The sequence below is a fragment of the Saccostrea echinata genome, unplaced genomic scaffold (assembly GCF_033153115.1).
Source record: "Saccostrea echinata isolate AGI-Se365-2 ecotype Australia unplaced genomic scaffold, CSIRO_AGI_Sech_v1 ptg000008l, whole genome shotgun sequence".
Classification (NCBI taxonomy): Eukaryota; Metazoa; Mollusca; class Bivalvia; order Ostreida; family Ostreidae; genus Saccostrea; species Saccostrea echinata.
The window spans coordinates 8,203,004-8,347,182 of NW_026889757.1; the positions used below are offsets into that span (position 1 = coordinate 8,203,004).

The 144,179-nt window shown below is 32.9% G+C and overlaps 5 protein-coding genes across 6 annotated transcripts; 2 read left to right on the forward strand and 3 right to left on the reverse strand.

Annotated features, from left to right (window-relative positions):
- Positions 1 to 12,599: 12,599 nt before the first annotated feature.
- LOC133181255 (uncharacterized) lies at positions 12,600 to 42,202 on the reverse strand. The gene is made up of 35 exons (XM_061315789.1): positions 42,174 to 42,202; positions 40,443 to 41,541; positions 39,156 to 39,542; positions 38,858 to 38,956; positions 38,601 to 38,702; positions 38,307 to 38,438; positions 38,047 to 38,069; positions 37,484 to 37,617; positions 36,921 to 37,250; positions 36,536 to 36,660; positions 36,414 to 36,444; positions 36,135 to 36,209; positions 35,870 to 36,046; positions 33,144 to 33,306; positions 26,176 to 26,245; positions 25,553 to 25,951; positions 25,254 to 25,352; positions 24,907 to 25,008; positions 24,578 to 24,709; positions 24,308 to 24,330; positions 24,075 to 24,208; positions 23,573 to 23,902; positions 23,407 to 23,466; positions 22,158 to 22,320; positions 18,040 to 19,492; positions 17,813 to 17,911; positions 17,353 to 17,454; positions 16,270 to 16,401; positions 16,127 to 16,149; positions 15,909 to 16,042; positions 15,441 to 15,767; positions 14,781 to 14,881; positions 14,594 to 14,671; positions 13,471 to 13,496; positions 12,600 to 13,231 (listed from the first exon to the last, which is right to left on the reverse strand). Coding segments are annotated over exons 2-35 (6,831 nt in total). The 5' UTR covers positions 41,508 to 41,541; positions 42,174 to 42,202; the 3' UTR covers positions 12,600 to 13,230.
- Positions 42,203 to 45,608: 3,406 nt separating this feature from the next.
- On the forward strand, positions 45,609 to 52,634 carry LOC133181036 (BTB/POZ domain-containing protein KCTD9-like). Its single transcript, XM_061315566.1, has 12 exons — positions 45,609 to 45,744; positions 45,920 to 46,047; positions 46,311 to 46,354; positions 46,495 to 46,669; positions 47,111 to 47,172; positions 47,519 to 47,644; positions 48,288 to 48,355; positions 48,567 to 48,662; positions 49,297 to 49,446; positions 50,130 to 50,235; positions 50,573 to 50,706; positions 52,272 to 52,634. Exons 1-12 carry the CDS (start codon positions 45,697 to 45,699, stop codon positions 52,386 to 52,388), a joined length of 1,254 nt encoding a protein of 417 aa, XP_061171550.1. The 5' UTR covers positions 45,609 to 45,696; the 3' UTR covers positions 52,389 to 52,634.
- LOC133181029 (antiviral innate immune response receptor RIG-I-like) lies at positions 47,085 to 95,422 on the reverse strand. Of its 2 annotated transcripts, XM_061315558.1 has the most exons (16): positions 94,906 to 95,422; positions 94,215 to 94,352; positions 93,677 to 94,018; positions 93,224 to 93,454; positions 92,241 to 92,654; positions 91,551 to 91,759; positions 91,204 to 91,385; positions 89,091 to 89,286; positions 86,939 to 87,101; positions 86,524 to 86,619; positions 86,234 to 86,394; positions 84,256 to 84,394; positions 80,323 to 80,562; positions 78,695 to 78,862; positions 76,878 to 77,507; positions 47,085 to 47,096 (listed from the first exon to the last, which is right to left on the reverse strand). In XM_061315558.1, the coding sequence occupies exons 1-16, from the start codon at positions 95,390 to 95,392 to the stop codon at positions 47,092 to 47,094; spliced, it is 3,801 nt and encodes a 1,266-aa protein (XP_061171542.1). In that variant the 5' UTR covers positions 95,393 to 95,422; the 3' UTR covers positions 47,085 to 47,091. The 2 variants fall into 2 exon arrangements, with proteins under 2 accessions (XP_061171542.1, XP_061171541.1); XM_061315557.1 differs by lacking the exon at positions 47,085 to 47,096 and having other exon boundaries at positions 76,755 to 77,507.
- On the reverse strand, positions 52,614 to 62,409 carry LOC133181034 (uncharacterized). The gene is made up of 7 exons (XM_061315563.1): positions 62,118 to 62,409; positions 60,725 to 60,891; positions 56,838 to 56,970; positions 55,508 to 55,760; positions 54,306 to 54,451; positions 53,375 to 53,477; positions 52,614 to 53,266 (listed from the first exon to the last, which is right to left on the reverse strand). The coding sequence occupies exons 1-7, from the start codon at positions 62,283 to 62,285 to the stop codon at positions 52,908 to 52,910; spliced, it is 1,329 nt and encodes a 442-aa protein (XP_061171547.1). The 5' UTR covers positions 62,286 to 62,409; the 3' UTR covers positions 52,614 to 52,907.
- A 35,732-nt stretch (positions 95,423 to 131,154) lies between the features above and the next one.
- On the forward strand, positions 131,155 to 134,921 carry LOC133181021 (hillarin-like). Its single transcript, XM_061315550.1, has 2 exons — positions 131,155 to 132,095; positions 134,780 to 134,921. Exon 1 carries the CDS (start codon positions 131,254 to 131,256, stop codon positions 131,929 to 131,931), a length of 678 nt encoding a protein of 225 aa, XP_061171534.1. The 5' UTR covers positions 131,155 to 131,253; the 3' UTR covers positions 131,932 to 132,095; positions 134,780 to 134,921.
- The last annotated feature ends 9,258 nt before the right edge of the window (positions 134,922 to 144,179 follow it).

The following is a 144,179-nucleotide window of genomic DNA, read 5'->3' on the forward strand; positions in this document are numbered from 1 at the left end:
AAGGAACAGTTGCTACCTATTTTTTATCGACTTAGGTCAGTCGCGGCCGAGATTCGAACTCACGACCTCCCGATCACGGAGCAAGCGCTCTACCGACTGATCTACCGTAAACGGTAACTGTTTTAAGAAGACAATTGTCTGATTTTACCACATCCCTCTTGCACTTACGCACCATTTTTAAATTTTATGAAATACTTCTGAAATGTTTGAAATGAAAATAAAAATAAGATTTTTATTTACAAGTGTATAGTATTTTGGTGTGATAATATTTTATCAGATAATAATTATAGCAATTAATTATAATTTAAAAAATGATAAAAAATTCAAAAGATTGCACTATGATTAAACTGTTCTTTACAATGCATTATAATTGTTAAGAATGCATGTACTTGTTTGGTTGTTGTTGTCCTTTATTTTATTACATAATAAACAAATACATGTATCAATAAATAAAAATTATTTTGATTGTATTCAATACATTGAATACAATAATGAAATTATAAAAAAAAAAAAAATACAGGAACTTGAAAACATTTACCAGATATCTAAGATGTTGTCATGTATAATCGGTATCATTTTTGCGTCACAAGAACTTTAAATATACATACATGTTTTGCTTTGGCAAAACATAATTAAGAATGATTAAAACGACACACATATTAAAAAAAACCTCAGAGTACCGTATTTACCTTTTTAAGTCTAGGAACATGAAGAAACGCTTGACATATCAGTTATCCATTAAACATTATAGTAAGGCATGATATTCTAATTCTTGTAAGCCGAACCATAAAAAAAATATACATATTTTGTGATTTTAGCAATGGCATCAGATTAAATGAAAATATCCTTTTATTCAAAAGTTGTTATTAATAGTGTTGACTACAGTGATAATTCTAACTTAATCTAGTTGTAGATGTACAGTCGTATAATTTTAGGTATCGTTCAGATAATGTGTATGCAACAGGGAAAAACCTTTCAAATAATATTCAAGCAAAAAGGAACCAGAAAGTATAAGTAAATTTCATCAAATTAAAAGAAGTTATGTAACTTAATTGGCAGTTAATTCGTACTTTTTTTTCCTGTTCTTGATTATTTAGTTAAGGGCGTTCATACCCTTTAGCTAACAAACATTCAGTAGGTGAAACGACACTTGTTTATTAGACATTACATAATGTTTAATTTTGACCTTAAAGAAAGAAATTCTTGCTTATAAATAGATCACTACATACGTTTTAATCATTTGGAATCACCAATGGATCTTCTACGGCTGGCTGACTCTGGTTAAATTACCTTATACATGTAGTCGTACACTAACAAACTTCGAGGAAATCCCTTTTTGTCGATTCTTTCCTATAAATTGAAAAAAAATTACCACGTCCCCCATTTGGATTATAAAAAATGGCCTAACCACTTTACGAGAAAACATGGAAAATAACAACGAATGACATACATGTACTGTGAAATCACCAATTTTCGTGGGGTTGGGTGAGTGTGTGGGTCAATTTCCGTTGATTTCGTGGTATGAAGAGACCTGCGAATTCATTTCCCCGACAAAATCTTTAAAATTCTTTACAACAGTTTCAAGTCAATATATTACCCACGAAATCAAATCCTCTCGAACCAATATTTGTTCTTCAGATCACGAAAAAATTGACCCAACTAAAATAAGTAATTTTACAGTAATAAACATAGTTATCAACAAAACAGAGAAATGATGTGGTACAAGCGTACAGAAGAACAGTTTGAATTTGTTATACAATGCATTCAAAGACAAAAACTGGTAATTTTGACTAAAAGAAATCTTCACATTCCTTATGTTGTTTTATACCTGCTATATTAATATAAGCCTTTGCTTTTCTTTGCATGAATAGTCCTCCTTATTTTATCGCATGCAGAACAAAGCGACACTTACAAATCACTTTACCCGGCGTCTGCCCATCCGTCCGTCTGTCTGTCACACCCTATATCTTGAGAACTGTAAGAGGTATGGATTTGATATTTTGCACATATACATTGTATTGCTTGACAGCTTTACAGTCCACCAGACTCTGGCCTATGACTTACTTTGCAAAATACTCCGAACAGTTGATGTGTCTTGAATTTTTAGAGGCAGGGTTTTGAAAATTAGCATTTATATCACGTTTATCAGCACATGACACTGCACTTTGAAACTGTTTACTATGAAGTTATCAAACAAACTGAAATATAAACTTAGACTTACAATTGCAGTAAAGATATCTTTTGGGGGAATAGATGGATTAATCACGTATTAGTAAAATAAAAATCAAATTCATTTTTCATTTTAACTTTAAGAGTTGGAGAATCATATTTCTATTTGATTGTCAGATTGTATATGATAAATGCTAGTCTGTTGGTATTAATATTCGTGGATGTTTTCTTTTTTTCTGCAGATAATTGTCTGAACTAGAATACTAGTGGCAAATAAATATCTGACCATCTTTAAAGGAACACTTCGTTATAAATGGGGCGCCGTACTATAAGACCAGGGTGAGTTTTAGTCCTTAATTACAAAAAGCTTGTCGATTTCTGTTCCGGTCAATGACTTTAGGCTACATAAATTATTTTCTTTTCTTCAGTATGTAGAGATAGGAGGAACCTTTTCATAGACTATGTAGAATGTCATTGTCAACACATTTTGAGTTTGAAATGAAATTTGATATTTTTCTTTACTTTTCATTGTTTATAATGGTAATGTCTATGGTCTTAATTTTTTTTCTTCACGTGCGTTTATTTTACAACACATTGCCGTGGATATAATTAAAACAAGGCATCAATGAATACAAATAATATAAATGAAATCCAAGGGAGTGGAGATACTGATATGTAGTCCTACTGTTGAAACTTGAGATCTGAATCAGTACATGTATGTATTTCTAAACATATTAAGCTCAGATAATACAAGCACTACGTTTACTGAAATCTGGACTGTTCAACACTGGTTCACTTGTCAACTTACCTTTAAGTTCCTTGTATGCAGTTCCTTGAATGCGGTACGAAGATCATCTGTCCATTTTTCTTTTGTTTGGTGAATTCTTTTCAAGTCTGTGAGTGGTACGGGAAGACTAGAAAAATTAGGAATGAACTTCCTGTAAAATCCAATGAGGCCCATAAATGATCTTACCTTCTTTTTGGTAAGTGGGACTGGAAAGTTTCGAATTGCTTGCACCTTAGACAACAATGGCTTTATCTTACTGTCACCTACCATGTGACCAAGGAAACTGACCTCACCAAACCTCAATTTACACTTTGACGGTCGGGCGGCTAAACTTGCATTCTGTAAAGCCGTAAAAATCCCTCTCACATGTATCAATGAAATATATGGAGATAACGAACAGTATTCAAGCTCAAAAGTCCATTATACAATACAAAATAGGAGCAGAGCAAACACGGACCTCCAAACATCAGAGGTGGGATCAGGTGCCATGGAGGAGTGAGCATCCCCTGCCGACCGGTCACACCCGCCGTGTGCTCCTTGTCATGATCGGGAAATAACGGAAAAATCCGTCGACAATTCAGTGTGTAAATAATGGCCTAACAATTAGTATGAAAAACGTCAGTCAGCATTTGACTCAATGATAAATTGTATTTGCTGACAAGGTCATTGTATCGACCATAGAACTTACGAAGTGATCCTTCCAAGAATCGCTGTAAACGCCAATATCATCTGTAAAAACTTCCGCATAATTTTCATGACCTTCAAGGACTTTCCTTACCAATCTCACAAAGGTTGCGGGTGCATTTACCATCCGAAATATCATCACAGTGAAACTAAAATGACCAAAAGGTGCAACAAATGCACTTTTCTGTTTTGCCTCGTCATCCAGTGGCACTTGCCAATAACCCTTAGTAAGATCTAACTTACTTATATACTTAGCTCTGCTGATTTTGTTCAGACTATCATCAATTCTCTGCATTGGACGAGGATCAAACACAGGTACCTTATTCAGATCCCTATAATCCACGCAGAATCTAAGGTTTCGTCATACCTTCTGATGAGTACGATAGGTGGTTCGTAAGGGCTATCCGTGTCCTCTATGATCCCCATTTCTTTCACCTGTTTGATTTCTGTTTTTACGTTTTCCTGTAGCGCATACGGAATGGAATAAGGTTTCTTTTGGATTGGTTCCTCAGTTGTTGTTTTAATGGTGTGCTGGATGTAGGACGTTTTCTTTGGAACATCTGTAAATACATTTTCAAATTCTTCTACTAACCTTCTGAGTTGTTTTTCCTGTTCTTCCGACAGTTCTGACGATATCTCAACATTGTTTTGACAATTCTGTCTGTTGCAGGATTGACGTTCTAAGGTTAGTATAATATTCCTTATCTGAAAAACTTGACTTTGCATCCACACATGCAAAAACTTCATTGTTGTTTGGAAGCTTCTCTTCCGAATCTCTGCTAAACCACTCTTTCAACATGTTAATATGGTAAACGGGTTCTTTATCCTTTGATATTCTTACCTTGTAATCAACTAGACTAACCTTTTTCACCACTTCATACGGACCTTTCCACTGTGCCATCAACTTAGAGCTGCTGTTTGGGAGTAGTACAAGGACTTTCTGACCTACCTCAAATGTACGCTTTTTGTTTCTTGTTTGCGACTCCCTCTGAATCTTTAACCAGATCTCTAATACTTCGCATTCTCTCCCTCGTCTCCAGAATATACAGTCAAGGGACATAATTATTCGCCACTTCAAAATGACCGCCGTATTTTTTACATCGCACACCTTGATATTTAGGATCTGTTCAACAATTAATAAATGCTTATCTTACCTCAATGTTTAGTTAAATTGCTTTTCATCTTTAATACTCCATTCAGTCTGCCAGGAATTGTCTTATACAGGTCCTCAATATAGGAGGTTGGTACATTTTCCCAGGCAGTCCGAATTTCCGCCATAAGCTGATCTTTTATGTCAATGAATTCGGCACGGGTTTCCAGAGTTTTTTTTTTTTTAATTTTTAACCAAATGTTCTCGATAATATTAGGGTCAGGAGACTGAACAGGCCATGATGTTGTAATTACGTTGTTATTGGCGAAGTATTCTTTTACTAAATTTGCTCTATGAACGGGAGCGTTGTAGTCCATAAATACATACTGGTTATCTGGAAAATGTCTGCTAAAACGGGCCGAAGGTTGGTGTCTAATATCTCAATATATTTTCTTGCTTTTATGTTACCTTCTACATTAGTTAAAGTTCCTATTCCTTTTATACACACACAACCCCAGATCATGATACTCAGATGTCGTCGAGATGGCGGACAAACTAGCTGCGCACTGTACTTTTCCTCGTCTTTTCTCCATATATAAACTTTCTTATTTTTTCCGATTACTATCTGGCTTTCATCACTAAACACCCATTTATTCCATTCACGATCAACAGTCCAATTTCTTCTTTCCTTGCACCACTTGCAGCGAGCTTTTTTCTTGGCCTCGCGAATATCGACTTTTTTCTTGGCAACCCTCCGTTTGTATCCCAGCTCTTGAATTTTTCTGTTGATAGTTCTAGTACAAAATCTATGATTGTTTCCCTCATTTATGATACCTGTTATGTCTTCGTAAGTTCTTCGTCTGTTTTCTTTAACCACGCGTGAAAGTTTGTTTTTATCTCTGTCTGTAAACACTTTCTTCCTTCCCCTTCCTCGTCGATTTTCTACCTGTCCCGTTTCAACAAACTTTTTCACCATACTACGTATTGTAGACCTAGGAATTCCTAATATTCTCTCCAATTCTGATGTATTTCTCTTCTCTTTATACACTTTAACAACCATACTTCTGTCGGATGTTTCTAATTCTTTTCCCTTCCTACCCATGTTGTTTTTACATAAATTTATCGACAAACAATAAAGCAGACGACAAAAATATTGTGTATACGTCATCAATTTTAGTATTACAACACAAAGATAAAACTAGAAAGGGAAAATCTCTTGTCTATTAATAGCACTCAGCCCTACTTTACCGAACATGAGAGAAAACATGACGCGATTTGCGCGGAAGTGGCGAATAATCATGTCCCTTGACTGTAGATCAATTCTGAATCCTGTTCCACTGTAGGTTCCTCCCACTGCTCTTTCAAGATTGCTAAGGACCCCCGAACATGCCTACCATACAGCAATTCAAAGGAAGAAAATCCAGTTGTCTCATTTGGCACCTCTCTGTATGCAAAAACTACGTATTGCAAATGAATATCCCATTTTTGAGGTTCAGAAGAAGCGTATGCCTTAAGCATTTTCTTTAAGGCCCCATTAAATTTTTCCACCAACCAATTTGCTTGGGATGGTAAGGGGTAGTTGTTAATTTTCTTACCTTAAGTAACTTACACAATTCAGTCATCAGTGTAGACATAAAATTGGTACCCTGATCTGATAGAATTTCGTTAAGCACTCCTACCCTGGAAAACAACACTATCAAAGTGTTAGTCACTGTCTCTGCTTCTTGGGTTTTCAAAGGAAATGCTTCCGGATATCGTGCTGAGTAGTCCATATAAAACCAAGATGTAACGGTTTTTCTTCTCCGTCAAGGGAAAAGGGCCAACAAAATCGATGGCTACTCTTGAGAATGGTTCCTCAATGGGTGGAATAGGAATGAGTGGAGCTTTTGGAGTTCGACCTTTCGGTGTACCCTTCTGACAAATAGAACAAGATTTGCAAAATCGAGATATGTCAATATTCATCCCAGGCCAAAAGAAATGTTGCACAATACGTTGCCTAGTTTTCTTGTTACCTAAATGCCCATGTCCTGCTAGTGGAGTGTCATGAGCCAGGGACATTATCTTTGACCTCATTTGCTTTGGTATGACAATCTGGAAAAGTTTCTCACCAACATCTTCCTGAGATATTCTATACAGTAAACCATCGTGTTTCTGAAAGTAAGACTTACCTTCTTGAGTATTATTTTGTGCCATACTCGGTGCGGATTTCAAACTGTCATCTGATTCTTGAAGTTCTACCAACTTCTCCCTGCATCACCATAACTGTTTCAAACCTTCATCTTCTAAATCCTTATTTGTTGCTTTTCTCTGAGAACTACTATCACCTTGTTCCAACTTGGCCTGCAAACGTGTCTGAATTGCAGCACAGGTGTTCTCGTCATCTCCATCCTTCTTGACTTCTTTTCCGTCCTCCATTGGTTTGAATATGCTAACATTATTACCAATAATTACATCAGCAAACGAATTGCTTGATTGATTGATTGTATGTTGTTCTACGTCCCATTCGAGAATTTTTCACTCATATAGAGACGTCACCAAATACCGGTGAAGGGCTTCAAGTTTTGACCTTTACTCGGCACTCAGGGCTATTGAGCAGTGAGGGATTTTTATCGTGCAAACGCCTACCGTGACACGGGGCCTCGGTTTTAAGGTCTCATCTGAAGGACACGCAACTTTCACTTTAAAGTGCCTAGTGCATGGCGAAGGAACAGTTACTACCCATTTTTTTTTTTATCGACTTAGGTCAGTCGCGATCGAGATTCGAACTCACGACCTCCCGATCACGGAGCGAGCGCTCTACCGACAGAGCTACCGTGAACAGTCATCAGCAAACGAAGAATCAAGAACAAGGGCATGTACCTAACCTGATACATAAGGAGTCTTTAGATTCATGACAGTTTCTTTGAGATCCATCTGCTAAACGTCCTGTTTTATCAGAGTCTGAAATAAACTTACTCCTTCCAAAGACAGTAGAGCATCCAGTATCTCCTAAGACTACAACTGGTTGATCATCACCTGGCCTTTTACTAAATCCAAACCCAATGCAGCCGATGTTCAATTACTGGCGACCCGTTGTCAACTCCGGATAATTTGAGAATCACCGTATCCCTTGATGAATCTTGTAATAGATCTACAACTTTAGACTCAGACTTATCTAAAAACAACCCAACATTTTCTGACCTTTTCTCAGGCTTTGTGCCTCTCTGACCTTTACCGTCTAAACCTTTTGACTGAGTTTTCTTAAATAAACAGTTTGCTGCAATATGTCCAACTCTATCGCAATTGAAACACTTTCTGATATCCCCCGTATTAAAGGTGAACTTGAGGTTTGACTTACCATTTTCCAGTCGACTTATTTCCTGTACCACCATTAAATTGGACACTATTGCCACGAAGATAATTACTTTTATGTGCCGCCTGAAATGCATTAGACAACGCTACAACCTCCTCATTAGACTTTGGGTCATGCTCAAGAATCCACAACTGTAAGTCTTTTAGACAGCTTCTAACAACCTGTTCTCTCAAAACCATATCATGCAACTTGCCAAAATCTGAATCTATTTTCTTACGTTCACACCAGTGATTAAGGTACCTTTCTACCCGAACAACAAAATCTTTTAAACGACTCATCATTTGACTGCTTACCCTGAGGAAATTTTTCCCTGTAATCCTCAGAAGTAAGCTGACACATCTTGAGAATAGCAATTTTGATAACCTCATACTTATCACTTTCTGCATCCGACAATCTTGAATACGCTTCCAAAGTCTTACTTGCTAACAAAGGAACTAAGCGAATGGCCCACTGGGATTTGTCCCATTTCTGCAACCCAGCTATCTTTTTATACGACCGTAAAAAGACATCAGGGTCCTGCTCCTCCTCAAACTTGGGTAACCTAACAGTTGGGCATTTAATCTCATGAGGTTGAGACCCCCCAGTTATAGCATGTTCTAGTTCTTTTTCTCTTAAAACTAACTCTCGTAATTTCAGATCTCTTTTTACCTCTAGTTTTGCACTATGGAATATCAGACATTGTAAAAGTTTTTTGAACCTGCAACACAAAAACAAAGTTAATAATAGAAACAAACAAACAAGCAAAATATTTCCTTAATTTACCTAAGCTCAGATGTATCCCACCGCTGCCACCAAATTGTTGAGATGTGAGTTATACACCTTTAGAAACCGAATAAATCAAGGAAACAACAAAAAACGAAATTTTAACAAAATTTAATAAACAAAACAAAAGTAAATTTTTACAACAAAAACAAATAAAAATAATAGAAATGAATTGTCTATCTGCAGACCATCCTGGGAAGTGTCCTGGAAAGTGAATTAAGTGATCACAGCACCTCTGCAGAATTTTGGTGTAGAATTTCCTCTCACGTATTTTCACAAATGAAATTGAATATAAATTCACAAATAACACATTATTCACTGTTTTCTAAACTTTCACAATGCTGTTTGGATTATCTTTGGATTTAATTGATGTATTTTCAGAGAGTTGATTTCTTTCTCCAATATCAATTTAAACACTTAACTTTTAATTGCTGGTCCCGAGTTGTCTGTCAGGACTGAAGTATCTCTCTCTCTCTCTCTCTCTCTCTCTTGTGCTGTTGTAACTGCATAATCAAGACACTCCCTCTCGCCCTGGACTGGCTATTGTATCATAGAAATTCAAGTACCCCGCCCAAGACCTGTGCCATTTAAAAACAAGAGGCCCATGGGCCACATCGCTCACCTGAGTAACTTTGGCCATGCTGTTCTTTACCAGATTTCCCCCCTTTTAATATACCTATTGTGGCCCCGCCCTACCCCCGAGGGTCATGATTTGAACAATTTAGAATCTACACTACCTCAGGATGCTTCCAAATAAGTTTCAGCTTTCTTGGTCCAGTGGTTCATGAAAAGAAGATTTTTAAAGATTTTTCTTATATATTTCAATAAAAAACTTGCATTCCCTATTGTGTCCCGCCCTATCCCTGGGGGTCATGATTTGAACAATGTATGCTTCCACTTAAGTTTCAGCTTTTCTGGCCCAGTGGTTCTTGAGAAGAAGATTTTAAAAGATTTTTCCTGTATATTTCAAAGTAAAACTTGGATTCCCTATTGTGGCTCCGCCTTACCCCCAGGGGTCATAATTTGAACAATTTAGAATTTACACTACCCCAGGATGCTTCCATATAAGTTTCAGCTATTCTGGCCCAGTGGTTCTTGAGAAGAAGATTTTTAAAGATTTTTCTTATATATTTCAATGTAAAACTTGGATTCCCTATTGTGGCCCCGCCCTACCCCCGGGGGTCATGGTTTGAACAATTTAGAATCTACACTACCCCAGGATGCTTCCATATAAGTTTCAGCTTTTCTGGCCCAGTTGTTCTTGAGAAGATTTTTAAAGATTTTTCTTATGTATTTCAATGTAAATCTTGGATTCCCTATTGTGGCCCTGCCCTACCCCCGGAGGTCATGATTTGAACAATGGATGCTTCCACTTAAGTTTCAGCTTTTCTGGCCCAGTGGTTCTTGAGAAGAAGATTTTTAAAGATTTTTCTTATATATTTCAATGTAAAAATTGGATTCCCTATTGTGGCCCCGCCCTACCCCCGGGGGTCATGATTTGTACAATTTAGAATTTACACTATCCCAGGATGCTTCCACATAAGTTTCAGCTTATCTGGCCCAGTGGTTCTTGAGAAGAAGATATTTTAATGACCCCACCCTATTTTTGTCTTTTCTTGATTATCTCCCCTTGTAAGGGAACTTGGCCCTTTATTTTAGCAATTTACACTCCCCTTCACCCAGGGATACTTTGTACCAAGTTTGGTTAAAATTGGCCCAGTGGTTCTTGAGAAGAAGTTGAAAATGTGAAAAGTTTACAGACGGACGGACAACGGGTGATCAGAAAAGCTCTCTTGAGCTTTCAGCACAGGTGAGCTAAAATGGGACGAAAACTCGAGGAAATAGGACCCTGATGTACTTTTGAGCACCCGCCCAGGCTACTTCAGAATAAGTCAAACAGGTCTAATCGTGGCTGTAACTTCCCGAGTACTCTCCGAACACGAGCTCTCAGGTAGATAAAGTTGCTGATCAAGGGGCTCCCAACGGGATAAGGACCAATATTTATTATCACACGATAGGGGTATCAAATGGGATAAATTTAGTTTGTTACAATACATAATTGAAAGAAAATACACAAAACTTTATAAAAAATAAAAAAAAAATTGAATAGGCAAGAAAATAAGAATATAAAAGTGTGGCACCGGGTAGATTCGAACCACGACTCTAGAAAAGTATCCCTATGTTAATATTCAGCTGATATACCAGTTGAGCTATTCTGGCTATGAAAATAGCTGGTATAAATGTAAACCAGGTTGTCAAAAACAGGCTTCCTTATTTTTTGTGAATTTCGACCCTAGGGCAGGGGTGCCCCTAAAAAATCCTATCTTAAGAGCCCTATATACACTGCACACTAAAGAGTAATGATTTTATGGTATTTTATGCATATAGAGTAATCTGCCTTTTGATCAAGAATATAATAAATTGAAATGCATAATTTATTAATTAATTTGTAATTAAATCAAACATTCATAACATTTTAATGGGCCAAGATGAATAGATTAAACACTTCATTTGTAGGTATTTTGTCCACTAAGTAAACAGCAGTGATTTCTGTTCATCAGTACTTCATTGTTTTTAAACATTTTTCCTGGGGGTAACTGCAAGGCACCCTATGTTAAAAATTTGATAGATAAGCTCAATATTTACATCTTTTCACACTATATTTTCTCAATGTCCAAAACATCTTTTCCTCTCGTTTATAGAGGGTCCTTAAATTATTCCTTACATCACAACCTATCAAAATATCATAATTTTGTTTAGGGCAGGCCTGCTCTGAAGGACTTCCAGGCCAAAATTCATGCAAAAATCGGTGCTTTAACGGATAAAACGCTGTTTTGGACAACTTCGGAGGTAAATTATAAAAATGTAATAAAGGATGATGGCACTTAAGGACATGCGAAATTTGCGACAAAATAAACTTTCAAAACAAGCATTTTTCTTTTCATTGCAAGAGTGGTCAACATCCAATCTACAACTTTATGTAATTACGTTTAATAAAAGTGTGTATTTACGAAGTTCGAATCTGTTTTCAAAGGCAGGGGTCATCACAATTTCTTGAATCTCCGTTCGATAATGAGGACGCCCACTTTTTTTACTGACTTCATACATAGTCAGCGCATGTTTGTCTATTGTTCTACTTTTAACAGTAGTTGTATATTTGCATAAATAATAATGCGCTCATGGTTAAAAAGAGAAAAAAGCTGCTTCTTCTTACATTTGCTCTCTGTGTTGTAACCAAGGGTTGTGACATGTTGAATATTATAATTCACCACGTGATTTCTTACATCAGGTAACTTTGTGAATACTAAATTCCGTCACGTGACTTGTAAAGTAGCATGTTTTGTGCTAACTAGGACATTGTGTTCGAACACGTTAAGTCATCTGGCACTGATATAAAATCTGCTTTAATTACATTGACGTGCTCATATTATTAATTTCGTTTTGAATCCTTTGTCAGTATTGTATTTGTGCCATATAGAACGGAGAGGGAGATGGGAAAGAGTGATCACGTTCCTTATTTCAAATATGTCATTGTTATTTATCTAGTCTAATTTTAGACCCATTCTTACAATGTTAGCTCCACCTCTCATGCATATCTAATGTTCAATCAAGGGCAGGTAAGTGTAAATTCTCTATATTTGGAAAGCAGTAAGGACAAAAAACATTAATCATTTCATTGTATCACAGTCTAAAAACATCTTAAGATTTAAAATTTGGTTCCAGATTGACAGGATTCTTTCATAAATATACAGAAGTTTGGTTTGAACATATTTTATTGCAATAAATATATACAATGGGATTGGGCACAAGTTCTAAAAACTTAATTCGCCCTCTCCCTACATGTTATATCACAAAAAATTCAATCAGACGTGTCCAACAGCATGTACAAAGTAAATTAACTCACAACATAGAAACATATACTGCTAAATTATTATCTATACACATTTTTAGAAAAATCAATTAAATCTGCCTGAATGCTGAATATAAGATTGAACAATAGAGAAGAGATATTCATTTTCAGCAATACTGAGTGAAGTATCCCCCCAGAGTAAAGTATGAGTGTCAACAATATGAACTTTATTAAATCTCAAAAACTTATCGAAGAAATCTTTCCTGGCCTCAGTGTATTTAGGACATGAGAAAAAATAATGATGTGTGTCTTCTACCTTACCACAAGAGCATAATGGACTAGATATTATGTTACACCTATAAAGATCAATGTTTAGCACACAATTGTGTCGGAGTCTAGTGTGCAGTATATTGTAGCGTCTTTTTCCAAAACTGAAATAAGGCTGTAGACTGCAAACATACAAATCATCATTTGTACCAACTGTAGTAAACGAGTGGAATTCTTTATCGCTAGACACCAGACTCTCGAGCTCCTTATCTGCTTTTAAAAGTAAAATCACACAAAAAATAACAATAGCCCCGCCTTATTTCACTTAATTTTGACTTAATTAGACAGAAAAAAGCAAAGTAATTAATAACCTTGGAGCATTTTATCACAATTTAATAGAATAATCTATCTTTAATTACAGGAACAACGCATTAACATAGCTCTCACATTGATCATTACAGAGAACAAATCTACATGTTCATATATTTTCCAGAATACTTGTGACTTACCAATATCCGCAAAGAAATCTTCTTTCCTTAAAAAAATATTTTGATATGTTAGCTAATGTCGTGGAACATGGAAAAGAAAAGACAAGAATACAAGATGACAATGCTCAAATCAACTTAATCTCTCTTTAATCACTTCTTTTATACAATTAACAAAAAATAGTCAAAGTTATGACACATCAGTGATACTCTTAAGTTAACATTTAAACGAATATATATAATGGCACAAATACATAAACTGTCAATAGTTAATTATAAAGTTGGTTTCTTTTGGAAAAATCCTTAGTGTAAAAGCAAAATTTTTAAATGATTGAACAGAGGGAAATGAACCGTAAGGCATGATCTACATTTTCCACGGCAATTCTCACATTCCATTAACAATTATAATTACTTCAATTCATATGTCGACTCGATATATCCCAGTGAACCTGAAATAAAAGACACCACAGAGTCTGCCACATCTGTTACATATTTGGATATTTTACTGACTATAGACGATTAAGGTCAACTAACAACTAAATTGTATAACAAACAAGATGACTTCGGTTTTTACATCGTCAACTTTCCTTCATTATGTAGTTATATCCCGCTTTCACCTGCATATGGTGTTTACATCTCCCAACATTCGATACTCAAGAGTGTGCAACGAGTACAATCAATTTTTAAACCGAGGCAGGCTACTGACAGATAAGTTGATGTTACAGGGATTTCAACAATTTCCCTTAAAGTCAACATTTTTAATGCCATGGTCGTTATAATGACTTTGTTAGCAAATATAATCTATCAATGGGTTGTATTTTGGCTGACTTGTTTCATACCAATTGTGAAGCCTTTGTTTTTATACAGAATTCGACCATGGAATGTCCCGTCTACCTGATCAATACATAGGGCTCACGGCGGGTGTAACTGGTCTACAGGGGATGCTTACTCCTTCTAGGCACCTGATCCCACCTCTGGAATCCCCTCCCCCTCCAGGGATCCGTGTTGTTTGCCCTCTTCTTAGATTTGTATTGTTTATAGATTTTTTTTTGAGATCGATCACTGTTCGTTATCTTCACCTTTTTCATCCAAAAAAATATATGTTTCTCCTTTGATATAGTTATATATATCAAAGATGAATATTTACCTCAAAACTCATATGCTCATAATCTATTGGGCTCAATGGATTTTCCAAAGATTGTCCATAAAACGTGAAGAGAGATAGCTTCAAAAATAAAATCTTAAATTTAATGTTATTTACTTCATGACTTTACAAGGAAGAAAATTTATAAGTTAGAAACGTTTTCTTATTTTAAAAAAGCAAAAAAACCCACTTCTATAAGTTTTCTTTCATATAATCCTGGATACTGCAGTCCGATGATGTTTTCCTGGGAATACACTGATTCCATTCTCGTGTCCATTGGTGCATCGTTTCCTACAATGACAACACCAATACTATATAAAACCTTGTATAACATAATCGTAATACAATGCAATTGTCTCACCGGTAAATAAATAGCTGAAGTTAATGAAAAACGATATAGGTATTGTAGCAAAATAAATCTGGCAAACCTTAAGTCTTCTTGGTACAAGTATATGTTATATTAAATAGTTTATACCGAAAACCTAGTTATATACCATTATTAATTCATAAACAAGGTGGAAAGCAAATAGTATTGGAAATTATTTTGCCATATAAATCGTGTTTGATACATGTAGCTCAAAATTAGAAAGAAGATGTCCTAATAAATGCATACTGGAGCTGAAAGTAAGGTCCACTTTTAATTGAATTGTAAGAATATGGTTAATAAATTAACAATTTTTAATGAAAATGAAAAGCTTTGAAACATCACCATACTAATTTCTCAAATTGCACACAGTCTGTTTATGAATAAAAATAAGTAAAAACAATTTAAAATACAGATACGTTTAAGATATATTTTCCTCATTGTTTAAAATAGTTACTTGTTTGTAAAAATTTAACATTCACTGACCTGTTATGAGTAAAATATGGCAAGGTCTGCCTTTGCTCTGTGTTGTTCTGTACTCGGACAACTGTGTTGTCGTTTGAAGAGAAATCTTGACAATGTATCTGCTTTTTGGTTCAAGCATAATTCTGCCCTCAGTATTCACTATGAATTCGTCTGCAGTGCACTCAGATTTCCAGAGGACATTCTTTAGTGGCTTTCGAATCTCAACAAATACTGTCTGGAAGTTGGACAAGGTAGGTCGATGGATTACAACTAATTCCTGAAGACGCAGTGGTCTTATGACGTCATCAAGGTACACATTATGGCTTGGACAGGTTATGGTTAATGAAGCTTTGAATAGATATTTGTGATTTCATTGTTGTGCGTAGTTTTTCAAAATTATTTGACAAAGATTTATTTCACTTATGGCCAAAACACTTATTTCAATATGGGTAATATACATTTAATTTTTATTAACTAAACCATTTTTACCGAAGTTCTTTAGCTGCAATGATTTATCCAGCTCCTTTTTTTCGACATAAAGAGAAAATGGGAAGTCCAACGGTGAAACCAACAATTCGTCTGAGCTTTTCAGGGAATTTAAGTGTTTCTTATGTTGTTCGAATCTAAAATCATTAGTTTTTGTTGAATGCTTGTTTTAAAGATTGATTTTCTGCTAAATGACTCATAAGAATAAAAAAAAATCCTACCTTTCCCATAATTTTGGTACATTCTGAAAATTAAATTTAAAAACATATTGATCATAAAAATCATTTTGCTTTATATGGAATATTTATTATCCTTGATAATCAATTTTCAAGCTTTAAAAATAGATCCAAATATGGTAACTTACGAAATGGAAAATCAATAGAGATTTTTTTCCCAGGGCATGTAAGGACTCGGAAAGTAGTTTATTGTCTTCTGTCATGAAAGACCCATATTCTCTTCGCATCTGTCTTATTCTTTTTAACTGCAAACTGAAATCCTAAATCATCAAACAGACAAGATAATTATGTCGAATCTGATGTTCTAACTCAGAAACGAATGCTTTTAAGAAGTTTCAATAATTGTGATTGGTTTAAATGGGTCTTAAATTGTAAGATGGTTAAGTATTGTGTTGCACTCCAAAGAATCTCGATATTGTTAGAACAATTAACCGTGGAATTTTAAGACATTTCCTTGTTTTAATTTTTGTTTTGATCATGGTTGTGGAAAATTGAAATTCTTTTTTTGGGCTAAGTGCATGTATATTTTTGAGAAAACAAAAATGGTAATACTTCTTTATATTATATATTATTGTTTCAATCAAATCAGCATCGTGATGGTTAACGATTGGAATATTTTCTCTTATTTAAAGATACAAATTTGACATTCATTAAATGCATGTATAAAGGTAAAAATGAAGTACATTCAATATACACTCTGAATTATAATTTTTGCAATATGTGTTTATACATTTATGATTAAAAATCTTTACTATCTGAAGGACTAGATAAAGGGTTTTACATCAAATGCAAAAATCATTACTATACATGAAAATTAGTCAAATAAATAAATACTTAGTCTTGTATTATCACATTCAGGTTTGTAAGGAACTAGAACACATTATATTTATAATTAATCCACATATATTAGAAATACTTTTTTCTCTTTGCACATGTACTAGCATTTACATGTGCAATTTAAAGACTTTTGTTTTGACACAATATGCATTCCTGGAAATGATACATATTTTTAAAAAAATCCTATACTCTGTGGATCCCAACATAAACATGGCATATAATGCATCTTTAATTTTGGGTAACATTGTGGAAGAATAGAAGTTCATTATCAGACAATCTTCAAATAGAAGCATAAATTTCACATTTACTTATGGTTATATCAAAGTGAAGGTGTTTAAGTTTTTTTATGGATTGAAAACGGTGGTGCAGTTAACCTGGTCTAAATCCTCGTACATTTGTTGTTCTCTAACAGTTATCAAATGGCGGAGTGATGCAAGCTCCTGTCTTAAAGATTCCTTCTTCTGAAGAGCATTCATCTAGTAGAAACCAAAATAATAATAATAATAATTCCACGATAATCTATAATGAATTATGTTTTATAAACAAGTAAAGAATTGTTTGGACATTTTCTATGTAAAACTAGTACACATTATATAATATATATGTATATAAATTTCAAATATTTCTAGCAAAAAGTTGTTTGAAGTAATTTTTTTTAAACGAAATATCACGAAAATCAAAAATTTGGCCGAACATTGGATTTGTTTTATATTTATTTCATTTGAAAATGCCGACCGTCTGAATGTGACAACTACAAGTGGAACAATCATGTAAACAGTCTATAAAATTTTGTTGTTTGTCCAGAAGTAGATCTTAAAAGATATTAATATTTACGGTAATGTTCTGCTCAATCATGTCCAATTCTGCAGAAAGCATATTGACTGTATGAGAACTGACATCGGAAAAATTATGGATTGCTTCATCATATTTGTCCTGGTAAAAAATTAAAATTGATTGAGGCTTCTTGCTATAAAGATACATTAAGAAATACATGTATTAATTTTTTTGAATAATGAACATGCAATATATTAAGTATCTTAAATCAAGTTCTCGTTACTAACCTTTTCCTCTGTGATATGTTTCAAAAGTTTTATAATTTTGTGTTCACGACATTTTCCTTTACCAAGGACACATTCCTCGCATCTTAGTGCTTTGCAGACTTGGCAGAAATAACGACCAATTTGCTTGTGCTCAGAACAAGCAAAGGAATGGAAAGGTTTTGATTTACAAATAGTATGACTTCTGGGATGAAATCTTAGAAAGCAATTGTTGCAGAAATATACCATGCAATCTTCGCAAACATTGTAGCTTTCACTTGTCAGGCCACAATAATTACAATAGTGATCAGACAAAGTTCCTAGAGCTTTGGAAGACACTGTCAAGTTTGAAGTATTTGTTTTATGTTCTGTACCTATTTCTTTCTTTGTAACAAATTTTCTTCTGTCATTTGGTGGTAAAAATTTTAAATCAAAAGAAAATGTTTTGTAAAACTCATCAGGCTTTTTACATTGTAGTTTACTGGTAGAGGAAGTCAATGTTTTTTCTACATTCTTTGGGGAATTTTCTCCAACTGAGTGTCTCAATTCTTCTTTTGAAGAAAGTGTATCATTTTTTGAGTTCAAAACACCCCTCAGAGAATCTTTTTGCAAATCAGCACAGAATTCCTTTTGCTGCATTTCATTGCTTGAATTGGATGATCTATTGTCACACATAGCATCCTTTCCATACCCTGTAAGGTTTTTACATGAATCCTGAACATTGATAGTCTGCTCCAATATATTTGTTTTTCTGTAACGATATTTTTCATCCACTGTTTTAATTTCTGGTAAAGCATTTTCGCTTTCACGATTTCTTGTGCATTCAAATTCTTGATCCCAGCTTTTGTGTGTATCTGTATGAAGATATTGTCTACTGTCTCTTTCCTGAATATTCTCTTTTGACTGAATTAAACTTCTGGTAACTTCACTTTTCTCAGAGTTGTCTAAATCTGTATTAGAAAACTTTGCTGGAGGGGCTTCAAAACCTATCATTTTCTCATCAGTAACAACGCTTTTACTGGAAATCCCCTCGACTCTTTCATCTTTAGTGTTTTTAAAATCAGCTTTCGTTTTTGTAATTATTGAATTCAATGCAGTAATTTCACTCTTTTCGTACAATGATTCTTCATTCTCGTTATATTCTTCTTCGTGCCTATCTTTTTCCTTATTTGAATCACTGTCCTCTTCAACCGTTCCTGTTTTCATCAAACGTTCTTCCATTGAAATATGAAGCTCAGTAACTTCTCTGATTTGTTCATCTCGATGTATGGATTCCCTCATCATGCTACTTTTGAGATCATTTTGTTTAACACTATTGACCAAATCACCACCGCTATTTCTGTCGTATGAATTCGCAATCCCCTCATCTGATTCGGACTTCCTTATTTCTTCCTCATGCTCAAGTTTAAGTCTTTCTTCCATATCTGTAATGGTTTCATTTCCCGATTTGTCTCTGTTTTCCATGATTAGATCATACCTAACTTGTATTTGGACCATACATCTCTCTAAAATGAACTCTCATTTATAACATGTGCTTTAAAGTTAGCGATGTGAACTTTAACATAAATCATATAAACACAATACGATATTACTTCCGCAAAATTTAACAAACGCGACGAGATATATATTACTCGATTTATTTAACATGAATGATTTAAGAGCCAAACCAAAAAAAAAAAAAAAAATCAAAAATACCTAGAAAGGTTGGAACAATGATGCATTTTGTGCATGACAACAAAACTCCTATTTTCGTTTTCTTTTAGTGAATTATATACGAGTATATCAAGATCGGGTTGTCAAAATTAAATTGTCATTGCGCAATATCTTGTGCAGAGTTGTCGATCGTCCCTCCCTCAGATCAGACACCTCTTTAAAAGTATAAGAAATTCCAAAGATCCGATCAAATGAGAAAAATACTTCTATATACAGTACTTAGTAAATATTTACCCTTAAGACAAATATAAGTACAAGTATCTTCTGATTATGAATTAAAAACAAATGGACTAATCATGATATTATCGAGCCAGTTAAGGGGTGAATGTATGTGCCGATGGTGAAAGAGTGGTCATTCAGTTGTAAATGTCGGAGTTATAGGCCTAATGTACACTGTACATACTCATACATGATTCTCAATAGTAAATACCTTCAAATAAATTAAAAATTTTGTGTGAATGAAATAAAAGATATAATCATAATATTAAAAATGCAGAAATGAAAATATGCTCGTGTATAACGTTTGCCTTTTGAAAGAGAGATAGGTGTCTAAAGATTACCAGATCTTTCATGTGCTTTATTAGCAAATATTTTATTTACACTTAAGGATAAATAACACAAACTTTTTTCAGAAATCAGCAATATTTCCCATAGATTAATGTTCAAATAGGTAACCTGAATGGTATTTCCCAAGTAAAATGAGAGAATTTTTAAGATTTTGTCACAATGTCAGAAATATGTGCAAATTTTTGTATAGAATTACATAGAAAACATTACAAGCACCAAAGAAAACTTACGATTTCTTTATATTTTAGGGATTGACTCTATGTCATTTCCATTCAAAATCAGTCAAAAAATATATATCAATCCATGCATCAAATTTTTGTTTGTGTTATGTATCCTTAACAAAACTTCTAAGTGTTCACTCTGATAAATGTATTTATTTAAAAATTACATCATGATGATAGAATGGTATGATATTTTCAAATGATCATAACCAATGTGTCTCCTTAACAATTGTCGCAAGAAATTCAAATATTACCAATGAAAATCAATGTCCCGTAACGAAGCTTAAAAACAATAAATCGGTACTTTGCGGCACATGTTTTGTGTAATCGGCTTCTTTTTGTGACCATTATCAATCTTCAACAACTGGTTTAATTAAAAAACACAAAACATGGGCAAAATGACCCTTGAGGAAGGATTCCTTTTAAAAGGAATGTCAAAGCCCTCCCCTCTTTCACTCAGTTTCAACGATTTAGAAAGATCGATACAGCAGGTGTGGCAGCACATAGGTAAGTCTTCTGTTCAGAGGTACATTATGTACATGAAGAAACTATGTCTTGCAGTGACTAAAGCGAGAGGTAGTCTTACTCCATACTGATTATTTTATGTGAATTTTCATTTTGAGGGTACATCATTTCCTTGACACTTTGCTCTAAAGAACGGCGATCATGGCTTAAGTAATGCAAAAAACCTTCTTCTTTTTTTTTAAAGAAGGTATTTTAAACAATATTTTCATAACATTTTCATAAAATTGTGAAGTGGAGTAACAGGTAATATATTAGGTTTAAAAAGTAGATTAGGGGCTAATCTAGTAACAACGCTTGAGCAAATATAAAAAAAAAATTAGAAGAGTTGTATTTTTGGATGGATAGTAAATATACATGTACATGTATATTCATCAACAAGTTATTACTTGTATTCCTTTAAAAACCTTTACAGTAAACATAAATCAAGAATACCTATTATATTGATGACATTAAAGAGGACTTTAAAACATATTACTTGGTCTTTTTTTTAAAAAGTGGAGATTAATCGATTGCATATTGCTTAACACCGAATCAGCTGTATTTCAGCCATATTTCGGCGGTAAATTGGAGAAAAACACATATACATGTACATACAAACAGACACAAACACACACATATAATTATACAAATCCTGGAACAGGGATTAAATAGGTTATTTATTACCTCTATGAACTAATGTGACAGAACCTCTTTCAATTTATATATATTAATGCAATCAATGCATGTATGACATTAAAAGTATATATATATATATATATATATATATATATATATATATATATATATATATATATATATATATATATATATATATATATATATATATAACTTCACATTTACATTATTCTTATCAATCAATAGTCAAAAGTCTGAATAATACAGGATGTAATTGATAACAATCAACCACAATTTGTCCTCAATGTAAAACATCTCTATTTATATACGTATATGTTGAATCTGTTATTTATAAGCAGGTATGTTAACAAAGGATGCCAGTTTCTCTCTAACCTGGGATCATTAGGTGTAATGCTTTAAAAATTGTTTCAAATGTTCATAGTACAGAAGTATTCACTAACCAGCAACCTATAATTTTCCGAATTAGAGCATTTATATCACGATTTACAAAATTTGACTATCCCCCTGGTTATATAATCCTGTAACCTAAGCTCTTCCGGACTATAGTTTTCATACTCTTTCATGGCAGAAATGGATTGAAACCGTGCTTTGCCATCTGTTGGAGGTCTAAACCTTCCTGTTATATGCCCATTCAAAACCTCTCCTGTATAATAATAAAACAATAGAATGATACAGTACAAGGATGATACAATACTACAACATTTTTTTTATATGAAACATAATAATTTCAAAACACATTTAAAAGATAAATTTGCCCTAAAATTCTCTGCAGCATTATTTTGTTTTTATCAACAGGATCAGCTTTTCAAACATTTTTCAAAATGTGATGATCATTTAGCAATTAAAGGAGAATAAATTTAAATAATTTTAATTAAGCATTCTTCTGCTTTCAGCTCTTCTAAACTTTTATTCTCTAAATTAAACTAGAGATATTGTAAGCAAGCTTACAAAATAATACCCCCGCTGCAAGATTTTAAAGTGCCCATTCTCAATTTTGTAAATATGACCTTGCCAAAATGACCTTGGTTTAAAAAATGATTCCTCCCCTGGTCACAAATAATCTTTGAGTGAAAACACTAATCTCAATGACCTTGAATTCGCTGGAATGACCTTAGGTCATAGTCTATACATATCCTCAGAAGATATGCAATATTTGTGATAAGTACGAGCCTCTTATGTTCTCCGTTACAAGATGTATGGTCTAAGCAGGAATTAAACATTTTATTTTGTAAGTGACCTTGAACTTCATCAAATGACTTTAGATTGAGGTCATGATGCACCTTCAGGTCATAAGCAATCTGTGTATGAACTTTGATCTTCAATGATTCTACATTAAGAGGTTGTAGATTGGACAAAAATATATTTTTTTCTGCCAGTGACCTTGAACTTGCCAGAATGACCTTGGATCAAGATAATGAAACACCCTCAGGTCAAAAACTATCCTTGCACAAAGCATGAGCATCCAAAGCTATAGCCTGGACAAAATTGCAAGGACAGTCAGACAGACGGACAAGGTGATTTCTATAAACCCCCAAACTCCATTTGCAGGGAATTAAAAAAGATGTTATATAACTGCATGGTGCTTAGATTTGATATAGCCTTGTTGTTTTACAAAATCTGCTTTTTTGCTATTAATGCATGTCTTATTCAAATGTTTTTTTTTTTTGGTCTTGAATTCTTTGAATTATTAAAAAATCAAAGAACATGTAAAATATATTTGTATTCTTACCTGATTGTAAAGAGGTACCAAACGGTGAACAGTTTGTTCCGACGTCAAGAAAATTTTTACCTTCAAGGAAAATGTGTACATAGGATAATTATTCAACATGTTATTGTCTAAATAGAACAAAATGCAGATGTTCTTACAGATTAAAGAATATTTTACTTTTTTATACCTGTGATCACCAGAACGTTACAAGGACTACTTAAGCTCTTCGTAAATCTCTTGTCAGACATTTGGAATGAAGTTTGTACATGAAATCTGAAAATATATCTGTGTGATGGTTCCAAGGCTGTCAGGTTTCCTGCATTAGCTACGTATTCGTTTAATGAACGATGAACAGAACAGCTGATAACCTTCTTTACAGATGTCAATATTTCTACACAAATCGAGTAGGATTTGGAGAGACTTGGGGTGGGAATGGAAATAAAGTCATCTAAACGAATAGGTGCCTTGACATCCTCAATGTACACTACATGTTGCTGACAGGTTATAGAGCATGGTCCTATTAATTTAAAATCAATATTATATAGCTGGCTATTATTGCTCTAAATTCATCAACTTTAACTAAACATAATTAGTACACAAAACGGGTCGCCGAAACGGATTGGAAAAAGGTGATATTAGCCAACATTTTATTTACTACAGTAATATAAAAATATTAAGTTAACAAATACTTAGATTGTTGAATTGAAGAGACTTGTCCAGCTCTGATTTTTCTACATAGAAAGACATTGGGGAAAGAATCGGAGACTGCAGTAGGGCATCAGGGCTAGGTAGAGATTTCATATTCTTCTTATGCTTATCCAATCTAAACAAAACAGTTAACAGTTGCAATTTTTTATACATAAAAATGTGCATTCTCTTTCATTTTCTTTAAAGATTTAAATTCAAACCCACATTCACACACCTTTTCCATATCTTTTCAGCGTTCTAAAATATAAACAATGAAAAACAAATATACTTTTGTTAGTGCTACTTGGCTATTGTGACAGATTCTTCATACCTACGGAACTTCATCGTGCTATTTTAATTCTAATCATCTTCTCATCAACATTCATGTTAATAAATATGTAAAAATTAAGTAAAGTTTTTCTTATCTTAAATTTTTTAAAAAGATATGCATTATTTTAAAGTTAAATATAATGTTGTTTTAACTACAAGAAGTCTGTGGACCTACAAAGTAAAAATCCGTGAGGGATTCCTTGCCAAGGTAGTGCTCAGATGTCGCTTTTATTTTGGTATTAGCTTGCATGATCGAACCATACCGTCTTTTGTATTCCTGAATACTCTTCATGCAGGACTCATATTCCTAATCAAATGAATAAAAAAAAAGATTTTGAGTAAAGCAAGCTACTAAGCTACTAAAATACTAAAAAATTTGCTTTATCGATTTATATATCTTTATTTTAAAGTTCAAACTTTTCTTCTATATAAAATTTATTGAAATCGAAACAGCTCATTTTCATTGAAATTTAATTTTAAGAATCCAAAATAATTAAATAATACCTTCTCAAAATCCCGATAAATCTCTTGTTCCTGTTCTGTAATAAGGTGACGAAGCGATGCAAATTCTTGTCTCAAAATTTCCTTGTTGAGAATTGCATTAATCTTTTATAGAAAAATAAAATGACAATTTTTAAATTTTGTGTATTTTATGCATGTACAGAAACATATTCTCCTAGTCCAATGCCTCTGAATATGTATACATTACACACACACACACACACAAAACAAATAATGTATTGCTTTAATTTAGCAGTGTTTCAAATAAAAACTAATAATGCAACACCAACCAATTTGTCCCAACTATTCACAAAAAATTATCATCAGACATTATGAAGGATTCTACAAACCGAAAATGTTTCCTCAACTTCCTCTAGTCGATCAGACAGCATTTCAATTGACAGAGACGCTCTGGGGGAAAACAGTTCAGCTGCTTGAATAAACTTGTCCTAGTGAATAAATATAGGTACCATTAGATAAACATCTCCAACTACAGAAGTAATGTTTTAACAAACACTTTTAGAACTTTAAAAGAAAAAGTATCCTTCTATTTGATCAATTCGACATTAAAAGGTTTAGTAAAGAATTCTTTGAAGGCTAAATTTTAATTACATGTATATCTCATTCTTTTTATAAAGGTAAAACTGACCTTTTCCTGTTTTATATGTTCCAGTATTTTGATAAGCCTATCAGCATGTCCAGAGCATTGCTCATTTGTCACAATGCAGTCATCACATCTCATTTCATTGCAAAAATTGCAAAAGAATCGACATATTTGATTGTGCTTAGAACATGCAAAAACCGGGAATGGTACTTGTTTACAAATTGTGTGATCATTAGGATGGTAGCGCACCATACACTGATCACAGAGGTATATCATACAATCTTCACAAATATTGTAATGTTTCAGGGACATCAGACAATACCTACATTGTTCTGATAAAGCACTATCCCTTTTCGAAAACGATTTCAATGTTTGCAGAGAATTCCCGAATGTTGCCTGCATTTCATTGATTATCATCCGCGTTGTGGAGACCCTATTGAAAATCTGTGGGGAAAAGAATACATTCAAGTTTATTCATGGCAAAGAGAATTAAAAAAATACTTTATCATATACAAATTAGAATTTGTAGTTTAATATTAACCTGTCAACCAGTGATTTTCGACTTTTGTACAAAAATTTTTATCACTTACATGCTGATTTGTCGACCTGTATGTTAATCATTAACATGTTGACCTATGAAACTACTGTCCAGTTTACCTGCTAATCACTTTATCAGGTATCCCGATGACCTGTTGACCGATATGCATCTGCAGTCTACCCTTGTCTGTCACATGCCAACTATGAAAAACATATGTTTATTATTATGTATATAATACTGTCGTTATAGAAATCTATTAAATATCTAAATTTTATTCATATACATTGTATTAATAATCCCGCATGAAAGGTCATTAGTATAACATTTAAAGTTCTATGTTGGTTATTCTTTCCTAATAATTTATCAAAAATGTATTCAAGGGATAAATATATTATGTGTTATGTATTTAATATTGATGCGAAATGTTCCATGGGACAATATTCTAACGTAATCTTTACTTTGCCCATATTCTTGTAGTTATATTTATCCTACAGACACTTTGCTAAGCCTTTTCTGATCAAGGTTGCTACAGTTTGTGTAAAAATATTACTTAATTATATTTGATAATGGATGATAATTAATTGTAAATTTCAAAACTACTATACCGTTTATCCGCTGTATATGTATGAGATACATTTTTCAACAATTTATTTACTATTAATTCTATTAATTAAAAAGTTACTTGAAAAAAACATTTCCAACAGCTTAAAAACTTGCTATTTCAATCCAAAATTTCCTTTTAGAACTCAAATCCATCACTCTCAGGCCTATGAGATTTATTTATTTTCTATTCTATCAAGCTATTTTCATATTCTTCTTTTGTGATTAAACCTTCATCATGATCTGTTCATGTCAAAGAACTTTCTGTAGTAGTATTCATGTTCACAGAATGATTAATGTGGCTTTGTTCGTTGTCGTTTTTTTTCAGTAGATGAGTTCAAATTTTCAAAAAAAAGTTCTTCTTCCAAAGGATTTCACTTTTATAGAATATCATTTTATCATTCACTACTAGATATTTGAGATCTAACTTCGATAATTATTGAATAACTCTATTCTATCTTCTGCCGATTTGAAAGAGGCCGTATTAAACTGCAGTGAACCAAACAGTCTAAGGAGTAACAAGCAAATTCAAAGAATTGTGGTCCCCCGCTTTCGGTGTCTTACATGTAGTGGATGGGTTGTCATTATTTATGGCATATTGTAACTTTCTTGTTTGTGTGTCCTGTATTGTAACATGAAGGTCAAAGGGTCAAATATTATAGCATGCTCAGAAACATCTTGTCACATATAATGAACATATCAATTATGAAAGCCCTATCTTTTCTCAATCAGAAATTAAAGGAAAAGATAATTATTTTGAAAAGTAGGTCAAAAAAGGTCAAGCTCACGGGGTCAAAAACCATTATAGTATATTTGGAAAGGTCGTGTCACAGGTAATGTACATATGTCATATTAAAGCTCTATCTTTTCTCATTCAGATTTTATGACAAATTTAAAATAACATTAAGGTTTTTGAAAAGTAGGTCAAACTTTATGGTCAAGGTCAAAGGGTCAAAAACCATAGTATATTTAAAAAGACCTTGTCACAGGTAATGCACAGGTCAAATATGAAAGTCCTATCTCTTCTTAATCAAAAGTTATAAGCAAAGATAACTTTTTGAAAAGTAGGTCAAACTTCAAGGTCAAGATCACAGGGTCAAAAATCATAGCATAGTTAGAAGGGTCACAGGTAATATACATGTCTTTTATGAAAGCCCTACCTTTTCTCTTTCAAAAGTTATGACCAATTAAAAATAATATTAATTTTTTTAAAAGTAGTTCAAACTTAAGGTCAAGGTCATGGGGTCAAAGGTAATAGTACATTTGGTAAGGTCTTGTCACAAGTAATGTACAAGTACCTGTGAAATATCAAAGCTTTATTTCTTCTCATTCAAAAGTTAAGACCAAGGTTAAAGTTTTTGTGACAGATGGACAGACTGACAGACGAATGAGATTTAAATAATGTCCCCTCACTTTCGCGAAAGTGGGGACTATTAAATAATTTTCGGAGCTAGAAATCACCCGACACCTGTAGAAAAAAGTTTAATATCGATTAACCTAATATAAATCCCCAACCCCCACGGAACTCAAGATGGCGATTGTCAACCCTTGTATATTTTATTGTACCTAATTCGATTTTAAGAAAACCGGCTAATTACGATGATTTTTTATTTTTTATTATTAATCAGTGAATTTAGACGGGCATAGATTGTTTTGTTTTGTTTTGTTTGTTTAACGTTTCTCACATATTGAGACGCCACCACTTGTCGGAGGAAGGCTGCAAATTTAGACCTGTACTTGTCACTTGCAGCCTTTGAGCAGAGAGGGATCTTTTTTCGTGCCAGCATGCACCTACTACAACACGGGATCTCGGTTTATACAGTCTCATCCGAAGAACCGCTCTCCACGTCCCCCAGTGGGATTCAAACCCGCGACGTAAGGATCAACTCCTTATTCCGCGACTTTAGAGCAAACGCTCTAATCTCTGCGCCACGCTAGCGACTAGACCATGTAGACATGACATAGTAAAACACAAACATCATCCTGAAACCAAGCTTCTATGTGTTACCAGGTTACTACAGTGACAGTGTAACAAAATAACACACTTCGTTGCAGAACCGTGTATCATGAAAAAAAGCAAAGAAAGGAAAAATGAAAATATTTTCAAAAAAGTTGCTAAATTCAAAACATACCTAGAAAATTCAGTAAATAAAGACTAATTATAAAGTGAACTTGTCAAGCATTCTTCGTAGAAACTTTAATCGGATGTTTACGATAGAGCAATAAATGATAAAAGCCTGTTCAAAGGGCACAAGATTATCCGAATAAAATCCGGGGTATATGTAAACATACACTATCAAAAAAAAAAAAGAATAATGCAGCGTGTAATAAAGCCCCACAATAAACAATTCAATAACTGTTTAATATCCGGGGTATGTGTGTGTGTGGAGGGGGAAGGGGCTTCAATTTGCCATGCAAATATTATATATATACACCATATATATTATATTTATATACCAATACGATATCAAACCGCCGAAAAACTTTGCTGTCATAATAATACAGTCAATAATTAATTATGCACATTCTAAACGATAACAACATTGGAAGAAATAAGAAAAATCACAGCACTGTGTCGGTTTCTCTAAATTTAGAATTGCGTGGCTGATGGGTGTTGCCTAAATGCACTCGAACGTGCATTCGTACCAGTGGAACGCATGATTGCACGAGCGCCGCACGTCCAATCGCATTGGCGCACATTCAATCGTCCGATCACCTGATCACTCGCGCGATCTTATCGCATTATCTTACAACACTCGCTTTCGTTGTATATCAGTCGCATATAGACGCAAGATATATCGCAAGATTCAATGCGTTTGCATCGCACAAATGTCGCTTTAGATCTTGCGAATTTCGTACGAATACTTTTTCATATGCGATTATTTCGGCAACAGTTTACGATCCAAATCAAATTTTTTTGGTCGCACGAATATTTTGTCGCGTCTACTCGTGCGCCAATTGTTTGTTTTTGTTTGTTTGTTGTTTAACGTCCCTCTCGAGAATTTTTCACTCATATGGAGACGCCACCACTTGCCGGTGGAGAGCTGCAAATTTTGTCCTATACTCGGCACTTACGGCCATTGAGCAGTGAGGGGTCTTTTTCGTGCCAACACCTACTGCGACACGGGACCTCGGTTTATACGGTCTCATCCGAAGGACCGGTCTCCACGTCCCACAGTGGGATTCGAACCCGCGACGTAAGGATCAACTCCTTACCTCGCGACTCTAGAGCAGACGCTCTAACCACTGCGCCACGCGGGCGACTGCGCCAATTGTGAAAGGGCCTTTAATAAAAATCTGTGAAGTACAACTCAGCTTAGCACGAGTATGTGGTCGAGAGTTCTGATTTTTCAATAATAAAACAATTTATAAAAGTTCGTAGTACTGCATGCTTGATGTTGAAGTAATCATAACATGTTACAGTTCAATAAAAAGGGGGTTTATGAATACTTACAAGTGCATCATCGACTAATGTGTCAAGGAACAACAATTGTAAGAAGATTTTCCTGAAATTCGAATTAACGTCTGTCGATTTTAGAATAAGTTTTCTTTACAAACTCAAACGATAAATCGATTGCGGTTCGTTTTGGTCTTTTCTAATTCCCTCAAGATTTGGAAATTATTTTGTATCACCTATAAAAATGGAAATCTGAGATCAAACCAAATAAAGAACTACGCTCGCATAACTCCCGATTCGCGCCTACAGTTTATACCAATTTAATTTAATATAAATGGCGATTATATTAAGCAGTGCTATTTTTCGAGAGTTTGTTCTGCTCAAAAGCATACGGGATATCTGTGGTGATGTTGATCTTGCTGGCGTAGGGCAAGATCCTCTTTGTGCCTATTCTCTGATTTTACAAACCTTATTTTGATAATCATTTATTTCCTGCACAGTGTTGGTTATTACTGGATTTTTGAAATAGGATACTGGTTTAGCTTGACATATAGGATTCTTTTCATTTAAACTTTTTGTAGATGACATTCTCAAAGAAACCCCCAAGTATACCTCCTAATCGATTGTATTAGGCCGCTAAAGTTCTTTGTTGACGAGCCAGCGTGAATATTCTGAAATTCTTACATTCATAGAAACTCAACTATAAAATACAATACTTTATGAACCTATGATTTCTGACTAAATGTACGCAGCTTCTTATTTTATTCTTGAACGATACAACTTCTAAAACTAAGAAATACTAGATTATTAATTTTGTTACTTAAAAATGTATTCATACATGTGCTGATACATGATAGATGCAAACTCCAAAGACGTAGAAATCATGAGTATTCACTGTTTATATAAAATTCTTATTTTGCGTAAATAAAATATATGGAGATAACGAACAGTATTCAAGCTCAAAAAACCATTTAAACAATACAAATCAGGAGAAAAGCAAACATGGACCTCTAAAACATAATCGGAGGTGGGATCAGGTGCCATGGAGGAGTGAGCATCCTCTGCCGACCGGTGTCCCTTGTCATGATCGGGAAATAACGGAAAAATCCGGAGACAATCCAGTGTGTAAATAATGGACTAACAATTAGTATGAAAAACGTCTGTCAACATTTTGATTTTATGATAGTGAGGTTGTATTTGCTGACAAGGTCATTGTATCGAAGTGAACATATAAATCACACCATTCGGAGGATATAATATGTACCCCTCATTCACACACACACACACACACACACACCCTCTCACACACCCTCACCCTCACACACACACTTATATATATATATATATATATATATATATATATATATATATATATATATATATATATATATATATATATATATATATATATATATATATATAACTTTAACTATATATATATAACTATACAACTGTACAATTTAAAAAAACATACATATTTGCAATAAAATGTAATACATTTATTTAACTTTCGACTTTATTAAACTGTAATTCTAATTCAGAAATAATGAAAAATGAAGATAACGAACATTAATCAAGCTCAGAAGACATAACGTGATAAATTTTCCAGGAAGAAGGCGGACATTTCGTGACGGCGAACAAAACGTGACTCAACACAGAGCAAACAAGGACCTCTAAGGAGCCCCTTGTCATGATCAGGCGGACGGAAAAATCCGTAGACAATTCAGTGTGTAAATAATGGCCTAACAATTACTATGAAAACATCAGTCAGCATAATGATAGATTGCATTTGCTGACAAGGTCATTGTATCGACCATTAAATTTGTAAAATTATGACTTTAAACGAGACTGTTGATATTATAATTGTATCATTTACTTATTTGTCGATAGCTTGCCCCATTTTAGAAATTGTTCGTACGTAAAATACTCTGTCCTGTTACATGTGGGAATGAAAATTAATACTGTTAATTGATAAAATGTCGTCGATATATTTAAAGTTCGAATTGGAGGCAACAGCGAAAGACTTCTTCTTTTCGTGTAGAAGTGCTTTGAATAAATTTTGCTTCATATGAATACAAAAGTATGTCTTCTAATATCGGGAGGGGGGAGGGGCAATAAGTACCCACTGGAATTTGAACAGATTGCTAGAAGACTTGATCTCCAAAACCTACAATGAAATTGTCACACTCAAAAATGGTAAACCTATGAACACTTATTAAGTCAAATTTAATGTTCTTTATATCAGATCGATATAATTTGAAGACGTTAAAATAATCTTTGGTGATCTGAAATGGCTTTATATTGTGAAATTCTCAAACTTTGATGCAATTTTTAAAAAATAATATATATATATATATCTATATCTATCTATCTATCTATCTATCTATCTATCTATCTATATATATATATATATATATATATATATATATATATATATATATATATATATATATATATATATATATATATATAGTGAAGTTCAGAATAAACAAAGTACAATATGGATATTACTGTATTTATTTTTGAAAAAATAAAATTAAAATCTTGAGTAAAAATAAGTAAAAGTTGAATATCTAATATCATACATGTTGAGCAAATATAAAACGTGCGAAAAGTTCCTATCACATAGTGTACATTAATTAGATACTAATTTTTATTTGTATCCATGGAATGTTAATTGACCAGCAATTTATAACCTGCATTTTAAGAAACAAAGATATCTTTAAAATTTACATTGAGATAGAATCCCTTAAAAGTTATATATTAATGCATTCATAAAATCTGACATCATGTTCAGAAACCGTCGAAATATGGCTGAAATATTGCCGATTCGGCGTAAAACAACAATAATCAATCATGTTCAGAAAAAAATATACATGTAGTAAAAGTGTCATTCCTTTCAATGAAATATAGAGATAACCAATAGTCAGAAGTTAAATTAAATGCAACTAAAAATGACTTATATATATATATATATGCAATTGACTAGCAAGTATTACATTTGAATTCTTTTTAAAGATCAATACAATGTATCCCAGTTCCTCCATGATCTGAGGAGAAAAGGTTTCCCATTAATCTTAATCATTAGAATAATAATTCACAATTTACAAAATTTGATTATCCCGCTGGTTATATAATCCTGTAACCTAAGCTCCTCTGGACTGTAGTTCTCATACTCTGTCATGGCGGAAATAGATTGAAACCGTGTTTCGGCGTCTGTGGGAGGTCTAAACCTTCTTGTTATATGTCCATTCCAACCCAGTCCTGATTAATTAAAAAAATATACAATATACAAATTCTTTTTTTTTAATGATTATATCTTTATACAATGAAATATATGGAGATAACGAACAGTATTCAAGCTCAAAAGTCCATTTAACATTACAAAATAGGTGCAGAGCAAACATGGACCTCCAAAACATCAGAGGTGGGATCAGGTGCCATGGAGGAGTGAGCATCCCCTGCCGATCGGTCACACCCGCCGTGTGCTCCTTGTCATGATCGGGAAATAACGGAAAAATCCGTCGACAATTCAGTGTGTAAATAATAGCCTAAGAATTAGTATGAAAAACGTCAGTCAGCATTTGACTCAATGATAAATTGTATTTGCTGACAAGGTCATTGTATCGACTATAGAACTTACGAAATGATGACTTTAAACGAGACTGCTGATATTCTTGTTTCATCAACTTGTTTGTCAATAATTTACCCCGTTTTAGAAAATGTATATACGTAGAGCATGCTCTTGCGTATCGAATTAACTGAGAGATGTAAACCCCGTATGCAGGCGATGAAGGTATATTGCTGCATAAGTAAGGGAAGTTGACGATTGAAAAGTTAAAGTCATCACGTTCATCAAAAAGCTTGGTTGTTAGATTACCATTAACGTCTTTTTCAAGTAATATATCCAAATATGAAACAGATGTGTCAGACTCTGTAGTATCTTTTATCTCAAACTCACCGGGATATATCGTATCGACATAAGAAAGGAAATAACAATTGTTAATTGACTATACGTGGTCGATATATCTAAATGTCGAGTTGAAGACCACAGCAAGTGTTTTCTTCTTATCACGCAGAAGATTTTGGACAAATTCTGCTTCATATGAATACAAAAATAGGTCTGCTAATAACGGGGCGCAATTGGTACCCATGGGAATTCCAATAGATTGTTGGAAGACCTGGTCTCCAAAAACCACATAGATATTGTCAATCAGAAACTCAAGCATCTTTTTAATGTCAACTTCAGAGTACTTGCGTGTACAATCAGAATGCTTTTTAACAAAATAATTTTGCAAATGACCAATGACAAGGTAAGTAAATCTACGAGTTCCATTATTATTGAAAAAGCAGCTGTCAATGATATCAAAAAGCCTGGATTTTGATTTATCGTGGGGAATGGTTGTGTATAAAGTTAAAAAGTCGTAAGTTTTTAAGCTGTTGATTTTGGTAAAATCTTGTGATTTCAAATTTTCCAAAAGTTCCTTGGAATTTTTAAGTATCAACATCTGAATTACACCACTTCTCGAATATATTGTTGCACAGTACTCTTGAAGTTTCTGCTTCACTACTGTTAATATCTTAGTGAGGAGTAAAAAAAGAGACTTGATTGAACATTTACTGGAACCCGCTATGTATCTTTGTTTGTAAGGATTTTTATGAAGTTTCGGAATCCAATAGAGATATGGTGATTCATATTCATTTTGGTTGTTTGGAATATTAAAAATATTCAAAGAAAGTATTTTTCAAAATAAAGAATAAAAAACAGAAATCCTGTTTTTTCCCCCGTTTTTAGTTCTGTAATATAAAATACCTTTATTACTTTATTTCAAACTATTTTCAAAAGTAGATAATCGTAAAGCTTATTAAGGTAGGATGTCACTCCTGACATTGCTTATATCATTGATATTTTTAGAAGTACATTTTAGTTATTTACTCATATAGAGTAATCCAAAATTGCTAAGAAAAAGGGGGTCCGTGTGAATCTTACTGAGCAATCGTACAATTGACTTTACCTTTTTTCAATAACTTTATCCTCTATTATATTTTATCAGATGCAATCATGGCAAAAAATATAATCCTGTTTTATGCAGGAGAGTTTAAATAACATTCATTATTATCTTTTAAAAAAATACTGGGAATTAACCGATGTGAATTACTGTGTGACCTGTTTTCAGTTAAAAAAAATATACATATTTGGGGTATTTATAATTTAATCAGACAATAAAATATTTCTTATATCAAGCTTTTTTGGGTGATGACCAGTTGAAAACATCGAGCATTTTCAAAAAAAAAAAGAAAAAAGAAAATGAAATAAAAAGTTGGCCCAGGTTGTGTGATTTTTGAAATATGGGTCAAGATTTTCAATTTTCATTAAAAAAAGCCCCTAAATTTTATCGTGGTTTATTCAATACATCTTCAATTTTTGGCAACGAATTTGAAAAAAAAAATGAGTAAATTTTGTGCAAAAAATATCACTTGAAACCTACATGTACATTAAATATTCCTAACATATAACAACGTAAAAATTTCTTTAAGTAAAAATATATATAGGACCAAAATTCCAAGACGTTAAATAAAACAAATGTGCAGATTTTGAGAATTTTTCCGAAATATACTCATCACAAGAAATAGTCCCTTGCGAATCTTTTCTTATCGAGTTTGTAAGCAGTTTTTTAAATTGAATATTGTTTAATTTTAATTGCTTAATTCAAAGTTCAACTGTAATTGATAATTTTGATATACAATGTAAGAGGCTCTGACCAAACTTTTTTCAAAAGCTGACAAGTGACATAACTTAAAGATTGACTAAAATAAAGGTACGTACTTTTAATTAAGTAATCCTCTGCTCGCAATTCTTCTAAACTTTTGTTTTCATAATAAGGCATTGCTGTTATGCATTGGTGTTTGGTGTAGATATAGCCTTCTCGTTGTTCAAAACATTTGCCTTTTCTCGCAACAAATGCTTGTCTTGTTCCAATAGATTTTTGACTAGTTTTAAATTCTTTAAAATAGAAAAAAATAAAATTAAATCCTTCCCTTGATAACCTAAAATATTTTGAACATTTTAAAGAAAAAAATTGTATTCTTACCTGAAAATTGTAATTGAGTACCAAAGAGCGAGAAGTTTGATCCAGTGTCGAGAAAAATTGGTTTTATATTTTCACCTACATGTACAAAGATAATTTTATATAGGCCTACAGCATGTCTGACATTTTCTCTACACAGTATCGTCTAAATAGAATAAATTGCAGTATATCTATACAACCGTAAATTGAAGAATTTTGATTATTTAATTCAACCAATTACGTACTCTTCTGGTATCAGTTTGACTATACTAGTAACCACTATATACATGTATTGTAACATACCTCTGGGCAAGCAACAAAACCCCAATATTTCCTGTGAAATAAAACATTTCTCTATTATATTGCGGAAATGTAAATAAATCTCTGACTTATCGTAAAATGTTGTTCATATATAATAATGAAACCTCATGTTGTTTGCTGTCCTTCAATTTCAGCTTTCCCTCTACTCTGCTGATCAACTTTTTAACGGTATCTCCACACTTGGTGGTGTAAATCTTCGGTTGCTTCTCCTTCTGTACAGGTGCTTTACCTAAATAAACAGAAGGTGCTTTACCTAAATAAGACGAATTAATATGTCAGAGAGAGAGAGAGAGAGAGAGAGAGTAAACCTAAGAAGGGGCATTTTATAGAAAATGTACTGCAGCTGTTAAACTTCCATAGAAATTGAAATTACAAATTTCAATAAAGTGCAAAACATTTTTTTAAGAAGTCAAGTGAATATGAGATCCTCCTGCCCATTTCCCTATTTCGTATTTATTTATTTTGGAAATAAGTAAATATTCTGTATACCTGTGATCACTAGGACGTGACAAGGACTGCTTACGCTCTTCGTAATTCTCTTGTCAGACATTCGGAATGAAGTTTCTACATGAAATCTGAAAATATATCTGTGTAATGGTTCCAAGGCTGTCAGGTTTCCTGCATTAGCTACGTATTCGTCTAACGAACGATGAACAGAACGGCTGATAACCTTCTTTACAGATGTCAATATTTCTAAACAGATCGAGTAAGACTTGGAGAGACTTGGGGTGGGAATGGAAATAAAGTCTTCTACCCGAATAGGTGCCTTGACATCCTCAATGTACATTACATGTCGCTGACAGGTTATAGAGCATGGTCCTTTAAATATTAACCAATAACAAAATAACCAATATCATTTAGGTTGCAATCAGTGGTTTGATCTTCTTCAGTGCTACATTCTCTTTAATTTTATCTTTATTCATAATACAAATTTAGTACATGCAATGGTTTAAACAGGTTCAAACAGATTGGAAAAAGATAACATTTGTCTTTATTTTATTTACTTTGAGAGCTTATATTTAGTAGTATGAAAATAATGCGTCACCAATTACCAATATTCTTGAATTGTAGAGATTTATCCAGCTCTGATTTTTCTACATAAAAAGACATTGGAGAAAGAATCGGAGAATGCAGTAGGGCATCAGGGCTAGGTAGAGATTCCAATTTCTTCTTATGCTTATCCAACCTACATTTAGCACATTATCATAAAACATTTAATTTGTACTCTAGTAATTGCTCTAAAAAAATTAATAGAAATGTTTGTTTGTTTGTTTGTATGTTGTTTAACGTCCCTCTCGAGAATTTTTCATTCATATGGAGACGCCACCACTTGCCGGTGGAGAGCTGCAAATTTTGTCCTATACTCGGCACTTACGGCCATTGAGCAGTGAGGGATCTTTTTCGTGCCAGCACCTACTGCGACACGGGACCTCGGTTTATACGGTCTCATCCGAAGGACCGGTCTCCACGTCCCACAGTGGGATTCGAACCCGCGACGTAAGGATCAACTCCTTACACCGCACTCTAGAGCAAACGCTCTAACCACTGCGCCACGCGGGCGACTAATAGAAATGTAAAATCTTTTTCATTTCATGATGAGAAGAAACACACACACCTTTCCCAGATCTTTTCATTGCTCTAAAACAGAAACAATTAAAAACGGATGTAATATACTTTTATATAACTAGTGTCATAGAAACATGCTAATTAAACATCTCCGTACTATTCGATTTACACGCAATAACTTAATAATCATCGTGTACAATTCCAAATTCATGTAAATGAATTTATAAAAAATAAGCAAACATTTTGTACTTTTTAAAAGATACCTATATATGGTTGTTTTTTTTAAGTAAAAGAAGTATGTGGACCTACAAAGTAAAATTCCATTAAGGATTCCTTGCCAAGATACTGCAAAGATGTCGATATTAGTTCGCTATCAGCTTTCATGATCGAACCATACCGCCTTTTGTATTGCTGGATCCTCTCCATACAGGACGCATATTCCTTAGAAATCGAGTTCAAAAGTAAGCGAGCTTCATGCAAACTTAAGATTTGGAACAGAGAATGTTAAACATTCAACATTTTCTATCCATCTAAAATTTATTCAAATTGAAACCGTTTATATTTTATGAAATATAAAACTTAAAAACAAAAATAGTGTAGTACCTTCTCAAAATTCCGATAAATCCTGTGTTCTCGTTCTGTAATAAGTTGATGAAGCGATGCGAATTCTTGTTTCAAAATTTCCTTGTTCAAAATTCCATTCATCTTTTATTTAAAAAAGAGCGTTAATTTTTTTTTGAATTTTCATACATTTACTGTGGTTCAAGCTTTAATTGAAAGTACTAGAAATAATAAACCAACCAACTGGTCCCAATTGTTCAAACATTTTCTCATTAGAAAATGTAAAGGATTCTACAAACCGAAAATGTTTCCTCGATTTCTTCTAGTCGATCTGACAGCATATTAATGGACTGAGACCCTCTGGAAGAAAACTGTTGTATTGCTTCATCAAATTTGTCCTAGGTGAATAAATTAAATAAAAATTCCTGGATTAAAATGAACTCTTGTAATTTAGAAACATGTTAAACAAATCTTTTTTCGTCAATTCATTAATGCATAATGATTATAAAACGTGTACAGTCGTTGGAATCTTTTGAGAATTTTGAGCATGTCAAAGTTCCCAATTTCATTTCTTTCATCTTTGAAGTTAAAACTCACCTTTTTGTGCTTAATATAGTCCAGTATTTTGACAAGCCTATCAGCATGTCCAGAGCATTGCTCATTTGTCACAATGCAGTCATCACATCTCAAATTATTGCAAGAATGGCAAAAGTAACGACAAATTTGTTTGTGTTTAGAACAAGCAAAAACATGGAATGGTACTTGTTTACAAATTGGGTGGTCATTAGGATGGTGGCGCTCCATACACGCCTCACAGAGGTATATCATACAATCTTCGCAAATGTTGTAACGTTTTTGTGACATCTGACAATACCTACAAAAGTGTTCCGATAAAGTACTTCCCCTTATCGAAGACGATTTCAAACACCGAGTAGAACTCTCTTCTTTAATTATCTTCACTCCTGCAGGGACCTTGTCGGTACTCTAGACAAAAAGTAAAAAAAAAATCATTACTTATACCTAATCTGTTACATTTTGAATAAAAAAATACCCATGTACTAAAAAGCTTAATTTTACTAGGGGCCTACAGATACTTTGTTAAGCTTCGCATAACTGCAAAAGATGAAACTCTGCCATTCCGTCAACTGAATATTCACTGAAAGATCTGGAAAGGTGGCTGAACGGCAGAGCTCTATCATTCAGTCACATTTCAGTAAACTGTCACTTTTCGCTTAACTGAATGGCACAGATTCATCCTGTGCTGATGTATGGAAATGTTTGGGCTAAAATATACCCTGATTTATTAAAATCATGCCTTGAAGTCTCTGCTCAAATTTTGCTGCAATTTTGTCAAAAAAAATTGTACTTTTATAAAATTGTCTTGTTATATAATGAGTTATGAACTTCGAAAAGAAAGCACCTTTAATTGATTGCTGTTTGTACAATAAATCTCAAATCATCAGATCAATACAAGTACGGTAGACAAAAAAGTGAGTTTATAGATCTTCCCAACTCGACTTATATCACAGTCAATGTGAAATATTTTTTTTAAAGTTATTTATACATAGCTACATGTACAATCATAAACTACTTTTAACCCACCAACCAACCCAAAAACATTTCAAGTGCTCATTACATAAGATATCAATGTGCACCATTCATACATTTACTTCATCTTTACCATCTTTTTAAAATTAAAAAAAAAGGCAAACAATTAAAACTTGGGATCGCTTATTCCATTGCAATTATACATGTATCTTAACTCTCTAATGTTATATACTTGGACATATACAACATTTAGGCAAAATCATACGCATAAAATATTTTCTAACATTAAGTCTTTTAGACTAAGAATGTTTTGTATTTTGACCAAACAATACTAACTTCGATTTGATCTGGGTTTCCAAAGATAGCTTTTAATTCATGGTTATGACATCTCCCCAAATTAATACAATCGTCACATCGGCGACTGTTGCAGACAAGACAAAAATATTTAAGGATCTGTATGTGATCGAGGCATCCAAATTCAGAAAATGCTTTGGATCTGATTGTTGTGTGTTCTGGTGTGTGTGGGTAAAACGCTGTACACGAATCACAGAGGAACATCATACAATCTCTACAAACGTTCCAATAGAAGCACCAACTGTTACAACGATTGCACGCCATTTTGGCCTTTTCTCTTTCTCTTCCGGGGAATAGTTTTCGTATCTCCTCTGAAGGGGGCAATTTGAAATCAAGTGACTTAGTTTTGAAATTCTGTGCATTTAAAAAAGTGTCAAACTTTTCAGATTTATTATTTTCTTTCATGGTGCGAGAGGTTCCTGTAAATTTGAATATCCCAGACCTCACCCCCTCCTCTTGTTGATTATTACATGTAGCATTGTTCTGGGTAGTAATAAGTTTTATACTCTCATTGTCTTTAGTTACTTTCATAGAAGCACGGGTACTATTTTCTGAAAGTTTGTTTTTCTCGAAAGTCTTTATCTGCTGTGAAGTTGATTCTACTGACTCAGGACATCTGATAATTCTTAATTCATCCGCCAAAGGGTCTTCTCTTTTCCAATTCTCCGATTTTTTGTCAGAATAATTATTTTCATGACAAACCTTGTTCTGTATATCATTGGTTAATGCTGCGTTTTCGGAAAACGATAAAGGTGTAGACACTGGGGACGAAATGTTATTGCTTGAACTAATTGTTTCATGTATTGATGCCACTTTTCTTTCCCCTAACTGTTTTACCAAACTCTTTTCAATTTCTTCTTTTGCTTTTAAATATGTATTTTCCACATTCTTTGTTTCGTGTTCGTACGGTTTAATTTTTCTTTCTGTAGATGATATTCTCATAGAAAACCCATTGGGTACCTCCCCATGGTCTTCATCAAAGTGACCGGCAGTTTTACTCGTATCATCTTTTATTTTGTTCTCTTTCTCTGTGGAACCACCGTCCATCTCTTGGGACGTTAAGATGCTGTATTAATTATGCCTGTGTAAAAATTAACCAATTCAAAAATTATTATCCTATAAATTTAGACTGAAATTCCCTATGCTTTTTTTTTTTTGATTATATTTGAAATAACCATTAGGTAAAGATGTATATGGATGGTGTACATTCCCATCCCCTTCTGAGAATTTTCGAAGACACGATAATTTTTCTGAAATAAATTTCTATAACGTATTAAAAAATGGAAAATGAAATATAAGATATCAGAATGTAGGTATGATAGGTAGAAATTCGTGTGATGTTGATTATTGTCTTTTAAACTTAAAAAAAAAAAATTCTCAGAAAAGGTGATTTCACCATCCAAGCGTCTCGTGCCCATGGAAATAATTTCACAAGATATGAAAATATTTATAGCAATATTAATTCTTATAGATATATACGTACATTTGGTTTATATGTACAGTCAGGAAACATGGAAATCACGTATAAGGCGATTCTCCATTAGCTGAAAGTGTATAATATGTATGGTGCCGTCCTATTCTCTATTGAGAAGTTGATGGCTCGTTTTGAGGGGGAGTATAACCGAGCCAGCAACTTCTCAATAGAGAATAGGCGCCGTCCATGCAGGGAATATACATTTCATATTATTATTCTTTCTACATCTATATACTTACTTACTTCTAAACGTAGTAGGATACATGTTCAATTATCCTACTTTCGTTTTCTTTTCAACGAATATAAATAGCGGAAACTGTCATACTACGTACTTGTCAAAATTTCCTATTTGTATATTATAGCTTCGGTTTTCATAAAGTCGTTTTAGTCCCCTACCGGTGAAACCGGAGGGGACTATAGATTTCCACTGAGTCTGTCCGTCCGTCCCTCTGTCTGTCTGTTCCATTTATTTTTCCGCATTTTTCTTCTAAATGCTTGCAGAGAGGTGATTTTTGGTATTTGAGTGTATCTTGATGTGTTACAGACCAAGTTTACATTTCGTTCCGCTTCACTGATTTTTGACGGCCTTTTTAATTTTTAAGGATTTTCCACATGTTTTCCAAGAAACGCTTGGAGATGTTGAGCTGATTTTTGGTATGTGAGTTTACCTTGATGAGTTATAGATGAAGTTTGCATTTTGTTCCGCTTCAATGATTTTTGACGGAATTATGGCATTTTCAAGTGTTAATGGGAACTGGATTACACTTGCCGGGACTTACTATTGCTAATGCAATACCCTCAGAATGCTTGTTTAGTTTCATTTCTCGATAAATAAAATAATTCACATAGTCAGTCCTGTAATATATGTTTGCAACAGGATCGAACCATTTTATACATACTGTATATATTGGAATGCCACGACGGATATAAAGTCCGCTTTCTCTTTCTGTCAAAATCGTTTCTTTTTTGATAGAAATAAATGTTTAAATAATATGATTTCATTAAACAATAGATTGACGCAAAATATTGAATTATAAAAAAATATGTCTGAAAAACTTCTATCATAATGAAATGTAACTAAAACAAATGTCATCTGCTGTGTTAGATGACAAAGGGGGGGGGGGGGTGTCGAGAGTACAAATTATACTTGACACAATTTCCCAGAGAAGAGTGTTTCTTTATAGGCTGAAGGAACGACAATACAGAAGAATAAGCTGTTTTCATAAATACAAGAACCGCAAAGAACTATTTCGGAAACTAAGTTGAAGGAAGGGAGCTCGTTATATAGAGGGGATGGCTATATAGTGATTCCTTCCTCCCCCTCCCCCATGGAAAATGGTTATAAAGTGAGACTTCTCTGGGAGAAGGGTCACTATGTAGCCGAACTTCTGGGGAAGGTTCACTTTATAGCCCTCTTCTGGAAAGAAGACTCACTGACTATATAGTAAGTCTCTCACTTGTATATATAGGGAAGTGCCGTTTTTTAAAACAAATTTTGTAAGAAAGATTTTTTAAGGAAGTGTCAAAGGTAAGGAAGTGTCAAAGGTCAACTGTTTCATGGCTCTTCCATGTAACATACGAATCAATAATTGATACAATAGTTTATGTACTTTCGCCCACTTTATATGAATAATTTATAATAATCAGATATATAGGATCTATCATGATTTGTAGTTGGATATGATTTTTATCCAACGAGTTGTGTGTTTTTTATCCCCGAGCCTTGGCGAGGGGATAAAAACATACAACGAGTTGGATAAAAGTCATATCCAACTACAAATCATAGGAGATTCCTCTTATCACATGTTTAATACTTCACAACGAATGTTTTACATTGTTTTATGCAGGACTCCACTTCATTTTACATCATCACTCTAACGCAAAAACCATTGTGACGTCACAACTGCACTTAACTGTGGAATATGAAAAAATTATCCAATGAGTCATATCCACGGGATAAAGGGGTAAACATGGGATAAATAAATTTAAACAATACAACCAGGCAACCCCCAAGATAAGAACACATCCGTGATTCCGTGACCTGTCCGTGTTTTGCAAATGGCGCTTTAATAGAATGAAGCACGGACGAATTTATCATCCTTGCATAAACATTCCATGATTTGAACTATTTTTTTCTATTTGCGTACATCACTGATTTCGTGACCTGTCCGCCGTGTTTACTAAATGGTGCTTCATTTCTTTGAACATTTGCAATCATTGCAGAAAAAACTACAAGTGTCCCTATTTCGCTTACGCGGATGGTGCATTTTTTCTGCAACGTTGCAACCATTCTTTCCCTTATTTCAAAGCGAGACAGTAGACCTACCTGTAGTCACAGATGCTTGGGGACGGGAATTTGAAACCCCCAACCCTCGCTTTCCGTACCCCAGAGGTGGGGATCCCCGTCCCCAAGCAAATGTGATCGAAATTGGACTCATGTAATCCAGTCTTGGATATACATGTATATTTACAACCACTGAAAATTTTCTCCTTTATTTTCCTATTTTTTAAGCTATATATGGCATATTTTTGATAAGTTCAGATAACCAAAATTAAAAAGATATTACTTTATATAAGGTAGGACTTTTCTCAATCGCGAATCAAATTTCCATTTGTGTTGTATAATTTTCCAACTGTATTGTAAAATTTTCTATTTGTATTCTATAATTTTTCATTTGCAATGTAAAATTTTTATATTTTTTCCATTTGTATTGTAATTTTTTTAATTGTATTCTATAAATCTCCATTTGTATTGTATAATATTTTATTTGTATTGTATGATTTTTTACTTGTATGATTTTTATTTGAATTCTATAATCATCCATTTGTATTGTATAATTTTCCATTTGTATTGTATAAATTCTCATTTGTATTGTATAATTTTTCTTTTATATCGTATACTTTTCCATTTGTATTGTTAAATTATACAATCCCAATGGAAAATGACACAATACAAATGGAAAATTATACAATACAAATGGAAAATTATACAATACAAATGAAAAATTATACAATACAAATGAAAAATTATACAATATACAAATGAAAAATTATAGAATATAAATCATCAGTGGAAAATTATAGAATACAAATAAACATTATACAATACAAATGGAAAATTAAACAATGCAAATGGTAAATATAGAATATAAATGGAAAATCATACAATACAAATGGAAAAGATCGAATATTGCAACGTTCAAGCACTAACCGATTTATTTACCAACTCCACAAAAACAATAGAGACGCGTGGCACTATATATATGTAGACAATCAATCGATAACCCTAAACTGTCCCACATGGACATTAAGTAGGCCAAGAATCAACTTTCCGTCACAGTAATTAGTCTATCCCATAGGTGCTTGGGGACGGGAATCCCCCAGCGGTCCGTACCCCAAGGATTCTTCAACTTTTTAAAATAAAATATATTCACAAATCATTACAATTGAAAAATCCAAAATATAAACTAAATCTAACCTTTTGTAAAAGAATTACACTCTCTAATACTAAAAGTTCTCTGGGGTGGGGATGGGGGGTTGGGCGGAGGCTCCTGTCCCCAAGCACCTGTTGTCCAACCTAGCAAAATCTTACAAGATACGAATACTATAGGAACGACTTGTCAATTTCTTTTATACGATACATAAGCGACTATTTCCAAAAATAGAATACTTTGCATTGATCTATTTTTGTCGTTGTTGGTGTGATTTTAAGATACTATTACAAATGCATCCTTTAAGTTTATCTCTGCAGTCAAAGCCGTCATGAAGAGAATTACTGTATTTCAAAATGGCATACCAGCAGACGGGAGGGTAGGGAGGCCGAAAACTTGACCACTGCCACCTAGTCAGCTAGTTGCAGTGGCAAATACTTTAGAATTTCTGGAGAGATTGTATTGAGATTTGAGGTTATGTATTCTGAAAACAATTTATAAAAATATGTTTTGACAGTATTTGAATGTAATCATAAATGTGTTTTTTATCACAGTTGCTGCTTGTGCCACCGACTCAAACACTTAAAGAACTTTTAGAAGAATGTGGCCAAAAATTTGATTGTGATGGCAAAATTTTGTACACAGCCAAAGGGGCAGTGCTAGATGACATCGCTTTTGTCAGGTACTTGTTTGTGTGTTTGTGTGTTTTATTTTAATGATTTAAATGAAGAACAAATGGTTCAAAAGTTTAGGTTTCACTTTCATATATGTTCTTGGAAATTCTTTACAACATGTCAGATAATGAAATCATTTTAAATGCCAGAAAATAATAATACTTGTAGAATTAAATACATACATTCTAGCATTCACAGTCCCTAGATAATAATAACTGCTCTGGTTTTAGAAATTTGCTTTTTAAAGAAGAAATTGATCTTTTCTCAACAGGGATGATGATGTTTATTATCTCTCAGATGGAAAACCTTTCATAAGTAAGTGTTTGCTCTTGCATTCATCTTTTTCTACGAGGTTACTTGACTCATAATCTTACATAAAATATAACCTGTGAACAAGACATTTATAGCAAAAATGAATAATCTTAAACTAATGTTGAATTCCATTTCATCTACAGGTCCGTCCAAGTCAGGAGTTGTGTTTCGTCCACGATCATTTTCCTCTATTAGCCCTAGAAATGATTGCAAGCGACACTCTCGTCTCCCTAATGAAGGGACTACAAATAAGTGTACTTGTAGTAGCTCAGAATGGGTGACTCTCAATGTTGGTGGCAGAATGTTTACCACAACCAGGTAATTAAAAAAATCATAGAATAAAAAAATATATTATGTTTATATCTTTATTATTAGTAGCAAAGCTACAGAGCAGACCTGCACTGAAATAATATTGAGACAAAGGGTTACACAGTCTATACTTTTCCAGTTAAAATGTTGTTGATCTATGCAATGAATGATAATTTAATATTGAAATTAAAGATTTTGTTAAAATTGAGAAAAGAAGATGTCTATATAAAATGTCGATATTTTTGAGGCAGCTCTAGGTAATATTTTTGAACATGTAGCATCTCTGTTGTCAGGTTCATGACCTAAATGGATTCAGATTATCTTCAAGCAATTTCAAATTATCCATGCTTACCCATGTAAAAATAGTGCAGTTCACTAATTTTAGCTTTCAGTATCCTTTTTCACTAGTACATGTATTTCCAGTAACACATTTATGCTTTTCCATAACAGGAGTACCCTTACACAACAAGAACCAGAAAGTATGCTTGCCAGAATGTTTTGTGATGAAGATCGTAAGTCAATTTTAATTGTTCCTTAAACTTTTTTAATTATTTAAACACAAGAGAAATAACTTTTTCCCCATATTTTGAAACATTCTGCAAGATCCAAAGATTTGTTTTTTGTATCTATGAATTCAGATTAAGGTTAAAGAATTGTTGAAGACTGTAAATGCTCAGATCTGCTTATTTAAAACCATGCATACGGTGTATTTCTGAATTTTGTGATAGCCTTTGGTACGTAGTATAAATTCATTTTCCATATAGCAGTTGTTGCTTCTTTTATAGAGAAGTTGAACATAAATTATTTTAAAGTATTCTCAACATTGAAAATCTCTCTTGTATTTTTGGACATGATCAGAGTGGTACAGCAGCGTAGATGTTACTGGAGCTTATTTGATTGACAGAAGTCCCCGATATTTTGAACCAATCCTCAACTACCTCCGACATGGTCAACTTATCCTTGATAAAGACATTAATCCAGAAGGTATCATTAATGGAAAATTGGATGAAGTTATCAACTTTGTAATATTTTTTGGAATGAGTCTTGCATTTATTTGTATTCACTGCCAAAATATGGATTCATTAAAACATGCTGAATTTAAAAGTAGACAATGAGACATAAATTCTTGATTGTGTTAATAAGTCCAAGTGCTACAAAAATACTAAATTTTGAATACTCTGAGATAAATTTAAGATAGGCAACCATGTACAGTATATTGTTTTAGAGCATGTTATGTATTGATCTGAAGGATTAACCTGGCAATCATGTGTGTTACGTTATGATTGTTATGATGTTTTTCTATGAACAGAGCACCATATTAGTATTTGCATAGTTTCTAGCAGTTCACAAATAAAAATTGTTACATGGTTTTGCATGGATGGGATTAAATTGCTATAGTGGGAGGGTGGACTGTTCAACTAAGATCTAAAAATAAAGTACAAAAATTGTACCACTGAACCTTTTTGTTTCTGTTGGTAGTGAAATAGGTCATTCTTTAATGAGTGCGTTACCAATTAATGACAAAAATCTGTGAAAAAAAACATATATCAGAAAGTCATTGCATACTAGAGATATTGGACATAACTTAGTTTATTAAACATTTATTGAAATCATATTCTTCAAAAAGGTGTCCTAGAAGAAGCAAAGTTTTTTGGTCTGACTTCTTTGATGGAAAATCTGGAAGATGTCATTGAGGTAGAGTTTAAATAAAAATGTAAAGATCCATTAAGTTCAATGTATTTATGTTTCTACTTTAAGAAGGATAATATTTATTTGTAAGGATCTATACTGTGAATATCAATTAAGAGATAAAGATTTCTTTGGTCACATATTAGAATTATTAACAAATTAGTGACACATGATATCCCCTTAGACTTGCTTCATATCTATTTATATTTTATATCAGAAAAACCAAGTACCAGATGATAGCACACCGATCACAAGGAGAGAATTTGTTCTGCGACTGTTATCCACCCCCACCAATAAGGAACTTCGATGTCAGGTAAATTCTCAATTCAATGTCATTACACAATTCCTTATTTCAAGTACAGGTCTGTATACTATTATTAGATGGCACCTGATCCAACGTCTGATGTTTTTGAAGGTTCGTGTTTGCTTTGCTCCTGATTTGTATTGTTTTAATGGACTTTGAGCTTGAATACTGTTCGTTATCTTCATATTTCATTTTTTAGTGACTGTCTATGGAAATAAATCAGGTTTATCAATTTCGTAGTTGGGAAGGTGAACAGAAGCTAAGCAGTCTATGAGATTTATCAAACCAATATATTTCGTACTAGGCAGTAACTGACAAATTTGATAGTGATTTCTTTTTACTGGGAACTGTTTGAGATAATATGTCATGTTTAAACCAATAAATATTCGATGTAACATTTTAATCTGAGGGAAAATACATGTAAATGTATATTACTTGACAGTCATTTGCATATATCATTGAAGTTAGCTTTTGTACCAGTTTTGACTTTGTTTTGGTTTTGGGGCTGAAAGTATCGGTTTTATTTATGGGGTAATGTTCTTTTGATTTTTGAAATCAAGATGTAATATCTAACTTTAAAATAGTAAATCAAATTTAGCTATAAAATTGAAAACAAAAATTATAATTTTTTTTCTAAATTCAGGGTATGAATTTTACAAATGCAAATCTTTCCAAACTGGACTTGAGATATATCAACTTCAAGTACGCTGTTCTCAAGAATGCCAATCTGAGTGGAGCAAATTTATCCTACTGTAATTTTGAGAGGGCGGATTTGTGTCATGCTGTTCTTGATGTAAGTCCTTTTTTGAAAACTACTCTTAAGTTTCTGTGTGTGATCAATATTAGATTCATGAGCTAGCTAATTCGTTGTGCCAAAATATTGCACCTATGGTTGGATACTGTTAAGGATGAAAGAGTATGATACACTGTACATGTACCATATTGTACTGTTACTACTGTATTTTTGAAATGATACAGCATTTTTAATGATACCTGAATCTATCAATATACTGCACAATGGTTTGGTATTTGATAGAATAAATGTGGTTTTAGTACATGTACATCTCTTTTAATAACTTTATAATCAAGAAGCTAATTTAGAAAATTAAAGGTAAAATAAATGTAATCTACAATTATAATGCATAATTTGAATAGATTCACAGTTACAATCAAGTTTGACCTTATCCTTTTTATGAGGTTACCAAGGCTACTGTCTATGGTGACATTAAAAGACAAAACTACACAAAGTACAGGAAAAGCTGGAACAGGATGGGTTTTATAGCATTTTAGTACTTGATTAAAGTCTGTAATCGTTAAAACATGTAAAAAAAAAAAAAAAAAAAAAAAAAAGTATGCAATGTCGATGTACACTTTTTAAAATTTATATTAATTGAAAAATTAGGCAACTTCAAAGCCAGGCCCATTCTCTGATAGAAATAAAATGATACATAGTAAATACAGTTTTCATTTCAACAGTCTGCTAACTTGCTGGGAGTGAAAATGCTCTGTGCAAATATGGAAGGCACTTCATTAAAGGGATGCAACTTTGAGGACCCTGCAGGAAGTCGTGCCAACATGGAAGGTAAATTGTTTGTTTTTGTCCAACAATATGATTCCTGGATCACTGGTAATTTATTGTTTATCATTTATTATTCTTTCATTCAGGTTGTAAAATATTACATAGTACAAATGTACTAGCTATTGAAGAAATCTGACCAAGTTTTAATCTAGAATGATTTGGCATGTAACAAATACTAAAATTTTACCAAATGTTAATGAACGGAAAAAAATTAAAATCAGAATATAGTAGTTATTCACTGCAAAAGAAAAGAATGTCTCCCTTCTAAGTATGAGTATTTAGTAATGATAATAAAGAAAACATAACAAACATTTTCAGTGCATGTAACTTAATTGAGCAGGTGCACTAATGAAAAGTGTGAATTTGGAAGGAAGTCACATGGCGGGTGTGAATTTGAGAGTGGCAACATTAAAGAATGCTAACTTACAGAACTGTGATCTCAGAGGGGCTGTATTAGCTGGGGCAGATCTTGAGGTACGCATAAAAATAAGTCAACTTCATACCAAAATTGATTGTTTTGGATTTTATGCCATTTCAGTAAGATACTATTTTTTTATGGTTCATGATATATATATATATATATATATATATATATATATATATATATTGTACATTGAGCACTGATTATGCATGAATTACCATGGCTCTAATGTATCTATAGCCTTTAAAACTCAGAAAACTAAATGTTATGTTTTAAATTTACATTTTGAATATTGGAAATCTTGTGCCAGAATTGTCTCAGACACTATGAACTACTGAATGTAAATGTGTGATGTTACACAGAATAGAGGAGGTGGCCACACACTTGACTTTCATATATAAAGGGGTTTATCACTGTCTTAATGTCAGCATTGGAAAATATGTAGGTAATATTTGGACATATTTTGGTAAAAATGCTTGAAAATAAATAGCAATAAATAAATTCTAAAGTTTAAGTCTCTGTGATAGCAACAATCTCTTTCAACACCACAAAGAGGTCACTTAAAATTTGAAATTCACATGTCAGAATTTATTATTGATACATGTAAGAGTTATGGTAAGAAGTGGTTTTACTTGAAGTTTAATTTCTTGATATAATTGGGTTGATAGAAACACTGAAACAGTGATTTAACTCACCCTAACAATAATATTTCACTGCAACTGTATTGATAGAGAAATGGGAAAAAAAACAAGGATTTACAATTAAAGATGAACATCTCATTACATCTGTATTGGCAAAGATAGGTAAAGGAAATGGTAATAGTTTTGAATGAAAAAAAATACTGTTTTCCAAATATTAAACTTGGAGACTTTTTATCTCTAAAAACTGTAATTTGGAGAAGAAAAGTTAAACACCATGAAGCTGAACACAGTTTGTAAAAGGCAGAGATCTCTGTTTGTCTGCCATTTTACTCTGCATTTTCCTTTACCTGTACGGTCCCTATATAAGCCGTTCACTTGGTCACGGTTCAGTGTAATCTGTTTTCACCGGTGTGGACAGACGTATTCTATATAGCTATTGTAAAACTCTTGGTGGTGACAAAAAGTAACTGTGTCCTTCTTTTATGGCAGAAGAAAAAGTAACCAAAAAAATAACATCAGTTGCACAGGTCAGTGCAGTACAAAAAACAAACAGAAATACACATAAACTGCAATAAAATGTAAACAAAGGTAATGCAAGATAACCAACACGATCATGTGCCGTCCATTCCAAGCAGGTACCTGTGACAAGAAAGCAACCAGGTGTAATGAATGTGAAGGGTATAACCCCCGTGTTAATATCAGAAATTGGAAAACTAATATGGTGTATGCCTATTTACCAAGTTGTGTTCAGCATTTAATTAAATCTTAATTATGTATCAAAAGATGTATCAACAAGTGGAAACAAAAAAAAATTAATTACTGAGTAATGAAGTCATCAGATGGGACCAGAGAAAAAATGAATTGATTGGTTATGTGAAAGAAATGGTAAAAATATAAAGTATGTGCATGTGTTCATGTATATTCATTCTATATTTTATATCATATAACATGTACGTGGTTTTCCTTATCCTTTTCAGAACTGTGATATGTCTGGTTGTGATCTACAAGAAGCAAACCTGCGAGGGGCCAATTTGAAGGGGGCTGCACTCAAGTTGATGTTAAATCCTCTCCATATGGCCCAGGCTGTGAGGTGAAAGGTTAAACAAAAAGCAGGAACTTTAATCACAGTTAATTGGCAAAGAAAGTGGATCCAGTCGTTGATTTAATCATAGATAAGTCAGGAACAGCAAAAATATTTTTTGAATCAAAAAATATTTGGCTATTTATTAAAAGTAAGAAGTGATTTTGTTTATATTTAAATAAAATGAGCTTATTTAAAGAGCATTTTTATGTGAAAATTTAATTTGACCATGTTTTGATCTCAGAAAATTATTAAAAACAATGTGTAGTTGCTATGTATTTTCTAAGGAAAAAAAATATGTATGTTTATAAAGAATGTGTTTATTCATCATTACTACTGTTTGTAGAAATTGATGAATGGAAGTAAATTTATTTATTGATTTGTCCTATGTTTGTGTTATGGTATGAATATTGAAATAGAAAATTTAAGCATTTAATAAACAATTTGATTTACGTTTACTTGTTACTTCGATTCCTTGTCATTGTATACAGAGGCAAAGTAGAAAAGGATAAAAAAGGATTTTATAGAAGTCCTAAATATCAATCGCCATAGGTGTGTGTGATACATGTATGCATGCATCTATTTCATCACCATTCCCATCCTCCATCAATCTTCTAACGTCATCTTCACTTTCTAGTTTGAATTCATTACAGGACCCTATACCATCAAGATAAGTCACGTGAATGTTTTCATCTGTCGGAGAACACAGGCAGCATAGACCACATTTATGACGCATGCCGAAATTCCGTGTTCGCTCCAGAAATGTTTGTGGTAAATCAAATCGAAATTGTGGCACTGGTCGAATGAATGATCTCTTGGACTTCGATTTTGACATTCCTAATTCTTCTAATTTGAGACGCTTTTCAGCACCGCTATATTTCACACATTGATCTAAAGTATAAGAAACAAGAAAATTGTAAATCATTCAACTGCTTCAAGAATAGTTATGCACTCATTATTATAACTTGTATGTATTGAGATGTTATTTTAAGAGCATACTTTCATACAAAAGAAGTTCAAACACATTGTCCTCGGTCTCTTCAATTTCGTAGAAAATAAAAAATCGCTCGTCTGGGTCTTCTATTGAAATCGGTCGTTGAGCCTGAAAGGGATTATAATTCAGTGTTACACTAGGGAGCTAGGAAACTTGGTTTTTAACTTTTTATACGCCCATCCAAGATGGATGTATTACGGTATGTTGTCCATGTCCATCTGTCCGTCCATCCATTTGTTAGCTTATTAGCGTCTGGCTCATAACTTTAATACTGTGAGGCATAGAACAGAGGCATAGGCGTAAAACTTTGTGTTCAAGGTACGAAAATTACCTAACTTAATTAACTCCCTTCATCGCCAGTTGATAATTCGATCAATTGAAAAAGGTTCTAATGGAATGTTAGACATTTTGCTAAAGAAATAAAGGAAAGGAAAGCTTTCATAAAACAGCACAAATAGCAACAAGAAAAACTAAGTGACAAAACAGTAAATAAAAGAATGGTGAACATTTATAATCCTGGAATTTATGCAAGGAGGTTGTGTTGGAGCATCTCTGATCAAGCAAGTGTTAGCATTAAAATGTTTTACTAGGTAATGACATTGTTCAACTTTCATTGTCAACCGAGGCGCAGCTAACTATTTGTTTTCATTTGTAGCTTCAAAGAAATCATTGAAATTTTGTACCAAGATTGACATTATTCTGTTCAATGCAAACTTATCTATTTATGATAAATAAATATCTGACGCGCGTATCATGTGCGTGGTGGTACACTTATTAATAAGTCAGTGTTGTGTTTCTAATTTCTTTATAGTATTGTCTGGGTTTTTTTTAATTTTTGAAATATAAAGAATTTTAATTGGAAAATACACAGAAATATAGAAAGGATATGAACGCCAACTCATTAGGACTGAAAAATGCTATGCAAATTAATTTTACCATTAAAATAAGTTCTTTGTTGTCCAAGTCCCCTATTACGTCATAAGCTTGGTCGTCTGCTCGACAGCTAATGGTGCACACTTCTCTTGTAACTGTTTGTTTAGCCCACTTCACTGTACAGAAGTAAAACTGGAAGCTGAACAAGTCTACAACGAAAACCAAGTTGTAACCTTAAATGAAAACGAGCTTCTCCTTGCAATTGATGTTTTCCTTTTATGGTAAGACATTTTACCAGCAAATGATAAATATAAAAATAAATGACCAAGCTGATTCAATATATTACGGAGCAAAATTTGAGACAATTCACAACTGAGAATAAAAAAAAATTATAAACGATTTTTTTAAAGATACATGTACGTGTATCTCTTTTTAGCGCGAGCCATGCAATCCTTAGGAGTAAGAGAGAGGATGGAAGAACTAAACACGTTAACTCTCGATTCCTGCCTATATTTTACATGCACGTAATTCAACATGTTTGAAAATTTTGCTAATGGATTCGAAATGAAGGCAAAGTAATAATTCAGTACTAGTTTCAATTAATAAAATTCTCTTAATTACAATTTGACAAAGGAGTAAAGCATGTTATCCATTGAAAAAAAAATTTAAAACGTGTCCTGATTTTAAAATAATCTGTGTATGGATAAATGGACACTTTTAAAATATTTAAGAAAATTTTAAATATGTTTTACTTAAGTTAAATTTATGAAATCAGATCAATTTATTTAAAATTTAAACATTTATAGTTGTAGTATCATTTGAACTGGTCACTGATTTCGAATCACGCAGGAGTGTCTTTTTTTTCTTTAACATAGCTTTAAAACATAATTGAAAAATAAATTATTTATTATCAATAAATAATTCAACGAAATAGGGGAATCGAATGTGTAAAAGATGATACTGACAACCAAATTTTTGCAAAAAATATAATTTTTTATGAACTTTCAGAATTCAGAAGTATCTTCAGTTGTCTCAGAGCGGAAGTTTGTCCTTGCCCTGTACGCCTCCACTCTTTACCAAAAATACAGATTTAGCTCTCTTTCTTATCATTGATAATTCAAATTTTCTAAAAATTCTTTAAAATATCTATATCAATTAAAAATAATTCGAATATGATGACTTTTGAAAATTGACCTGTAGGTGGCGAAACAATGGTATCGTTTACAGTCCTTTAGAAACGTGGTTGCAAATGAAGAGATACTTACAATACTTTAGGTCGTCGTCCTTGTTTATCGTTGCACCTATCAAGGTTCCTGTGTGTGGTTGGAATCGTACATAGGTCCCTGATATGGCTTCCACTTGAATTAATTTGTCAATGACTTTTCCGTGCATTCTTAATTTCCCGTGCTTTCTAGTAGGCTGATAAGAAAATGTCGCTTTTGGGACTTGTTTCTTAGTCTTAAAGCTAAGCTGTACGCAAATTTCTGATATATCCTTTCTACTCCAGCGCCACAAAGTCTGAATGAAAGTTTTTGTAAGAAAGATGAATTAATATTTAAGAACTCCAAGAATTTTGTAAATTTACAAAAATACAAATGTATCTTATTAAGTATCATCTATTCAAAACCCAGAGAGACCTAAAAGGTTTTGGGTAATTGATAATAATTTGAATAAAACCATTCAGGTTTTCCACTTTTCTTTAGGTTAGGCAAGAACATGTTCTAAGTGCTACAATTTTCAAACCGAAACAGGCTACTGACTAAGAAGTTGATGTGACAGGGCTTTCCACAATTTAGTTTAAAGTTAGCATTTTGTTAACGTTACAATGGCCTCATTTGCAACTACATCCTATTGTTAGGTCATATTTTGACTAAATGTTTTATACCAACTGTTAGGCCATTTTTAAATACATGGACTAATTTTGATTACTCTATTTATCAACCAGAAGTCTCTGACGAGACTGTAGCTCTACTGGTTGTATTTATAAAGGAAGATAAAATTTAGCACTTTGACTTGAAACTTTGCAACAGCAATAAACAGAATAATGATCCTTGGTTTAGTCTCTTTTGTGGCAAGATTTATTATTATATCAGACTAAAATTTCTATTTTTAGTAACCATGGCAACACTGTTCATCGAAATCCGAAACTGGTACAGAGAATAATGTATCTTAGTGTAGTTTACTTGTGAGCTAAGTAATACTAAAATCAGACCAAAACTGTAGGGGTAGCATTTTGAAGGTATTTCGAGGAAATTTCTATTTTTAGTAACCATGGCAACAATGTTCATCGAAATCAGAAAATCAATATAAAGAATTATGTATCTTAATGTAGTCTACTTGTTTGCCAAGTTATACTGAAATCAGACCAAAACTGTAGGAGGAGTAGCATTTTGAAAAATTGTTTACAGACGGACAGACAGACAGACAGACAGACGGACGGACGACGGACACCTTACTATCGCATAAGCTCTTCTGGTCTCTCACCAGTAGAGCTAAAAACAAAGTGATCACGGCGGGTGTGACCGGTCAACAGGGGGTGCTTACTCCTCCTAGGCACTTGATCCCACCTCTGGTGGGAAAGAAAGTATACACTACCAGTGTCGTCCTGTTCCTATACTTGACACACTTTTTCGGGCTACTCAGCTCTGTTTGGAGGATATCTCTCAAGGCTTGGGGACCAGTGTTCTTGACGTCGTTGCTGTTAATTCGAATGATTCTATCATACCTCCTGAAAAGATTTTTTAAACAATAGATTGTTGGACTGCATGGGGCGTCTTCTTTTCATGCAAAGATTTTTTATTAATTCTGCTTCATTAATATACAAGAACAGGTCTGCTAATAAAGAGGCACATTTAGATCCCTGGATTTCAACAGATTGCTGGTTGTCAATGAGGAATCCAGACACCTTTTTTTTTCTTTTTCTTTTCTTTTTTTTTTTTTTTTAAAAATCAGCTTCAGAGTACATGTACTTGTGTGCTGAATCACAATGGTGTTTGCAGCTTAAGTAAGTTTGTATATGACAATGAGAAGATAGGAAAAACTGCGCGCTCCATCCTTATTAAGAAGCAGTTGTCTATTATGTCAAATAGGTTGGGGGTTTTATTTATCGCAGGGCCTGGATGTATAAAGTGTTGAGAAAGCCAGCTTATCTTAAGTTTATCGTATACTATTCCACTATCACGTGTTTATGTATCCAAACGTATTCGATGTGCGTTGGGGGAAGGTACTGGCAAATAAGTAGATGTTACAGGGATTTCAACAACCTCGTTTAAAGTCAGTATTTCGAAAATTTCATATGGGAGTTATAGTTTGCAAATACAAGCTATCATTTGGTTATATTACAGCTTACATTTTTTCATACTCATTGTTCGGCCATCGTACTTCGTCTACCTGATCAATATATAGTGCTCAACGGGGTGTGACCGATCGACAGGGGATGTTTACTCCTCATAGGCATCTGATTCAATCTCTGGAGTTTCCAGGGGTCGGTTTTTATGTCCTGATCGCAAATTTGTATTGTGTTGAGAATACTGAGATCATTCTCTTTTTGTTATTTTCAGCTTTTTCATTTTGGTTGAAAATTACGTATACCGGAATATTTTGGTAAGAAAATTCAATTTGCTCAACTTATAAACTATAGCGGAAAGGACTACTTCTGCCTTTTCAGTCATTTCATTTCATAGAGAAAAATTACCAAATTACATATCTATAGTATTTTAATCAGACCATATCCCTTTGTCATTATCGATTTCATTTCATATGTTTTGGCAGTCGTATAACGTCAAAAATTTTATTATAATGAATTAATGAAAAATAAATGAGAAAGGGTTGAAATTACTGAATAGCGATACAAAAAAAAAAAAAAATAAAAAATAAAATAAAATAAAAAAATAGGTGTCACGTTTTTAACTGGGGCGTAAAGAAGGTATGGCGTGTTTTAATAATAAGCAAAGGCTACAGATGTTGTATAAAATTAAAGTAACTCTCAATTTTCAAGCTGGATATAGTATTCACTAAGTACGAATAAAAACAAGTACTGAAAATATTTCCCGTTTTGTAGATTGTCCATCAAACGGTATATAAAAATACTAGTATTGCCTGTGGCGAAAAATTGCGATACATTCACTATACATAAGTGAAAAATAGTATAAGATTTCATATTAAAGCTTTCTGTGCACAGTTAAGAAAAGATATAGAACAATCATTCTGAGAGTATTGCATTAGCAATACTAGTCCCCTACCGGAAAGTATAATCTGGTTCCCGTTAAAAATTGAAAATGCCATAAGTCCGTCAAAAATCGGTGAAGCGGAACGAAACGCGAACTTAACTCATCAAGGTAAAGTCACTTGCTAAAATTCAGCTCAATATCTGCAAGCGTTTAGAAAAAATTGCGGAAAACCCTGAAAAATTGAAAAGGTCGTAATTCCATCAAAATCATTGAAGTGGAACGAAATGCAAACTTGATCTGTAACTCATCAAGATACGCTCAAGATATAACAAAAATCAGCTCAATATCTGCAAGCATTTAGAAAAACAAGATGTGTTTGTGAAACACTGATGCCAGGCGCGTAGCCAGAATGGAAATGATGTGTACGCAGAGAACGGCAGGGGGTGGGGTAGGGGGTTTTGAGGCCCCTCAGTGTGTCAAGGGCTCTGGTCAGGCACGTAATATAGTTTCTGCCAGCCAGGAAAAAATTACAACTTTAAAATTTTGAAAAGCAAGGGAGAAAAAAGTTCAAAATTTGAAGTGTTTATTTTGTGTGTGTTTGTTCGGGGGGGGGGGGGGGGGGTCCAACTTTCACGAACCAAAGTTTATTAATACATTACCAAATTACCATGAATTAACAATTTTACAACAAACAGTGGGGGTTCACCCTTTCAATGTACATTTTCAATAGTAAAAGGTTAGGTTTGGAAATAAGTTGGGGTGGAGCCCCCCCCCCCCCCCGATACTACGTGCCTGCTGATGAGGGCCTAGAATTAAGCTGCTGAGTTTTACCAAATATTTCATTCATTTTCTTGCAAAATAAGAATTATGCCATTTAGCTTTTGTTTGGGAAATAAGAGACATGATAGTAAAATAAAAGACATAGTAATATTTATTGTTTTAACAAAGTTAAAACTTCCATGGAAACTTATTGTACATGTAGTTGAGCCTGAGGCTAAAAATATAACCGATATATTGGTATCATATAATTTTTTTAACGTTTAAAAACACGTATGCTAAATTTTAATTATGAACAAAAAATATCGTATTGTAAATCATACTAGTAGATTATAGTATTCAACGATGTGGTTGAAATTTAATTTCTCAAAGATCTTTTAAAAAAATGTCAATGTATGATAGAACAATGACAAAATAGTGAATGATTTATTTGGATTTGGAAGTGATTAAATAAAGAATTTCAAATTTTATCATACAGCCATGATAATTCAAAATTTAAATCGAAACAGTATGACACAGAATAATTTGAAACACGAATATTTGTTCGTGGTACTGAGATTTTTTCTCCGAATAATTCTCTTTTTTTTTTTTTGAAAATGATGTGTACGCACTTGCGTATAGGCAGCTACGCGCCTGGATGCCCCCGTATGACAGCTTATGGCGAAGGTTAAAGTTTCTCAAATGCAAGTCAAAATCCAGGCCTAAAGTTAAAAAATGTTGGTACCCAAAGAAAGGACTTGTCTCGAGGAATATACCTGTGAAATTTGAAAGCCCTAGCTGCAACTGTTCAAAAGTTATGGCGAAGGTTAAAGTCTTTTAAAAGTAAGTAAAACGTCAAGGTCAAGGTCAAAGTGGTATGGCGCCGAAAACCGATTGAAATACACATTTCGCCGTATTTGAATTTCAACTCTAAATTTCTTTTAAAATATCCTTACATGTACAACAACCTTAATTTTATTCAGTATTTTAATAAACAAAGTTGTAGATAATATTTTTCATAATATTACGGATTTTTTAAAAACACAGGACAAGTCCTTTAAAATTGAGGACTTTTTTCAGTTTTCTGAAATTTATAGAGTTGATATTACATCACAAAGATTTATCACGTAGGTATATTTCTTTTGAAGTGTCTGATATTTCGTTAGTATATATACGATATGGTTTTCAAATAGAAAACTATATTGTCATTATCATGCTATTGCATGTTCACTAAAGGATTTTTTTTTTTTTGCACAGGATCGTCATTTTTACTCCAAAGAAGCAGATGCAAGGTACAATTTCGCTCATTCTGCAGGGAGAAATATATATATATATGGCATGTATAATTTATTTTTGTCAGTGTCAATTAATATGTACCGATGGACAGCAATGTGTGACACAAGGTATAAAATGTCGCCTGCGAAAACATGTAAAGAGCAACAAAATGTACTATCACAGGGGATCTGTCCTAAGGCATCTATGACTTTTACAACATGTGTACAATTTAAGAAACTACTGTATAAATAATAAAACTTAATTCAAATAATTTGCACTCACTTTATTTCACTAGTTTCCTCTGTCACGTGACTGACCACATGATAATATTCTCCTCGATGTTTCCGTGGAGGTGGAATGGTTACTATAATAAACAAGGTTCTATCAAGGTCGCACACCTCACAAAGTTGAATGGAACTGTCCGGTTCATCTCCTCCAGATAATGAATGCTGTTGAAAATAAAAACTTCCTTGATTTAGCGACACTTGGGTCATTAGCGAATATCAGTAATTATAGGGAAGGAAATGTAATTTTTTTCAATTTTAAATAATTTATATATGAGCTGACCACACCTATTCAACACACTAAAACATTAAGTGTTTCAAATAGACTCCATGATTATATGATTACCATGTTTTTGTTTGTTTGTTTTTTGGTTTGTTTTTTTAATTTTATTTTTGGTTGTTGTTTTAGACTAGTATGGAGATAAATGAACATATTTTTTCAAGAGTTATGAAGTTTATCATGAATTGACTCACAATTAACTCAAAATAAAGTGCCTAATTTTAGTCAAACAATTCATTGAGAGGTAAAAAGACCTAAAACTGATCGACTTTACCCCACAAGAATTTTCAGACATGACATGGACATATAATTATTTAAATGAACCCCATTTTATCTCTCCCTGTCGTAAAAAACACAAGGGTACAATTACACATATAAAGAAGATAGAGATCTTAGATGTTTCCTCACCACAATGAATATTTCTAGCAAATTCAAAGTAACCCTGTTATGATATAGTTTTTACTCATCTTTAGAACTGTAGATTAATTAGACTCGAGGAAATGCCGATGATAAAAAAAAAAATAATAAACTGATGTCGACAAAATGAGAAAAACCAGGTCCATTACATGTATATATTTTAAATAGAAAAAACTAATAATTATTTTGAATAATTTGATCAAACACGAAACAATATCATCTGCCTTGCACAGTGTAGTTCTGCTTAATTTTGCAAAAACAAATTCATTGTTTTATTCAATTAAAGAAAAGATAAAAACTACTGAAGTTGCATTTACCGGTAAATGAACTTCAACCAAATTTTATTTTTTAAAACAAAACAATGAAAAAAAAATGCTAATGTGAATAACTTTTAAGCCAACCTAAGAAGAGATTAAACGATTGGTATTGCAATTTAATATTTAAAGCTGAATTTTACCTACAGAAAAACTCACCTATTTGAAATAATTTGTATGCTATTCATCTGCCAAGGGTTTGTTTAATATCACAGATTGACCCCCCCCCCCCTTTCAGCGGAACAGATTTTAATCTGATAATGTAATAAAGTTTCAATATTTTTAAACAGTGAATAAACTTTTTCCTAAAAAAAAATGCGTCTTCAAGTGTATAGCTAAAACATCCCTATGACTACCACATAGTAATTTAGCCCTCTTACCTCAGAACTGCCAGAAGATGTTGTCGAGGAAGAAGTAGAGGAGGAGGACTCTCGTCGTTGCTTGTGAAGAAGCCGCTCAGGTGATTTGAGTTTGTTTTTATTTCTAAAGGTAGTTGAGTTAATCAGTTGTATCTCTGTATCTGACTGAAGGGATATTTTTGACGTCATGATTTGACATCTGAACCAGACTGCATTGTTGTAAACATTATGACTGGGTAAATGTCTTCCTCAATCGCTTGTTTCCGATCGCAAATCTCATTTGTGAGTCAAGAGCTCAACAGGTCAAAGTTCACAATGACTGCTTGTATTTCAAGTAAGAGACAAGAAAGTTCATGTAAGAACGATCAAAAGGATAACTATAAAAGTATAAATGTTTTTGAAAAAAAATTACGACTCGAGGCAATCTGGTGGTTACTTCCGTAAAGCTTTTTAGTCAACGCTTTGAGCAGTGGACATCATATATGAAAGTTTAAAGAATTTTTTTTGTCAAGTAAAATCGTATTTTCTTCTTTAATGAATTATTTAATAGCCCTGTATTCATGAAAATCTTTATAAAATGCTATTATTAGCAAACAAATGTCAGTTTATTTTCAACAAAAATGGTTGATATCAAGAAAAAAAAGCATAATAAGAAAAATTTAAAGAGCTTTTATTTACAAACGGTCATATACATGTAGTCTATTTACATGTATATAGATTACATTATACTTTAAAAAAAAACAAAGTATACTTACATACAATTTTCTTGATTATGTTTTGTTTTGTTTTAGTTTTTGTTTTGCAGATGACATGAATATCTAATATTAAAACTAGAACACAAATCATCACACAACTTAAAACAACAGTGCAGAGGGGATAGAAAAATCCAAGAAATAGATGACACCACCTTTTCTATATTAATAATAATGATAAACAAGTATCCGATTAACTGGTATTCACCTATCACTACTATCACCAGGATTTTCTTTCGGCTGTTACCAATTTCCACCATTATACATGCAGTACTCCCATGTCAGGTAAACGTCTCAATAAATATGGAGATATCGAACAGTTATTTAAGCTCAAAGTCTATTAAAAAATACAAATCGGGAGCAGAGCAAACACGGACCTTCAAAAACATCAGAGGTGGGATCAGGTGCCATGGAGGAGTAAGCATCCTCTGCCGACCGGTCACACCCGCCGTGTGCTCCTTGTCATGATCGGGGGAAAATGGAAATTCCGTAGACATTTCATAGTGCAGATAATGGCCTAACAGTTAGTATGAAAAATGTCAGTCAGCAATTGACTTAATGATAGGTTGTATTTGCCGACAAGGTCATTATATCGACCATAAAACTTGCGAAATGATGACTTCAAACGGGACTGTTGATATCCCTGTTTCATCAACTTGTATGTCAATAGCTTGCCTCGTTTTAGATATTGATTATACGTAGAGCGTGCTCTTAATTTCATTACAAAATTCCTTAATTTAAGTACAAATTAGTAAATATACACAAGTATATGTAAAATATTTCTTGCAACTTTGCTTCAATGAACACCAGTATTTACAGAGTAGAATTACGCGTATCGTCCTATTAATGATGAGTATTTTTAGACATAATACTATAAAAATAAACAATACTATAAACAAAATTTATTGTATGTAACTTTAATTTATTGAGCAGGTACCCTATAAAAAAGTGAATTTGAAAGGAAGTCATATAGCAGTGTGAATCTGAGCGTTAATTAACGATATTAACGTAAGCAAACTTACAAAACTGCGATTCAGAGGAGCCGTATCAACTATAGCTGATCCAGGTATAATAAGTACATGTCCATGCATACAGAGACTGTATATATTTTTATATCACGTGCTTCGATCTATTTACATCCTTATCCATTTACATGTTTACACAGTTTAATGGTAATACATGTATTTCACTACAACTACCTTGATAGGGATATGAGAAAAGAATTTATACTGAGAGTTGAGTACCTTACTTTTATCTGTAATTGATATACTAAGCATATGAGGAGAAAAATAGTGGTTCTGTAAGTAAAAACAATCTTTCGTCCAGTGTAAACCTGTAAAAATCCTTATCTCTACTTCGTCCACTTCGAGCAGAACAATTCCTTAATTTGAATTATCTTTTTAAAAAGATGGGTCAGTGAGTGGAAATGTTTAGCAGGTAACGTAGGATCCCCGGAAATTCCAGAGGTGGGTTCAGGTGCCTAGAAGGAGAAAGCATCCCTTGTTGACCGATTACATCCGCCGTGAGCCCTATGCAAAAGACAGTTCTTTCTCATTCATCAGTTATGATCTATGATAAGCAAATATATGAAGGGCCAATTTGAAAGACGCATCACTCATACCCAAGCCCTGAGGTGAAAGCCAAACAAAGGGCATCGATTTTCTAGTTATTGGTGTATTAATTGATCATGTCTTTTTTATTCGTTTGATACATAAATTAAGTACCAAAAATCATTTTTGTTGGGCTCGATGATTCTATACATGCATTATAAATGAAAGGAAACATCGATGGGGTATACAGGTCTATAAATCAACAAACTTTTACATGTATACACACTTTTTCCGAGTACCCGGGTACTCGATCGGAAAATCGTCCGAGTAACCGATTATCAAATATTAACCGATTTGACATCCCTAATATATATAACGTTCTTTCTTGTATTCTCATTCGATCAAATAACCTGTTAATTAAATTATATACATGTACAAGGATTTCTTGATTAACACAATCTAGCAAAGGGGAGTAACTCTCATTTGCTTCACTTATTAAAATTGTGTACTAGTCTTTGCCTCCTAGATACATGTACTCAGGAGCAAAGAAAAGGCACAATTACTTATCATGATACTTGACACATTCACATCGATATCATGGCATTTAGTTTGTTTGCTAAGTACTCAGAGGGAGAGGATTTCCAAAACATTAATGCATTTTTGCTAATTAATCAATAGAGCCCAACCAAAGCACCAGAACCTCTGACCCAGGGGCCATGAAATTCATAATTTTGGTAGAGGCACTCTTCCTCATCATAACTTTGTACTTAGTTTATCGGCTAAATACCCAGGAACAGAGGAGAAGATTTTCAAAGAATTAATGCATTTTCACTATATAACTATTAGAGCCCCGCCCTAACACCATGAAATTCACAATTTTAGAAAAGGCTCCCTTCCTCATCATAACGATGTACTTAGTTCATCGACTTGATACGAAGGAACAGAGGAGAAGATTTTTGAAAAATTAATGCATTTTCATTATATAATCAGTAGAACCCCGCCATAACAACAGGACCCCTGACCCTGGGGCCATGAAATTCACAATTTTGGAAGAGGTACCTTTTCTCATCATAACTATGCATACTGTTTGTTTGCTTGATACCCAGGAGCAGATTAGAAATAATGCATTTTCACTATATATGCAACAGAGCCCCGCCCTAGCACCAGAACCCCTAACCATGGGGCCATGAATTTCACAATTTTGGTAGAGGACTCAATGCTTATTACAATCATGCCAAAGTTTGACTGCTTGATGTCCAGGAGTAAAAAAGATATTAAAAAATCGCATTAATTTTGTGGTTTTGGCCGCACACCGAGCCCCAGGGGGGGGTAGGGACCATGAAATTCACAATTTTTCTTTCCCTTTACTCATAGATACTATATGCCAAAATTGGTTGAAATTGGTTGAGCGGTTTCAGAGAAGAAGCTGAAAATGTTTAAATGCTAACGGACGACGCACGACGACGGACGAAAACAGATAGCAATAGGTCACCTGGGTAAACTCAGGTGACCTTTTAAAGTGAACATTTTTAAAGGAAATTATTTGTGTTAATGTTTTGTGTCGACCATGCTTTGGTCTCAGAAAATTATGGAAAACTAAGTACATTGTTGTTTTGTATTTTCTATGTGAAAAAAAACATGTAAAAGATTATTTATTGATTAGACCAATATTTGTGTTATGGGATGACTATTTAATTAATGAATTGAAGCATTCACTCGATAATTTCATTCGTTTTTACATGTTACATTTTTGTACAGAAGCAAAGTATTTTTTTTACAGAAATGTATGTGATATGCAAGCATCTGTTTCATCTCCATTTCCAGGCTCCATCAATAATTCAATTTTAACGTCATCCTCACTTTCCAATTTGAATTCATTACTGGACCTTATACCATCAAGATAAGTCAAGTGATTGCTTTCATCTGTCGTAGAACACATGCAACACAGACCACATCTGTGACGCATGCTGCGGTGACGCATTTTGATGTTCTTTTTTTCCTTAAGACATGTTTGTGGCAAATCAAAAACGAATCCTGATACTGGCCGAATGAATGATCTTTTGGACTTTGATCTTGACATTCCTAATTTTTCCAATTTGAGAAGCTTTTCCTCACTACTATATTTCACACATTGGTCTAAAATACATGAAACAAGAAATTTGATCATACATGTATATAGTTCAACTACGTCATGATCAAGTATGTGTGACATGTTGTTATTAATTTTCTTAGCATAACAAAAAAACATATCGAGCGATATTTTAAGAGCATACTTTCATACAAAAGAAGTTCAAACACATTGTCCTCGGTCTCTTCAATTTCATAGAAAACAAAAAATCGCTCGTCCGGGTCTTGTATTGTAATCGGTCGCTGAGCCTGAAATGGATTATAATTCCATTTTATACAAAAAGGCAAGAAACATTGTGGTTTTTATTCATAAATCATTTGATTATTTTTTTAATTTAAGTCGTTTTTCTTTTATTTCTAACACAACTGAATTTTGAGTGGAAAAATACATTGTAATTGGCTTCAGATAATAGAAATTCTTGGTTAATAAAACATCCGACAACAGTACTGATACCTTCTGATAGGTTTAATTTTGCACTGAAGATTTTTTATTTTAAATTTATTTTACCATTAATTTAACTTCATTATTGTTCATTTCCCCTATTACGTCATAAGCTTGGTCATCTGCTTGACAACTAATGGTGCACACTTCTCTTGTAACGGTTCGTTTAGACCATTGCATTGTACAGAAGTAAAATTGGAAGGTGAACAAGTCTGCAATGAAAACCAAGATGTAAAATTTCTTACTGAATTTAAGGAGTATGACCCTCAGGCCCGTGCAACGATACCTTTCTGTAATTACGACAATGACCAAATGATTATCATTGTAAAAAAAACAAACCTGATTTAACATTTTACGGACAGAAATATAAGACAAATCATCGATGGAGATGAAAATACTAATTATTATTTTACTAATTATTAACTAATTTATTAACTATTAATTTTATCATGTTAGTTCTAATACGAGGGAAGCTGCGAGAAAAGAGGGAACAAACTGTGGTCACAAAAATAGTGAAACTAACAATACTTTAATTCGTCCTTTTTTATAGTTGCACCTATCAAGGTTCCTGTGTGTGGTTGAAATCGTACATAGGTCCCTGATTTGGCTTCTACTTTTATTAATTTGTTAATGACTTTTCTCATGGGTTTTAGTTCCCCATGTTTTCTGGTAGGCTGCAGATGAGAAGATGTTTCTGTGACCTGTGTTTTAAAGTTGAGCTGCACGCAAATTTCAAATATATTCTTTCTATTCCAGCGCCACAAGGTCTAAATTAATAAAAAGCAAACAATTACACATGAAAAGATGTTTAAGAAATAAGAAAAGTCAATTTACAAAAAAAGTCTAATTTAGAATGTAGACCAAATTGTCATATCGAAAACCTAGATAGACTCAAAACTTCTTTTTCGTGTCCTCTATAGTCTTTTCAAGTTTTGGGTTCATTCGTATTATTGGATGTAGATTCGTTTTTAAAAATGCTACAATGTCTACATAAATACTAAGTGTGTGATTTGATCAGAGCTGTAATGATAGGGTTGACAGGGAGAGGTCAGCCCCTATACTTTCCTTCCATCACCTTACATCAAACTTATCATAGAAAATATACACTACCAGTTTTGTCTCATTCCTAACTTTATGACACTTCTTCGAGCTACCGAGCTCCTTTTCGAGGATATCTCTGAAGGCAATTGGACCAGTGTCCTTGACATCGTTGCTGTTAATTCTAATGATTCTATCATACTTTCTGAAAAAAAAAAATAAACTCTTGGAAAATAAGTGCACCATTTAAAGCATTTATTATTCAGTATAAGTTTCTAATTTGATTCTAGATAGGACCTTTTGAAAGTAAAGAACTGCTATTGAACTTGGAAAGTAAATCATTGAGACATAATAATTAAAGCAAAACATCATTAAGTATACTATCATATGAAAGCAGTTCTTGTAAACTTACTCCAATTCTAAGCCCAGGATTTCAACTTTATTTATTCAACTAAAAAAAGATTTCGTGGTCCTAGTCCCCTTTTGAAGACTGGGAGACAATTTTGAATTATTTTAAATCTTTAATTCAAAAAATTCAAAATGACCTTCTATTTATATTGTAGTCCTCGCCCACTGACTGACGTGAGACGCAATGACAGCCAGGGAAAAAAAATTAAACATGCATATTAGGCACTTGACCTTTCACTCGGCGAAATTTAGTTGTAAATATCAAGAGATATTTACTTCCACTGAATATTATCTCCCTTATTTCTTAAGTTTATCAGAAGGTACATGTAAACACCGCTTAGCATAGTTCCTTGAGCAGTGGCTGTTCCATCATTGAAACGTACAATGACGTACATATCAATAATACAATATTTCATCTACTAAATCCTACCGATAAATGATTATTTGTACAGATATAAATATTTAAAAAAAAATGTCTTTCTTTGTATGTTAGTACTCGAATTAGCGTTGCAGCTATTGTAGAAAAAATTACATAACGGTTATGAATTTTTCTGCAACAGCTGCAACATTAATTCCCATACTAACAACTAAAGAACGCATTTTATTATTTAAATTTTGCACTTACTTTATTTCATTAGCTTCACTTGGCACGTCACTAACCACATGATAATATTCTTCTTGTTGTTTACTTGGAGTTGGAATAGTTATTACAGTAAATAAAGTTCTGTCACTTACACACAACTCAAAAGGCTTAAAGGAACTGTCTACATCATCTCCTTGGGGTAATTCTGTTGAATTCTGTTGATTAAAAATAAACACTCAAATTTTGTCAACTGAATGAAACATAGCAATAATTATAAGTTAGGAAACGCATTTTTTATTTTCAATTAACAGTGATTAATATTTAGTTATGAGTAGACCACTCTTTATGTAAGTAAAGCACCGAAAACTACGCATTAAAAAATTCAGTCTCGAACGTCATTTTTCATAAACTAGATTGCTCGATATAATTCTATTTTGATTAATATTGAGAAGTATAAGGGGTAAATTTAACATACTGTATATGATAGAGGGTCTAATTTTGTTACGTGAAGTTGGCCCTAAAAAATTACGTCAGATTTGTCAGCGGGAATTTAAAATAAATTAGCACTTGATCCCACAAATTTTTTAAGACATTTGGACATGTCAAGTCCAATTCTTTTGGCTTTATGAACCCCAACTGAAAATCAGCCCGCTTTCAAGTGAAATAGAGAATATATAAGTAAACTTTAACAGAATATGAGGGCTGTTCATAAAGTTTGTGGACAATGGTTTGTGGACAATGGTTTGTGGACAATGACGTTTTTGTCGAACTGGATGGTCCTAGATATACTTATTGTACTTCAAAATATTTGTTATGAAAATCCGACTCAGAATAGTTTGGTTTTGGTTTTGTGAACTTAATATTTTTGTGAAAATCGCGGTACGGTCTTTAAAGGTCGCAGATAGTGCGCACGGCGCAGGGTTACAATATAATAAACGTTGAAATAAAGTTTTCTAAGTAAAATGATTATCTCCTTTATAAAACAAGCCAAATCTTAATAAAAACTAAATGTGTCTCAGATAAAGCTGTTGTCGTCATTCTCTGATAACTTTAGTATCGCTTAATGGACAGTGAGTGGCCGCAAGAATTATGTTTTCAAAACTTACAGAAAGAGCGACGTCGACCGTCCGAACGGAACAGCATTCAATTGTAAAATTGTGTTATATATAAACATCGTCAAAAACAACGTCAGCGTCAACAGGAAATTATATATTGGAATATATTTAGTTAGTTGATTTAAAATTGGTAAATACGATGTTTGAATGGTGTGTACAATTTATTGACACACTACAAGAAGTAGAAAACTATTGATATTTGATGAAATTAGGATGTCTCTATCCATGACGTTTTAAACCTAGAGCGCAACGTCGGACTGGACTCCTGTGTATACGGAATGTTTATACTGATGACTGTCGGAAATTATCGAATATTTATTTGAATTTTAAAAATTTACTCAATTATGGTCTATATGTAAATATAAACGCACTCACTTAGCAGTGTGGCATAATAAAGACGTCCACAAATATGTGATAAAAATTCAATATCCATATTTTTGACGTTATCATGAAATTAGCTTAACGTCATACTGGACCGTGCGACTTGCATATACAATCTATTTACACATAAAACTCTCGTAAAAAGTATGTATTGATTTAATTTTATAAATTTACTAATTTATGGTCTATATAGAAATAATATCGTACACATTTGGCAGAGTGGACATTATTTAGAAAATTGTAGCATTTGTTTATAAAAACTTTATGGACAACCATCGTATAAAGAAAGACCTTTGAACAGCATTGGCGGATTTAGAAGGGATCAAGGGGGCCCGGTCTTCTTGTGGCCAAAAATATACAATTTTTTTCATTTTATTGTTAGATATCGCATTTATTATAGGTAAAGTATAGCTAAGATAAGTGAAACACTTTTCTGTAAAACTCCTAAAGCCTGGGAGCTTCCGGGGGTTTCTGCCTCCGCCAGGACTCTGCTCTGAACCCACTGAGGGCCTTACATGTAAGTCAGCCCCCAGACCCCCAACCTGATGGACCCAACTTTTGAAGAATCTTGGATCCGCCACGGGAATATTACCATCCCACAACAGATGCTACACAGTATCTTTCTTCTGATAGATTTCGCACAGTGAACATCTTTTCAGTACAAGTGATATTAACGGTGCAAAGAAATAATATGGTGCAAAGAATTCACAATGCATTCTAAAATTTAAATAGGAAATTTTGATAAGTAAAAATTGACCGAGCACAAGACAACGAAATCCTTATTGCATACACCCCCTGTTTAGGCTGTAAGCGAAGAATGTGCATCGATTGCAACTTCTTATTATTCATGTAATTCTTTGCATACATCTATGGAAAAAAGAAAACAAACAAGATAATAAAACAGATAAATTTAAAAAAAAAAAGATTTAAAAAATTGTTTTCTGAACTTTTAAATAACTTTTTCTCCCCAGTTAAGTCGAAAAGACTCATGAGTGTCAGTGTTCCAGTGATATGTATTTGTACCTCAGAGCTAAGATTTTTTTTTTGCCAGGACCTTCACCCGGGGATCTCCAAAACATTCTTACCTCAGAACTGCTAGAAGATGTCGACGAGGAAGAACTAGAGGAGGAAGACTCTCGTCGTCTTTTGTGAAGAAGCGATTCTGGTGATTTGAGTTTTTTCGTATTTCTAAAGGTTGTCGAATTTATAAATTGTATCTCTGGATCTGATTGAAATGAAATTCTAGACATCGTGATTGAGTATCTCTGATTAAATCGTACTGTTGTAAATAATATATATATATATATATATATATATATATATATATATATATATATATATATATATATATATATATATATATATATACATATATATATATATATATATATATATATATATATATATATATATATATATATATATATATATATATATATATATATCTTCCTCAATCTCTATAGTTTCCTAATTTCATCTGTGTTAAATTAGTCAAGAGGTGCTTAACATACAAAAGTCTATGATTAATGCTTGTACTTTGGGCAAGAGACAAGAAATTACATGCAAGTGCGATAAGAAGGATAAATGTTGTTTAGATTGGAATTGCGAGTTTGAGCCATTCTAAAGGTGTAGCTTCCTGGATCCTTTATTCAATTTTTGCGGGTATTGGGTGTGAATTCAGCGAATTTGACACCGTTTTAAGGTTGAGGGCGGATAAGGAAATAAAAGTAAAATTATTTTACTTCCTTGAAAAGTATATCAATCAATGCTCATGTATAATGTACACCCTTATTAGAAATTTTAACAATTTTTAGGATTTGTAAAGGATATTGTTATGTTATAATTGTCCTTAATTTGAATGAATTAAACGAAAGCAGGTACATTCTCATTCCTCCAGAGATCTAATGTTTTTGCCATGGTTATCTGTGTGTGCTTATACTTTAGAACTCTTGCTAGAAATGAATTCTTCGTTGCACTGTTTCAACGCACTTTGAAAAATTACGCACTTTGAAAAAAAAATTCAAAGTGCGTTAATTTTGGGACCACGTTAACACACTTTGAAAAAAAATCTTTTCAAAGTGCATTAATATCGACCATCTTAACGCACTTTGAAAAAAAATGTGCACGGCTTGGTCAATATTCTTGCAAATTTTAGGTATGATAAATAATTATTTGAACCTGGTTGGATAACTTTTCGGTGATGAAGTCAGGATCTGGGATATTGACGTTTTAAAGATTTTTAGGAGTTGTCTTGTTTGCAAAGGTTCTCGTAACTGTTATAAAAAGGAAATGGGTCTTTTTAGAAATAATGGAGGAATGATTGTTTAACAGCACAGTTTCTTTTCTTTTCTTTTTTTAAATTTTATGCAGTACCTAATAAGTTCGGTAGATGTAGGTGTCGATAAGTGACTTAAAGCATCGCATTTTTCTTACGGAAAAGGGAGCAATTATGATTTTTCCATACCATGAAAATAGTCTCTCTCTCTCTCTCTCATCTATCTTTCTATCATATTCATCTATTTATCTATTGTGAACATATATGAAACAATGGTTGACTCATTTATTTGATTGTAAGAAAATAAACCTTAGCCACCTTACTCACTCGACTGAAATTTTTACCTCGTTCACTAATAACTTTTTCTCAAAAAGGTTATGCAGTCAGATTACTTCTAAATCTGTTATTTCTTATCATAAAAACGCTAGACATATGTTTTAATTACCATGTAAATGCCTTTTTTTCTGAGGAATCATTGTGGAAACATTTTGAATAAAGGTTATGCGGCTCTCTTCTTTGGTATAATAGGCTGCGTATTTTTTTCAGGAAAGTTTATCTCAATTTTTCATCTATTTTACGTTAACTCAAATATATTGAGAGATATAACATCAATGTCATACCACTTATGTAAATACATATATTTGTGTAGGAAAGATAGAGAGTTGGGCTGAGGGACTTTCTACATGTACCTGTGTTCTCGTTCTCGATGATGGTAGATCAATTCATCAGGTTTTTTTCGGAAAAAATTTAACAAATTAAAGCTGTCTATTACAAAAATCTAAGTCCAGAATTTTTGTTTTATACGTATTTTTTTCAAAGTGCGTTAAGTGTCTCCATGGTAAAAAAAAAAATGTTGATTTACACTCTTAACGCACTTTGAAAAAAAATCAGAGTGCGTTGATTTTGTCCAAAATTTAACACACTTTGAAAATTTGTTTCAAAGTGCATTCATTTTGTCCCAATTTTAACGTACTTTGAATTTTTTTTTTCCAAAGTGCGTAATTTTTTCAAAGTGCGTTGCCACATTGCACATGACGTAAGATACCGACTCGGTAGCTCAGTCGGAAGAGCGCTCGCTCCATGATCGGAAGGTCGTGTTCGAATCACGGCCGCGATATATATATATATATATATATATATATATATATATATATATATATATATATATATATATATATTAAAATCAAGTCTCAAATCTTGCATTCTTCGTAACCTTCGAATGAAAGTTAATTTTTTGTACGCTGTTATCCAATACCTAAAATGTGTTCAGATCTTGATTCACTGTTAATGAACGATAGTCATTTAAGGTCATGGTTGAGGAAAATATTCGTTATCAAAGAACAACAACCAACTCAATTTTTGCCATTTCCATGTATGTACCATTATGATACTTAAATGTTAACAATTTATTAAATAAAATCAGGATGTAAATATCTGTATGTCATTTTATTTATCAGTTCCTGATTCAAGTGCCATATTCGTGGAAAATCTTTACAATGAAAATACTAGTAAATATTTTTCAATTTATTTTCAACAAAGTGATGTACATTAATTGGCACGAATAACAGCAATGCATGACATTAAACTAACAAAGCTTATTGACAATTGCACATAATTACATAAGAATTAATTTTAAAAAAAAACATACTTTTTCATCTAAGTACATAAAGTACTTTGATTACTTTGATTTTTTGTTTATTAACAAGAATATTCATAATTTAAACTGGAACACAATTCATAACAAAACTCCAAACAACCAGCAGCAACTCTTTGAGTGTACAAAAAAGATTTAAAAAAAACAAAAAAAAAACAACAAACACATGTATTTAAGAGAACCATGACACCATTTTTATGGAATTTCAAGCTCAATCACAGTGCATTTAAATGCTAAAATACTTTCACAGCTATTATACTTATTTCCAAGAAAAATATCATATGAAAGATCTGCATGATCACACTACAGCTAAGATTTTCAATGTAACATCATAATTTGCAAAAAAGAAAAGAAAACACAATCAACAAAACAATGTATCCACATTTAAGGAAGGCATGAAATATTCTATTGTGTAATTTCAACATGATAAATAAATCATATTTATAAGCATTCAATAAATTATAAATATGTACATGTATATTTAAAAATTTCATTAAATTTGATTTGTATGTAGACAGAATATAAAACCAATCCTCCATTACAATGCAAACATGTATGTTTAACTGATGATGGAAACATATCACAAAACATTATATTGATTTGTTACTGTAGGTTAAGGAGGTTGTGTAGTCAACAAATTACAGATCCACCTAAAATAGGAAATCTGATATTTCTAGCCAAAAACTATCATTTAGATAAGAGGAAACCCCAACATATTCAAGCTATACAATTTATCAAGTTTAATGCAATTTCCTATATTTCTATAGAGCTCCTCTTGTCAAATAGGTTTAAATAGTCTAAAAATGGCCTTGACCACAAAGCCCTCTTAAATTTTGTAGACCCCCCCCCCCCAAAAAAAAAAAAATCAAAAACAAATAAGATTAAAATGAACCCATCCTCAAATTACAATACAAAAGATTGAAGAAAAAAGTAATTGCATTTGTATTGCTATTAATTAATGTTAACAAAATAAATACATATTTTCTTCTTCATTTTCAAACAGTTTGACTGCTGCATTAATAGTATCATTTTCTAAGATTCAGATTAATACCTATTCTACCTATTCCCACTTTTTGAAAGTCAGGTAGGAAAAGGTAAGATTTTATGTGGGTATAGGTGGAATTTTTGTGTAAACAAATAATTAACTATAAACATATAATTACCATATAAACAGTAATTATTGAACACCTGTTGGAAGAGAGGACAGGTAAATTGGCTTTTAAAAATTTATTTACATGTAAATCAGACTTTTACTGATATTTGAAAGAAAGATTTTAAAGTGAATTAAAACATGTTTTTCCCAATAATCCTTTTATTGTATTTCTAACATTCAGCTATTTAAATGCATTTTTTCATGAATATATTTATTTTATGTTAAAAAAATCAAGATATTAAAGTATTTTTTAACCACTTTTTTTTATTTTCTAAAATACAGTAAGTTGAAATAAATCATTTTTTCATAAATCTATTTATTTTCTGTCTAAAAATGTACAAAATACAGGTAAATCTTAGATGGGATGTAATTAGTCTAATTACTAGATAAACAAATAAACTAGTATCTATAAACATCCATTGTTATTTGCAAGTGGGAATAGGTGGAACTGAGATTTTTAAAAAGTGGGAATAGGTAGAAGACACCATACAACCATAAGCATTCTGAAGTCCTGCTGAAATTCAAATAATGGATTTATAAATACTGGTACATGTATAACACAGTATATTCAGTATGGCACAATTTAAAAATGTCATGAGGACCTTTTTGATTATATACATGTTAATATTGTAGAGTTCTGAACATCCAAGCAGGTGGTTTGGAACTTCTGGGCATACAAATAATTTTTCAAGTCACTGATATTAAAGATTATTGCAATTTCAAGATGCAATTGACAATACAAAATGGAATAAATACATTGTTCTAACACATTTAATAGAGATACATGTATAATCAACAAAACAGATATTTTATTAAATAAATTAATAAATACAACAGCTGAAAAAAAAAAAACAACTCATCACAAAATATTTATTAAGTAAATAAATTAATAATAACGGAAAATATGAACTGATATTTCCTCCAACACAAAACTCCTTCACTTCAAATAAATCAAGTACCTTAATTAGTTCAGGGATCAAATTTAAGTAAAATAATTTAGAACCAAAAGCTTTAATTCTGGGACAAAGGACATTACCACAGCAAAGTTCTTAATCACAGGCATTTTAAAGATGAATATGAGACGAGAACTTTTTTTTTACAATTATGCACCACAGTATATCACAAACACATGATGTATAACATTATGTATGTACAATTTAAAAATCTACACCCTATCTTTGAATTCTTATTTTTACTACATAGATTCAATTATTGTCGGGTAAATGTTTTCAATCATTTGAAACTTCTTTTAAATCGTCAATTATAAGCAAAAGTAAGTTGGTAAGCAAACATATTCTTTAACACTCAATGTATTTTTCTCCTTCAATTCTCTTCTCAAGGTCAGCAGAGGTCAACGGAGGAACAAAAAATGGGACTTGTTTCCAGCGCTTTTTTGAGACCCCATTGCCAGCACTGTCAATCATGTTCAAGAACTCACACTTCAGAATACAGAACTGGGCATTCTTATAGATTGTAATGTTCCCTAATGGATTCCCACATTTATTACAAAATATTTTCCCAGCTCCACAGCTCATATTTTCATCTTGATAATCTGGAACAGAAATCATAACATTCACATTTTCCATGATGTCCTCGTTGATAGCAGCGTGGTGAGCATTCTCAATTTTCTTTATATCAGTTGACATGCAAATGAAGTTTCGACATGATTTGCACGTGATTTTGAACTCCCCCAAGTTGGCCTGAGCTGCTTTCCTATTTTTCAGAGCTATGTCTCTCGCTATCTTTGCTTCATGTTGGATTTCCCTCACTCTTCTGAGGACTGCATCTTTGTCCCTATTCAGTTCTTCCCTGACGCTAGCAATGGCTTTGTTCATCCACGACTCTTTAATCATGTTCAGTTCTGCCTTTTTTTGTGTATTTGTGTCTTCTGAAGCCAGAATAACAAACTTACTGTCTTCTGCCCTTCCTCTTCCTGAAAAATGTTTATAAACTTAAATACTGTATATTTAAGTATAAGCAGAAATCTTAGCGAGGATTCAATTTTGGCATTATTAGCGAGGGTGCCGAGATGGCTAAAATTGAATCTCGCTAACAATTAATTGTGTATTATTGTTGTTGCCCCACCCTAGCCCCAAGGAGTCATGATTAACCAAACTTCAATCACATTACATACTACATGGGGATTCTCAATGTTCAATATGACTATCTTGGCCTTGCTGTTCTGGAGAAAAAAATTGATTTTAAGGAACTTTACATCAAGTTCTGAAATCAGAGTTTGTCTTCAAGAATTTCTTTCAAGAACTCATTAATGTTTTGGATGAAGAAATGATTCCTGATCAATCTCCCTCTGAGCTATAAAATAGTTTCTTTTGTCCTTTCAATATAAAGTTATTGTCTGAAGAAGACCATAACCTTGTCATTTGAGAGTCATAAAGCACCTTTTTTGTACTTTGTATATCATGAACATATTTTCTCTCCCCCTTGGCCCCCTTTGGCGCGTACCTTATCTAAAGAGTGCCCATGGGTAAAGTTGAAAGTCAAAGTTCAAGGTCAAACCTTTATAAATACAGTCCCTTACAGTTCCCTTTCACCCCAGTTGTCCTTTACTTAGATGTGGCCATTTGAGATTGCCACCATTTTAAAATCTATTTTTATGATCCTTCCCTATGAATTTATAATGACTCCATTCCATAGAATTTGTATTCCAAACAAAAGACAGCCAAATGATCTAAAAGATGAGCAGAGTGATTCCTACAAGTAGAATGTATTTATATAACCTCCCCAAGCCCCCAAGCATTATTTGCATGCAAACAAGGATTCAAGCTGATATACAATTATGAGTTTAATTAAGACTTCAACTTTCTTTTCTAGTGACTTAGCATTTTTTGTCACTTAGTTAAGAATTGAATTTTCTGCAATTTTACAGACAAAAAAAATGTTTGAAAAACTGTTGATTACTTTTTCATGTGGGATTAATTTACGCTATGTACGTGGTGACAAATTTTCTGCAGAAATTTGTCACAGTGTACTTAAAGTGCATTTAGTACTGAAGAAATCCATTTAATTTTCTTACTGCAGATTAAATAGAAATTGTGGTTTCACAGAATTATTACCCTGTAGAATAAAGTACATTTACAGTAGTCAAATATAAATTATTACCTCTTGATTGGACCATGGCTATTTCATTGGTCACATGATCATATCGTACCACCAGGCTACATTTCTGTATGTCAAGCCCTTCTTCTGCAACAGAAGTGGCAATGATGACTTTGTGGTTCCCTTCTCTAAACAATCTCAGGATCTCGTCCTGTTCCACCTTTGTCATTCCTAAAAAGACAAACAGAAATCTTTATATACCTCTACTAGTAGGTAAACAGGAAGCAACTGTATATGCATATTTTATCCATCATCATTTAATTTGGAATCTGTTTTATAATACATTAATAATGCATTATCACACATGCTTAAATGGAAATGCAAATGACATTTTGACCTAAAATCAAAATAGCTAGTGCTCGTTTTCCAATCATGGTCATTTGAGTGCTTATAAAGTTTTTTGATATTTAGAGTCGAAGCACTCTAGTTACTGGTCAGATAACATATTATATTTGTTAAAAGACAATTTGAAAATAAACCAGTGAATTTAACATTCTAAAATTGAATTTTATTATACCAATTTACTTCAGGTGATTCCGACATGGCAAAATAAAACTTATTGTTTATTCTGCTTTAATAACTTCCTCCATCACAGATGGAAGGATGTGCTTCATTAAAGCATTAAGAATTATCCCAAATACAAGTGCCTTTCAGAGAATCAGGCAAATGTCAAGTTGTAGAAAGTGCCAGCTAAGCTATTATCATTTCAAATGAAATGTTTTATATGAGCAAAATTATTTTATCCTTTGGAAAAGCTCCACCCCTTGATTCTGACATATTTCTGATTTGGTTTTTTATTTTTTGAATATTTCAATGGAAAATTAAAAATGTTATTCCTTATCACAGGGAAGATATGCTCCAAGAGCTAGATATCATGGGTGTTGTTTAAGTGGAAAGATTTGCTCAAAGATATCTTTTTTGGTCTATTTAAGGAATATATCTTTTGCATAAGGAAATTTTTCTTTCTTAATCTTTGAGAGATATTTCCTTTTGAGAAAATACACATCACTTGTGAGGAGGGATCAGATGAGAAAAACCAGGCTAATGAAGATAGGGAATGGACCTGCTCCAAAATCTCATGCTCAATACATGAATGGCTGTATCTCTCCCATTTTCAATTAAATTCACTGAGATTTAACACAAAGGTATATATTGTGAGACACTATAAGAATATATATATATATATATATATATATATATACAAGTGAGAAATCTAGAAAACATGTGCATGCACATGCGCTGAACTCTAATTGGCTATTTCGGCACTGTTTTCTGATAAAATACTTTGGAAATAATGTGTAGGTCTAAAATATAAAAGTATTGCCTAATTAAATGAAGCTTGTTGGGAATGGAGCATATAATGTCTATAAAAGGATGAGGGTGACCCATTTATAGAACATCTGTAATAGTTCCCATCACTAGTTCTAAAGTACTAGTATTTCAGAATCTGTACAAGATTTGAAAACATTACGGTGAAAATTGCTCGAGTTATTACTGGTACCTCACTACAATAGTATTAATAAAGACTGACAAGGTGATTCCTATTGACGCCCTGGATATACATCTCAAAGCAACAGAAAAAAAAATTTTTTTATGAAGTAGCGATTACACCCTTAAAATCTCTTACAAACCTCCTTTTTCCTTATTGGCTTGAACCCCAACAAACTGCTTTGGATTGAGATTACGTAATTCATCAGTTTCATTCATAAATGTCTCTATGGCCTTGACTAACTCTTTGGTTTTGACGAACACAATCACTCTGGAGTCGGGATTTTCCTTGAAGTATTCCACAATCATGTGTTTCAGGGCTTCAAGTTTGGGGTTTTTGTGCTTAGGGTCTTCAGTGCACTTTTCAAGTAAATCTTTAGTTTCTGTGTTCAAAGACAACAAAACATAATGCAATTCTCCAGATAATGATGTACAAGAATCCAAATATGGGTGATCAATTTTCCCCTTCCTTAAAGAAGTTTTTATCTAAATAATTAAAGGCAACACTGTGATATCATATAAAGTTTACATAATGAATATAAACATAAACAAAAGTCAAACAAGATGTGTTTGTGAAACACTGATGCCCCAGTATGGCAACTCATAACAAATATTAAACTTTCTCAAATGCAAGTCAAATATGTTGGTACCCAAAGTAAGGTCTTGTCTCGAGGAATATACCTGTGAAATATGAAAACCCTAGCAGCAACCATTGAATAGATATGGAAAAGGTTAAAGTTTTTCAAAAGTAAGTCAAACATCAAGGTCAAGTTCAAATGGTCAAAATTAATGGTGCCCAAGAAAAGGCCTTCTCACAAGAAATACACATGTGAAATATGAAAGCCCTAGCACCAACCATTCAAAAGTTACGGCCAAGGTTAAATTCTTTCATAAGTAGGTCAAATTCCAAGTTCAAAGTTGTTGGTATCCAAAGGAAGGTCTTGTCACAAGGATACATATGTGAAGTATGAAAGCCCTAGCACCAATTATTCAAAAGTAATGGCCTAGGTTAAAGTTTTTCAAAAGTAGGTCAAACTCCAAGGTCAAAGGGTCAACATTTTTGGTATCCAAAGGAAGGTCTTGTCACAAGGATTAAATATGTGAAGTATGAAAGCCCTTGCATCAACTATTCAATAGTAATGGCCAAGGTTAATGTTTTTCAAAAGTAGGTCAAACTCCAAGGTCAAAGGGTCAAAGTTTTTGGTTTTTGGTATCCAAAGAAAGGTCAAGTCACAAGGATTACACATGTTAAGTGTGAAAGCCCTAGCACCAACTGTTCAAAAGTTATGGACAAGGTTAAGGTTTTTTCAAAAGTAGGTCAAACTCCAAGGTCAAGGTCAAAAGGGTCAAAGTTGTTGGTATTCGAAGAAAGGTCCTGTCATAAGGTATACATATGTGAAGTTTGAAAGCCCTAGCACCAACTATTCAAAAGTAATGGCCAAGGTTAAAGTCTGAAAAAATTTAGCAAAAGTGAGTCAAACTCCAAGGTCAAGGTCAAAAGGTCAAATTTTATGGTATCAAAATAAAGGTCTTGCCACAAGGAATACACATGTGAAATATGAAAGCCATAGCTCCAACCAATCAAAAGTTCTAGGCAAGGTTAAAGTTTTTGAGGACAAACAGACAGACAGACAGACAGATAAACAGACAGACGGATGGACAGGGCAAAAACTACTGTACAGCAGGTTAAAATCGCGGTCGGAAAAGATCGCGATTTGTTCAACTTGCAGCAAATCGCGGTCGTTTGAATTCGCGGAAAGGAAAAATTATACAAAAACTTTTTCAGCACTGCAAATATTTTTCTTGCGTATTGTGTCGATTATGACCCCGATTAAATAGAACGAAACACCGTACTGATCCCGATTGGATTAGAAGATAAAATATCATACGATGTACAATGTTACGCATTCAGATAAATTTTCTTCTTTCTTTCTTGTGTTTTCTTTCTTTTTATTAAATATTTTTGAAATACATATGACTCTATACTCGAGTGATTTATTCAAGTGATTTCAAGTCATATCCAAAACATTCATGTAAAAAAAGAAGCCATTTGGCAGGTGTTCGTTCATAGGTACGTTTTGAGTAGAGTACAGAGTAGTATTTACTGCAGTATATTTAAATCCCTTTGAATCTAAATCAGTTGTCACTACCGATAGTCAAAATGTTGAACTGTTGATAAAATTTAATTAATGTGTAACAGTGTTGTCTTTACAACGTAAGTGCCTTGATTAAAGATAATACATGTAGGACTGAGTGATACGCACGGGTGAAATCTAACAATACATGTTTTATAGATAATTACATCGCACCTCTACTGGGTGGCAGAATTAAATGTTAGTTATAGATGTTTATTTATCAATTGTTAACGTCTTAGTAATTGATCCGTACACTCGCATAATTAGGAAGACAGTCTACATCTCCTCTATATATCAATTACTGCTTTTATGTTTGCAAGGAAACACAAATAGAGTTACCGAATTTAATCACAGATATCGGTAATATTTCAATTTATCCTTATCAATTTTTGAAGAATTATTCACTGTATGTTGAATTCACGGAATTTTTATTTCCGCGAATATAGCGAATATTAACTCCGCAAGTTAATTTCCTGCTGTACAGTATATGCCCCCAAATCTTCAATTACTGGGGCATAAAAACTTGAAAATATACATTTGTGTATATAATGCTGTATTTCATGAAACAATTTTGCAGGCATGGATAAATTCATGTAAACATAAATTTGAAAAAAAAACATTATGGTTTACTAATAGTACTTAAATCAAACATAAAAGAAAACAAGATGTGGTTGTGAAACACTGATGCCCCCATATGGCAACTTATAACAAAGGCTATACTTTCTCAAATGCAAATCAAATATGTTGGTACCCAAAGTAAGGTCTTGTCTCGAGGAATATACCTGTGAAATATGAGAGCCCTAGCAGCAACCACTGAATAGATATGGAAAAGGTTAAAGTTTTTCAAAAGTAAGTCAAACATCAAGGTCAAGGTCAAATGGTAAAAAAACAATGGTGCCTAAGGAAAGGCCTTCTCACAAGAAATATACTGGTGAAATATGAAAGCTGAAGCACCAATCGTTCAAAAGTTATGACCAAGGTTTAAGTTTTCCAAAAGTACGTCAAACTCCAAGGTCAAGGTCAATGGATTACAATTGTTGGTATGGAAAGGAAGGTCTTATCTCAAGGATTACATCTGTGAAGTATGAAAGCCCTAGCACCAACGGTTCAAAAGTTATGGCCAAGGTTAAAGTCTTTCAAAAGTATGTCAATCTCCAAGGGTCGCCCGCGTGGCGCAGTGGTTAGAGCGTCTGCTCTAGAGTCGCGGAGTAAGGAGCTGATCCTTACGTCGCAGGTTCAAATCCCACTGTGGGACGTGGAGACCGGTCCTTCCGATGAGACCGTATAAACCGAGGTCCCGTGTCGCAGTAGGTGCTGGCACGAAAAAAGATCCCTCACTGCTCAATGGCCGTAAGTGCCGTGTATAGGACAAAATTTGCAGCTCTCCACCGTCAAGTGGTGGCATCTCCATATGAGTTAAAAATTCTCCAGAGGGATGTTAAACAACATACAAACACACAAACAATCTCCAAGGTCAGTGAAAGGGTCAAAGTTGTTGGTATCCAAAGGAAGGTCTTGTCACAAGGATTGTATATGTGAAGTATGAAAGCCCTAGCACCAATTGTTCAAAAGTTAGAGCCAAAGTTAAAGTTGGATAAAATTTTGCAAAACTGGGTCAAACTCCAAGGTCAAGGTCAAAAATGGTGGTACCTGAAAAAAGGTGTTGTCACAAGGAATACACATGTGAAATATGAAAGCCATAGCTCCAACCAATCAAAAGTTATGGGCAATGTTAAAGTTTTTGCGGACAAACAGACAAACAGACAGACAGATGGATGGACGGACAAGGCAAAAACTATATACCCTGGAATCTTCGATACGGGGGCATAAAAAACATTTATTTAAAAACTGTTTTTTTGGAAATTTTTCATTGAATTAAACCATACTGTAGACTATACTGTAGACTATACTTATTTGTTAACTGACATATGTATTACACACTATCAAACATCCTCTTCATTTTCCGTTCTGTTTCGTCAGCTATGACAGTCTGCTCCCATTTTTTGGTTTCTTTCAGGATAAATGACAAGGAATCACTTGGCCGGGCATCTTTGTAGATAATCAGAGCCTTGTTGTATAACTGTTGGAAAAATATGTATCAAATTGTACATGTTGGTCAGCTTATCAAATTGTATACTGTATGTATACATAATTTAATTCTGATTGTAACGCGCAATTTGATTGGATAAAAAATTTACTTTATATTGTATAAATTGGGTTGCCTATGTCACAATGACTTGCATCAAAAATGTATCGATCCGCCTGACGTTACATTTAAATTTTGTACAATTTGAAGTCAATTTTTATGGGCAATCATCTTTTTTCTTACACTAAATGAATGAAAATTAAATTATATGAAATGAATTTAATAGGTACCCAATTTATACGTTATAAAGTGGGTTGGAACAATTTACGCTTTTTTATAAACCACTTCGCGGTTTATAAAGCGTAAACTGCCCCAACCCACTTTATACCGTATAAATTGGGTACCTATTAAATTCATTCCTTAATTAAAAAGCGGGCTTTGGCGCAGACAACGATGCGCTAATTTATGAATAACATTAGAAATCATTTTTGTATACAACCAATACACAGCACGGACATGTGTAGCGATACAGATTATGCCAACAATTCCATACCAAGTGATTGTGCTAAATTTTGAATACGCCAATTTATGTACACATACAGTATTTATTCAAGATTCACACTTTTATTTGCACTATCTGTTATGTAATAACCAAACCTTATAACTTTTTTGCTGCTGCTATGTGATATTACATATAATGTGATATATATATAAACCTTGTTAATCTCATGAGTTAGTTTGCCTCTGTGTGGCTCTGTGGTTCTTGAGAAAAAAGATTTTAAAGATTGTTTCCCTCTCTTCCTACTTAAAACTTTGAACTCCTGCCCTTTATTGGCCTTCCTCTTATTATTCAAATTACATGGATAGGTTTACAAAGCAGTTTGACAAAATATAATCCTGTTTTTCTTACTCCCTTTTGTGCACAACTCCAGCCTCAAAGGCATGATCTGAACCACAGTTGACACTTAATTAATTGAACCATCTATATTATATGGGGGTGCTTGCATGCATATAAATTTTTCTTTTGTAGTCCTGCTGCTTTTTAGAATGTTTTTCATATATATGTAAATCCTTTGTAAGACTTTGAACCTTCTTACTGTGCACCCATACAAGATCAAGAGAACTTGAATCTACACTGCTTTTACTGTCACGATATATACATGTAGGGTTTTCACATAAGTTTTGTTTTTCATGTTTCAGTGATTCTTTATAAAAACTTTTTTTTATTGACACCACCCTTATTTTAATAATTTTTATGTGGCGATCAGACAGGTTCGATCGCTAGTGGACAAATGGCTTGGTTGGTAGAGCACCTGACTGGAAATTCAGGAGGCTCGGGTTTGAATCCGTCTGGTCCGTCACAAACTAGTATTCCCCCTCTTCTGTTACATTTGGTGCCGTGACCATGCCCTGAAATTAACAGGTGAAAAACCTACCAGGGAAGAGCCTGGGTTGGAGCTTCCAGGGCCAAAGACCTTAAAGAAGGGAGGAATGTGGTTGTCAGGGGGGTTCCATTGCCAGTGGTCAGATGGCTCAGTTGCTAGAGCACCTGACTGGAGATTCAGGGGGGGGGTCAAATCCCAGTCTAGTACATTGCATTTTTCTCCTTAATAATTTTCATTTAAAAATGTTCATGACCTTTCATTAAAAAACTTGAATCCTTTTCACCTTAAGATTCTTTGTGGAAAGTTTAGATGAAATTGGAACATTATGGTTCTGGGGGGTAAAAGATTGGAGTGTATGCAGAACAAACGTATGTGTACTGCATATATGTACATACAAATCAGACAAATTTTGATCAGTAAAGCTCATGCAAGCTATTAAATGACTAACATCGAGATATCTACGACATGTGTCATAGAATCGTCCCGCAGCCTGGTCGTTGATTTTAGCGGTCTCCCTCCACAGCATGCTGACCCACTGTGTGTACTGATCAGAACCCTTCTCCAGGGGAGGCTTTATAACAGCATCTGGAGACTTAACTAGCTCAAGATCTATCAAAAAAAATCTTTCTTTCTTCTCAAATTGTAAAGCATACAACTGTGTCATTTCAGTGGCTCAAAATAAGCAGTTTTCTTTGCATCAAATTAATACTTCATTTAATAGATAATCTCAGGACTCACATTTGGAATTCTTCATGTGTTTCTCTGTAGCATCCATTAACTTTTCAACAAGTGTTCCATAATAATTCTTTTCTCTTCTATGCACCTTGTAGAGTTCTGCAAAAGCATAGTAATAATTCATACACACAAATACTGATTTATTTAACAGCTTTAGAAAATAAAGATTTCCTTATTTGTTTACATGTTAGGTGTTAATGAAAACCTTGAAGCTGGTCTTCAAAATATATCTGACATAACATTTTTGGTTTCACAAAATCACAAGGGGTCTTTTTTATTTTTTAAAAATACACACAAGTTAGAGTGTATGTCTTTTTTTAGCATCAAAAGGAATCTTTTTTCAGTGAGTCAGTGGCAAATCATAAACAATCAACATCTAATTACTGGCTTGATGCTGAATAAATTATTATCCTATTACTTTGCTGTGGTATGTTGACATGTTGGGCCAGTTCTCGTCTGTTCTCTGTCACAGTTACAATCATTTCAGCATCCATGTTTGCCATAACTTTCTCAATATGCCTTTTAGCCCTCTCCTCATCTGAAGCTTTCCCCACTCCAACAGAGGCTGTCATGCCAACAATCTACAATACATGTACAACATATATTTCTGTAAGAAAATCCTATAGCAGATCAATCAAGTCAGAATTTACTTAAAGCAGAATTCAGAAAATTTTAATTTCAGCAGGAGTGTCTGTAAACAATCAACTTTATTATATGACTGAATAATTCTTAGCTCTCTAATTGGCTGAGATCAACATTTGTAGAAAAAATACTATGTTATGTTCACCTGCACATGACCTTACACGTGAACATAAGGATTTATTTTTTTCTACATTGAACTAGATCTGGAAATTCCATATTGATACAAATAGTTCTGGAAAGTTATTTCACTTGCAACTGACTTCCACTCAGGTGAACATAATATTCAGGGACATAGATTCAAGGGGTGGGGTGGGTGGGGGTGCATGGGGGACTGCCCCCTTTCCATCCTTTTTTCTGAAAGTTAAATATTACTTTCAATTTAGTATGAAAATGTTCATTGAAAGGCTGGTTCCCACTCCCCCCATAATGGACCCTAACACCTCCTCCCCCAAAATAAAATTTGGAGTTTTGAGACTTCTCCTCATTTTGGAGGCTAGTCAGATTTTTTTCAGGTAGGTTGTCATTTTTTCCCTTATAATCCCCCCTTTCAAATTCAATCCTTCATGCCTGACATTTAATTATTTTAGAATTTGAAGAAAAGGTTAGGAAATCAGGTAACTTTTTCCTTAAATTTTTAAAATAAAATATTTATGATTGAAGGACATAATTATTTAAAGTGAATAAACAGTCAATATTAAAATTTTTCCTCTCTAAGTAAATTAAGCTTTATAAAATTTCATGATCAAGCATTTTGATTCAAGATGCATGTTCTGGACGCTAGGCAGTCCTGCATCAATCAGAGCTAGCTCCTACATGTAGAGTCAACATATTTATTGTAATGTACTTAGTTTACGATTAGTAATATAGACAAATTTCTTCTTCAAGGAAAACAAATGTCATATCTTTCTGAAATTTTTAAAGAAATTTGGGGATAAGACATCAAAAACCGCTGGGCAAATATTGGAGATTTTTGGATTTGGAATAGGTCTGGTAACCAGACCAAGAATCCAGCTAAGAAACCCCCCTGGCATGGGGGAAATTTACACTACTATTAGTAAGTTTAAAGAAGCTTCAAATTCTCCTATATGTATAGTTAAAAAAATATCAAGTTTTTGAGTCATCCTTAATCTAAAATACACATGTTGTATGTTTTACACCCATGCCTTATGTTTGTCTGTCAAAAATCTTAATTAAACCTCAACATATTATAAACCATTACTTTTACAGGATGCCATGAATTAAAATTGTTAAGTGTGGACTTTATTTTTATGGACAGAGTAAGAGGTATTCTTTATCTACACATTCTATTGTAAGGTAGAGAAAATCTGTTCAAAACAGCAGAACCAAAGTACAAGTCTAATTTAAACTGATGTGTAAAAATGTTCAAACTGGGAAAATTGTGAAATAACTTACATGTATTTCATTAAATAAATAAAGGGGAAAAACAGGGTATGTGCCACCTGGTCACAGAATGTCAAGGATTTTTGAATTGCACCACCCTGTTAGAAGCAGTTTCTAACAGGGTGGTGCAAATCAATAATCTTTGACATTAGAGCAGGTGGCACAGACTCTGTTTTTCCCCTTTACTTTACTTACAGACTTGCATGTATACTTTGGTTCTGCTGTTTTTGTAAAGATTTCAAAGATTTTCCCAATACACACCTGCAGATATTACTTTATAAAACATATGACCTTGTATGTTTATTTTTTGGGAATAGTAGGTCCTTTTTTTAAATAAATGGACAGATGGAAAACGGATAAAATTTGATCAGAGGAGGTATCTTGAACCTTTGGCTCTGGTGAGCTAATTAGGGGGCACCTATTACTTAATTCTGTCTAAAAGTAATAATTTGCACATAATTGGTATTTTACACATATACACATTGATAAAAAAAAACACTTAGAAAGGAGGTATTAAAATCAAATACCATTGGTAGATTTTTAGCATTCTCCCTTTCCTGAAATTTGATGTCCAAGTATTTATTCATGATCATGTTGTAGGAGTGGTTGTCGTTGGCATGGTGACATTCATCAAACACCATTAATGAAAAGTCAGTAACACTGACGATTCCATCTCGTAGTGCATTCAACAGAATCTGAGCTGTCACCACCAGCAAGTCACGTCTGTTTTATATAAAAAAAATTTACACAGTCACAATTTCATCTAATAAGAGGCTCATGGGCCACAATGCTCACCTGAGTAACTTTGGCCTTGCTGTTCTTCACCTGATTCCCCCCCCCCCACCTTGTAGTACTTATTGTGGCCCCGCCCTATCTCCAGGGGTCATGACTTGAACAATTAGAATCTACACTACCCCTGGATGCTTCCACATAAGTTTCAGCCTCTCTGGCCCAGTGGTTCTTGAGAATATTTTTAAAGATTTTTTCTGCATATTTCAATGTAAAACTTGGATTCCCTATTGTGGCCCCTCCCTATCCCTGGAGGTGATGATTTGAACAATTTAGAATCTACACTACCCCAGGATGCTTCCATATAAGTTTCAGTTTTTCTGGCCCAGTGGTTCTTGATAAGAAGATTTTTAAAGATTTTTACTATAAATTTCAATGTAAAACTTGGATTCCCTATTGTGGCCCCGCCCTTCCCCCAGGGGTCATGATTGAACAATTTAAAATCTACACTATCCCAGGATGCTTCCACATAAATTTCAGCTTTTCTGACCCAGTGGTTCTTGAGAAGAAGATTTTTGATTGACCCCACCCAATTTTTGTTTTTTCTTGATTATCTGCCCTTTGAAGGGGACTTAGCCCTTCATTTTAAAAATTAAACTCCCCTTCACCCAAGGATGCATTGTACCAAGTTTGGTTAAAATTGGCCCAGTGGTTCTTGAGAAGAAGTTGAAAATGTGAAAAGTTTACAGACAGGCGGACGGATGACGGCCAATGGGTGATCAGAAAAGCTCACATGAGCTTTCAGCTCAGGTGAGCTAAAAACCTTTCCATAATAAACTTTATCAATTTGAAAAAAATCAACAACAACAAAAATTGACTCATTTTACCACAATGTAGATATAGATTAATAGATTGAATAATGATGATATTTGCAAACAAATTATCATTCAAAAGCAAAGTGATAATTCATAATTAATTTTCTATCCTTTGTTTATTTGAATTTGCAGTAAAACTATAACTTTACATATTGGATCAATTTTTTTTTATGAATCTATGAAATCTAAATCATACTAGTATAATGAATATTTTCTCTGAAATATTCAATATATAGAGGTTATTCAATGTTTTGTAGATGAACATGGAATCTATTTCACGAGTGGGACAGGATTTTTTGATATTTTCACTCGTGCTTCATACGAGTGAAAATATAAAAAAATCTTATCTCACGGGTGAAATAAATTCCATATTCATCTACAAAACATTGCATTTTCTGTTTATCACATTTCTTAGATTTTCCCTTTGCCTTTTGTCTTTTCGTAACACAGTGTCATAGGCTGTGACGTCATAGTTGAACGATTGAGACGTCATAGCTAAGCGATTGCGGGATTGAAAAACGTTGTAAACATGGATTTTTAATGATTTGGAAAAACTTTGGCAGTATAACTATTAGTCTCTGTCAGGATGGCTCATTAACTCCATCTTATAACAGGCCAGGGATTTTTTTTTTTTTTTTAAAAAAAAAAAAGGAAAATCGTAAGTTTTGCCGCACTTCTGATATTCTCACACTGTGAGCTAGAATACCATTTTGATATCCTTTCACACTGTGTCAGAATATCACTTTTATTCAGTAAATAAATTACAGTATTTCAATGTTGAAAATGTAATAAATGTGATTTCATAAAATACCATATACCATTGTAAAGGCACAAAATAAACATTTATCAGGAAGTGTAAAGAAGAAAATTTCTTTTAAAAACAGCTTCTGTACTAGTAACATTGATGCTTGCATAATGGTTCTTAATTTTTTTTAAAGGCTCCACTATATATATGTATGAAAGGACAAATGCATAAATAGGTAATGCCACACATTCTGTGCAATACATGTGCACAGAAAGTACTAATTTTCCTCACCTTTCTATCCATTCATTTAATGTCTTCATCCTTTCATTTCTTTGAGTTTCCCCAGTAATGACCTTGACTTTATAAGGGAGATAAGTCATGCACTGTTTGCCTTGTTGCTCTGCCAGGGCACTTTGTTCCACCAAGAAAATAACTTTTGGGTGTCTTACAGATTTTATTTTCTCCATGTGGTCCTGTTGAAAGAAAATATAGCATAGAAAATTCAGCTTATTTACAAGATACTCAGTAAGGATCACTTTATAAAACTGAACAATTTTTTCGAACTTATGGTAAAACTATATAAATATTGAAAATTTGATGGCTGTACCAATCAAAGTCTTGACACTCATGATTGATACCTTGATAATATAGAGTGCCACATGTGTTTTTCCACTTCCAGTGGGGGCTACAATGACAGAGTTCTTGCCCTCTAGAGAGGGCCTTGCCAGCTCCATCTGATAACTTCTTAGTTCCAACTTTTCTTTCGGAACAGCAAGATCTTCATCATCGTCATCTGATTCGTCCAAATTAACACGTTTGTTTGTTTCCATAAGGCTTCCACTGGAACCTGAGAACAACAGTACCAAAACATTTGACTGGAGGTTAAACATTTCATACACCTATAATCTTATAAACTCCCTTCCATTAAATCTAATTAGGATTTCAATATTTATAGCTATAATACTTTATTAGGGTTTCAATATTTCTCAACAACAATATCTCAACTCCCTACCTATTAATATATATATATATATATATACTGTAAATTTTTATTCATGAGAAGTTTATTTTCATGTTATTAAGTAAGATTGTCCGCTCACAAAAACTTCATTATCGCATACATTTATATTTGTATCATTAAAGATTATGTAGAACAATTTATTACAAGAATTCATGAAAATTTTGTCTTGCTTATAAATATTAAATGTCTATCTCATGAAAGTAAGCTAGTTGTCTTGGAAAATTGATGATGTACAGTAGCTTAAACATTTAATTAATTATTAAAAATAATTAACTTGGAAGTCATAAAAACTTGTAAAAAGGCCTACCACTGTTGATAATGTTTGGTCGACTTGTAGAAGATTCCACCTCTCTATCCAGACTCTGACAAGCATTCACAACAGCCATCGAGTCCAGATCTGGATAACTAGCCACCCTGTTGTCAGTGTTCGACTGCAAACTTCTGTTGTCCACGTTGGATGACAAACTTCTGTTGTCTACGTTGGATGACAAATTTCTGTTGTCCATGTTGGATGACAAATTTCTGTTAATCAAGTTAGATGATAAAGTTCTGTTGTCAGCATCATATCCGTCTGTTAGTTTTCTACGGGTTTGTTCAGTGTCTCCATGGATAGATAAAGATTCATCAAAGTTTTGAGACAATTCTGCGAATTCGATATCCAGGCTTTCTTCCAAAGGATTTCCACTCAAATTGTTGACAGATTTCTCAACTTCAAATGTCTCTATTTAAATATGTGATAGAGTTATACATTGAACACAAGATAGAAGATCACAACAGAAAACAGTAATAATGCATATCATAATCAAGCTAAATTGTGTCTAGTGTCCATGATCCTTTGATAGTACAATAGTACATAGATGTAATGGTAAATGTTAATACATGTACATGTTAATGTATTTATACATTTGAATGTTCTTTTATATCTCAAAAATAAATTTATGCATATGATTTATAACATGAGAACTTTTTTTTGGTCAATTTTTAGAATTTTTTGCCTAAGATTAAAGTTCTCATGTTATAAATCATATGCATAAATTTATTTTTGAGATATAAAAGAACATTCAAATGTAAAAATACTATCACCCCTTGGAAGAGGGTTTGGCCCTTCATTTATTTAGAACTCCCTTTACCCATACAAGGATGTTTTGTGCCAACCATGGTTAAAACTGGCCTAGTTGTTCTTGAGAAGAAGTAAAAAATGTGAAAAGTTTACAGAATGGACAGACAGATGAATGGAAAAGACAATGGGCGATCAGAAAAGCTTTATTAAGTGCTATATAGGATACTTACTTGAGAGATAGTCTTCCTGTATAGAGTTGGTTTTATCCTGCTCTTGTTTATTTGGTGACATGGAATTGTGAGATATCTCTCTCTGTAGCTCGCGAGATTTTGATTTGTCACTGCTTTGCTCAGATTTATCCCTCTGACTCTTTTCGGTCTCCTTGGACAAGGCACCTTTCCCTTCATCAAAATCCGAGCTAACCAGGTGCTCTTCATCTTCCTGAAGTTTCTGTTTTCTTTCTTTAAAAAAAAAAATCAGCAAAATTAATGCATATTTTTGCAAATTCATTTTGACAATGAAAATCTTTAGGAAACTTATTATCAATTACAAAAGTACTTCATAATTTAGTTTTGAATTGGGCAGGCCAAATTTGATCAATCAATTAAAATTTTGTATCTCAATCATCCTACATCTTTCAAGTTTGAAGTATTAATTTCTAGAAAACTTGTCAAAATACTTACTCTCAAGAAATGAGTCATCTATCTTTTTTACAAGTTCCCCATAATCATGGTTGTAAAGAACCTCTAAGAAGATTTTGTACCAGTTCTTTTTACATCGCCATATATTATCAATAAGGACAATTGTTGCTGAGGCTTCTCCATTGTTTCGCTCATCAATCATCACAGCATCTTTAATATCCCTGTTTATAACTCTTTTTGCAAACAAATCAGGGACAATTTCACTTGGCTTCAGTTTTTTGTAAATTTCATGTGCAAAAATGTCTATGAGACGTGTTTGAGTTGTGAATATGTCTGTGTGAATGACTTCTTGTTTTTCCAGAACTTTAGATACATACTCGTAATCTGAAAATTGATTAGCATTTACAATGTAATTGAAAAAGTATAATTTAAATTCAAACAGTGTCAAAATATTTCTTCATAATTTTTTAGACTGTTGAAAATATTTTTTCTAATTGATATGTAAATATGCAATATGGACTATGGACATGATCAAATCTTGAAGGAATTCATAACAAAATATATAAAATATGAGACAAACCAGCTTCTTTTAATGCATGAACAAAGCGAGTCCATCGATCTGGATGCTGTTTCTTTGTTGTCAACCGATTCAGGAATTCCTCCATACCAGCTTGTGTTCCTTCACTCCTTGATATTCCCTTAATTTGTGTCCTTTCTCCTGTATTATTAAATTTTACATGTATTACAATCACAAGATAGTATTCTGTTTACAGTATTGTACATTCAGAGCCCTCACACCACTTTTTGGGATTGGGATTAAGGCCATAAAAATTGGCAAAAGCAGCAACCATTTAAGGGAATTTTTGGAAAAACATTATACGTTAAAGATGTTTTTTCTCAGTCCCATCATGTTCAAGTAAACGAAGTTTGATGTATATTTATTTTGCTTTCTGGTGTTTGTTATAAACTTCTGTTTTGCAATACAGAGGAATATATTATATATCCAACTACCCTGCATATGTTATTTTGGGGGTAAATGACTATTGAGAAAATTAACACATTCACTTGGGGGAAAAAAGTAACTTTTTTGAATTGGGAATGGGGTCTTTGAATGGCCCCAATTATGAACAATTGAGAGCTCTAACTTTGCCATAAATTTTTTTCATTAAGTTTAATGTTTGATGTTTTAAGGAAGAAAAATGGCACTGCATGAAGAAGTTGCCAATCCAATAAGTATATATGCCCCTATTTTATTAAAAAGATTGTAATACCTTGATCTTCAAAAATGTCTCTCATCATGGGAAGCAAGTGAAGACTATCCACACATTTGACAATCATAGGCCTGAATAGTCTTATATAGTGTGGTACTATGTCATCCTCTGGTTCCAGGGATGACAACATAGGTTCATCATCCCCATAACTTATGAACTGCCTGTCATGAGCCATTGATTTTCCAGCTCTTACATGACCTGATGCTTTCATTGAATTGTTACTTTCCCGATGATAAAGTACGTCTGCTCTCTGTATGGCCATTTTCTGACCAGATGTCTCCTGAACATGCTTAGTGACCTCATTTTCTTTTGATGCCACAGATTGTCTGAGAACATATTTTTGGTCTGAATCTTCATTGAAGATTGAACTTCCTAGCTTTTCTCCTGCAGGAAGCTGGAGACTATCAGAAGTACTTGGCTGCGTCAAACTCTTCTGGTCAAGCAGTGGAGCACTGTCCAATTTCAGGCTGTGGTTGGAATCCATCATTGTGCCACATTAATAACCAATCCTGATTGAAGTACTGAAAAATAATGAAGACCCACATGTCAGCATATATACTAAATAATGCTTTTTTTTAATACACAGACACAAGACTTGTATTGAAAATAAATATTGTCTATATTGTATTCGACATTTACACTTCTGTATAATATAAAGCCAAATGAAATTATGAAAGACTGAGTCAGTACACCTGTCCAACAGTCTACGTTGCACCATTGTATACCAGCAGGAACCTTGTATACTTATTATATAGGTCCCTGATACCAGTACAAAATGCAAATATAGTATGCAAATATACATGTAGTACTTACATGTACACATGATGTACACGTATCCCTTATCTACAAATCTGGATTTTCGTTTAGAGACAATAAGGCTATAGTGTCCATTTTCCGAAACCCCGTTTCGTGGTTATTAACGTATATACATTTTCTTACCTAAACTTGACATGACAGCTACACAATGGTACTTTCTTCTACGAAATCTCTTCTTTCACTTTCTATTTTGTTGGCCAGCTTTTATTCTGTCCTTCCGGTTTACATGGTTAATTTGTCGTAGCATCCTTTGTTGTATTATAATTCAAAGTTGTTACAGCACTCCATCTAAAAGCTTGTCATTCTTTTCTTTCATAGGTGTTAAAAAAAGCAACTGACACAAAAGTTTAAATCCGTTTCCATAAAGGGGAATCCCAGAATCCAAATTTATCAACACGTCTGCTACTTCCTCATGCGCAATGCACTTGCCAACAAATTTTGGCGGGAAATCAAAGGCATTATTGTTTTAACCCATGGTATAAAAATAACACATTATACTATGAGTTAAAATTATTACATAAACAAGTGCCCGTATTATTATTATATTTTATTAAATAGAAACAAGTGCTTGTGCGGCAAAAATAAAACCTACTTGAAACTATGTTTGTAGGGAAGATTTGTGAGAGGGGAGGGGCGACTAAGAGCTTCAGAGTAGTTTGACCAACGAATAAATAAGGAGTTTAATACAATATCTACATATTCCCTCCACTTATTCAATTTTTGAAGAATGATTTTTCGTTTCCACCAGATGGAGATATTGGAACATAAAGAGAACGGAGACGCAAAAACGGGAAAATTGACAATTTTATTCAAATAGAATTTTTGCATGGCCCATCCTAAGGTGCAAATTTTGTTCTCCAAAGTATAAGGTTGCATAAAATTGCAGGTTTCAGAGCATAAAAAATCTTAATTTTATAGAGAAAAAATTGCTTTACTCATATATTTTTAAATATATAAATCTTTTGGTTTATGATACAAATATCATAAAAGAAACACACGATTTTGACTTATTATTATAGATTAGTTGTTTATTTGTATATGTATTTGTAATATTGTTTTGCCTTTTCTGAAAAGAAAAATAAAATATTGAAAGAATACCATATACCTTTCGCATTTGTTTTTAAATTTGATCTGTACTGTAGAAACTATACTGTAGAAACACAGACCACAGATAAAAGCCTTTTTAAGGTCATATTCAAAAGAATGCGACTGACGTCAACTCGAAAACAATTCATTGTATAAGTACATGTATATACTTTTTAAAAAAATTATTTTAGCGTTTTTAAAATATAATCCAATCTCGATTGAAAGATTATATGATGTCTTCAAAATGTCACTTTATGATATCTTTCCTTTACACAAATCTTGACATTGTGAACATGGAAAGATTTCGAATTATTTGATATCATAAATTCAAAATCAGAATTCAACTGATTTTACAAATTAAGTAGATGAATTAATAAATGTAATGTGTGTATCAACGTAATAAAAAAAATTTCTGAATGCAGTTTACAGAAACTTTGAAAAAAATTATATTAGTTCCGACTTAGAAAGTTAGGTTTTATTTAAAATTAGTTTCTTTTACTATGACGTCACAATTATCTTGGCGTCATTGCATTGTTCGACTGAGATCGTGATTTTTTTCCGAAAATCTGCAAAAAGTAATCAAAAAATCCTTAAAATGTTGAAGGAATTCATGAACAGGTGAGTGAAGAGAAATACAATGTTGTCTGATTGAGTACGTATTCCAGGAAATATTGATGGAACATTCTGCGTGTAAAAGTTGAACAGAAAAATAAATAGTGTATATTTCATTTTGGAGTAATAGTCATGTTTGATTCTCATTAAATTGTCCTTTTTTATTAGAAAGAAAACTTTTTTGATTTCAGGTTTGTCGGAATACCGGCATGCTCATGGATCACAATGCTGAGTTGTGAGATGAGACGGCGAGATACAGAAAATATGTTATACAAGGAGTTCAAAGAGTTTCGGGCAGACCCTAACAACAAACTGACCACAAAAACAAGACGAAAATTCTATATGTTTCTGAAACCAGAAGGTATTTAATCAATGCATTTACGAAAGAGAACATTAATTTATAAATGTTACAATAAGTAATAATTAGTGATATCTGTTTATTTACGTTCTTCAAAAATACTACACACACTTTTGTGCATGCATTTGATTTACTTGGTAAATACTCTCTGCTTTCAATTTTAAACACCTTAACCAGGCCAATTTCCGCTGGTTCTGCAGGGAAATCCTGTACCTATTTTACATGCCCGAAGTCTACTTTTTTTTCTTCCAGAAATCATAGAAGGCCAACGAGTAAAGGACCAGACACCCTCCCAAGCTTGTGAGATGCTGGAGTCGATTTATGATAGAATGCAGTTCTTTTAAGCAAATCATTAATTGCAGACTTAGATATAAAATTAATATAATATTTATTATGTGCAATTGAAATGTATATACATGTTTTAAATGACAAGACCTTGATACTTGTAAAATTTAGATGCTTGCTAAAAAAAACTGCTGAAGTAATATTGATTTGATACGTGCCCAGTTCAAGAACTGGAACAGAGAAACACGTTTACCAATACCATCCCTCCGTCCACTCTCCCCCGCATGGGAAATAACACTATTGCTGTGTCTGGCGTAAACTGCGTTTCTGAGTCGGTTGACTCAAACAAGGAGTACTCAAGCACTTATTTAAATAAAACAATATAACAAAACGAGTAAACAGACTGCTTTGTTATTAATCTTATCATACATGATAGAGAGATCGATACACAAAAGAAAAGTATTTGAACAGTAGAAAACGTTCGTTCTGTCAAGCATATGGTGTTAAGATATCGGGACAGTTCCGGAATGCAGACATGCCATCGTTTACCAGGTCGACTCATTACACCTTCATCAGACTCTCACTGAAGCATTTGTCAAACGTATTATGCATTGAAGGTGGGATGGAAGACAAACAGTGAGCTTGTCTGGGGGTGAAAGGTTGATAAGATTAATGACGCCCTAATGAGGCATGTCTGTCAATGAATTAATTTTTATATGACGTTAAATGTTCTCGATTTGTTGGGGGAAAATATTGATTTTATGTTCAATACAAAGTGATGTGATCAAACATGAATGCACAAAATTAAAAAGTACTTCTTCATACAGTGCTTTGGGGGGCCTTGTAAAAGGTATTAAGGGCGTTTGGTCATATTAGAAATTTGTTTGGACAAATTACTAATATTCAGTTAAAACATCTTGGCATGGCTAAAAGAACTATTTCTGTTAACGACCCTCTATACACCAAAGCAAAATGTTTTTTGGACATTGAGAAAATGATATACATGTATAATGTAAAGGTATAACTACTGAGCATATCTACTTCATTTTCAACATAGGATACATGGCATTTACCCCAAGAAAAAATGTTTAAAGACAACCAAGTATTGATGAACAGGAATTACTGTTCAATTAATTTTGGGGAAATGCATGTAAATAATGTGTTCAATTAATTATCTTGGCCTACAGAAACGTTAAAAATGCTTGAATTGGTTACAAATTGATTAAAATATTATAGATTTTCAATTTATTTTATTTAAATCAAAAGGCAGATTACTCAGTTGCGTGAAATTCTACAGAACAAGAACTCAATAGTGTACAGAGGGTTCTTAAAACTTTCCAGAAACAAAATGCACATTGGTTGTACAACTTTCTTCGTGAAGTATCCAAAATCACTGTGTTTAACTTGTATAATGCAATTCCAGATTTAAACACGTACCAAAGGCTAGTAAGACGCAAGTTATTGAATTTTTTTGTAAGATAAAATAGAGATGAACATTTTTATTACATGTATTTTATGCATTTCATTTAGGATTAAAATGTTACTGGAAATATAACATTTATTATAGATATAAACTTCTGATATGTTTTGCTGGCGAAACTTAGTTTTTGAGTGAAAATAGTAAGGAAAGGGTTTTTTTTTTTAAATGAAATTAATTAAATTTGTACAATCAGTTTGAACATTTGTAAATCTAGAAACATCAATTTATCAATTTACAACAAAATAAATAAAAAAAAAACGTCTGCAGTTCTTTTCTTTAAAACATAAAAAGTAATATTAAAACTATATGCTGTCTTCATGTTCACTGAAAAGTTTATTTATTTATTTATTTACTAATTCATCATTATTATTTTTTTTTTTTAGATCATCTGAGTTTATCAGTTGCGTTGTGCTTTGTCCATCAAAAGAAAGCTGTTAAACATTTTCAGCTTCTTATCTGGAACAACTACTATACTAAGTTCTACATAAACGTCAAAAAATTTTGGTATTTTACATCAATAGAAAAAGAGAAATATAAATTGCAAATTTTATGGTCTCTGCCTCAATGGGTCCCGAGGGGTGTGGCCAAAACCAGTAAAATTAATTTTCATGTAGTTTAACGCATGAGAAAAGAATTTTTAGAAAAATCTTCAAAAATGTTCTTTTATTGGACATCTAGGCAAACGGTTTCTATATTTTATAATGAGTACATCTTTTACCAAAAATATGGAATTCATGGCCCCTTCGCCAATGTTATCAGGAATAGTTGGTCATGCATTTAAAATGCATTTCATCTTCAAAAATCTTCTCTTTTGAAGGGCATTTAACAGGCAAAAGTTTTACTTGATTATGATTAACATTTAGCCCTCTGAAAATATTATTAGTCTCCGGGTCATGGTTTAAGCTCCGGAGAGCGACTACAGGCTGCCCGGCAGCCCTAAAATTCCTTAAAAATCCTAATTTGTTTCAGTTTTGCTAAAATTCCTTAAAATGTTGAAATCAAAAAAAAAAAAATCCTTACAAAAAAGCCCTAATTTTTCATGTCATTGACTATTTTTTGAAACTATATTTCTACTCTAGCAATTTTGAAAATGCATTCACTCATGTATCCTAATGTTGTATGCAGTTCTTATTCAGATTATGCAGTAAAAGACATTTGACCCTTTCCTGTATGTAAAATAATTTTTGTGAGTTTATTTTTCTTCAAAATTGCAAAGGCAAGTCTATTTTAATGTCTAAAACTGCCCTAATATGTCATAAAATTTCTTAATTTTGTCCCTAAATTCGCCCTAAAATTTCTTAATTGTGTTCCTAAAATTCGCTCTAATTTTTCGTCAATGAGTGCAAGACAGACTGCAACTACATTGGTCGTAAATTGAAAATGCACCAAAATTAAATTGCACCATTGAAAAATTTCTTCTTTACTCATAGACACCTATCAGGCAAAATTTGTACAATTACAAAGAGTATCTAAACCTTTACCGAAACTGTAAAATTCATGGCCTTTGGTTGCAGCGTTTGGGTCCCAGCGTTCAGGCCTAGTCTATCATTGCAAAGAGGACATGACCCTTTACCAATATTCTGAATTACATTCCATGTCCCCTGGGTTCAGCGCTCAGAGCCCCAGAGTGGGCTAAGCTGATCATTTGTACTCTGAATAGTGGTTGTGCCTAATTTTTTTACGCGCCTCAACTTCTAGGAGACAACGTACATATAAACAATAAAAGATAATGATTATTAGACATCTCCAAACTAAAATTTTTGTCTTATGAGACCAGGCCCCAGGATCATGAAACAGTCTTAGACTTAAGTCAAATATCCAATCAGCTGTAAAATGTTTATTAATTATTGAACTAATCTCTAAATTTGCAGGTAGCAACACTTTTGTGAAGCAATATTAAAAAATTATTTATTTTTTGTTTGCTTCATGTCTACAACATTTTAATACAACTGAAAGATTTTGACTTAAGCTTAAGATGTTTCATGATCCTCGGGCCAGAGGTCCAATTCTGGTGGGGCCAGATTGGTACTCAGGTTACTAGTACACTTAAGGCCCACAGGCCTCTTGCATATAAGGTCTGTCAGCGCACTTACCATGTTTTAAAAAAAAATATTTAAAAAAACCCTTATATTTAATGAAGAAACATACTTGTCTGTTTAGTAAGATATTAACTACAAAAAAAAAAAAAAAAAAAAAAAAAAAAAAAAAAAAACTATATATATATATATATATATATATATAAAACCCGAAATAAATTACTTTCAAATTTATGCAATACAGCAAACCCCTTCCCCCTTTCATGTTTATTATTGATTAAGAGAAATCATGTCACCCTCGGCTGGTAAATATTATGACTGGTGATCAAGGAGATAGAGCACTCAAATATCAACACATTTCCATCAAGTGGACACTGAACAAACTATTGTTAATATATTCTTAATTTTTTCCCATCGGAAAGAAATGATTTCATAGATAGTTAAATCTCAACAAGCAGATTCCAACGATATGAGTACTAGGTTTTTTTCCCCCAAAAAATCGAAAACAATGTTTGTAAGTTTGTGAACATTCAACCAATACTAACAAAATTTTTCATGACTATCTTTTATCAAACGTTCCTTAAAATAGTGAATTCTTGAATAGATATCTTTCATAGCAATAATATGATGACGATTAATAGGAAGGCCGATATGGTCTATCGGAGCACAAACAAAATCCAGAATAATTTACGCATGTTACTATTGCAATTCCACTTGCATCTCTAATAATATGTACAATTTCGATTTCCAATTTTATATATAAATTAAATTAAAAAGAAATCTTTGTAACATGTCAAGTTTTTACATAAATGGCATCAGGGACAAATGACTGGTGACGTGATTTCAAAGCGCGTACTCTGAAATATATACATTTGTGGTATCTTTCTATTATATAAACATGCAGAGAGCAAATATCTTCATACCTGTATGAAGTTTTTCGAAGGTCATAGGTCATTACGTGACCTAATCACACAGCGCAGTAATATCTACATAAAAAGACTTACTCCACTAAGCAATATAGCATGTTTTTCATGCATAAAAATGTACAAAATACGCAAGTAAAATAATAATAATTTTATTTACAATGTAAACGAGTATTTAATACAGTTCTTGATCGATTTTACATAGAGAATAGAAAATTACGTGTTATAAGTTTCATGTCTGAGCTTCATAGTCTCAACGTTTACCCTTATTTTTCTCGCAGACTTCTGAATGCTATAATTTTTTTTTCATTAAACTTTACTCACAATAAATTTGAAAATCTGTTGAAAAATATCAATGTAATGCAATCACGCCACAAACAGCTGACAAACACTGCACTTTGGAAGTTCGGTAGGCACACCTCCATCACCGAGATCGTTGTCTTAACAATGTAAGCTGTCGCCAGTGTCTCCATGTCAACATCATAAATTAATAAATATGCCTTACTGAAATCGTAGATTTTATGTTTTTGATCAAAGTTTGTACTTGATTTCAAGTTATCTGGTCCGGACAAGTGTCTCCATCCATCCCTTTCCGACCTAAATTCCTCCAACTTTTTATTATCAAACATCGGACGTGTTTCTTGTGTTTTTTAACATCGAATATGGGTTCTCATGAATACAAAAATTCCCAGACACCAATATGCTCACTATAATTGATCACAAGTAGCCTTTCACAGAATATTCCCTTCAAAACAGAATCCTTTGTCAGATGAATTTGAAGCGTAACCGCTTTTCAAGCCGATTTACACCTAGCGTAATTTGTTAAAATCTACGACGTACAGTTAGTACAATATTTATATTCGATTACATTCGATTGTCCGTCTCAAATGTATATATAAGTAATAAATAACAAGTTTAAAAACTTCAATGGGAATTGAAGTGGGTCGGTACGTGATCAAATCTTCTGAGAAGGCCTTCGGCCTTCACAGGATTTGATCACGTGACCGACCCACTTCAATTCCCATTGAAGTTTTTAAACTTGTTATTTATTTCTTAATTGAATTTGCTGCAAATGACGTCGTCACTGGTGCACAGGAATGTACTAAAATGTTGCCCCCCCCCTCGCCCCCCAGACAAAAAAAGCAAATAGATATTAAATTTCTACCCTGTCTATGACTTTCTGGGACAACTTTCGAAAACTCCATTTTGATCATTTTGACACTTAGAAAATTATAATTCTCAGGCGACGTATGGTTAACATAATTGTAGTTACAGATGAAAATTTGTTCAACATCAAAAATTTTCATCGACGAGTAATATCAGAAGTGAATTGCGTTAAGCATTTGCAAACTTAAGTTACAACGTTAAATATATAGTTTTACGGATGAAAACTATGGTTGACATATCAATTTTTGTTCACTTTTAAAAAACTATACATGTAGCTGTCATCTGATAAACCAAGTTTATTACAGTGTATGTGTAAATTTATATTTTGCTAATTTCCGTGAATTTGTACTGTCAATAATGTCAAATTAAACACATTTTACTTACACCTCCATTAAAGAGTGATTACAATAATATGTATTTTTTTAATACTCCAATGAATGAAGAATAAGAAGTTGGAGTTGGATGGCTTATTAATGTATACAAAGAAAAAAAAAATAAATTAAGATAAGATTTTAGTATTACTGTATTAATACAATATATGTATGGGGATTTTCTTTTGAATTGGATCTTCAAATGTTCTTAACGACTTGTTCTGACAAATCTTTGGAAAACAGAGTAAAGACTGCTCATTTCTCAAACATTGTAAGTTTCCCTTATAAGGAAAAAGAAAATAAAAATGTCCATCTGTGATTTTCTCATCATTTATTTCTTTTCAACAAAAAAGTATAAAAGTAGGAACTTTGTATGGTAAGAAAAAATGCTGCTCAACAGCCGAATACTCAAAGATACTGAAAATGTCGAGCCAGCTCGACAACTTTCTGTACAAAATTTGTCTTAAATAAAAATGTACAGCAACAAACAACATTAGACATCAATAAATTAAAAGTTTACAGCGCCAAGCATGCAAATGTAACGAAAGACGGACAGGCTTGCAACCTCACTTTTGAAGAACACTTTGGATAGCTATTTGAAGAACAGCACAGTCACTCTATTTTGCACAGGTTCACAAAACTGGCGTTTCAAGCTTAAGCTGTAGGCGTTATGACCTTCTGTGGAAGAAATGTTCCTACTTCTGTACATTATCTCACTACAAAGTGTCCCAACCTTGAAAAAAGAGAAAGTCAAAGTTAGATTTAAAATGTCATTAGAAACTAATTACTAGTATCGCTTTAAGACAAAATAAATACTTTGTCAAGTAAACAAATTTAACTGGTCTAGTACTTATCTATGAATTTGATGCTTAAAAAAAACCCAAACACTCATTTGCTGTTACGGGTGAAATGTCAATTTCATTTGCAAATGTGGCAGGAGGTAAATAAAGTTTCCTTTAATAAATGCCAAGGTTACGATGTGCGGGGGTGATGACGAGATTTTGTCAACTATGTCAACAAAGACTGACTATTTGAAGGGTCATTAAGTAAACTGCTTGTACGCCCTGGAATGTCGGACATTCTGAGAGGTTAACATCTTTGCAGTTGGGGCTACTTCAACGAAGTCATCAGTTAATCCGAAGTTCAATAAATCGTGTCGATAACCTTCTTGAATGAGAGACATTGTTTTTCCTTTCATCAGTTTGTTTGCTTTTGTTATGAGAACACATCGATTTCATCGCAGAATTAAATACATCAAGCCGCAATACACGTAATAATTTTTTGTGGTTTGACGTAGAAATAGACTTTCATTTCGTCACCTTTTTAGGTTTTTTTTTTCGGTCAAGACATACATGTAAAGATTCTGACTGAATCATAGAGTGTCTTGTAATAAGAAGAGTAAGAATCTTGTTGCAAATTATTTCTCTGGTTCATTTCTGATAGTTATTTGTATTAACATGTCAAAAATTTAGAAATAAAGTGTCGAAGTATATTTTTTTTTAATCCTTAAAATCCTGCCGAAAAAAAATTTGCTAAATTGATGCTGATTAATGCTCGGCTGCAAAATTCATAATATTTCTAGAGTTTGTATCATGCTAAATTCGCTCAGAAATATGTATAACATTGTGTTATGAGATTAAAGAGAATTTTATTTTCATACAATCAAATAATGAACAATCATAGTTTCTTTTCCTTTCACAAATTAATTTTTGTTGATGACTTGTTCAATTGAAAAAAATATATTGGAATAAAAGTTATGCTGTGAAAATGGCAAAAACATGAAATACTGGGCAAATGAATGTGAAAAAAAAAAATGGTTAAAAAACAATACTGAATATTGTACTTTCATTTTTTCAATCATTAATTACATGTATCTTCGTATATTAAAAAAAATATTAGTTTCACTCGACAAAAGAAAGTTGGAATATTTCATTTTCAACTAAGGCAGATAAAAATATTAAATTTTAACTTAATGAATGTGATTTTTTTTAATTTAAATATGGCAATAATAAATAACGAATTAGCTTTGATAGTCACTGTTATAAATCTGGTTAAGATTAACTGGTAAACCGGAAAGCTTTGCTCTTCGGTAAAAGAAAGAGGGGGAGAAAATTTTCCTATTTATTTGAAGTAAAATTAAAATTATTCTTAACAATTGTTTTTTCTAGGATACACCCTATTAAGGATATAAAAGTAAGCAATTTTTAAAATACATCTTTATTACGTGTTTACTATTCTATTGAATTATGGCCTATCAAAGATAAACAAAAGTTACATTCTATTTCGCAATCACATTTTTTGCTACATAGCATGTCAAAGATTATTCAAGATTATTACCTGCGGATCCTATCTTTTTAGGACAAGATAGGGTATTTTTAACTATGATTCAAATGAATAGATATTCAAAAAATTACATCATACTGCGAAATTAAAAAAAAAATGCTTTGAAAAAAAGAGCTACTTTTCAAGGACACTTTTCCATCAAATTTTAAGATAAATCCTTATTCACATTGATTATTTAGTTATAACTGGAAAGAACCAGAAAATCTAAAACTTCTTCCAAAATAAAAAAAAATACACAATAAGTACTTAGTTGTTAATTTAAACATGAAGGCGATACATAATACATTTTCTTTAGGCCAGAATATATAATCATCTTGTTTTCATGTTTAAAACGAAATTTTTCCAAAAAAAAAATCTGCGTTATGAAATTAAAAAATTTATTTTCCTCGAAAGAAACTACTACTGAAAAATAAAGTAAGAAAGAAAATAAGTGTACAGTACACACCATTTTTTCCAAACACGACGAAATTCTTTAGCATCTTTCATTAAGTGCAGCAAATAGTTCTTTTGTTTTGGGACCTTTTCACTTGTCTTCTTATCTTGCAATTTTAATTTGCTGTCCATCACACTTCTTTTATAAGTTGGTCTGTCTCCTCTTGCTATACAAACTTCAGAACAAAATATATCAATAAAGCAGCATGAAATTCGGAAACTCTCATGTCTTTTGATAGCTTTAAGCTTTTTCCAGGACTTTGATATAACAGCGAGTTGCATGCAAGCAATTATAATCAGTGTCAGTTTCCAAGATTTCATCATTTGTTTGTAAATCGCAGCAGTGGTTAATTTTGCTCGATCTGTAGAGTTTACAAGTTGAATTTAGTTGTATTCGCATTATTCTCTATTTATACCCATTAGGAGTCGTTTTTCGGTTGAAATGACCTTATTTGGTGTTATAGGTGGAGTCTCCGATAGTGTGTCTCATTTGCATTGGAGAATAAAATATATAAAACTCTGCTCTTCATTATGTTTCAGATCGATTCCTCTTATCAGAAATGATTAAACAATATAACATTAATCGAATCAAAATACGCTCTTACAATAAATTTCTATTAAGTTAATTCCAACGTCAAAAGAACTATAAAGCACCTGCCAGAAATAGAAAGGAGCCAAATTTAATATAACACGTTGCTCTTATAGTTATTCCCCCACCAAGGATTTTATTCGTCCTTCGACGAGGTATTCCAAATATTGCGGGGGAGTGGAAAGATATAAAGATTTACGATGTCTATATTGAAAGGGATTAAATGATACCAGTAATTCATTTAAAAGCGGTTATCTTTACCCAGTGTATTAACTCTGGGTGTTTCCCAATGTTTATGCATCTAATCATTTCTGTTTATTTCTGATAATATACAACATATATGTCCTTTGATTTAAGAAACATATATGTAATTCTTTTAAAAAGGCCATTAGTTATCGAAAATTTTTCTTCCTTTTCCATTTCTAAAACATGTGTTTTATCAGTTTAAGTGTGATTAAACTTGTGATTGTAATGAATGCACTTCTTGAACCATAAGAGAGATAATATAACAAGTCTCATGAGGTAACATGTGATACAGATTTGCGATCAATTGCATGGCTGTAAATCTAATTTTATCCAACCATCAAATATTGAAACACACCAAAGCAATGCTTAAATGTTCAAGAAAAGTTTTATTAAATATTGCCGGTTGGCTTTTTGAAAGACACTTTTTTAAACAAATGCAAATTTTGATACTTGTTATCCTATCACCGAGCATGAAAATGTTTTCAAGGTTGTAACTATGTAGACATTGGAAATTAAAAAAAAACATGTATCTGAATATATAAATCATCAATTTTTTGTAATGTTTTGATTAATGTTTTATCGTGATATTCTCACATGCATATTTATTTTTTTGTTAATCGTTTGTTTTTGGAATGTTTTTTTTTGTTTGCTTGCTTTTGTTTCAATATAAATATATTTCTTCTGAAATTAGCAAAGGTGTCACAACGATACCCGTTGTCGGTTTCATCTAGAATTCGTATTTTAATTTGTGTAGTTGATATTACAATATATATCTTTTCATATTTATAATGAAAATAGAAATGTTATTTAAATATTGATATTCTTGTAAAAGAAAAAAAACTACTTGCTTTGACATTTACCTACTTGTTTATAATTATAAGGCTACACAATTAGAAAGACAACATGAAAAATTTGTCATGGTTCTAATATCTTATAATATCTTTGTTTGTAAGACTTATTATTGCAACTGCATTTTTGCAGAACTTGTTTTAAATCAACATCTGGTAATCTAGCTTATACTTACCGACCTTTTTCAAAATATAAAATTCTTCAAAAAGCATTCCAGTTTCAGTTTAAAACTGTATTCAATTGAAATGAATTTGGCATTGATTTTTATCATATCTGGTTATCCAACTTATATATACTTACAGTTCCTTTTCAAAAGATGAAATTCTTCTAAATTACATTTCGGTTTTAAATACTTTTAACAATGCATTCAAAGGAAGTGAATTTTACTTTTCCGTACCAATACTGGACTCCAAAACTTCATAAAAATCCTTACTGCATACTGGATCCTGTAAGTGTTCAACCAAGTCCCTATCTTTACTCCTAAATATAATGTTGTGAAAGGCAAACTTCAGATGTATTTTGCTGCAAAATATTCAAGGGAAAAAATGCAAAGAAATTTATGAAAATTCAAATCAAAACATTTGTTTTTCAACGCTTTATATAACCATTTCTCACGATAAATTAAAATACAGGCTTTCTGATAACACAGACAACTGGTTTTTATGCCCTCGTATCGAAGGTCCGGGGGTATATAGTTTTTGCCCTGTCCGTCCGTCTATCTGTCTGTCTGTCTGTCCGCAAAAACTTTAACCTTGCCCATAACTTTTGATCGGTTGGAGCTATGGCTTTCATATTTCACATGTGTATTCTTTGTGACAAGACCTTTCTTTGGGTACCACCATATTTGACCTTTTGACCTTGACCTTGGAGTTTGACCTAGTTTTACATAATATTTCCAAACTTTAACCTTGGCCATAACTGTTGAACGGTTGGTGCTAGGGCTTTCATATTTCACATGTTTAATTCTTGTGACGAGACCTTTCTTTGGATATCAACAATTTTGACCTTTGACCTTGACCTTGGCGTTTGATCTACGTTTAGAAATCTTTAACCTTGGCCATAACTTTTGAACGGTTGGTGCTAGGGCTTTCATACTTCACATATGTAATTCTTGTGACAAGACCTTTCTTTGGATACCAACAACTTTGACCCTTTGACCTTGACCTTGGATTTTGACCACCTTTTGGAAAACTTTAACCTTGGCCATATCTATTGAACCATTGGTGCTAAAGCTTTCATACTTCACATATGTAATTCTTTTGACAAGACCTTCCTTTGGATACCAACAACTTTGACCCTTTGACCTTGACCTTTGAGTTTGACCTACTTTTGAAAAACTTTAACCTTGGCCATAACTATTGAACCATTGGTGCTAGGGCTTTCATACTTCACATATGTAATTCTTTTGACAAGACCTTCCTTTGGATACCAATAACTTTGACCCTTTGACCTTGACCTTTGAGTTTGACCTACTTTTGAAAAACTTTAACCTTGGCCATAACTTGTGAACAGTTGATGCTAGAGCTTTTATACTTCACATATGTAATCCTTGTAACAAGACCTTCTTTTGGATACCAACAACTTTGACCCTTTGACTTTGACCTTTGAGTTTGACCTACTTTTGGAATACTTTAACCTTGGTCATAACTTTTGAACGGTTGGTGCTAGAGCTTTCATACTTCACATATGTAATCCTTGTGACAAGACCTTCCTTTGGATACCAATATCAATTGTAACCCATTGACCTTGACCTTGGAGTTTGACCTACTTTTGAAAAACTTAAACATTGGTCATAACTTTTGAACGATTGGTGCTTCAGTTTTCATATTTCACCAGTATATTTCTTGTGAGAAGGCCTTTCCTTAGGCATCATTAAGTTTGACCATTTGACCTTGATTTTGACTTACTTTTGAAAAACTTTAACCTTTTCCATATCTATTCAATGGTTGCTGCTATGGCTTTCATATTTCACAGGTTTATTCTTCGAGACAAGACCTTATTTTGGGTACAAACATATTTGAATTGCATTTGAGAAAGTTTAACCTTTGCTATAAGTTTCCATACGGGGGCATCAGTGTTTCTCCAACACATCTTGTTTTTTCAATAAATAGAAACTCATAAATTTTCATATCTTGTGATTGGTGATTGGACAAAATTACTTTGTTTAGAATGATGTTCTACATAAATGTACTCTCATATTTAAAAATACTGGATTTCCGCATTGACAGTAGATTACGTATTGATGTATACTGTATATTATAGTTATAACAGTTATATATTGAACACACAGAAAAAAACTAGATGCTGATGATAGAGACAGTAATACCTGCACATGTCTTTGCCTCTAAATGTACACCAGCTCACTTGTATTTGGGTAGCAAAGAAGCCACAAAAGTTAATCTAAAATTAACATAAATTGTATATATGTGTATACATGTTTCATGGCAATGGCCTCATGTTAGTATTTCAGTTATTTAATTCAATACCGTTCTGAAATAAAAGATTGTAATGAGTTTCAGAAAAAGAATCGGCCCAAATTAGAACATGAAAACATTATTTTTCGACCCCGTTTGGCCCCAGTTGTAAAATGAAAATTCCGAAACCTATTGCATCAAATATGTAATAACGAACAGTATTCAAGCTCAAAGTCCATTAAAACAATACAAATCGAGAGCAGAGCAAACACGGACCTCCAGAAACATCAGAGGTGGGATCAGGTGCCATGCATATCTGCAGAACCCCCTCTTATCCTCTTGCAAGAGCTGAAATGGCTACTGTGTAAAATGTATGAGGAGTTCCGGGAACCATGTTTTTGTGCCCCCATTTGGCCCCCTGGGTGCACATCTATAGGACACCACGAATCATCTTGCACTAATAATTACCTTTCCTTAGAAACTGCATGTGCATTAAGACGTTACTTAGACAATTTTTAAATATATGTATGTATAAAATAAGAAATCAAAGTTTCCTCTCATGATCCACCAAATCGTAAATAAAGGTGACCAGATTTTTATAAATGTAAAGAAAATATGCCGTAGCATGTTCCTTTATAGAGAAAAAAGAAATTTCTTAATATAATAAGTCCTTTTTACACTTTGTAATGAATATATCCCTTTTGAGTTGTGATATTTTTAGTTTCCAGGACGTTTGTATAATAAAATAAATGTTTGTCAGAAAAAAATTAAAATGTATCCAATGTTTTAGTGCTTTCCGTTATATTTTGGTACAAGTGAACTGGAATGAAATATTGAACTATATTTGACTGACACCAATACACAATCCTCTTGTATATCGCTATGTTTTGTTTCCAGGTAAATAAAAACTTGACTTATATCAATATTAGCATGGATATAAGTGAGATATTTTTAATACGTGTGATATTTTTATAATACACTCTGTACCTGTATTCATAAGAATAATTCATAATGATTGCAATTCTTTTCAACTGAAAAATTTGTTACAGTGTATATATATATATATACGTCTTTTGTATAAAAGGCTTTTCAATTACTTTCAAAATGCAGTTTTTGGGTTATAGAAATACATACTTTTATGAAAATGTTTTGCCGCCTAAAGTGAGTACAAGATATGTTTGTTTGATTGATGGTATGTTGTTTTACGTCCCATTCGAGATTTTTTCACTCATATAAAGACGTCACCAAATACCGGTGAAGGGCTTCAAATTTTGACCTTTACTCGGCACTCAGGGCCATTGAGCAGTGAGGGATCTTTATCGTGTCAACGCCTGCCGTGACAAATACCTCGGTTTTTAAGGTCTCATCCGAAAGACCCGCAATTTTCACTTCCAAGTGCCGAGCGCATGGCGAAGGAACAGTTGCTACCCACTTTTTATCGACTTAGGTCATTCGCGGCCTATTTCGAACTCACGACCTCTCGATCACGAAGCAAGCGCTCTACCGACTGAGCTACCGTGAACGGTACAAGATATGAAACATTGCATTATAGAAAAGTTGAGTACCTGTAATAGTTATACTGTATTTTATTTCACACTTTTTGTTAGGTTGTGTTTCATACTAAATTTGACTACGGGATTACTCCTTCTACATGATCAATACATAAGGCGGATATGACCGGTCAACAGGGGATGCTTACTCTTCCTAGGCACCTGATCCCAGCTCTGGAGTTTCCAGGAGTCCATGTTTTTATGCTCTGTTCACTTTGTGTTGTTTTGAGTTTTCGGTTACTGTTCGTTATCTTCTGTTTTCATGAAAAGAATATGATGTAAATTGATTGCCTCGTTCGACTCTGAAAAGCAGCACTGGAGACGACGTAATGCAAGGAAAATCAATGGACTCTAGTTAAGAAATTATTTTCCTTCATTTTTATCATTTTAATTTATTTTTTGCAAAACTTGCATGATAATGAATGAACGACTAGACGATTTTAGGTTTAAGCATGAAACGTAATTCCTATTCATTTCATTGCATATACACTTTTAGGATATAAAGTATGTTTGACCTATTAGTAGTAAGACAGACACTAATTTGACTATAAAAGCATTTTTAAAAACTTAGAGGAAACAAATTTTGCAGACATGGTCATAAGTGAAACTTTTATTTATTTTGTTGATAAGCCAACGAACTTTTAAGTGCCGTATCTAAAGCCAGAAAAGGTCAACACAAGTGAATTTGAGTAGGAGGAAAGTTTAATATACATAAAGCACATGCATTGAACTCAGTTTCTTTTCTTTTATGAACAACTGACTATATAAGGGTGACTTTTTCATTAACTTAAAAGAACAAGCCAAAATAAATAAAGGGTAAACTCTGACTCTAATTTCTTCAAAAATAATGAAGCTCAAAATTAATAGACGCTTTGGAAAGGGAATTAACTTTAAAAAAAATTATAAAAGTTTAAATGGAATTTATTTTAAAAATCAATAAAAATTACTCTTCACTCAAACTGAACCTTTTTGAAAACCTTATGGAAAAATAAGATTATATTTCAATGCCCTTGTATTTGCAATATCTAAGAGGCGTCATTTAAAATAATCACTTATTGACCAATTCATTTGTAAACAGTACATGCATGCTTTGTAAACATTTTTTGTGTTCTTCATAAAATAAAGACAATTTTAATGCCGACAAAATAACAATTTAAAGGGTGAGTATACGGGATAGGCATTATATGATGCAAATTTGGAAAAATCTATCCTTCAAAACTATGTTATTCAGGGAGCGATATTTCAATGAAATATGTTGTTGGAAGGAAAAGGGAAGGTCAATCTGTGGTTTAAATTTGGACAAACTTTCTTAATTTTCTTTTTTCCCGATAATTCGTCAGTACAGCTGAACCCACATAGTTTTGGCATCATTTAAATTACGCACCTCTGTGGGATGGCTAATGTTGGTCTTGATCGAGGATAAATTATCCTTAAATAAAGTTGAGCGACTTCAAGATAAATTTTTTCGTCTTTTCATTTTACTGTGCTTCTTTATCGTGAATGGCAATGTACTTCAAGACACAGCAGATAGCGCATTCAATGTGTTGCTGGTATCAAAAGTGTCATATCATTAACTCACTTTTATGAAGTTTAATGCATCAATTGTAATTCTTACTTATGTTATATATCAAAAATGTTATTCATAATGATAAAAAAAGATGCCATAGGGTTTTTACATGTCTCGTCGAAAATAAAAGTTTTAAGCTTTTAAAAAAGGTTTGGTTCTTATGTAACCATTACATTTCTTCGGCGTTCATTTTCGACCTTTCTTTGTTTAGCAAAATCATTTATTGGAGCTAAAAAGTTGCAATCATTAATAAAGCGTAATGCAAACTAAATAATGAAAAATTAAAATGAAATAAAAGTAGTAGAAAAATTTTATTTTAGTTCAGAAGCAAAAAATACAATTGTGAATCGCGGCATTGTAACAAAGTAGATTTAAGAAAAAAATATTAGGCATCATAGAATAGAAAAAAGACCAAAACTCGAAAAATCATTTTTGCTAAATAAAAACAAGTATAAGTTATTTTTTCTTAAACCAAATACAGTATGGAATCTTAAATGAAGAAACAAAAGCAATACAAAAACACAAAACAAACACAGAACAAAAGATATATGTTTCGCTTTTTTAAACTGATATTTGTTTTAATAAGATATAGTCTTTCTTTGATATCATACTGCAAACATGACAAATTTTGTCCTTTTCCGAAGAAAGAATGGATTCATGCATTTATCTAATAAACTTAGTTTTTTCCAGCATGATAAATGTTTAGAAATTGTATCAAAATTGGAGAAACAAAATTTCATTGAAGAAATAAAGTACGAGGCACATAAAGTTATCCTTTGAGCCCAAAACGCAACGATTTTAAACCTTTATTAATTGATAGTGTTTTCAAGATGTCTAAATAACATTCTGAAGTTTATAAAAATATAGTACTTCATTACTAATAGAATGCTGCAGTAATGTGTCCAGAACAAATAATATTCCATCTTGGAAGGTACTAAAGTTTGAAAAGTGGTTACATTAATATTTTGCAACAAGTGGACATTGAAATACTGTTGTATCAAGAGAGAATTTATATTATTACAATCACTGTCAGATTAATTTTATATATAAATATGACCAAAACTAGTGTACATTTTGTACGTCTTTCGAACGAAAACCTTGATGTACAGCGTACACATGCACTGTGAAATTGTTTTTGCTACAATCCAAAATATTTATAACAAAAATTGTACCCCTGTATCTCAAGGTTTACATCAACAGACTTACAAAACAACGCACTACACATGTGTAGTTGAATAAATGAAATAATTGTGTTGACTTATAGGTAGCGATGTAAATTTTGTTTATTACACAAAATCAGTATTTAAAATATATTTACATAATTTTACAGCGCAAAAGTTTATTCATATATATAAGTGGCAGTTAAAAGTAAAAAAAAATCATAACCTACTCAAAAAAGAGGACGATGTCTTTTATGTGCTTTTTGTCTTGCACGTACATAGAAAACAGCACCTTGCAACTTAAGGAGCGGCTTTCATTTCCTGTAATAAATCTTCAATCCCGATTTCTTAGGTCTGAACCAAATCAAAAAAAAACAACATAAAGTTACCAATATTTTTTGTTAATTTATTTTTTGTGATTTCTAGAAACTTTAAAATACATGAAAAATGTATCTATCAAACAACAGTTTCAAGAATTTTTATGAAAGTTATGTATTAAACACGAGTACCCGCGCACGAGAGAGAAACGATCAGATCTTCTGAACGTGAATGTGCGTAAATTGATAAATAATGACGTATTTGAAAAATAAAGGTAAATGAAAATTGAAAAAAAAAAGTTTCAATGATGATTTTTCAAACATTTGAATCATAAAACGATAATTCTAACACTGGTATAAAACTGTAAGTAAACGTAGTCGGGTATGGTATCATTTTTGAAAAGAAATCTCGAAACGAACACAAGATGTATGCAGATTTATATTCTATAACCCCTTTTATCATGTACTTTAAATAAAAATGTTCTAATTCATTTCTAATTTTCAAGTATCTTAAGGTGAACTATCATAAGCCTTGCAGTAGCTACACATTATATCAACGACTTATAGGTAACCGTTGACCTGTCTTATGAAATTTACCTTGGGTAAATATTTACATTGTTCCACTTCACCAAGGAAATTGTCAGAATGATAAATTTATGTATATGAAACGTACACAATCACAATACATTTTCTTTCTATTTTCTCCTTCTTTATTTGCTTACGAACACCTTTTTGACATATGGCGACACTGATATTTGATGTATTTCTACAATATCAGCACAATCATTCAATTATGAATCTGCATAAAAGGAAAAAAGGGTTAACTTCTTCTACGTGTCAGATATACAGTTATACAGTTACTGCACCTTTCACCCAAAGAATCCTTAGGTATAATTTCAATCCTGCGATCTAGAACCATTCAGCTAATAACAAAAACAATATATGGAAGACAAAAGTTTTTAATATTTGTTATTAGATTTTTTTTATTCTCGAGATTCAAATTTTTTGAGAAAGTTATTTCTTGATCAAATCATCAAAGTCACAATTGACTCATGTTAAAAAATGAACAAAAAAGCTATATAAAAGAACATAAAAGTACAAGTATAAGCCCTTTCCGAAACTTTCAATGAATTTACATGTATTTTCTTTGAGAGTAAAGGATTGTTAGACGCAAAAGGGATTTTTACAAGGGGTGAGGTGAAGGTGAGATGGATAGGATGGAGTTACTCTTTGAACAAACCTTCAAAGTCACAAAAATATTGTCATTTGAAATACAAACAAAAAAGGAGTATGTAAATAGATGTAAGTACCGTATGAGTACTTCCTTAAAAAATCAATGAATTCATTTCCTTTCAGAGTCAAGTTAATTGACAGACACCAAAAGAAGAGTGCTGAAAAAGTAGTAACACTAATACTTATACAATGTTTTTCTTTTTTTGCTTTTGTAGATTGCATGCTTATATAGACAGTTTTCATCATTGATACAATGTCTCCATATTTTACTGTGTCAATAACAATCTATGAAATCAATGAAAAGAAAAGATGAAGATAACGAACAGTGATTGATCTCAAAAGACATACAAACAATACACATCTGCAAACAGGGCACAAAACACGGACCCCCGAAAATTCCAGAAGTGGGAACAGGTGTCAAGGAGTAGTAAGCATCCCCTGTCGACCGGTCAAACCCGCTGCGAGCCCTATGCATTGATCAAGCAGACGAAATATTATGGAATAAAACAAAAGCCTTAATTGGCATGAAATATGTCAGTCAAAAGATGACTCAATGAAACGTTGTATTTGCTAAGAAAGTCATTATAACGAACTATAGAATTTACGAAATGCTGATTTTAAAAGAGGTTGTTGAAATCCCTGTAACATCAACTTATCTTTCAGTAGTCTTTAATATAATATAATATAATATAATATAATATAATATAATATAATATATAAACACATAAGTAACTCTATTAATCTTTGATCATTTACACGTTTTGTGATACTTTCAAAAATATTCTCTCAGATTCCTCTTTAAGGCACGTATTTTTCTTTTTCATTGAATTAGTAGTATCGGAATTGTTTAAATATAGGTGAAATTTTTAAGTACTTGTGGTGCACAACTCAGCAAAAAAAAGTATTCCAACGTTATTATTTTATTTTATTTTAAATGCGGCTTTATATGCAGCATCAGAAGTTGATGGAATATATTTAGCATTATTACCAGAGTTGCAGCGATAAATCCTGGTTTGAAAAAACACTTTGCGCATTTAATTTTTAATTTCAATTAAGCAATTAATTTTACAACTTTAAGCAATGAAGAGTGTTTTGTAATCGCCGACGTCAAATGTTTACTATTGGCTTTTCTGTATTATTAGAGTTGTAAATATTAGAGTTCATTACATCAGCAATGGTGTAAGAATTACAGATACCTGCTCTCTTTATTTACTTTCCACTACCTAGAGAAAGATTTCATCATAGAAGGGTGCACCAAGGTTAAGCGGGGTTACACAATAAAGTAAATGAGGACTGCGCAGAAGCAGGAAGGAGAGGTTTTTGATTTTAAAATTAAACAGTACCTCTCATTTGAAGAACAGGCTTTAAGTCCCGTAGTGGAATCTGAAGCATAGTAACGCAACAATCTGTTACCAAAATATTAAAACAAATATCAGAAGCTCAGAATACTTGCTGCATGAAAAATTATGATTTCTTATTTTACAATATTTTAAATTGAATTTAAATTCGATATAAGATAAAACATTAATAATAATAATAATCATCATCATCATCATCATCTTCAGTTCTGACTTTAACGTACTAACATAGATCATATCATTCTACCTTGTTTTTAGTTTTATTTTTTATTCTTTTTACAAGGGTGTTTGGTAAAAAATAAAAGTGAAAGATGTGCATTATATATATATATATATATATATATATATATATATATATATATATATATATATATTCTCTGCTCTCAATTTGTATTGTTTATTTTTACTATTTTTTGACTATTAAAACTGTCAGTTTTCTTCATATTATATTTTAATGTAGAGTTCTGTTATATAAATCATGTTCTATTTATGTCAGTGGGTTAGTCTCGGCAGATTTTGGTCATCTCCTCGGTAAGACTGGATGGGTACTACATGTAGTTTTTAAATGAATAAAACGAATTACATATGTCCAAGTTTTCCATTTCTACGTGACTTATGCAACGTCTGAATTTGCTGAAAGGCTATCAGACATTTAGCTGACCTTACCACGCCCAGTGAGAGATAAAATTTATCACTGAAAGCCAAATTGTATTATGGAAAGAAATTTTACTTTGCATACACGTGTGCTAAACAGAAGCAAGATTATTTTTATTCCATAAATTCTCTGTCATTGCTATCGCATCATATTTTATAGGTTTAAAACAGTTATAATGTCGTTTATTCTCAACATTTTCCTCAAATTATATACAATACAACAACTTTATATTTCATTTCCAGTTAGAGTACTGTATTATCACATTTAATCATATTATGATTCCAACAATAGTTTACTCTAATTTATTTTCAGCTGCGAAACTATAATGAAGATGTCTGTTTCAATTAAGATATCCGACCATAAATTCTGTGTATGAAAATCCACGCGCTGAATAAATTCTGTTAGAGTTATCTACCTTTCATTGGACATATAGGTAAACCTCCACCTGATGAGAAGCTTTAGATGATTGTACTCAAGGACATGCGATATTTGCGACAAAATATACTTTCAAAACAAGTATTTTTCTTTTAATTGCAGTAATGGTCAACATCTAACCTACAACGTTACATAATAACATTAAATAAAAGTATATATTAACGAAGTGCGAATCTGTTTTCGAAGGCGGGTGTCATCACATTTCTTGAATCTTCGTGCGATAATGAGGACGTCCATTTTTTGCTAACTTTATACAAAGTCAGTGCATGTTTGTCTATTGTTTTCCTTTAGCAGTAGTTTGTATATTTGCATTAATTATGGTGTGTCAAAAGGAGATTGATAGACAAACATGCGCTAAGGGTTTAAAAGAGAAAAAAACTTCTTCTTCTTACATTCGCTCTCTCTCTCTGTTGTAACCAAGGTTTGTAACAGCTTCAATATTATAATTCACCATGTGATTTCTTACCTCAGGTAACTCTTTGAATACTATATTCCGTTACGTGACTTGTAAGGCAGCATATTTTGTGCTAACTAGGACATTGTGTTCGAACACGTTAAATTGTCAGGCATCGATATAAAATCTTCTTTACTTACATGGACGAGCTCATATTGTTAATTTCGTTTTGAAACCTTTGTAAATAGAGTACTCTTGCCATACAGAATAAAGAGGGCAATAGGAAAGAGTAATCACGTATTTCTTATATATGTCATTGTTATTTATCTAGTCTAATTTTAGACCCATTCTTACAATGTTAGTTCCACCTCTCATGCATACCTAATGTTCAATCAAGGGCAGATAAGTGTAAGTTCTCTATATCTGAAAAACATTAAGGACCAAAAAATAATAAATAAATAGAGGATATTCAATGTTTTGTAGATGAATATGGAATTTATTTCACGAGTGGGACAGGATTTTTTGATATTTTCACGAGTGCGAAGCACGAGTGAAAATATAAAAAAAAAATCCTGTCTCACTCGTTTCTGTTTATTACATTTTCTTTGATTTTCCCTTTGCCTCTGTTTTTTCTTAACACTGTCATAGGCTTGACGTCATAGTTGAGCGGTTGAGACGTCATAGCTTAGCGCTGCAGTTATGTGATTGAAAACATTACATAGCATGGATTTTAGCAACATATTTATGAAGAAATTTGCAGTTTTAGCTCTATCAAGATATCTTATGACAGGCCAGATATTATTTTTTACTTACTTTGATATTCTTTCACACTGTGAGAGAATATCATTTTGGTATCCTTTCACACTGTGAGAGAATATCACTTTTATTCAATAAATAAATCACAGTATTTCACTGTTGAAAATGTAATAAATAAAATTATTTTATTGTATCACAGTTTAAAATAATTTTAACATTTAGATTTGGTGCCAAATTGACAAGATTCAAGTGAAATTAGCTTAAGGTATCAAATCAACAGAAACGAACGAAAAAGACCCAAAACCCGGCGTTAAGTGCAGTCATCCTTTGGCATTCTATTTGTTGCTCTGATTGTTTTATGGCATGACTCCCAATCCATACCAGTATATTCAATAAAGAATAATTCTGTTTGTGTGGTTTGGCCTTTCGTGTATAATATATCATACATCTTTACTTCCGTAATGTGTAAAACTGTTCTGTTTGAATATACAATATATTGATTAATTAAATAAGGAGGAGTTACAAAAGCGTCTATCGAGGTTGACAACCATTCTGATCTTGATTCTTCAGTTGTTATTAAACGAAACTCATACTTACCTCTTAAATATAACCATCGGAGTTGACCTTCGCCTTGACCTTTGGTCTTAAAACATGATTTGTTGTCATATGATTATTAGATGCAGAATAAAATTTCGGTTATTTTCTAATGAATGGTTGTAACAAATGCATAATCTTTTGTGTATAGAAATATACCTTTTACATTTTCTTTTTTAAAGTCATTTTAACATTTAAGGATAATAACAGCTATAAAGTTGACAGCATTTTCCAGTTTTGTTACACTGAGACAATCAAAGACTCTGAATGCTTGTTATTCAAGGTAACAAGATAAAACAAAATCAGAAAACTGAAAAACTCAGTTAAAGTAAAAAACAATGTTTATATCAGCCACATAGTATCGTTTTTGAAAGTAGGGAGGGGGGAGGGGGGTTGATAACTTACCTGAAAAATGTTTGACAAGAAAAAAAGGAAAATTACCCAAACTTAGAACTCGAAAATCTTTTTTCGGGGGGTTCTATCTTTGGACTGTATTTTTTTTTTTTAGATATATTAATATGAATATGAACTACTCCGCAATGAAAAAAGATGAACGAACAGTGATCGATCTAAAAAAAAAAATCTACAAACAATACAAATCTGTGAAAGGGCATAAAACACGGACCCCTGGAAATTCCAAAGGTGGGATCAGGTGCCTAGGAGACTGAACAATCCGTAGTCAAATCAGTACAAAAATAAACGCCTAACAATTAGTATGAAACAGGTCAGCCAAAATACGACCCAATGATATGCTATATTTGCTAATACGCTTTGTCATTTTAACGACAATAGAATTTACAAAATTCTGACTTTAAACAATGTTGTTGAAATCCTTGTAACATCAAATTATCTTTCAGTAGCCTGCCTCTGTTTAAAAAATGACCATACTCAGAGCATGCTGTTCGGTATCGAATAAATTGGGAGACTTAAACAACATATGCAGGAGAGCGGAATATTACTGTATAAAAAAGAAAAGTTTACAATGGAAAAGCTGAAGTCATCTCGTTTGTCATGCAATTTAGTTGTTAGTTGGTCTTTATCGTCTATAGTCTGTAAAACATCCAAATATGAAACAAATGTGGGAGACTCTGTGGTGTCTTTTATTTCAAGTTCACTGGGTTAAATCGAGTCGAAATATGAATGGAAGTAATTATTGTTAATTAATAAAACGTCGTCATTTTCTAGTTGAAGTCCAAAGCAAGTATTTTCTTCCTCTCATGTAGAAATATTTTAATAAGTTCTGCTTCATTGGAATATAAAAACAGGTTGGCTAATAAAGGAGTACAATTAGTGCCCATCAAAATTCCGATAGATTGCTGGAAAACCTAGTTTCCAAAGACTACATAAAGGTTGTCAATAAGGAACTCCAACATCCTTTTAATATCAACTTCAGAGTACATGCACTTGTTTGTAGAATCAGATTGATTTTTACCAATGATTAATCACAAGATATGAAAAATGACGACTTCCATTTTTATTGAAGAAGCAGTTGTCTATGAAATGAAAAAGCCTAGTGTTTAATTTATCGTGAGAAATGGTTGTATAAAGGGTAGAAAAGTCGTACGTTTTGCAACTAAATATGGAAATATTGAAAATTTCATGAAATTAACAGTAAAAGATTAGGTAGTCCGGAAAAAGGGGGCAGCACTCCTGCACCCCCGATACTACGTACCCATGTGCATGTAATTCAAGTATAGATGTACGTGCACTGACAATCTCAACAGAAAATCAACTCATAACTTCATACATGCGCGAAACCAGGATTTTTTTCTGGGTTTGGGGCTCTAAAACTTAAAAAAAATCGTCGGGAGGGGGGAGACACTTTTTAAAGTCTATTTTTCAGATACATGACTTTCCTTTCCATTTTCTAAAGGGGGGAGGGGCTCCAAGGTAATTTTCGTTACTTTACATAGAACGTTTTATAGCTCTGAAAATCCCAGGGGGGAGGGGGTCCAGACTCCCTGATCTCCCTCTCTCCCTTTAGCATATTCATAGACTTTTCGAATCTTCGGAACGTATAGAGACAGCTACAAAAGTTTTGAAATAGAAAGGATAAAGGGTACATTGAATCGTAAATCAATGTAATGAAATCTCTTTTCACTGGGTTACGTGTTGGGTGGGTTCAAAGTAACAAATTAATGCGATATTTCAATTTAATGTGTGAAATTTTTCAGATAAGGAATTTTCCTTCAATCAGGTTATAATGCTACAATGTTGTACTCGCCCATTAAAATGCATCATATAATAAATTTTCGGGACGCCCTGTCCATTCCTCAGTACAAAGAAAAGATTAGAAAGTCATAAAAACAAAGGAAATGGAAAAACAACTAGCACTGCAACTAAACTATTCAACCTAAATATTTACAGTTTTACATGTCTAATCTGAATGTTAAAAACCAGTTGATATGGAATAATCTTTGAAATACGTCCGGTCTTTCTGGTGTACTATGGTAAAGTGCGATTTGCACAATTGAACGAATTAATCGCTAATCAATTATGGCAAAGTAATAAATTGTACAGTCAATGTTGTATTCTCTTTAAATAGCGTAAGTATAAATGATGGGGAAAAAACAATTTTAAAAAAATTAATAGGGCGATAAAATTAGAAAGGGAATTATTTCAAAGAAAATATTTTGGAGTTCTTATGAATATTAAAACTATTTTATTGGATAGTAGGTATAATAACAGTAATATAAGCAAAAATACAATAAAGAAATGAACAACAGTGTTAAAAAGTTCACTGGGAAATGAATTTGGTTGGTCACGTGATCAAATCCTACGAATCCCGAAGAGCATACATATTTCATTTTCAATAGGTTCATCTAAGAAATATATTCGCAAATCTAAATATATGTAGATATATATAACTAGGGTAATTAAAAAATGATAATGTGGATAAGAGGAACTGGGATTTAATTCTACATGTGGTTATCCAACTTATACCCATAGCTCCCTTTCTACGGAGGAAATTCTTCAAAATCATATGTCAGTTTTGAATATTTTTAATATTCCCAACGACCAAAATGACTTTGAATCACCAAATATAATTATTGGATTCCGAAACTTCATAAAATTCCTTACAAACAGAGATATATAGCGGGTTCCAGTAAATGTTCTACCAAGCCTCTTTTTTTACGCCTCACTAAAATATTAACAGCAGTGAAGGAGAAACTTCAGGAGTACTGTGCAATAATATATTCGAGAAGTGGTGTAAATCAGATGTGGATACTTAAAAATTCCAAGGAACTTTTGGAAAATTTGAAATCACAAGATTTTATCAAAATCAATAACATAAAAAACTATTCAACTCTATATACAACCATTCCCCAAATAAATTAAAGTCCAGGCTTTTTGATATCATTGACAGCTGCTTTTCAATAAATTGGAACTCGTAAATTTATTTACCTAGTCATTGGTCATTTGCAAAATTATTTTGTTAAAAAAATCTGATTGTACACACAAGTACTCTGATGTTGATATTAAAAAGATGCTTGAGTTTCTGATTGACAATATGTATATGGTTTTTGGAGACCAGGTCTCCCAACAATCTGTTGGAATTCCCATGGGTACCAATTGCACCCCCTTATTAGCAGACCTACTTTTGTATTCATATGAAGCAGAATTTATTCAAAATCTATTACATGAGAATAGGAAATCTCTTGCTGTGGCCTTCAACTCGACATTAAGATATATCGACGACGTATTACCGATTAAAAATAGTCATTTCCGTTCATATTTCGACACAATATAACCTAGTGAGCTTGAAATAAAAGAATCCACAGAGTCTGACACATCTGTTTCATATTTGGATATTTTACTAGAAAACGACGTTAACGGTAATCTAATAACAAATCTTTATTTTGAACGTGATGACTTTATATTTTCAATCGTCAACTTCCCTTACTTATGCAGCAATATACCCTTATCACCTTCATATTGGGTGTATTCGATACGCAAAAGATGCTCTATGTATGAACAATTTCTAAAACGAGGTAAGTTATTGACAAACAAGTAGATGAAACAAGAATATCAACAGACTTGTTAAAAGTCATCATTTCGCAAGTTCTATGGTCGATACAATGACCTTGTCAAATACAATCAAATCACTAAGTCATACGAGCTGACTGACGTTTTTTATACCAATTATTTACACACTGAATTGTCGACGGATTTTTCCGTTATTTCCCAATCATGACAAGGAGCACAGGGCAGGTATGATTGGTCGGCAGGGGATGCTCACTCTTCCATGGCACCTAATACCACCTCTGATATTCTTTTATTTTACTAGAAAACGACGTTAACGGTAATCTAATAATAAATCTTTATTTTGAACGTGATGACTTTATATTTTCAATCGTCAACTTCCCTTACTTATGCAGCAATATACCCTTATCACCTTCATATTGGGTGTATTCGATACGCAAAAGATGCTCTATGTATGAACAATTTCTAAAACGAGGTAAGTTATTGACAAACAAGTAGATGAAACAAGAATATCAACAGACTTGTTAAAAGTAATCATTTCGCAAGTTCTATGGTCGATACAATGACCTTGTCAAATACAATCTAATCATTAAGTCATACGAGCTGACTGACGTTTTTTATACCAATTATTTACACACTGAATTGTCGACGGATTTTTCCGTTAATTCCCAATCATGACAAGGAGCACACGGCAGGTATGATTGGTCGGCAGGGGATGCTCACTCCTCCATGGCACCTGATCCCATCTCTGATGTTCTTGGAGGTCCGTGTTTGCTCTGCTCCTTTTTTGTATTGTTTTAATGGATTTTGACCTTGAATACTGTTCCTTATCTCCATATTTCATTAGAGAGAATGATCTTAATTGTCAAAATCAGGAATTAGGTTTAGTTAACATTCATCCTGGTGAAGCCATTTAGTTTGTTAATAACATTAGCGCGGAATGACTTCAGCCTGTGCATTTACAACTTTTCCTTGCTTTTTTTCTGAGCATCGATCTTTCTTGGTCTTAATGATCGAACGGTGATCATTATTTCATATGCGTTTCCCTAACATGACAAACGTTGCAGCTGATAATATATATACAATTGTCTATTTTACATGACAAAGGATGACTGCACTTAAAGGTGCTTAGACACAGATTTGAAGTTAATATTTTCTCAAATTTTCTGTATAATATCACGACTTATATATTGCAATAGCATTTCACACGAAAATATAATTAAAAACTTATTTTATTTAGTAATTATTGGAACTACGAATTCCTAGACGCGTTTGATTAACACATCATTGCACTTTCACAAATTTTATCTTTATCCTTAATATTTAAGAAAAGAAGCGATTTTGTTGTGTATTAATGAAAAACATTACATCTATAATTCAGAAAATTCAGAGTAGAAATGTGCGAAAGCAAACCCTCTCACTAATATCGTCAGCCCGTGCTCAGTGTTGTGTACAGAGTTTAACAAATTGAATACACCCGTGAAACGTAAACTGTTTTTGTAAACAGGGCACGAGCTCTGTTATTGTTAATGTTTACGATTCACCGGGTGTGTTCAATTGTTAAAGTCTGCACACACCACTGAGCACGGACTGACAATACTGTGAGTGGGTTTTGCTTTCGAACATTTCTCCTCTGAATTTTCTGGATTATAGTTTTAATATTTTTCATTGATGCACAACAAAATTGCCACTTTTCTTAAGTATTAAAAATAAAATTAAAATTTGTGAAAGTGCAAGGATGTGTCAATCAAACGCGTCCAGAAATTTGAAGTTTCAGTAACTTCGAGATGAAGTAAGATTTTTATTTTATTTTAGTATGAAATACTATAGCAACATATAAGTCATGAAATTATACAGAAAATTTGAGAAAATATTAACTTCAAATCTGTGTCCAAGCACCTTTAACGCCTGTTTTGGGGTCTTTTTCGGGTGCTTCTGTTGGTTTTATATCTAAACCTTATTTCACTTTTGTATGTTTATGAAAGAAATAATCCTGTCAATTTGAAACCAAATTTAAATCTTTATATGATTTTAGACTGTGATACAATAAAATGATTCAATGTTTTTTGTCTTTAGTGCTTTCCAAATATAGTGAATTTACAGTTACCTGACCCTGATTGAACATTAGATATGCATGAGAGGTGGAGCTAACATTGTAAATTTGGGTCTTAAATTAGAACTTGATAAATAACAATGACATGTTTAAGAAAAAAAGAACATGATCACTCTTTCCAATCTCCCTCTCCATTCTGAATGGCACAAATACACTTCTGACAAAGGTTTCAAAACGAAACTAGCAATATGAGCACGTCAATGTAATTAAAGCAGATTGTATATCAATGCCAGATGACTTAACGTGTTCGAAAACAATGTCCTAGTTAGCACAAAACATGCTACCTTACAAGTCACGTGACGGAATTTAGTATTCACAAAGTTACCCGAGGTAGGACATCTCGTGGTGAATTATAATATTCAACTTGTGACAATCCTTGGTTACAACACAGAGAGCGAATGTAAGAAGAAGCAGTTTTTCTCTTTTTAACCATGAGCGCATGTTTGTCTATTAATCTCCTTTTGAGACATTATTATTTATGCAAATATACAACTACTGTGAAACGGAGAACAATAGACAAACATGCGCTGACTATGTATAAAGTCAGTAAAAAAGTGGGCGTCCTCATTATCGTACGGAGATTCAAGAAATTTGATTACCCCTGCCTTTGAAAACAGATTCGATCTTCGTAAATACACACTTTAATTAAACGTAATTACATAAAGTTGTAGATTGGATGTTGACCACTTGCAATGAAAAGAAAAATGCTTGTTTTGAAAGTTTATTTTGTCGCAAATTTCGCATGTCCTTTAGTGCAGTCATCCTTTCCTAACATTCTGTAGCTGTGGTCTATAACTGAACTGTTAGCACTGCTCGAGTCAGAGCTGAGCTTACAGAAAAGACATCTGTCAGAACAAGCTTTAAAGCCCCCCGTTAGTTAATGGGTTATCGAATCTGGTTCTTACTACCATATCCTTTAAATTCCCCGGGAATCTATATGCAACCTATGGAGATTCCTTAAAAACCCCTGCCAATCTTTTGTTGGAATAAAGAATTGGCAGGTTCTTTTTAAGAAAACCATTGTGGTTTTACGGACGGGATGGTACATGTATGTGGTTACCAGTAGAACCCTTCTGCTATTGTTTTCTCTTTGTAGTGTAAAAAAAATTTGTCGTGTCCTGTCATATCATCTATGGCCGTTTGTTCGGTGTGGGCTTTGTACTCTCTCTTGCATAAATTTAGGACTTGAGGAGATTGCTCTTTTCCTGGTACAAAGCAGTCAGTGAACAGATGCCGCGGATTCTGGTAACTAGACTCTAGGCACACTCTTTAATGTGTGGTGGACGAAAGCTAGCTTGTCGGTGTGAGATACAAATGGTAATCAGTGAGTTTTGTGTGAATAATCAATTTTGCCATCAATCAGGGTAAATGTAGTATCCAAGATTATGTTTTAAAATTGGGTATTTCTACAGTGAATTTAATCGATTGATGGAAGGAGTTGGCAAACGAAATTAATGCCTCGAGCCTGTCTCGGCACTCTACCCACTTCATCTCTAGATTGTCAATGAAACACAACCAGCTGAGAGGTGCCTGATCTAACAAATTGCGTTCAAGTCTGCCCAGAGAAATTGGCATAAAATGGGGCCATTTTAACGTTCATAGTTGTGTCATTGAATTGCAGACAATGTTCTCCATTAATTAAAGCAGTTTGGCGAAGAACTCAGTAGAAAGAATTTTATAAATCTTTTGTCCTAGACTTCTCTACAGGCCCGAATATCCTATGTTAGTGTACAATGATGTAGTTTCAAAATTTACGAGAACAATATACGAACATATAGCCCAAGTGGAAATGTGATATACTAGAATCACTTTGATAAAAGTACGTGCTAATAGGACAGATCACCAGCATTCTATGCAGTCGGTGAAGCTTGTTCTAGTAAACACCACCCAGATCTGACGGAGGACGTCAAGATTTCTTGGAGATAAATCCAGTAACAAGAATTCTACAGGATCCATGCAGGAGAATTGTTTTGAGGTACTTTACAAGTATACAGCAATAAAATATCACGACGTGTGCATATTACAAAGCCATTAATCATGATCTGGTTGGTGTGTAATAGCGCAGAAGTCGTCACTATTTAATAATGCGGTTATATTTACCAGAGCTTCGGTCGCAAATTCCTCGTACTTTTCACTGTTAATGTAAAACACTACAACGTAGTAATGTACTATTCATGTAAAAAGTTTTTAGATTTTTTTGTCAGGTATTTTCCCATACTAGTATATTTCCTTTAATGAGTCTTTCTTAATATACATGTATAATGTGTGCTACTCCAGTTTCTATTACTATTGCCATGTAAGTCTTTTTCAGTAAGTTGAATATATCTTCCAACCTCCAGTATTCGATAAAAGCCTACATACTGTGTAGAAATTATAGTAATTACAATATAATGATCAATAATAACACTGACATATATGTACTAAAACTTTCTAGCCCAATATCAATTTTCAATTACAATGTACTACTGTATGCGATTAGCTTCAATGCATCTTTCTTGGTAACGTAGGTGCCTGTAAATACATAATTATAAAACTTTAATAATTGGTTGTCTGTTTAATTGTAAAACGTTTTAAATGCTTCCCTCCTTTACCAATTCAAATGAGAAAAAAAAACAAATTTCGGGCAAATTCAGAGACCAATTTCTCAGGAGTATTTTGGACGAAAATAGCAGTTGTTTTTGAAATATGCTTACTTGTTTATTTGGTGGGAAAAGGCCTGTGCAAAATTTGAATTTTTCTGCATCACGTTTCTTTAATGAAGAAAGTGGGAAAAGGCCTCTTCAGTACTTAAATTCCTCTGAATTACATTGCAAAGTAGATTTCAGTCGTAAGTTCTTTTGTAAAACAAAATAATGCAGCAAACCCGTTGCCAGTCTTCGTCGTCGTAGTAGTTTTCAAAAAAACACTTACCATAATTTTCATATACACTGTTATAGATCCCTAATAGAAATAAACTTAGGTTAACTATAGTTTACTATGATATCAAAGTTTTTACTACTGTAAATCAACTTTATTTTACTACGGATTTCAGACTGTTATATATTTTTTTGTTCTCCAATTCATATATGCAATTTTTTTTATATTAAGTGGAAATATTCCTTGTATATTCACATATCATTTCCAAATTTTACATCATTGATATTGAATTTAAGCTTCGAAATCTCAAAACAAATTCTAGAGTAAAGTTTTATAGTAAATCAAAGTATCAACGTATTTACTATAGTCACTGGGTGGGTGGATCCAATTTGCAATTGGATTGTGGCGTTCATTTTGTTTAATTCCACCCTTTTTTGATGGCACCCATACCAGTGCCTGATTTATGGAATGTTTAATTTTAGGGGGTCAGTTTGCATAATGTAATGCAACAGTGTATTGTTTTACAATTTATTGATATTTAGATAAAGGGAAGATATCAAAACCGCTTTATAATCCTACCTTTTATAAGAGTGTGAGTTTTTTTGGTCAAAATTAGATCTTACAAGAGAAAATTTCAGTAATTTCTTGTAATTCATTTTTTTTTCAATTAAAGTTTTTTTTTCTTTGCAACTGACAGGAATTCATATTTTTAGTGTATCTACTTGTAAAGACGATTCACTTAATGAAATTACAAATAAAGCAAAATTTACCTCAGTACAATTTATATAAGATACAGCAGTGTAACTTATAGCTTCTTCTACAGCAGAAAACTTAGCGTGCAATGTTCTGTCTGTCTGCAATTGAAAAAAAAGTACATGAAATCATCAAAGAATGGGAGAGTAATATCCGAAATAACCATTTCGTGTTCTTTAATTACAGATCTTTCGGTAAAGACCTTGGTTATTTGTCGGTTTCTAATTGATCACGTATTAAAGTTTTCCATCTGTGCTTGTCTTCAGAAGAAATTTTATGACGCTTATGCACATTTGTAGATATGTTTACTCATCAGGGAACTATAAGATAGATGCAAAGCGATCAACTTTGATTGAATTTGATTATTATTCTTCGAATAAAAATGCCTCTTGATGAGAATCGTAGTTTTCTTTATTTATAGCATCTCGTTGAGCCACATCGCTGGAATAACGCACGGTTCTCATTGGTGAATAATATCACTGCTTTGTAGGAAGTTGCCATAGTATTTAATGCGACAACGCTAAGCAGATTTCCATCAGAATTTCGATTCCGCATTTCGCTGTGCTTCGTTCTTCGGAAAAATATTTTTCTACGACTGATCGGAGTGCGAATCAAGATGAGTAGCGACCCTCAACCAGAAATGCCCGAGGGGTATCTTGGACCCCAGGAGCGATTTAATGAACTTGGACTTAGTGTTCTGTCCCATCCGGACCCTGTAGTCGTTGCTAGAGACAATCATTTTGAAATTAAGCTAAAAAACCGTGGTCCTGTCAAGGTTACACACCAACTACAGTTCTGCAAGGATGAAAGGGACTTCTCTGAATATGTCTTCACTCAGATCAAAGATGGTAATATTACCTTTCTGATTCATTTTCCTCAACCAGGCTGGTACAAATTACAAATTTACGCTCTCCCACAGTCGGACCCCAGCAAGTCATTGCCCAATGTTTTCAACTACCTTCTCCATTGCACGAAAGCATTAAACCCTGCTTTTCCATTTCCGAAACAATATGTTCAGTGGAAAGAAGGATGTTACCTTTATGAGCCTTTGAATCTTTGCGAGTCTACAAGACTAACTCATGTCAAATGGCGGGTGTTGGTACCCCATGCGAAACAAGTAGCTGTAGTTGTTGACGAAGAGTGGAACCATCTAGAAAACAAAGGAGGTCCCATTTTTGAAGGATCATTTAATCTGAATCAATATCGAGGAAAGGACAAAAAAGTAACGCTCAACGCAAGCTTCGGAGAGGATGAAAGCAAATATGCCACTTTGTTAGAGTATCACATTAAGTAGACATTTGATTGACACTACAGGGAAAAAACAATTTACATATTCAAAAACACGTGTTTGCTTTATATATTTATCTAGACGGATACATACATTTGGTGTGCAGTGACTTGAAAAGCTAGCGGAAATGAACCTGATGCATGTCAAAAAGGCTGCTAATTTTTTATACGGTAAGAATTCCGCCACAATTACCAGTTCTTAAGTATTATATGGTACACTTACAGAAATTAATATCTCCTTTCAGAAAATTTTTGATGCTTAATGGAAATAACTCTGTGTATAATTATGTAATATGGTCAGAATTTATGATACATGTGTTTTAATTCATTGCCTGTATTCAGCATTAGTGAGGGTGACATTAAAATATAAAAGTAGAATATTTTATACATAAGTATCACTTACATGTACATGTAAAAAGGTATAACCCAGTATATTGTGATGAACTGAAGTTTGCTATTTTGAAAGACATCGACTAACTGTTGATTAATTGTAATTTAATATATAAATATAACATGTATACATGTAAGTAACAGAGAAACGTGATTGACAGAAAAAAAAATATGATGATAAAATGAATGAAAAAATAAATGCATGTTTGAACTGCCATATATGGGTGCATGCCAACTTTTAAAAAAATCAAACTGAAAACAATTCACAGCACTTCTTTCGCAATTTTTGTACAAAAGAATTAAGTTTGGTTACACAATTTAATCCAGTTTTCTCAATAGAGAACATCAAATGCACATGGACACTTCATATTCCTTAATGATGCGTACCTATATCACAGACTGGTTTATTTTATTATGTTATCACGCGCATAACAAAATAAAACTTCTCGTCCTTCAGTGTATCATTCCGCCCTAGCGGAGTAATCTAGTTAGCTGGAAAAAGGTGCATTGAATCTCTCTATCTCTTTTTTTCAAAACAATTTGAACACTTCAATTTTAGCTCTCCGGGAAAATGATTGCTTCTCGAAAGTGCGTAATAACATTTTAAAAGTCAGAGTTTTTAAGCAGAATGTATGAATAAAATCTCACACACTAACGAATTTTTTTCTTCATCAAATTGGTTTTCAGTAATTTCAGAACATTAAAAACCATCGAATGCAATCGGTTGTGATAACACAAATCTGATCCACATCAAACAGCCATAAAAAAAGATAGTTGGAATATTTGTGTTTGTAAATACGCACTACCAGATGTAAAAGAACTTTTTACATTGATCTGGTATCGATGCCTTCTAGATCTAGACAAATGAAAAGAGATCAATTTCATGATTACCTCTCAGAGGAGAGATACAGATTTTCAAATCATAAATCTTTATCATGTGTAAATATAGCTTTAACATCTTACGAAAATGGAAGAGCGCCGCAAGTGGCCATTCATCTGTTTTACAATCTTTTGAGCAGATCTTGGAAAATATACAACCTCCCTTCATCAACGTCAAACCTTAAGATAAAATATTACTTTCAAATGTTAAATGCCTTAAGACAGATCGCAAAAAATCTGAGAGATACCCTAGACAAATTAACCATATCTTATCCCATCCTGGTAGGGTGCAAGCAGGCGATCCTTTCATTAATTGGGTGATTTTCTGTACTATTAATTTTAGGATACATGAAAAAACTTTATCAAAATAAACAGAAATATATATCTAGTAATCAGCTCCAAATTTGGCGCGGAAATCTGAAGGCTGCATCGCTATCAATGATATCATTTTCCACACACAAAATTCGCTGTCACTAGATCTCAGGTTGATCAGCTTCCTAGAACTCTTTTTTTTCCTTCCTCAGATACCTGATTTTATCAATATACGAACTGTGTAGGGTATATTACCGGGAAGCGCTGATGTTTTCTTTGGAGAACAGCAAAAATGTCAAAACAATTACATCACGCTTAAAGGAAAATAGTAATGAAGTTGGGAAAAAGTACACAAACAACTATCTGCTTCAGTTCCGTGATGTTTTAATGTGGTCTCCTTGCGTCACTCGGAAAGCGGTTTGGAAATCGCTGATAGCGTCTATCTCGTGTTGGCAAAACAGCGAACAAAACGTTAAATCTCTGTGTCTTGAACTATACGCAAAGTTTCGAAGTTAAGTAATCAATCACTTGTCTTTGAATGGTGTTTCGAGAAAGATAAGATACAATATTTTTTATTTTGAATGCTATGTAAAACGAAGATAACGGAAGCCGTAACTGTCACTTTCACTTTCATTTTAACATGCCAACATTTTCGTCGTGCAAAAATAAAAGCATGCACAGAGATAAGAGAGTAATGTCCAAATGCGTAAAGTCGATTACTTTTGAAAATTATGTCAGAAGAATTTTAAGCAATTAATATTTAAGATTTTTTTTAATAAATATTGATATACTGTATATGCTTCAACAAAGGCATGATGAAGAGTGAGTGATATACAACAAGTGGCAAATAAATATTAAAATGCAAACTAAGAAATAAATCACTACTGGTTTCATATGGTAGTTCCTGATATACTATTATTTATCAGAACACTCTTCGTATCAACACCAGCGAACAACATCGTGGCAATGAATCAAATATGTTTGTTCAATTACCAGAACACAGAAAAACTCTTCAGTAGTATGCTAGCAGTAGGCCTTCTTTGCAGCACGTGTTCGATCGTTCAAATCAATGAATTCATGGGTGTGTTAATTTTAAAGAATTCAACCAAACCTTCCTAATTTTTTCTCTTGAGATTGTGATCATAAACAGGTGACCTATTTCTCATTCATCATAAATGGTTCTAAAAAATCGTTGCACCCGTTATCCGCTTATATGAACGATTATGGAATTTTTTACCTAAAAATTTAATGAATTCTTTTTGTGTGTTTTTCAGATTCCTGTACCTGCAGCAAATTCTGGCTGGCTTGGCTTTAATGATTGCTACCGAGTCACTAAAGTTTCATTCGCTAACACTTTTCGAGATACGTACTACATACATGTATAAATAGTAGCTTAATAAAGGAAAAAATATTTAAGCCTTTTTATTATACATAGTCATTTCTTAGTGTTCTTTTTTTCTCTCTAAAATCTAGAAAAAAAATTATGTACAGTAACGCTAAGTGAAAAAGTACATGTGTATATAGAATAATTATTGTTTGCATCTTCTCTTTATAAAATAGTGGATTTGTAGATTTTTGTTCCAGATCAAAATGTCCACATTTTGGACCACATCACTCACCTGAGTAGCCATGACCTTCTGTTCTTCATCAGCAGATTCTTATTCCTATATGATCTTATGTAAAACTTTGATCACATATCAATGACACACCCTATCCCGGGGGGTTATGTTTTGAGCAAACTTAAATCTACACTACCTGCGGATCCTTCCATATAAATATGACTATTAGGTTTTTGCTGTTCTTCTTCAGAAGATTTTTAAAGACATTTACTATATATTTCTATGTATAATTTCGTTCCTCTGTTCTGGCCCCACTCTACCCCCATGTGTCATGATTTGAACAATCTTGAATTTAAAGTATGATTAATCATGGATTTGCTATTCTTGAGAAGAATATATTCTACTCTATTTTTTCCTATATATTCCCATGTAAATCTTTGATCTTCTGTTGTGGCTCCGCCCTACACCCGGGGTCACGATTTGAACAAACTTGAATCTACTACCTGGGGATGCTTCTGTATCAATATGACTAATCATGACTTTGTTGTTCTTGAGAAGAAAAAAATTAAATATATTTTTATATACATGTATTAAACTGTGATCCCCCATTATGGCCCTATTCTACCCCCGTGGTTCTTGATTTGAACAATTCTGAATCTACACTACCTGACAATGATTCTATATTAATATGATTAATCATATCTTTGCTGTTCTTGAGAAGATATTTTAAAGAATTTTCCTATATATTTCTATGTAAAAATTTGATCCCGAGTTGTGGTTCCGCCCTACCCCTTGAATCTACAGTGTGTAATGAAACTTTCACATAAGTTTCGTTTTTTCTGGCCCAGAGAAGAAGTTTTTTAAAAGATGGCACCGAATTTTCACGAATTGTTAATTATCTCCCTTTGAAAGAGGGTGTGGCACTTCCTGTGAATAAACTTGAATTCTCTTCACCAAAGGATACTTTGTGGCAAGTTTGGTTGAAACTGGCCCAGTGGTTCTCGAGAAGAAGTCGAAAATGCGAAAAGTTTACAGATGACAAACGACAGACAGACGTCGGACATCCTTCGACCAGAATAGCGCAATTGAACCTTCGGCTCAGGTGAGCTAACTAGCACATTAATTGTACTGTTCTAATTTTTGTATTTATTTCTGACAATATTCTAGCGGAAATTCAAGCAGCAAATTAAAAAAAAAAAAACGGACTTCAAAACCAGACTTTTTTTTTTTTTTTTTTTTTTTTGAAAGTGCTAGTTCTCTCTAAGCAGCAAAAAATGAATCAATTCATGGAAATTATAATAGCTGATGTATTTACTGCGTGTTTAACTTTGTTGACGTTATGAATGTCAATTTAGTATGCCTTTCTGTTACATTGCTCCCGGGTATGTGGTGATTCTTCTTGGATTTATCAAGGGAAAAAAGGTAAATGGGTCAATTTTTACATTTTCCTGAGGTTTGGTAAAAAGTAAAACATGTATACAGTGAATAGCTCCTGCAGATTTGGAATGCTTTCGATCAGCAAGTTACATGCTTAAACCGTCATCATCAACTGCAAGTTTATTACCGAAATAATGACGGACTAGTATTCCTGCAATGCTACAGAGCTAACAATATCAGACTTGGAGTGTACATCCGCATATACAGAGAAGCAGATTCAACGTGCAGTTATTAGGTTTCACCGAGGACATATCTGTCTTGTCAGAGATATTTTTATTAGTAATCCTCAAAATGCATGTATACAAATAAGACAACAGTGTGCTCACCAAAGGACATTCCCTCTATCATTGATGTAATTAAAAGAAGAATTTGATAGACATTATTTGTTTTGTTTAATCTCAGATAGAAGAGATTTTTTATTGAGGTGTTCAGCTTTTTCTTAGAAAAAGAGGTATTCCACTTTATGCAGGTGCTTGAGACTTTTTCCTAATTAACTCACCGCGGCGTTATCGACTGCAATCATTGGTAAAAAAGAAAAGAATGCATGGGTGGAAGAATGTCAATTTCTTGTGTTCTTTCGACAAATAAAAAAAAAAGGAAAAAGCAACTTCATGTACATGACAGTAACAACATTCTATCTATCATAAATATTTTTGTATTTAAGTGCAAATAAATGTTTTGAATACAACTAAACATCAATGGCTTCTTGAAACGAATTCAAATTTATCTGGTCGCTAAAAGAAAACAGTGGTAGAAACATTAAAAAAAATAATTCTGTTGTTTCAACAGTGATACACTATTGAATATATGGGAACCTCAAAAATATATTTGAGCTTCTTTCACATATTAGACGAGAACATAATGAAAATAAAGACAAGTAGGAATGATGCATGCATCAAATCGGCAGCAAACAAAATTAGACATTCATTTTAAAAAGTACTTCCACAAGTAAGCGTCCAAGGAAAGCGCAAGTTTTTCAAAGTTGAAAGAGTCCTTTTTTTTCAAAGCAAAAAAAAAAAAGAGAGAGAGAGAGAGAAGAAAAAATGCAAGATAAATAGAAATATACACGTACACGTGTACTTTAATTGCATTTGTTAATAAATTGATTCATCGATATGAAAATCTGTAAGAAATGATTAAAATATATTAATGTAGCTAGGCCTATTTATATTCAGATCTCCATTCATTCATTCATTCATTTATTCTCTCAAAAACCATATGAATGGTACAAGAGATACATATATATACATATTTACAATAATTTTTTTAAGAATGATGGGTCAGTATTTGTCATTAAATTACAAAATTTTATAACATTTGGATGTACATAGTATTTCTTTTCCAGTATTACATAATACCTTACATTGCAGTAAGTAATGAAATTCGTCTCCAATTTGTTTATTATTACATAAATAGCACACTCTTTCATTCTTTCAACATTATTCCATCTACCCACCTCATAGAGAAGACGATGGTTATTTGTTCTGAATTTTGAAAAGATATTCTAAATTTTTTTGGTAAAATAGTTAAGTATTTTTCACATTCAAACTTTGTTTTAAAACTTCTATATGTAATACCTTTACTGGGATTATTCATATCACTATACCATTTTTGTAAAAACTGATCTTTGTCACGTGATGATGCCGATGATCTCTGCAGACCATGCTTCGCGGCACGGTGATGGACAACACAATTAATGTAAAGTGTAGAAATATTATTATTGCGTCATTCGAAGCTGTGGCATATTCAAAACAACCCTTACTAGTTCTACTAACTTTTCAATTTTCATGCATCACTTTTGCCACTCAGTTGTAATTCATTGTAATGAATTAATTTTATTTATAAAACACATTTTACAACAACTCTGAAACTATAACATAACTGCCATAAGTGAAGAACTATTAATTGAACAGTCTGTATATTGCTTCAACAATTACCAACTTATTGGTATCTCGATTGCTTTTGATTTGCATAGAACCATTCGCATACCAAATTTCATTGCAATTCATGCTGTCCTAGCATTACCACAATTCCTATGCCTTGAGGAATGTATAACAAAACTCATAAGTTCATTTCACATTTATTAACTTGAAAACAGTAGTATTACACCAATTATTATAGTCACACATTTTCAAATACAACAATTGTCAACATTCACTGTAAAGTCACTGTAAAGTCTACGGATAATGGACATAAATGGCCACATTGTCCCCAAATCTTATATGAGATCTGGGGTTACGGCCGAAATACCAACATACAAAGGTGCATAACGGGCATGACGGAGGCCTTGTGTTGAGCACAAGTGCCGGTGAAGTCCCAATGCTTGACAACTAGCATGTGGACGGGAATGGCCTGGGACATATCTGTTTACCCTGTTTCCAGAAGATTGCTCCCTGGTTCGATAGTACTTACTGACACTGAGTACTCCAGACTGTGAGCCTTCCCTCCTTTTCATAAGTGAAGAACTATTAATATAGAAAGCACAGTGACATTCACTTTTATAAGGATACCCACTTCCGCCCCAACCCGGGGTTGTTTTTTAGACTTACCTAGATGGCCGAGCGGTCTAGCGCGCTGTTCCTGTACTGCTAGGAGACAGATTCCGTGGGTCGAGAGTTCAACCCCGGGTTGGGGCGGAAAAGGGTATCCATATAAAAGTGAATATGTCATTGTGCTTTATATATATATTAATATATATATATATATATATATATATATATATATATATATATATATATATATATATATATATATATATATATATATATATATATATATATATATATATTACTGTTAACCTCATATGATATGCATACAGTAATACATTCTATTTCCACTATGGAAGAGTTATACTTCTAAGTGCGCTCTTTTGAGAAAAAGTCTTAAAATGTACAAATCTCGCGGGATTTCTGGGACAAACGTAACATAAACATGTAAACAATATGTTGAATCCTAAGAAAATGCAAATGAAATATTTTATTGTTGTGGACTTTATATACATCAAGAGTAGGAATAACAACGATATCAATTTATATCTATTGTTGATCGTATGTATCTATTTATCGTATGGTACATCTAAATACAATACACTTGCCTCGGAAATGTATTTTTTATCAATGGATGATAAATTTAGGGTTCTCTTACATATGTCTTTTAGTTCTTCTATTCTTTAATTGGAATGACAAATACATTTAACATTTAAAATTGGATTGAGATTGGCATGTTTTGTATTATCCGCAACCGGCAACGCCATGCTGTCCCAGTCAGACCACCAAACGCGCCTCTAATTTTGAAGAAAACACTAATGGAAATAGACCGTATTGTTGCAGATAAATTTGTACGTGTATATATATTGCTGATGTGTATTGGATAAAAGGTTAACGTATAACGAACAATATTAATGATCAATTGCATAATTTTTGTAAAACAAAATGCATGGATAGGGCAAAAACAAGGATCCCTGTATGCGCCTGAGGTTGGATCAGGTACCTAGGTGGAGTAAGCCCCTGTCAAAATTAGAATGCAGTAATGGCATAACAATAATTGATCGCACATACATATTAGGTGAAAAGACGTACACACCTCTGACATGCGTGAGCGCGTATGAATTAAAGTACTGAAGGATGAAAAAACTGAAAATTCCCTGCTTCATTGATCATGGATATACAGTGGCAATATCTTTACCACCCATAACAACCATCGTGTTTGCAGCACAAGAGAAGAAAATAACATTTTTAACCTATCTCTGATTCATATCATACACCGGACATCCGACAAGCTAATTGTAGGGTTCTTATAGATCCAATAAATTTATAGGCAGGGAATGCTGATACTCATTACGATTTGTTTTGAAGAAAAAATATAAAAGAAATGTGCATGTGCATATCTTTGAAACAATCCAGTGTAGCGAATCGAACACCATCGGCCTGCAATCTGAAAAAAAAAAACCACAAAACTTTCCGAAACTAAGATGATTTTATATTTTTATGCTGTATTATTACAATTTTATTTTTCTGAAATTATTATTTTTTTTCATGTGTATCTTTAGAAAATAAAAACTATTAAAAACGTATTTTCAGCTGAAAATCGACTAAGTCCTGGCCTCGAGACCATAAACTGAGAAGATATTTAAATAAAAATTTTGAATATCTTTAATTTTTGCATTGATTATCAAAATTATTTTTAAAGTTGTTTTGGATTGAAATTTTGGCTTTGCTCTCAGTTTATGGTCGTCAGGCCTGGTAATGTATTCAGTGACGTTTTTATATAAATGTAAGAACATACATGTAAATATGTAAATCCAGATAATAAAATGATTAATAAAAATTGATATATTATCGATCACACTAGATGCTGCCCAAGTGATTTTAGTGACAACGATTCCGATTTGAAAATGTCTGGACATATTGCCAATAAATGCAGCTTTTAATTGTACTATAGTAAATATTTTTCTTTAATGAAATCCGATGCGAGTTTCGTAAAGTTCAAGCATCAAAATACACCGTCAATTATCGCATTTATCAAAACAGCTCGCGGCACGTGAACGTGATAAACATCAATTCCATGTCGACAGTGTTTCTGTCAGCCTCCTTTAATATCCGTGAAATCGAGAAGCTGCCATGTTGACATCTGGAGATATCAGAGCCACAGGGATTTATTAACCATATATCTCATGCAGAAAGAAATCGTTTAGTCGTATCTTTAAGAAAATGCATGAACATCTACACCCCCTCCCGAAAATAAAATGAATTCAAAATAGGTTCAATGGTTTACAATGCGCGAATTCTTATTTAAAATGGTCTATCAAAACGCTATGATCTTTAACTATATAAATATAAATAATCTTGAAAAACTTCGAAACTCTAAAAAAAAATCTTGCTGTTTAAAAATACGTACTCCGTAGGCTTGTTAGCGAGGGATGGATGCTTTGATTGAAAACAGATATTTAAAAGTTAAGAACTTGTTAATGATGTTGATTTTTAAAGCTTACAGAGTGCTTAACTTTGAAATTACTCTATCGTACAGACTTAATTGTTTTTGCACCTGCCTTTTCGGATAATAACGAAGGAAAATGGATATGTCTAGAAGAGAAATTCCATGTCTGACGCGATGCACTGATGATAATGGACGAAATTGGCCGTGTCAGTTTGTAAGATCTGTTTTCTCATTCGGGGGTAAAAGAAGAAAGAAAAACATCGACCAATTACTAAATGGAGTCACATTTGATTTCACTATTATCTCTGTTAGAAAAAAATTGGAGAAAATACGATGTATAAATTTTCGAAATTTCTTCTTTTTATTCCAGACCCAGGGAATATAAAATATTCAGTTAAAATTAATGACGAGTTGTAAGCAATTTTGCTTAAATACAAGAATGACTTATCTCTCCAGGAACTTAATTAGATTCCTCTGCGTTATCGTTGTACATGTAAATGGTATTGAATGAAAATAATATAAAATGATTATCTAACATGCATTGTGCTTTTAGTATCCTTTCTTTAATTTGTTTAAAACAGAAGTAATTTTATAGATGGATCATCAAGGCATAAGAAAAAGACGAGATAATTCCTTGTTGACCTTAACACATGCCTCAGTCTATTTTCTACGACTGGAACGCCCCAGCGCACTCTCGTTAGGGATGTTCAAAAGACATTGCATGAGAAATGGCACTCCCCAGAGCAAATTTCTTCCTGGAGTATTTTTCTTGACGAAGTCACAAGGGCTGAAACCTGGCGATTACAGGGGAGGGTTAATCAACAATTCATGTCATTATTTTCATTCTATATCCCAGCGAACTCGAAATAAAGGACACCACAGTCTGTCACATTTGCTTTATACTTAGATATTTCACTCACTATACGTCAATGGCCAACTTACAACTACACTGTATAACAAACTGGATAACCTCAGCTCTTCCATCGTCAATTTTCCCTTTTTTATGTAGTAATATTCCAAATTCACATGCATATGGTGTTTATGTCTCTCAACTGATTCGATACTCAAAGGTATGTTCTGAGTACGATCAATTTTTAAACAGTGGCACACTCGAGCTCCTGACAAATGCAAAAATAAGTTGATGCTACAGGGTTTTCAACTATCTCGTTTTTAGTCAACATTTCGCATACTTTTTTTTTGGCCGTAAGAAGGACCTGATTTGCAAATAACAGCCATAAGTTGTTTTTTTTTGTCATTCATATTTTTATTTCCGTCATAACATGCATTTTTATACAAACATTACAAAACTACAATAGAATGGCATAAAAACAAATATTCTATGTGATAGATAAAAGAGATCCATTTGAACAATTTTGAAAAATAGACAGCATTTTTTTTTCGTAACATTTAAACCTTCAATGACTGAGAAATGTTTTCAAAAAATCCCAACTTTGCTTTATCATGTCTGCTTTCTTATGAGAGAGGGAAAAGGAGGAAAAAAGCTCTATAGTTCTATAATATCTAAGTACTTCCAAATAAGCATAAAAAGACGGTGTTATATTTTTCCATTTACAATTCATTATATATTGCTTTGCAACCAGAATGATTATGTTCAAAGTTCTGAATTCAGTTTCACTAGAACTCTTATATCCAAATATGATTTCTTCAGCAGTAAATTTAATAATTAAACCACATGTATTTCGAAGTTTATCTCTTAAATTAGACCATAAAGTAACGGAATATGGACACAAGCACAATAGATGAATAATTGTTTCTTTAGTATCATGGCAAAAAGAACAAAGTTCTGTTTCGGCTAATTTGCATTTCATAAGTTTGCTATTTGTAAAAATCATTTGATGTAAAAGCTTAAACTGAAAGCATCGAAGCTTTGTGTCCTTTGTTATTAAATATGGTAAAGAAAAAGAGTCTTTCCATTTATTTTCATTAATATGTATTGAAAGTTTTTCCTCCCATTTCTTTAAAGCCATTGAGGGGGACTCTGTTATCTTTTCAACAAACTTTTTATAAAAGTGTTTTGTAACTTTCATATTCTTTTTAAGTTTCAAAATATTTTCACTTTTAATTTCATTTAATTTTTGGTGATGTTTAATCGTTTACTTCCAATATTTAGGGATTGCTGATAATAGTCCATTATATTCAACGAAATTTATGTTTAAATTGTATGCATTTTTAAATTGGATGAAATTCATGAAATCGCCATTTTCCATGATTAAGTCATTAATGAAAAAAATACCATTGGCTATCCATTTTCGTTTAAATACGTATTTTTCCCTACTTTGATATCATTATTAAGCCATAGTGGTTGACTTAAAATTTCATTTATAACAGCCATAAGTTGGGTTGTATGTTGACTGACACGTTTCCATCAATTGTTAGGCCATTGTTTTTATATCACTTTGACCACGTATATGTATTATTCCGTTTACCTGATTAAAAAGAGTGCTCACAGCGGAAGTGGCCGTTGAGAAGGGATGCTTACTCCTCTCAAATACCTGATACCATCTCAGTGTTTCCAAAGGTCCGTGTTTTTGCCCTGTTCATGATTCGTATTCTCTATAGGATTCAAAAGATTAATCACTTATCGTTACAGACACGTATATAGTATCATTTTTGAAAGGGGGAGCAGCCCCACCCCCCACCCCCCAAAAAAACTATTTGATAACTTACCTGAGAAATCTTTGACAGGAAATAAAGAAGGCATTTTGTCCAAACTCGAACATCC

Bases quoted from the DNA above. Each gene is read 5' to 3' on its own strand.
- LOC133181255 (XM_061315789.1), bottom strand. From the start codon at position 41,507: ATGGACGGTGGTTCCACAGAGAAAGAGAACAAAATAAAAGATGATACG. The intron at 36,445-36,535 runs GTTTCATTATTA...TTTATTTCACAG, and splicing joins AGGACAGCAAACAACATGAG to GAAATATTGGGGTTTTGTTG. The intron at 22,321-23,406 runs GTAAGAATACAA...ATTATTATACAG, and splicing joins TGGTACCTCTTTACAATCAG to GAGAGGTTTTGAATGGGCAT.
- LOC133181036 (XM_061315566.1), top strand. From the start codon at position 45,697: ATGAAGAGAATTACTGTATTTCAAAATGGCATACCAGCAGACGGGAGG. The intron at 45,745-45,919 runs GTAGGGAGGCCG...TTTTTATCACAG, and splicing joins GCATACCAGCAGACGGGAGG to TTGCTGCTTGTGCCACCGAC. The intron at 46,670-47,110 runs GTAATTAAAAAA...TTTCCATAACAG, and splicing joins AGAATGTTTACCACAACCAG to GAGTACCCTTACACAACAAG.
- LOC133181034 (XM_061315563.1), bottom strand. From the start codon at position 62,285: ATGACGTCAAAAATATCCCTTCAGTCAGATACAGAGATACAACTGATT. The intron at 56,971-60,724 runs GTGAGTGCAAAT...AAATCTTTTCAG, and splicing joins GAGGAAACTAGTGAAATAAA to GAGGTATGATAGAATCATTC. The intron at 53,267-53,374 runs GTATGCTCTTAA...CTTATACTTTAG, and splicing joins TGAACTTCTTTTGTATGAAA to ATCAATGTGTGAAATATAGC.
- LOC133181029 (XM_061315558.1), bottom strand. From the start codon at position 95,392: ATGATGGATTCCAACCACAGCCTGAAATTGGACAGTGCTCCACTGCTT. The intron at 91,760-92,240 runs GTAGGCCTTTTT...TGTTGTTCTCAG, and splicing joins ACCAAACATTATCAACAGTG to GTTCCAGTGGAAGCCTTATG. The intron at 86,395-86,523 runs GTGAGTCCTGAG...TTTTTTTGATAG, and splicing joins ACACATGAAGAATTCCAAAT to ATCTTGAGCTAGTTAAGTCT.
- LOC133181021 (XM_061315550.1), top strand. From the start codon at position 131,254: ATGAGTAGCGACCCTCAACCAGAAATGCCCGAGGGGTATCTTGGACCC.